We start from the raw sequence: 144,179 nt of genomic DNA on the forward strand, positions 1-144,179 counted from the left end.
TCCCAAGCTGTAAAACAATTTTGCAATTTGTTGCCCCATTCTTAGGTTATAAAGTAAGCAATACAGTTTGATGCATCTCCTGGATTTCCGCTCCATTTAAACAGATGTTACTATGATTGATACTGGTACAAGTCAGGAAAACAGGAGGCTTTGATGTCCTGCCTCCTTAAGAGTTACATTTATCCTGCCCATTTGAGCAAAATATTTGTTTCAATGTGATACAATTCAGAAAGAAAAGGCATTTTGATGTTAACTGTCCTTTAAGATGAACTTCATTTTTTTGTTTGTGTAAGCAAAAAATAAAATCTAAAATTTAAAACCCATGACACTACACTTACCTACTAGCTGTGCTGCCTGTCTAAGACAGGTTAAAATCTAAATAACTGATGTAGACCTCAGCATATTCAGCACTAATCTTTGAAGTGAACCATATTGGAATGTATTTTGTATTGTGTGAACATTAGCACTTCTTTTACGAATCCCATACAAAATGGTAAATAACAGAGACATAGCCCCGGACAGATACACAGACACACCCACAGACACTTGTCCTGTCCTTTTTTTAAGGTAGATTATTTAGCATAGTATAGTATGATATAGTATAGTATAATTCTTTACTTGTTTTTCACTTGCCCTTTGTTTATATATATGCATCATGGTCCTGGGGAAAGTTATCTTGTACCATTTTATGCTGCAATACTGTGTATGGATGATATGAGCATAAAGCCGCTTGATTTGAGTATTGGGAAAGTTGGACAATTACTTTGTAACCAGATAAACACAGTTCATGAGTATGCAGATTGTAATCAAATTTCACAAAAAGGATTGAGGCCACTAAAGGATACATTAGAATACTATATGAACCATCAGGCGCATGCGCATTTGTAAAGAATTAGAAGATATGTGCTTGGCTAGTGATAAAAATACTGGACTAGGAGCTGTCATAAAAGGTATGGCAATGGTCAGATTTGACTCTGAATAAAGTAGCTGAGCTAGTACAACAGTCTAAGCAGGTAAAGATGTACATCAAACAACAAGCAGGTAGCACACAACTAAATAAAGTGGCAGCCTAATGTCAAGATCAGAGAGACTGCAGGATAAGCGGCCATGGATGGAAAAGGCATAGTTACAATTATGTAAAACAAAGAAATGTGTTAAAAATTGTGCTGAAATGCAAAATGGGAATAAAGGAACATGGAAAAAAAAACTTGCGGCTATCTAAAAATTGTGGGTGCACAAAAATATATGAAAATGAGCCACTTTCCCAGAGATTATAGAACCCATATAGTCAGAAATGTAAACACTTTAGAGTGAAAACTGAAAATAAAATGCACATTCCTGGAGAAATAACAGACTATAACAAAGGCCGGGCTGCGAAACTGCCCATAAATGACACTGAAGTCATTGAAGCTAATTCAGACCAGTGTTATCAGATATGCGGTATCTCCCATCCAAATGGGTTACTTTTTACTTTGTTTCCACAGTGAAAAAGGACTTTTGCAGGTTGCAGTTTTTTTGCTCTTTAAAACATTAGGCTATTTTAAAATTTAAAACAACAAACGTTAACACGCATAGAATAAACATCAAATGACAAACCATCAAACCAAGCTTAGCTACAGGTGTGCTAAACATTTTTGCATCGTGTGTTTTAGAGCTTAGATTGAGAGAAAATACTACAAACTCACTAGAAAGTCCAACCCAGTCACTGAACTTGGTGGTAGAGGTTTGGGTCCTTATTTTAGTACATAGTAATATTGTTTTAAGTAGCTGACTTCTGTATTAAGGCTAGAATTGCAGTAAAGGTATTCAGTCAAAAGTAAGTTGTTTTTTATGTTTATTGGGTCATTACTGTCTCCAGTGCAGAGCACATTGAAATTCTTACTTGTTTATGCTAAACAATATGCAACCCCAAAAATGCAAATGATTACTCTGGTATTGAAAATCTGTCAGCATGGGAAAGGCGCTATATAAATAAAATGTGTTGCCCAACCAAACCTGAACTAACATGCTATACTGAATATGATACACTGATAAAAACGCCATGCTACTCTCAATTTCAATTCCGGATTATTTTTAAGAAGATTTGGGGTTCCAATTTCATGTGATTTCTGGCAAAACTGCTGCATTCATAGAGTGGCCCAGAGTTAGGCTTCACTGTGTTCACAGGTAAAACTAGCGTGGAAGGAAAAAATTATAGGTTCAAAGTGTTTCTCCTAAAAACAAAGCCATGAACAGTCTTTTAGTTGCAACAGCAATGTGTCAAATGAAGAAATCAATTAACTCAAAACAATGACGTATAATAACCAAAAAAGAAACGTAATGACGTACTGCGCTCATACATCAATAAATGTATCTAAGGCTGCGTAAAGCTGAATAGGGTTCATAAAAATATTTATAGTTGCTACATTCACCACACAGCTGTTTCAATGATTAAATATATTCAACACAGTTAACCTTATAACGTATTTCTCCATCATTCAATTCCCTCCTCTTCCCAAAATTGCAGCTTAGGGTGCCTTTAAAACTTTCCGCAGCAGTGCAAAACTCTCAAATCGGATTGGACTCGTTTAACAATGAACCAATGAGGTCTTAGATAAGCTACAAAGTCTCGCCCACAACATAAAAAAACCCTTTAATTAAACATCTTACTATTGGACGATGTTCATCCGTCATACTTTACTATTGGATATTTCTGTTGTCAATCAAGAGTTGTCAGATAACACGCTGTGGTGACGCTCTTGGTGAGTATAATACGCACGCGTTAACATCGTCTACACAAGACGTTAAAATATCTTGGTGGAACATGTAATTTTACTATAATATACCTTGTGGCGATTACAATATAACTTTAAAATACATTGCCACGATATTCAACATGCAGAATACTGATTTAAACTTTTTAATATAACCTCTACTCAATTGTGATGTTTTCAGGATAGGAAATTAAAGCCAGCACGCGTTTTCAACATCCTTCTTCATTTTTATCCAAACGTCGCTGTTTGGGGCTAAAATAAGAATAGTGAATAAACCACACTAATCGTGTTTTAACGTTCGCGTTTCTGACCTCAATGATTGGCTGGGCTTCTCATATGAACCGACACTGTCTGGCTAGCGAGACCACGCTGGAGTTGGTTACGCTGAACGTCGGACGAGGCGATCGTAACATAGGCATTAGAGGCGAATGTGGTGTTGGCATGTCAGATTTTCAAATGGATCAAATACCGTCACTTTTACTGTTTATCATAGGATTCGATTTTGAGTGAATTAAAAACGTATAAATAAACTTTAATAAAATATCGAGCTTAATGCATATTTGTTCAAAGGTCGAGTTACATTTTACAATTCTAAGCACATGAACGCACTGGAATTATGGGCTTCGTGAACGTGAAAATAACACGCAGGGATACTAAATGAACGAGATTGTTTAAATACTTGTAATTATTTAAGAATTTTTCAATGAGCTGACGTTGTTTTGTTCCCATGCATGTCAAGGGGTGTTGTTACTTACAGATGCCCGTAATTCATTTTAAACATCATTGGCAGTTGTTTTTAACCGGGTAGTTTAAACTGTCCCTCTACCTTTTGAACGGTCAAAATCTGAAGTAGTCTGGGCTGCCAAGATGTCACCCGGGCTACTGAAGTTCTTAATTCTACAGTAGACCACTAGGTGGTGACAGAAGGCTACCGATAAAAAGACATTTTGACGCCTTGCAGAGTGAAAATTGCACAGATTTGGTTTTAGCAGCAAATCAACTTATTGTGTTAGTCATACAGTTTGTTGTGATTTTGCTGTAGCTCGATTTATAAAATAGCTGAAATTTCTCAACCCAAAAATAATTTTAGTGCGCTGCAAGATTTTTAATACACACTCCTTTATATCAATATTTACAGGAATTATAGGGGAGACTAACCGAAGCATGGTTCGGTAACATTGTGCTTTTATTTATTCCATGCTCCTTTTCTGGAGATTTTTTACTCATTAAGTTTATTACTTATTTGGAAAAGTGTACTTTACTAATTTCATCCTGTGGTGCTGTTATTTTTAGAACACCCACTGCTGTTTTGTTTAATTGACAAAAAGACACATTGAATTTAATAATTGAATTTAAACTGAAATTCATATTTTCTGTGAGTCGGCATGTTTCATTTCATTTGAATGAATACGTATGTGTAAGCAAAATTGGGTGAATGTAACAGTAATACCTTAAAGCCCGTATCATGGATGACAAGATCAACAAGCAGTTATAAATGTACTGTGTCATGAAAAGTGTTTAAAGGGGGAAAATGCACACATTTGCATTTAACTTTTCATTGTTGTTTACTCAGATTGTTACATTGTGCTTTTGGTGTAAACCTGATCACAAATGAATGGAAAGGGAGCTAAGCCCTGCAGAAGAAGAATGCTGCGAGAACAAACTGTTAAAGGCTGTTCTCTCTCTTTTCTATAGCTAGAAAAAATTCTTTTTGTTTAAAGCCTTCATAGGGTAAAACCAAGCTAATTGTACTTTATATTTTAATATAGTAATGTTGCAAAGCAAGTAGAAAGCTGCATTTTTCATTTGTGAGACAACCAAGCATCAGCTGCCACTTGTCAATCCCAGTAAACATCACATGAGAAGATCATATCAGATTGCTGCTGTGAAGCCTCTTTAACCTTAATTATTATTTTAGAAATTTGTTTTAGTGTGTGTGTGTATGTGTATATATATATATATATATATATATACTGTATATATATGTACTGTATATAATGTTTATATATGTATATATATATAAGTAGTTGTTTCGTCGTGTAGTGGGTGCGGCAATGCATTGTACCAGTGCATGCTCCCCAATTTGACTTGACTTGTATATATACTGTTTCACTCAACTGCTAACAAATAAACACTTCATCACACAAGGAAATGTAAATTCTGTATATTAAACCAGATACAACATACTTTTTGTGTAGTGCTCTTCACTGAGTGCAGGTGCAGTGCACTGTAAACAATTATCACAAAATACAAAGACAGATTATACTAATTACAAAACACAGAACTGGAACACATAAAAATGGAGATTTTTTAAAGCACACAAAGAACAAGGCAGAACAGATTAAATATAGATGGAAACCAACAATATCTGCCTATTAATTCATTAATTAATTGATGAGCTATGGCCAGTTGACAACAGAAAGTCAAAAGTAAAGTCATATTCCTGGAGACTTCAGCTAACTGGCCACCTACTTACACCTGGGTTTTCTGTTGCTGGCCATCCAGTCTTTCCATCTGATGATATCAATACCCCTTTATCCAAGATGAGTTTGCCAAATGTAGGCAAGCAGCCTGGCAGTAGAGCAGTTGCAGAGTGCTACATGTTAGGAAGTTGCATCATGGGATTTTTCTTGTCTTAATATTATTTTGGGCATATTAAGTATACAGAACTGCTATAGTCTTTAAGGCTCAAAAGTATCTTTTCTTCACATTGCTTCTTGGGTTTCTTATAATTTATTTAATAATCTGCTTTATGTGTCTGAATTAATGCAGCAAATCTTATGATGAAAACTATAACAAATAAAGGAGCTTGGGTGAAGTGAAGGCAAGGTAGCTGAAATAATGGAAATAAAATTTACAGTAAACTGGTTGTACTGTGATTTTATATCTAAATCATTTTTAGACTGACATACAGATGATGTATTGGTTTGTTTTTTTTACAGACCTTTAAAATGAAAGATACCCTTGGATTACAAACTTGTAGAAGCCAATTTACACTGTTCTAGTTCCAACCAGTGTAAAAGCAGGACATCTCCCTTGATATGTATGTAGAGGTACCATATGTTTGCATTGCTTTAGGCTAGTTTCAGCATGAAGAATTTTGAACCTGATGAAACTACAGACGTTCATTTGTATGACGGTAACAATAAAGATGTTTACCAGTCATGCGTGTTTAGGGCAGCCTAGAGCACTGTCAACCATCTCTACCTGAGCCTACATTTTGATCAGTTTTGTAAAACTTTCCAGCTGTACATTTTCAGACCTGTTTATATAGGTCAGATTTTCAAGGAGCTAGTACATATTCTGGCAGCATTAATTGCTAGGCAGAAAGTAAACCTGGTTGGGTTGCCAGCCTGTTGCAGGGTACATGCATGCATACATCCAAACTAAGTTTATGTCAATACATCCAGTCTAACAAGGACACTTAAAAAATACTTCTTAATTACAAATCAAAAAATAATGAATACACTAAATGTAAAAACAATAATTAAGAATAATATGTAATAATGTCAGCATTAACTCAAAGAATAGTATTCTATTCCAAAATACAGTTTTCAATCTTGAATAAAATGGCTGAGACAAAAGGGAGGTGAATCATTCCCTGAGTTTGGGTACCATGTAGATAACAGCTCTGCAATTCTTTTATTTATTCATTGGATTTTAACAAGGTATTTATCTTGAGATTGCAGTTTACTGTAGGCCTTTGTTCTATAACATAGTTATGGGGAGCTAAGCCATTTATGATTTATGTATGGGAAGAAATATTTTAAAATTGGTTCTAAACTTTATTGAAGACAGCAAAGTAGATTAAGAACTGGTGTTACATGGCCATACATCTTCTCTCCAACCTTACCTGGAAGGCAGTGAATATATCTACTGTAAGAACAGTAGTTATATTAACCTACTCATACTTCTTGTTTTTAGGTATGATTCTTGGTTTTGTGTTTTAAATTAACTACTGTATAAAATAGTGACTGTGGTGGGCTGTCGCCCTGCCCGGGGTTTGTTTGTGTTGGCTGGGATTGGCTCCAGTAGACCCCCCGTGAGCATGTAGTTAGGATATAACGGGTTGGATAATGGATGGATGGATGGATAAAATAGTGAGTGATGTCAACAGCCTGTCCATAATATATTGCAGTAGTAAATTCTGCTGGAAATAAATAAGGAAACTACCTGTTCAAGATCCTGCAGCTTGAAAAAACAATAATTTGAAGTAGTAGAAAGTTGGATTTAGAAAGCCCAAAAATGTGATGACCAAAAGTTAAATGATATACTGAAAGGTTGTTTATTTGCAGGTGATGCAACTCACTCTGCAGTAAACAATTTTGTTTCCTGAACACACTTGGAGTAATGTTGACTGCTGGTATAATTATATTGAAAAGAAAGGAAGACTATTGTGAGAAATACTGAATTTTAATTGTCTCTAACAAGTATGTAAAATTGTTAAAAAGTTAAGAACCCCTGATATATATTTCAGCACTCGTGCTGTCTGCAAAAAAAAAAAAAGATTATATTTTTTTGGGTGTAATTATAGATAGATAAAACTTTATTTGTCCCCTGGGGGATATTTGGCTTTATACATAAGCACAGTAATTAAATGTATGTTTAAATGCCATATAGTAAATTGCCAAAGGTTTAAATTTAAAGTTTAAAAAACTGCAAAAAGGAATTTTCAGAATATACAAATGGGCCTCCTTCAGGTAACAACTATTAGGTTACAACCTACAGATGTTCTGCAGCAATTAAAGTAAATTAAGCCTTGCATGCTGAAGCAGACAATTTGCACTGGTATCCCAAGTTCTGTTGATTACTTAAAAGCCATGTCTTTAAGCAGAGTTGAAACAGACTGTTTTACTACACCCTCTGAAAAGGGAATTTGAAGAAAACTTAAAAAGCAGAGGTGATGTAAAACTTTTGACCTGTAGTGTAGTGTGTGTGTATATATATATATATATATATATATATATATATATATATATATATATATATATATATATATATATATATATATACAGTGTATATATATTGTAAAAGATGTAACAGGAGACAGCATAAAGGTTTGGGGTTTGCCGGCCCCGTATATTGTACACAATCCAGTACGATTTTCAGGTCAAAATTATAAACAAACAGTTTATAACGCGCGACGCCGAAACATGGCGTTGGCGGCCATTTTATTAGGGAGGATCCGGAAGTGGAGGAATGCTGGGAAGGACCGTGAGGGAGGATGGGATTGATGACGTCAGGGCAAGATGGCGGAGGAAGGGCGGAAGTACCGCACTGCGGTCAAAACCCGGCTTATGGTGGAGAGAGGTCCTTTTTCCTATGAGGAAGCAGAGGGAGAAAGTTAGTACCCCACCATTCCCTGCCGGCGAATGTGTTCCCAGGTGCGTTCAAATCCATCCGCGGTCTCCTATTCGCGCGTGCGTGACACGTCCCCCCCCCTTAGCCCAGGACCGTCAGGTCGGGCGGACCTAACCAAGAGGTCGTGAATGCGAGAGAGGGCATCGGCATTGGCCTGAAGGGTGCCTCGCCGATAAGTGACAGTGAACTTATACGGCTGTAAATCCAGAAACCACCTGGTGACCCGCGGATTCGACTCTTTATGTAGGGACATCCACTGAAGTGCAGCGTGATCAGTCACCAGAGTGAATTCGCGACCCAGCAGGTAATAACGGAGGTGGATCACTACCCACTTAATGGCCAAGGCCTCCGTCTCCACTGCCGCGTACCGGGTCTCCTGGTCCATCAGTTTCCGGCTTAGATACATCACGGGGTGCTCGACACCATCGACGCTTTGGCTCAGCACGGCGCCCAGGCCTGTGTCCGAAGCGTCGGTCTGGAGAATAAAAGGGAGCCCGAAATCAGGTGTCCTTAATACTGGTGCCGACGTTAGGGCCTTCTTTAGGTCACTGAATGCGTGTTCTGCCTTGTCGGTCCACACCACGTATAAGGGAGCGCCCTTCTTTGTCAAATTGGTCAAGGGTGCTGCTCTTTCGGAGAAACAGGGAACAAACCGGCGGTAGTAACCCGCTAGCCCCAAGAAAGCCTGCACCTGCCTCTTGGTATTCGGACGGGGCCATTCCAAGATGTCTTTAATTTTTGAACACTGTGGCCTCACCTGTCCCCGTCCCACGAGGTAGCCCAAATACTTGGCCTCCTTTAAGCCAAAATAACATTTACGAGGGTTGATGCGGAGGCCGACTTTAGCTAGTGTTCTGAGGACAGCCGTGACCTGCAATAGATGCTCCTCCCAGGTGCCGGAATAGATGACGACGTCATCCAGGTAGGCGGCACTATAGGACTGGTGGGGCTTCAGCACTCTATTCATCTATCCACCAGACGTTGAAAAGTCACCGGGGCCCCGTGCAGCCCAAATGGGAGAACCTTGTATTGCCAGTGCCCGCTAGGGGTGCTAAAGGCCGTTTTTTCTTTCGCGGATGCCGTTAAGGGAGTTTGCCAATACCCTTTCGTCATGTCAAGAGTAGTCAAGTATCGAGCCGTATTCAGCCGCTCAAGGAGGTCGTCAATACGGGGCATCGGGTAGGCATCGAATTTGGAGACTTGATTCAGACGTCTAAAGTCGTTACAAAACCTCCAGGAGCGGTCTGGCTTGGACACGAGGACGATAGGGCTGGACCAGGGGCTATGGCTTTCCTCAATAATGTCCATGTCCAGCATTCGTTGCACCTCGAGTTCCACCTCCGCGCGTTTTGCCTCTGGGAGTCTATAGGGCCTCTCCCGGACGATTACACCGGGGTCCGTGACTATGTCATGGGCAATCAGCGAGGTCCGGCCGGGTGACTCGCTCACTATTTCGGGTATGGCTCGGAGTGTTTGGGTTAACTCCTGCCGCTGCCTGGGGGTTAGCTCTTCGCCGAGGTTAAGGGCAGTCGTGCTTGTGAAGAGGGAGAGCGATCTAGGGGAGCCGGGAAGCTCCTCCCTATCTTTCCAAGGTTTTAACAAGTTGACATGATAGATCCTCTCGCTCGGTCGACGATTGGGCTGTTTCACCAAATAGTCGACAAGTCCTTTTCTTTCCTTAACCTCGTAAGGCCCTTGCCAGTGAGCGAGCAACTTGGAGTGGGAGGTAGGAACGAGCACCATAACTCGGTCCCCTGGGCGGAACTCCCTGAGGACGGAGTTGCGGTTGTAACACCGGGCCTGCGCTGCTTGCGCACGAGTCACGTGTTCCTTTAGGAGGGGTCTAATTTTTGTGAGCCGGTCGCGCAGTTGCGCTATGTACTCCAATACATTAGAGGAGGGGGGGCCTCCGCCACCCAGCCCTCTTTTAGTATGTCCAAAATTCCTCGGGGTTGTCGCCCATATAACAATTCAAACGGGGAGAAGCCCGTAGAGGCCTGAGGTACCTCCCGGTAAGCAAAAAGCACGAGCGGGGGGAGCTGATCCCAGTTCCTGCCGTCCACGCTGACTACCTTGCGAAGCATCTGCTTAAGCGTCTGGTTAAACCGTTCCACCAGCCCGTCAGTCTGCGGATGATAGACAGACGCTCTCAGGTGCTTTATTTTCAGTAATTTGGCCACTTCCCTGAACGTATCCGAGGTAAAGGGCGTACCCTGGTCCGTGAGGACTTCTTTGGGTATGCCCACTCTGGAAAATAAATTGACTAATTCCCGTGCGATGCTTTTAGTATTAGCGGAGCGCAGGGGAACCGCCTCTGGGTACCGGGTAGCGTACTCCACCATGACTAATATATATTTATAGCCACGGGTTGAGGGCTCCAAGGGTCCTACTAAGTCGACCCCTATTCTATCAAATGGGACATCAATCAGGGGAATAGGGACGAGAGGAGCTCGGTCCCTTCTAGGAATCTGGTGGATCTGACACTCCGGACAGGATTGACAGAAACGCCGGACCTCCTCGTTAATCCCAGGCCAATAAAACCGGAGCTTAATTCTCTCCAACGTCTTTTCGGCCCCGAGGTGGGCGCCAAGGAGGTGAGCGTGAGCTAACTCGCATACCTCCCGCCAGAAGGTACGCGGAATCAGCAACAACTTCCGCACCTCGCCCTCGTGGGTCGCTACTCGGTACAACAGATCATTTTCGAGAACAAAAAAGGGCTCACGTGGTGGGGAACCGTCGGCTTGTGCGCGGTTTGGCAGAACTACAGCATTCCGGGCAAAGCGCAGGGAATCATCATTCCACTGTTCCCTGTTAAATGAGGCTGGCGTGAACCGAAATTGTTGGTCCAGGCTACCGAGAGGGTCTTGTGGCGTGGGCACCGGAAGAGTACCTTGGCTGGTCCCTTCCCCGGCGGAGTCTTCCGGGTCAGGGTCCGTCACCGCGGTGACTTCTCCCGAAGCGCCAGCGTCACTAGGGCCTGCCCCTGAGCACGGCGTGGAGACTGCGGGAGGGGCGCCTTCCCCCCTCATAACTAGATCCAACGAGGCCCCGGAGCGGCGGGTGTCTTACCACATATCTTTTTCGACCAGTCTTGTCCCAAAATCACCGGATAGGGGGTTCGGGTAACTCAGCGACCATCAATTGAGTTAACTCCCCCTTCCAGGTGATATAGCATTGTGCGGAACGATATGACTTGGTCCCCCCATGTACACAAGTGACCAACAGGTGCTGTTTCAGCCAAGACAAGACAAAACGGCGAGCCACAATGGTTATGTTGCTGCCGGAATCAAACAAAGTGACCACCGTGTGCCCATTTAGCAACACCACTCCCATGTTCGGACTCGCCAAGGGATGCGGTGGGGTACAGTACCTCTCCGTCATTGTCCAGGTGCAGTCCATTGGCTCCGCCGTGGTGTTGAGGGGACAGGTTGGCAGCAAATGGCCGGTCTCGCCACACTTGTAACAGCGCGGCGAGGCCGGCTTTTCTTTAGGTCTCGGCGGTGCTTTCGCAGCGCGTCGAGAGGGCTCGGGTGTGGCCGCCCGTCCCTGTCGGTTCCCCCGAGCAGACCTTTCTGACCCCCTGTGTCGGAAGACCGCGAGCTGACGCTCCAGGACATCCAGAAGACCCGGCATGTCCTTATAAGGGTGCCTCCGGACCTGCTGGGCGAGGGAACCGGGCATCGCGTTCACCAGGCCTTCACAGGCCACCTGCTCGACGACTCTTCGAGCCTGGGGTCCCTCTGGCCGTAGCCAGCGCCCCATCTTGCCCCAGAACTCGAACGCCTGGGCACGGGCAGGCTTTTCGGGGTCAAACTGCCAGTTCTGCCACTCTGCCGCCTGCTGGCCCGGAGTGATGCCGTAGCGGGCCAGGATCTCTGGTTTGAGGAGGTCGTAGTTTGCGGCCTCTTCTTCAGGGAGGTCATAATAGGCGCGCTGCGCGGGTCCCTTCAGGTAGGGCGCCAGAATGGACGCCCACTCGGACCACTGCCACTCGTTCTGGGTGGCCGTCCATTCAAAAATGCCAAGATAAGACTCGACGTCATCCGCGTCGGTCATCGGTACCAAGGGCGGAGGCGTCAGTTTGGGCGGGTCTGGTCTTGCTCTACTTGCCTCTGCCAGCCTGGCCTTCGTAGCCTCCAACTCCCGGGTGGTTGCGGCTTGCGCTTGCTGCAGAGCTTGGAGTTGGGCATTCATCCCCTGCAACACCGTATTTAGATCCTGTCCCTCGGTCATTTTCAGGGATCTTCTATCCTGCCGGCTACACCACTGTAAAAGATGTAACAGGAGACAGCATAAAGGTTTGGGGTTTGCCGGCCCCGTATATTGTACACAATCCAGTACGATTTTCAGGTCAAAATTATAAACAAACAGTTCATAACGCGCGACGCCGAAACATGGCATCGGCGACCATTTTATTAGGGAGGATCCAGAAGTGGAGGAATGCTGGGAAGGACCGTGAAGGAGGATGGGATTGATGACATCAGGGCAAGATGGCGGAGGAAGGGCAGAAGTACCGCACTGCAGTCAAAACCCGGCTTATGGTGGAGAGAGGTCCTTTTTCCTATGATGAAGCAGAGGGAGAAAGTTAGTATCCCACCATTCCCTGCCGGCGAATGTGTTCCTAGGTGCTCAATCCATCCAGCGTCTCCTACTCAGCGTGCGTGACAATATATATATATATAATATATATATATATATGCAGTATATATATATATATATATATATATATATATATATATAATAATAAAAGGCAAAGCCCTCACTGACTCACTCACTCACTCACTGACTCATCACTAATTCTCCAACTTCCCATGTAGGTAGAAAGCTGAAATTTGGCAGGCTTATTCCTTACAGCATACTTACAAAAGTTAAGCAGGTTTCATTTTGAAATTCTACGCGTAACGGTCAACAACGTCCGCCATGTTGAACTTTCTTTTTTACGGCCCCATCTTCACGAAATTTGGTAGGTGGCTTCCCTGAGCTAACTGAAACCAATGTACGTACTTATTTCGGTGGTATGACGCCACTTTCAGCCGCCATATTGAACTTTCCAACATCACTAATTCTCCAGCTTCCCGTGTAGGTAGAAGGCTGAAATTTGGTAGGCTCATTCCTTACAGCTTACTTACAAAAGTTTAGCAGGTTTCATTTCGAAATTCTACGTGTAATGGTCATAACGGTCAACAACGTATGCCATGTTGAACTTTCTTATTTATGGCCCCATCTTCTCGAAATTTGGTAGGCGGCTTCCTGAGCTAACCAAAACCAATGTACATACTTATTTCGGTGGTATGATGCCACTGTCAGCCGCCATATTGAACTTTTCAACAGTCTTTGTTACTTATGGGTCCATCTTCAAGAAATTTGGTACACGGGTTCCCAACGCTAACTGAATCCTACTTGCGTACATATATACGTCCATAGCCTGCAGGTCGGTCGCCGTGTGAGGCGGCGTTGGAACCCCCATCCCAACGCCTCCCACGCTGTTGGCTGCCTGCCTATATAAGACCGTCCGTCGCTCCGGTCTCTACATTCCCTTCCTTGCTTCGCCACGGGATTCACGTCTCCCTACTGATAACTACAGCCTTTTTGTTTAATCCACGGCTTCTTCGCTATTTTATTGTTTGTTTATTACAATTATAGTTATTGTGTAGGTATTTTACACTTACTTTACATTGCTCAGGTACCCATTTCCTTTATCATTCCAACCCCCATTACCATGTCTATCGAGATGATCATATTGCACGGCAATATCAGGCTCACTCTTGATATCCGGAGGAACATTGTGTCTTATGTATTGAATGACTGGGACAGGTTCAAGGTGTGGACTGATGACAGTACCGGAGATAATTATACTACACAGGAGCACTAGAAGAGTGAAATGCTTAAGCCCTTCACCTATGGTTCTGCATGTGAGTTGATGGCTGCCACTGAATTGTTCGGTTGTTGCTTTCAAGTGTCCTGAAATGGCCAAATATTTTACACCTTTCGACAACCACCAATGCCTCTTAAACATCTTAGATTCACAGGTGACGATTTCAGTAGTGGACACTTTGATGTTTATGAATGTTTAAACTCTCAAAAGCTGGATGTGATTTTATCGATGAAACCGGTTGTGTGCTTACAACGCTTGACAGATGTCAAATGTCACTTCAACACAACAAATCCTGCAAATACTGTCGTAATTGAAACAAACCATGAAACTCAAACCGATTATGACAGCAGCAATCTAAGCTATGAGATTTGAGACAAGATTACTGTTCACATGGCCAACTGTACGTTGCATCCTTAAGAGTAAGCTCAGCGCACAGCTTGGTCATGTTACAACTGGAGAGCCGAACTGACAACATGATATACAAAGAGATCCTTAACAAATAATTATTGGCTTATTTTCCCTCAGTTTAAAAAGGTTTACTTTTCTTCTTAATAAGAATTTTAATGCAGTACTGAAGTGCGGGTATTTTGCTAGTATATATATATATATATATATATATATATATATATATATTGTATGTGTGTGTGTATACAGCAGAATGACTAAAAAGAAACAAACATAAAAACAAATCTTCTAACTTGGAAGTCACAGTCATTGTGATACATTATACAGATGTATTGCTGTTAGTATAAAGGAGCCCCAGTGGCATTTCTTGACACACTTCTACTGAAAGTACTCAATGTTAGTGTGTCAAAGAGGGGATGTGCAACATTATTCATAGTGGCACTCAGTTTTGTTTTAATTCTGTCCTTCACTACTACCTTAACTCAGCGGGTCCAGAGTACGTCCCATAGCTGAGCCTGCCCATTTAATTAGTTTGTTGAATCTGTGGGCCTTTGTTGAAGTGTTGTTACTCAGCATACCACAGCATAGAAAATCACACTGGCCATTACAGAATTGTAGAAGATGTGAAGGATGTCGCTTCCCACATTAAAGGAATGCAGATTCCTAAGGAAATAGTGTCTACCCATGATCTGGTATTATACAGGGTGGTCCGGATGTAATTGTACAGATCCATATTGTCTGGATGACTTTGATTTATGCGGGGACGATTCCAGTTCGGCGCGAAGATGATTCTTCACGACGTCAGTTCGCACGGTTCTCAGTGGTTTTGGGTGATTTTCTATGTAATAAACTTGATAAGTTATAACGTAATGAAAATTGCATAATTAGATCCGGACCACCCTATATTTATAGTGTACAGAGTGAAAAAAAGAGGTGACAGGACTGTTCCTTGTAGTGCTGCAGTGTTGCTCACATCTGTATCAAAGACACATTTCTTGAGTCACACAAACTGTGGTCTGCCTGACAGTCCATTATCCTGGATATCATTGGTTGGACATTATAGGCTCATCAATCTGCACATCTCTGAGCTTACCCCTTAACAGTTATAGCTGGATGGTATTCAAGGCACTAGTAAAATTAAAAACAAAGTCTTATGGAGCTCTTGGATAATTGCCTCCTTAACTCCAGTCTTTGTTTGATAGACAAACTACAATTGGTCTAGGTGATCTACAACAAGAGGACTCATATAGTCCGTGACTAGTCTCTCAAAGGTCTCCATGATGTGAAATGTATGTGCCTATGGTCTGTAGTCATTAGATGAAAAGGTGTGTGCCTTCATTGGAACAGGGACAATGCAGGATGTGTTCCATATCTGTGGCAGTTTTTGCAGCCTTAATGGCAGACTGAACAAATGACAGAGGATACTACAAAGTTGGTCAATACGGGCATTAAGAACTTGAGACTGACTTATCTGGTCCCATGGCCATTCTTATTATGTACTCAGTGTGCCCAGTTTTTAGCTATTTGCCAATATTCAGACAGTGCTGAAAACAATTGGTTTATATTTAATGGCATATTACTAGAAACTTGAAATCCACTATTTGTAGTTTGAATAGGCAAGTGTGCAAGTAATTCAGATTAAGTTTAAGTGATCTCTTAATAAATGTCCATTTCCAGTATCTGCTTTATCATGTGAAAGAGTGCAGGTGCTGGGGTCTGTCACAGCAGAGGCAAAGACCAACAGTGGATGGGCCCCTATCCATCCACAGATCACATTCACTCTCATCAAACTGTTTTAAGGTTGTCAGTCAACTTCATATGCACATCTTTGGAATACAGAAGAAAGCTGTATACCCAGAGAAAAAGTCAATCAGACACAGGGGAGAACATACATGACACTATGTGGTATTGTGCTTGACAAGGCATTACCAAAGAGAGAAAATGTTTACTTTTTAAGTATCTATATATTTCAAGGGAAGGAGAATAGGAAAGAGGCAATGGTATTTACTTTTCTTATTTAGCAGAAGAGCAGGCAAGACAACACTTTTGCTAGCATTTTAGTGCAGCATCAATGGTGCAACGTTACACATAGCTGGCAACCCTGATTGCATGTTTCCACAGAGGCCAATGTGGTGGGTCCATGTGTAGCCTGGTTCTTTGCCAGCTTTTTATTGGCATTCATCACTGAAGTAAAAAATAGAGGTGCGAAGCATTTATTTTCCCACGGAAAGTAAAAGGGATCCTGCAGATTAATTCTAATAGTTGTATTAGAAGGAGAGGTAATAACTATTTTAATAGAGGCCTTACATGGGCACATGTGACGTGACGTATAAACGTGCTTGCATCTCCACGATTGGTTTGAAGCTGACACAGTGCTCTGTGATTGGTTGGCAAAAAGTATAAAAGGCACTTCCTGCCTGCTGGGTTTATCTTTTGACTGAGCCATGGTGGGAAGTGACTGTTTGGTGTAGTTCTGTTTAAAAAGTATGTCAAGTATAGCAGCTTGTGCCTTAGTTTTGTATATATTTTCTTTTTATACATATAAATATCTCCTAGTAATAGTATCATTTTATTGGAGGTATTTATATAAATTTGTTTTGTGGTACACATTTTTTCTTTTTGTATCTACACTGATTTTTCTTTTTTTAAATATTTTTTGAGGATCATATTTCTGTAAGGACTCTGTTTTCATGTAGTGTCCTCCTGCCTGCATTTTTATTTACAAGACTTTATGAAGAATTTTTCTATACTGTATATACATTTATTATTTTTGCTTCTTTTTCATTCGGGGATTTGCAAAACTCTATTCAGTATCTACAGGGTATGTATATCTGTACACTGGACTGCCTGGACATTTTAATCCTAATCCTCTTTATGTTTTTGTATTGCCCTGGTATGCTGCATCATATTTTATCATTTTATATTTTATCTTATATTTTTCTTTTGAATTCTGTGTTGTCCTTGTATGTTGCGCCAATACTATCAAGACAAATTCCTAGTACACATTAGTGTACCTGGCCAATAAAGTGAATTCTCATTTTGATTCTGATTCTGAAATAAAATTGTAAAATTTCACTATTTTTTCGGGAAGGACCAGGGGAGCAGATGTGCACAGAACACTGCCACCCCTGGCTCACTAGATGGCAGCCGCCCAGGTTGCAGTGGTACCTCAGATTCCCACAGGGCTCCATGGGTGTTGGAGTTTGGCACAGCCCTGTTGGGCTCTGTGGGGGCTGACAGGGGGAGCTGTAGAACCCTAGTTTGGGTTTTCACCACACCTGGGAGTACTTCAGATAATGCCGATGTGCTACCTGAAGTGCTCCCAGGTGCAGCATAAAAGGGAACGCCTCATTTCAATCGGGGAGCCAGAGTCTGGAGGAAGAGGATGAAGCTTGCCAGAGGAGGAGTGGAGAAAGAAAGAAAGAAAGAAAGAAAGAAAGAAAGAAAGAAAGAAGAGACAAAGTGCTGTGTGCGGTTCTATTGACTGTGCTTGTGTTTTATACTTTGCTGTGCAGATGTGGGACTTGGAAAACATTTACCACATCCAAAATAAATGTGCATTGTGTTGGACTTGTGCCTTATGTCTGTTGTGTTGGGTGTTTAGGGAGCTGGTGCAGTTGCAGTAAGAAATGTGTAAAAAAAGCTTTCCTGACACTACTGTACTTTACGTCACCTGTAAATGAAAACTACTTTTGTTTTGCAAAGCCATCTTTTTGTTTCTGTGCTTCCCTGTCTAACACCACTCATTTCTGAGCCCGATCGGTCTTGAACTACAAGATGCCTACTTTGTATTCTGGTGCCAACTTTCCAAATAAGCCAAGGGATCAAATTAAGTCTCACTGATCTGTAAAGCAGCACTAAGCACTAACCATTGCACCACCTTGATAGTAGATATTTATATAGAAATAGTGTTTGAAGAAAACACCTTGAAAACAGCAACTATGTAAATGATGTTTTAATGACAAGTTAGTTTAGCATAATTTGAAATAAAATATTGTACTTTTTTTTTCTGAAACTATTTTTCTAACATAAGTTTGCATATGTTAATATGTATAAATTTACTTGTTTCAGAGTCCTGTGTGGGCGGCACGGTGGCAAAGTGGTAGCACTGCTGCCTCACAGTTAGGAGACCTGGGTTCGCTTCCCGGGTCCTCCCTGCGTAGAGTTTGCATGTTCTCCCCGTGTCTACGTTGGTTTCCTCCAGGTGCTCCAGTTTCCTCCCACAGTCCAAAGACATGCAGGTTAGGTGCATTGGTGGTTCTAAATTGTCCATTTGTGTGTGCTTGGTTTGTGTGTTTGTGTGCATGCCTTGTGGTGGGCTGACACCCTGCCCAGGGTTTGTTTTCTGCATTGCGCCCTGTATTGCCTGGGATTGGCTCCAGCAGACCCCCGTGACCCTATAGTTAGAATATAGCGGGTTGGACAATGGATAAATGGAGGGTCCTGTGTGATACAGTTCTTTTTATGTTACAAAAAAATGCTATTTATTTTTCCATTTCATTTGTATGTGTATTGCATGCTCAGACCCTACCTGCTCATAACTATTTGTGGCGATAGTCATGCAATGCTCCTCTCATCCAATACATGTTTTTGCACTGATAATGAAATTATCTAGAATTTGGGATTTGCTTTGGTAAAACCCAGTGTTATAATCTTCACCATGGGCAGAAATGTTACATTTTTTAATCTTTAAAATCAGTTATCAATAAATCAATAAAAAGTAAATATTAATGTACATTTTTTAGTTAACAAAAGCTACTGTAGAACCCGTGGCAACATACACTTCTATCACACCACAGTTAGAGCACTTAAAGTTGAATTTAAAGTTCAAATATACACAATTTCTTGACCTTCCAAACACATCTTTGTTATATGATGGCATATAGAGTCTAGTAATTAGTGTCCCAGCAGAACTTTAATCAAAGTTCAAGTAACCAAACCAGGTACTGCCAGTTCAGTTATGCATAAATGTTTTTGAAATACTGATTTCTTGTTTTTTAAGTATTGTTACATGCTTTATTTTCATTGCTGTGTTAAAATATCTGATTCTGAAAAAAATATATAACTTAATAGATGCATAATATAATTTTACTATGCATTACAATAATTGTACTAAAAACAAAATACAAACATAAAAATTAGGCCTTTTTTTTTTTTTTTACAAACAAAGGAAGTTAATCATGAGGTACAAGCATACATAGCAAAACAATACCCATGTAATAGCTTTTATTTTTCCTGGCTCCAAAAAGTCCAAGGTGCTATAAATAGAACTACATTTTTGTTTATCACATGCATACAAATCTCTATTCAGTTTTCTTTTACCAATACCACTCTTCCCTCCACCAGCAAAAGTACAGACTTTACATAAACAATATCCATTTAGAGAAATTAACCCAGGTTTCTAGAGCTCTAAATGAGCAGTGCTAATGTTAGGTTTACTGTGTATCTCTTGGAAAATAGTCCCTCTGTAAAACTGTGATACTTTAAGCAGGAATTAACAATATCATTGTGTTGGGATTTGTGGTATTAAAGTATTTAGTCAAATAGGACACTTGCCTAGGAAAATAATTTACTATAACCTAGAAGTATGAAGTTTTAAGACAACAGAAACTGTGGTGCTTATGTACAGTATGTGAGTTCGCCATGGCATCTCATAGGCCATGTTTCTACTGATCTTCTGGTTCTATCTGCTACTGAGTGTGAAAAGCAGCTGGCTTAGCCATTCAAGCTAAAGGAGAACTCCAAGGACTCAGTTGATTAATCAGGCTATTCTCTGCAGTAAGATCATTCCACTTGAGTTACATGGACTACATGGATAAGCTATGATAAGTATTAAGAACCAAAGTAAAATACTTTGGAACTAACTGCATATGGGCTTCAGGACAAAAGGCAAACTGAAGACTCCCTAGCAGTTTTACTATGTTCGTTAACTTGGAGAGGCACCAGGTATTCTTAAGAATTACCCATTGCAGAGGATGTGGACCCACTGGCTGCTTGCTGCCCCACTGGCATTCATAAGAAAACACTGGCGATACCATATCTTAGCCGTATCGTTGGCACAAGTCCTAGTAATCTGTCTTGAGAAAATGCCTCTAGATCCACAATATTTTAAGTGATTTCAAGCCTTGCTCTCCATTGCTGAGGTGTTTCACTTGCACATTGCTGAGCGATGGTGATTGTGTCTCTTCATCTATGTCAATAGGATGATGTTGTTGTTGCGCTGCAGCGTTTGCTGCACACAGGTCTTTCGTACTGAGAAGTGAGATGCATGCATGCACCATCCTGTGGCTGTGGTTGAGCATTAGCTGTGGACTGCTCCATACACACACACAAACACAGGTCTTTCGTTTATATATGTCTAATATACCTTCCAAATGTTTTCTTTGGCATTGACTTGACTGCATTAATTTAAACGATTGCATCACAATGTACTGCCCCTTGGAAACTTGATCAAGTGCAGTAAAAGCCCTTAGTGTCCTTAAAGCAAAGAAGATGATGGCAATTACTGTATATAGATGCAAAATATTTACTAAGTTATTTATATTTTACCTTATGTTTAAAAATGTTATGTTATAAAGAGTAGCACCATTCACTTTCTGCTCAGAGTAGGCAAGAGTGAAGGTCATTCCATTAGCAATGTGTGAAAAAGTAGGAACTACCTGTGGAAAAGCAGCAGTCTTCTGCAGGTTCACTAACACACACCCAAACATGAATAACTTGGAATCATGGGAGGGCAACCAGAGTGTTTGGAGAATAACCCACATAGACTACAACCAGGCATAGGATGATGTATCTGTGATTCAGCAGTGCTAACCATCGCACCATGGTACCTTCACAAGCCAGATATTACCATATACAGCAAACACATATATAAAGTACCCAAAGAATAATTGGCAAATGGAAGTGGCTGGCCTTGTGAAGTGGTGTCAGGGCAATAATCTCTTTCTAACACCAGCAAAATGAAGGAGATGGTTATTGATACACGGAGGAACAGAGGACAGCACCCACCACTGTACATGGGAGAGATTGTGGTGAAGAAAGTGGCCACATTTACATTCTTGGCATTAACATCTCTGAGGATCTCACTTGGACCTACAACATTTCAGAACTGGCAGGGAAAGCCCGGCAGTGTTGCTAATTTCTGAGAAAGCTGAAAAATTTCTCACGCCAAGCACTATCCTCAGCAACTTTTAAAGGTGCACAATTGAGAGTTTCCTGACCTACTCCATCACAGTCCGGTTTGGGTACAGTACAGCATGGGACCGCAAGACTCTACAGCAGGTGGCAAAATTGGCACAAAATATCATTGGAACAACACTTCCTACACTAGAGGACATCTTTAATACCAGAATTCTCTGGAGGACCCCTAACATTATTAAGTACACAGTCCACCCACAACATGAACTGTTCATACTGATACCATCAGGGAGATGCTACAAGAGTATAGCAGCTAGAACAACAAAGATGTAAGACATTCTCCCTTATGCCAACAGGCTTGTAAATAAAACCCATCCACTGCTGCTCCCCTAAGCACTGCAGGCTAGTTTGTGTCTGGAGGATGGAAGTCCTTCTTGAGACCATGTACCTACAAAGCTTACATTGAATCGTTTTTGTTTATTGTTGTGTATTCTTGTCTGCTGCTCTGTATTCTTATTTATTGCTATAGGACTCACAGAATAAGACTTTCATTGTACTGAGTACATATGACATATGTATACAAGTGAAAGTTATGTTTCAAAGTAAGTGGCATTAAAGAATTTTGAAGTGCATGGTTAATTGTAATTGTGAAATTATATTAGCCAAACCCAAATGTAGTTTTACTAGCCTACCTTCAGTCTCTCTTCAATATTTTACAGATGATATGTGCCTTGTGTCTGAGCTGGGATGGGTTGAGTTGTGCACCAGTGGGAGGAGTTTAAATTTATATATGAAATTGTTTTACTTTGTTATAATTCAGTAAATCAGTTTTCCCTATTAAAAAAAGTTTTTCCATATTAAAACCATAAATCTCTATTTAGCATGGACAAAAATTTACCCAAACACAGCATCTCTTGGCTTATCTACTGCACTTAGATTTGTGTTGGCTATTACTTAATAACATAATTTTTAGTTATAAGTGAGGAAATTGAAGTGCTGGTCAATATTACTCTTTATGTTGTGCAGTCTGTCTTTTTTTTTTTTCCTTCAACTGTCTTTTAATCTTAATTCTTTAAGAATTATAAAACCCTAAATTTTGAACAGAATCAGAAACATAAAATATTTCCTAGACTATCAATTGGATTGAGTTTTACGTCTGTCTTAAAACTAACAATTATTTTCAGTCAGGAAGATGTTGTATTTATCAGTATTGTCTTCATGTAATTTAATCCATTATTAATAATTTTGAAATGTGTGTATATCTTAGTGATTACTTCCTCTTTCACTTTCTTTGTACTTTAGATGGGTAGAGGAAGAGGAATCCGATCTGAATCGGGGTAGTGCTATATGTGTTAGTAATTTGTGTTGTATGCGTTCTGACAAAGTCAGTAAAATTATTATTACAAAAAATAGTTAAAAACAACCTAAATTCCTACATTTCAAAAGCAGTTTGGGGACAACACAGTGGATAGGGGTGTTGCTGTGAATAATCAAATATAGAGCTAGTTTAGAAACACCAGTTCACCTAACATGTGTATCTTGTGAAAGTGGGTGGAAAACCAGAGTACTGCAGACTTATTTTCCCTGTCAACTCCATTGTGTTGGAACGCGATTTCTAAAAACATAAAAATTCCTCCAGAAATTCTAATCATCAGCACATGCAATATAATGTTATTTTTAGAATTTCATCACTATCCTAGAATGCATTTCTTAATGGGTTTAGCTCCTGACCCAGTCTGTCACCAGTGTTCCCTTTTTCCACATGTTTGGGGAATATCCCACTATTTCAGGACTTTGGGCCTTAGTTGCTCTTGCTCTATCCTCCATTTTGTCTCTCTCTATTCCTTTCTGTCCTATCATTATCAATCTTATCATATTTCTCAACTCACTTTTCGTGTTAACAACAGCACATTATTTCAATAGCTACAATAATAGCCAAAGTTCTTCTAGCTTCCTGATGTAACCTTGTAACTTTCCCTATCTGGTCGTCTTCTTTGTACAACCTTGCTCATTTAGAATTGTCAGCCACTCGGATCAGTGGTGTAGTGGCTCAAACCATCAGCAAGTGTGGAGACAGCATTTCTGTGAATAAGTCATGGATGACAGATTCAACTCAGTTTGTAAAATTAACTTTTCTCTCACTCAGTTACATGTGTGGGCTTTTGGGCTTTTTCAGTGACCGGCATGTTTTATTAATTTATACTCCATTTTCTTTATATAGTTGTGTGATGGGTTGAAGAGTGCCCGGGGAGTTCAAATTTATATATGAAATTGTTTTACTTTCTTATCCTCCTCTTTTTGTAATCAAATAAAAATTAGTGCAAAAATCATAGCAGTTTGTAGTGTTTTTTTTTGCTTGTAGTTTATCTTTTGATTAATATTAAACTAGAGTGCCATGTAAATATCCTGTTTACCATCTGTTATGAACTTATGTTAGTACTACTGTACATGTTTTTGGAATTTGCGTACTGTATGTTTGCATTTAAAATTAATGGTAAGTCTTGTTAGATATAATTCTGTACCAGTAATGACCTTTAGTGTTATAGTATTCTTCTGTTCAATTAATGAATGTTTTCAGATGCTTTTCATTAACTTTATTGTTCCAATTTTATTTTATAGGTGAAAGCAGCATGGCAGCATCTGGCAAAATTGCTTCTTTCCGTTTACCCCCACTGCCTACAATTGGAGAAATCATTAAGCTGTATAATTTGAGAGCAGAAAAGCAATTGTCACAAAACTTCCTCCTTGACTTAAGACTAACAGGCAAGACTGTCTTTTTTTTTTATAAGCTGCAAGTCTTTGGGGTATCTTTCTGTTTATATTTTTGGAATGCCACATGTGGTACAGTTTGAAATTTAAACTTAATACTACTAAAGTTAGGCAGTGTAATTTAACTTGTTTAATGGCAATAAAAAGCTATAATACTACAATACCACTTCATTTATTTTTCACATGACTATTGAAGTCTAACCAATAAGAAATCATCACCAATTTCCTTTCTGTAGTGCAAAGTACCATTTGATTCTAGTTTGCTTTACGAGTCTTAACAATAAATTGAGATAATCACCCTGAATTAAATACAAACTTCATAGTGTATGAATCTTTGAGAGCTACTATGTCCTCTGGTGTTCATTTTCATATGTGTTTCGCAGACCTCATTAATCAATGCTTCTAAGTTGTTTTTGTCAAATTGCAATCATTTAATAAACAAGATGAACAAATACTGTTATTTGTTAGTTTTGAAAAGTAAAAAGAAATCAAGATACCACTGAAGTTTGTTTAGGTTATTTGTTTGCAATGATTGAGGACTGATATAACAAATGTTTCCAGAGAGTCTCTCTATAACATTAAGACATTCAGATGACTTATCAATATTCCATCTTCCTAATCCATGCATATTATCTATCACTTTATCTGTTGACTTTCTTAGAATGTTCTTTAGTTTTCATTTCACAGTTTCTTGCCATTTACCAGAAGCACCACTTACAAAATTAGGTAAGTTTACAGTGAGAAGCAAGGGGACACTAGCACAAATAAGACACAGCTAACTAATATTAAACAATGTATAAGTAATTCCCAGACAGATATGCATGTTGTTTTTTGTCCTCAGCCAAGTCTTCTTTTTACATTTAATCCATCCATCCATTATCCAACCCGCTATATCCTAACTACAGGGTCACGAGGGTCCAGCCAACACAGGGCGTAAGGCAGGAAACAAACCCCAGGCAGGGCATGAGCCCTCCGCAGGGCACGTGCTCACACACACACACATACACCAAGCACACACTAGGGACAATTTAAGATCGCCAAAGCACCTGACCTGCATGTCTTGGACTGTGGGAGGAAACCGGAGTACCAGGAGGAAACCCATGCAGAGACGGGGAGAACATGCAAACTCCACGCTGGGAGAACCCAGGAAGGGAACCCGGGTCTCCTAACTGCGAGGCAGCAGCGCTACCCACTGTGCCACCCATTTTACATTTAATGCATAGTATTATTTCTGTTTTCTGATTACAGTTTATTCACAATTCCTTGCTTTGCCAAAGCATATACACCCTGAAAATACATGATTGCCCCTGGGATAGCCATCAAAACATGGATACAATGCTTTGAATGGAATTAGTAAAGTTTATTCTAATCTAATTTACTCTTGTAAAAAAACTAATGAAGCTTATTCTGCTTATAAACCCTAAGAAAATAATGTGAGGGCATGAGGTCTGCACATATATGTTGACAAATTCTAAATTTTTAGAAACTTTTATATTCAAAGTTGTGTCAGTTCATTTTTTAATCCACTAAACCCAGACCTGGTTCACTGTGTGAGGTTGCTGGAGCTTATCACATAGAGGGAAATGCAGGACCAAACTCTGGATAGGGTGCCTGTTCATTACAGGATAAGCACACACACAACCCCTGTCCAACATAGCATCACCTGCCATGCAGGTCTTTGGACAGTGTGAGGAAATCCACGCAGACACAAGGAGAACATGCAAACTCCCTGCAGGGAGAGCCTGGGATGTGAACCCAATTCTCCTTATTGTTAGGCAGCTGCACTCCCACTTCACCATTGAGCCGATGTATATTCAAGGTGAAAATGTTAAAGGAAAATAGTTATTTATCAGCAGATCTACAGTACAGACATTAATTTTAAAACCTAAATATTAGAATTGGACTAAACAGGATATAATTAAACAGCATTCAATGCATTACTATTATTAATGATTGTCTTCACGATATTCCAAAGAATATCCAAAATCTTTGAGCGTTACATTTAGTCCTCCTCTGCTTTTTATTTTTCCATAAGTTTGCTCAAGCAGTATTGTAAAAGCCAACATTGTTCAGATAATGACCTAAACATTTTGATACAGTTTTATAGTGTCTTCAAAATCCATATATATTCTTCACTTTATCTCTTGAATTCTTTAGAATGTCTTCAGTTTTCGATTTCAGTCCTTTATTGTTTGACCAAAGCAGACAGGAGTTTTTGCTTAGATCATGTAAATGAGGCAGTTGGTAAAGTGATTACTGTATTTGTACGGTATGGCAGTTTCAACGAAATGTGAAAACTTATAGCTACCAGGGCATGGAAGTCTCGTTACTCTCACATTTCCATTTTGTCTTTAAAATACATTTTGTGTTCTTGAGTAAGTGAATTTACAGTGAAAGTACAAACTAGAGCAAGATGAAAAAGAATCAGTTATAATCCATCAACATTTGAAAATTGTTTTGGGATCAAAATGCTTTAACAAGGCACTGTTTGTGGGTCTATATGTATACAATTACAATTTTGCAATTGTTTTTCTTATATTAAAATATTTTCCTTGTATAGATATATAGAGTCTGAAATGTAAATAAGTGGAAAGTATACTTATTTTAAAGTATGGAATGTAGACCAAACAAAAAGGTCAGATATTTCAGAAGGGTCTTCCATTTCTGTAGACTCTATATAGGGTGGTCAGTGTTTTTGTGCATTTTCAAATTTGTGCGTTTGTGCCTAAACATTGATAATGATAAAATATAAATATTAAAGGGTGGACAAGTCTGAAGATTTTATTCCATGCATAATATTAAACTAGGGTGCAAGGACCTTTGTTCGTTTACTCTCCTAGTAACTGTGTGTTGTTTTCATGTTCTGCTTGTAATCACCTTAGTTTCTCTTGAGCGTATGAGTTCTTCTCACACTTCAGAGATGATGTACAGTACGTGCAATTAGACCAGTGTGAGTGGGTGTAAGTATGCTTTGTAAGAGACTGGTGTCTCTTACAGGCATGATAACTCTCTTGCACTCATTGTTGCTGAGAGTTTCTGGTCCCCTTCAAACACTAAAAAGAATTGGCAAAAATATGTGAATTAATGAATGAATAAAATTATTCATTTCTCACATCCTTTCTTAGGTATTATGCTTGATATCTGGGCAGATAACCAGACCAGATGACCATAATACCTAGACTAGTAATTGGCTACTTTGTGTTTATATTAGGATTATACAGTCCAATTTAAGATATGTACACTAGAAGAAAAAAAAATCTGCCTCGACGAGTGCAAAAGGTGTGAGGCCACTTTTTCTTTATTAATTAGAAAATTGGCTGGTACACTGTAGCACTTATATACATTCACTGGCCACTTTTTAAGGTAAACCTTGCCAGTACCTGGTTGGGCTGTGAGTGGTTATTTGAGTTACTTTTGCCTCTCCATCACCTCCAACCTATCTGGCCATTTTTCTCTGATCTCTGGCATCAACAAGACATTTTCTTTTCTGTTCCAGATGACTGCCACATACTGAATATTTCACTTTTTTGGACCATTCTCTGTAAATCCTAGAGATAGCTGTGCGTGAAAATCCCAGTAAATTAGCAGTTTTTGAAATACTCAGACCAGCACATCTGGCACCAACAACCATGCCATGTTCAAAGTCACTTAAATCACCTTTATTCCCCATTTTGGTGCGCAGTTTGAACCTCACCAGGTTGTCTTGACAATGTCTACATGCTGAGTTGCTGTTATGTGATTGGCTGATTAGATATTAGAATTAACATACAGTTGAACAGGTGTACCTAGAAAAAGTGGCCAGTGAGTGTAGATGGCTTGTATGCAGCACTCCATACTTTTTTTCTTAAATATTTATTAAACAACATATGTTTTAATGTTCTTTAAAATGCACATGTAAAATAATCTGTGATTATTTTGGTATATTGGGGCTTTTTTCTTACATTTCTGCTGTGGAAATTCTCATTATATTTATCTTTTGTCTTTTCTGTATTCTGTATTCTGCAACAGATAAAATTGTTAGACAGGCAGGAAAACTGCAAAACTCTTATGTCTGCGAAGTTGGTCCTGGTCCTGGAGGAATAACAAGATCAATTCTGAATGCTGGTGCAGCTGAACTTCTTGTAGTTGAAAAAGATACTAGATTTATACCAGGTTTACAGGTGACCCAGTTGTTCATCTTTTTTTATAATTCTGTTTTTTGTGCTTTTTGGGTTATTTAAGGAATCAGACAATCCATAATATAAATTAATTAATAGGGTTTGCAGGTTTTCCGCACCCTCAGAGATTTTGTCCATGTGAAATAAAAGAAATAAAGGATCACAGCTAAACAGAGAAACAGTCAGTCAGTCATTTTCCAACCCACTATATCCTAACACAAGGTCACAGGGGTCTGCTGGAGCCAATCCCAGCCATCATAGGGCGCAATGCAGGAACAAACCCCGGGCAGAGCGTCAGCCCACCGCAGGGCACAGACACGCGCACTAGCAGACACTAGGGACAATTTAGAATCGGCAATGCACCTAACCTTCAAGTCTTTGGACTGTGGGAGGAAACCAGAGCACCCGGAGGAAACTCACGCAGACACTGGGAGAACATGCAAACTCCACGCAGGGGGGACCTGGGAAGTGAACCCAGGTTTCCAGAAACATTGAAGATTTAATGCATGGTTTGCTGGATAGTAGTTATGTTTACCTGCATGAATACATGTTCAGTGTGTTGTGCTAAAGAAATCCCACTATTTTCTATACCCTATTTTCTTACCACAAACACACAGTAAAACTTGGCAGTGGCATCTCACAGCAGAGAACACTCTTTCAGGCAGCCAGGCTGGCCTGTTAAATTTCATACTTCTCATGAATATAATAGGAAGGTGCATACCAAAATACAAGGCGTTGTCTCCTGAAGATTTTACCCATTGTGAGGCATGAGAGCTCCAAAATTTTCTGGCGCTCTGTAACTTTGCACAGTTATCAGCTTCGCACAGAATTAACTTTTCTAATTGTGCCTGTCCCATGTGAAATTGGGAACTGGGAAGCCTGTTTAGCAGAAGCTGTTGCTGTATCAAACAGAAACTACAGTATGTTATTAGACGCACTTCACTTCTGGCAAGGGGCCACTGCTTAGCCTCTCTGGACAAAGCAGTCAGTGTTTGCCCTTTTGGTCACAATGCACACAGGAAACTGCAGACACTGCTCCCACGTTCCTCCTTACATTTGGACATGCTGGCCCTCAGGGTTTGCTGCTGAAAGCAATGGCTGTTTGTTCAGATTCTGAATTTTGGTTGATGCCCTTTTGTGCACAAATGTAAATTTGTGCCTTTTGCCATTTTAAAGTTTGAAACAATTATTGCAAGTAAATTAATTTTGTAAGCAACATTTTAACATCAATGTGGGACACATATGAGAACTGTACAATACCTTTTTTTGGGATAAACTTTAAAATAATTTCATAGTATTGATGCTAACTTTTAAGTTCTTTCTGAATTCACATTTTTACATTTTTAAATCCACTGTTCTCTTATTACAGTTATTGGCTGAAGCAGCTCCAGGCAAATTAAGAATTATTCATGGTGATATACTATCCTTTAAAATGGAAAGGGGCTTCCCAAGACATATTGCTAAAACATGGGATGACGGTGAGTTTAAGTGATAGTTATTTCACTATTTTAATATCAAATAACACATGATATATCATTTTTTTCATATAAAGCTTATGACTCATTTCCTTTTTGATTGGCATTTTAAATCTTTAATTTTTTTCTATTAGTGCTATTACCTCATGGAATCCTGCTTCCTGGGCTTGAATATCACATTTGGCCGTTGTCTACCTGTACTTTGCACATTTTTTTCTGTGTTGCTGTGGGCTTTCTTTGGGTACTCCAGTTTTCTTCCAACATCCGAAAAGTGTGTTTGGTTAATTAATGATTGTAAGTTGTGTGTGTGTGTGGCCTGGCACCCTGTCCAGTGCCAGTTCCTACTTTGCACACAATGTTGCCGGGATAACTCTGAATTGGATTAAGTGGGACTAAAAAAATTATTTTGTATTATGTTTAAAGATTCATTTTTTTTTGTTTGCTTTGTTTATTGTAGGAATATTTCACATTTTAATATTTTTTGAGAAGACTAGCTATCTGCCTCTCCACAATAATTTTCTCAGTTTATATCCATTTTTATGTAAGTGTCTTAACAGATTATTACCTTTGAACTTGTATTTCATTTTGACTTTTTGTTCATAGATCCCCCAGATTTGCACATTATTGGAAATTTGCCTTTCAGTGTTTCTACTCCTTTAATCATCAAATGGCTTGAAAATATTGCTAACAAAGATGGACCTTTTGTGTTTGGACGCACTCAGCTGACCCTCACATTTCAAAAAGAAGTAGCTGAGGTAATAATTATTTATAGAACATTCATAAAGTATTGAAATAAGATTGATGTCTCATTTAGAAAGCAGTTACATATTTTATGTTTTCAGTATGTAATCTTTTCGAATATCAATCTGTGTCGGGATTATTAATTCTATTGAATATATTTTCTCATTTTTACATCTTTAAAATCCTGATTCTTTCTATCCATGCAAATGTTTACAAATTTTATATCTATAGAAATATGATGTTATTTTCCTATAATTTTAATTTTAAATTGTACAGATTATGTTAAACTGTTTTTACATATGCTGACTATATTTAATATTTTGATATACTTAAATGGTTAAAAGTAAAAGATACTGTAGGTAATGGAGTTTTCCATCCAGAGAACTGTGAAGGATATTTTTCATTTAAGTGAAAGAAACTATTTCTAGTATTTTTTTTTTCACTCAAAAGTAGTCACAAACATAATAGTACATAGGAATGGAAAATGTGCATGCTGAAAAGTTATTCTAACAAATTAAAAGCTTCAATGCGAAATACAATTTTTTGCCTTTATTTATTTCTGTACATTAATAACATACACAGTATACATTAATTCATTGTAGAAACCCGCTCAGTCCAGTTCAAGGTCAGAGAGACTGGAGCCTTTTCCAATAGCAACAAGTGCAAGGGAGTAACCAGCAATACACTGTGTGCACAATTATTAGGCAAGTGAGTATTTTGACCATATCATCATTTTTAATGTGTATATTCCAACTCCAAGCTGTATTAACTTGAATGCTTATTGGATTTAAGCACATCAGGTGATGTGTATTTGTGTAATGAGGGAGGGTGTGGCCTAAGGAGATCAACACCCTATATCAAGGTGTGCAGAATTATTAGGCAGCTAGTTTTCCTCAGGCAAAATGGGCCAAAAAAGAGATTTAATTGACTCTGAAAAGTCAAAAATTGTAAAAAGTATTTCAGAGGGATGCAGCACTTTTGGAATTGCTAAGATATTGGTGTGTGATCACAGAACCATCAAACATTTTGTTGCAAATAGTCAACAGGGTCGCAAGAAACGTGTTGAGAACAAAAGACGCAAATTAGCTGCCAAAGATTTGAGAAGAATCAACGTGAAGCTACCAGGAACCCATTATCCTCCAGTACTTTCATATTCCAGAGCTGCAACCTACCTGGAGTGCCCAGAAGTACAAGGTATTCAGTGCTCAAAGACATGGCCAAGGTAAGGAGGGCTGAAACCCAACCACCACTGAACAAGAAACATAAGTTGAAACGTCAAAACTGGGCCAAGAAATATCTGAAGACAGATTTTTTTCAAAGGTTTTATGGACCGATGAGATGAGAGTGACTCTTGATAGACCAGACGGATGGACCTGTGGATCAGTAATGGGCACAGAGCTCCACTCCAACTTGGAGGTGGGGTACTGGTATGAGCTGGTATTTTTAAAGATGAGCTAGTTGGACCTTTTTGCATTGAAGATGAACTCAAAATCAACTCCCAAACCTACTGCCAGTTTTTGAAGACACTTTCTTCAAACAGTGATACAGGAAAAAGACCATGATTTTTATGCAGGCCAATGCTCCATCACTTGCATCGAAGTTCTCCACTGCGTGGCCAGCCAGTAAAGGCCTTAAAGATGAAGGAATAATGACATGGCCCCCCTTCCTCATCTGACCTAAACCCTATCGAGAACTTGTGGGCACTTCTTAAACGCTAGATTTACGGGGGAGAAAAACAATACACCTCTCTGAAGAGTGTCTGGGAGGCTGTAGTCACTGCTCCACAAAAAGCTGATCGTCAACAGATCAAGAAACTGACAGACTCCATGAATGGAAAGGCTTATGACTGTTATTGGAAAGAAGGGTGGCTATATTGGTCATTCATTGATTGATTTATTTTTTTTGAAATGTCAGAGATGTTTATTTGTAAATTTTGAGGTGTTTGTTTATTATTCTCACTATAACAGATGAAAATAAACAAGTGAGATGGGAAAATTTTCATTTTTCCTTTAGTTGCATAATAAATCTGCACACTAATAGTTGCCTAATAATTGTGCACACATATGTATTCCCCTGATGATGTTCACACTCACATTTCCGTTGTGAAACATTCAGGTTTCAGGTTTATTAACATTTTGGATTGACTGATAGCACTGTGTTTGTTCCATATTAAAATTAATCATCAAAAATACAACTTGCCTAATAATTCTGCACTCCCTGTAGATGAGGCGCTAACCCACCGCAGGGCTTTCACAGACACCACCCACACTCGTTCATACAAGCCCGGCTTAGACTCTTCCGTTAACCTAGGTTACACGTCTTTAGGGTGTGGGAAGAAAACCCAAGCAGACATATGGAGAATGTACACAGATTCAGACCAAGCTCTGCATAGCTACAAAGCAGTAGTGTTTGCCACTGCATCACTGTGCTGCGTTACCTTACATAAATAAATCTATTAATACATTAGGAGCCGGGAGAATATATGATATGTAGCAGTAGTGATTGTTTTTCTGTTTAGAAAGTAAGAAGATAATCAGTTGTTACAAAGTTTTAAATCTTTTACCTAAATAACTTTTACAATAACTTTTTAATACATTTGCAGAGACAAAAGTGTTTCACTTTTATGTACACAGCAGTGTTAGTCAAAGTATTAGCCATTCAATGGATCACTTCAAAAAGAGCCTCAATGGCCTTTTTCATGATCCAAATTTCCTTTCATTTCTAGTTGTTGACTTAATTGACTTTTTTTCTCATCATTCATATCATGACAAAAACAAAAACTGTTTTGTTTTTATTAATGTGACAACTTAGTATTCTCAAGCTTGCTTAGCCTAATTCAGGGTCGTGGTGAGCTGTAGCCTAATGTTGAATTTGGTGCAGGACTGAAAGTAACTCAAATTGAGACATGTGGCTGTCACAATGCCCACTCAAGTACACACTAACATTTATACTTACACAGAGCCAATTTAGGGCAAACAGTTGACTGAACTTGCACTTCTTTGGGAATGTTAGAAGAAAACCAGAATACCCAGAGAAAAACCCATGCATTAATTGGAGAAAAAAATTTTGCAGACAATTACCTGGTCCATAATTCTAGCCCTACGGTGGGTTGGCACCCTGCCCGGGATTGGTTCCTGCCTTGTGCCCTGTGTTGGCTGGGATTGGCTCCAGCAGACCCCCGTGACCCTGTGTTCGGATTCAGCGAGTTGGAAAATGGATGGATGGATAATTCTAGCCTAGAACACTGGATCGTTTAGGCAGCCACTGGTTTGTTTATTTTGGTTTGCATAAATTGTGAGAAAGCATAAAATGATGTGGTGGCTACAAGAGAAAATATTAGTGTTAGTAAAAACAATGCGTTTTCACCTTAAGTATGAACTTTAGTTCTAAGAGTTTAGTTTGGCTGTTTTTATTTGGACATAAAACCGGAGTTCATTATATTTTTTAGCCTAAGGTGTGAAAGAAGCACTGCAATATTATTTTTATTTACAAAATCTGTTCCTAACTATGTAATAAAATGATAAAGTCTGTCTATGTGTGTGTGTCCAGTCCCTATGAACAATCTGATTGGTCAGTTTGGCTTTGGTGACATAATAGAAAGGGGTAGTGCTAATGAGACACTCAAGGAGGAGTAAACACACTCAGAGAGTCCCCTTCAAAAGACAGGAAATTTAAGAGCAGATAGGAGGTGAGGTGAGCAAGGAACCTGAATATGACAAAATAATAAGTATGAGAAAAGTGCTTTATGGGTGCGGAGTTGAGAGAGGAAGGGCTGGTCAAGAAAGGTACAGATACACAAGGATACCAAGGAAAGGTACAGGTAGGGCAAGAAATATCGAATACTAGCCAACCCGCGGCGTACCATACGGCGCATAATAAGGCCAGTTTTTAAATGATTTTTAAGCACAGGGAGAAAATTTAACATTTGAAAATTCGGTAATGTAATAAATCAGCAAGAAAAGCAACATTGTAACAATGCACGGAACAAACCAACACACAATCTTCCGTGCGGTGCTCAGGCGCGGAGGGTGGAACGGGAGGAGAGGAGAAGGATGTCCATTCCGCTCCCTCCATCATGCTAATGTGCTGAATTCTCGTTCAGTATGCACTGCCTGCTCATGTGCCCACCTCCAACTCGTCACTCGAGTCGTTGACGTCTGTGTCATGTGCCCGGTCGCAAGAGCAACTGACAGAGACCCGGCCACCAAGTCTAAGACCATGGGAAACCCCTCGAAAACTGTTTTATACGTTGCACACAACGATTCACATCCGCGACAAACAAACTGTTTTACACGCCGCACACAGCGATTTACATCTGTGACAAACATGCCTCTTCTTAGATAGTCCTGTCGTGTCCACCCTCGTTCTCGAAGCATACACACTGCCTGGTCATGTGGCGCCTCTGTGTGAACCGGTCAGACACAGAGAAGGTCAGCTGCTGAGAGAGCGTCTCGACTGTTGCAGGGTCTGCATTGGTGAAGCAGGTGAGACGGTAATGAAACAGAGGCACAGGGCTTATTGGTTTTTAAAGACTGCTTCCTTCATTGTGTTCTAACCTCAGTTTTAAAGGATTGATTTAAGGATCCCATGGGATAGCCCTCTCAAACTGTTTTATACGCTGCATATAGCGATTCACTTCCGCAAGAAACATGCCTCTATGAACAGTCAATGTGGCACATAAACATACATAAATGACGCCGTTTTTCCTGTGTAGTCGCGTCCGAGTTGGTGGGTGTGGTTCTGCGAGTTGTCGTCGTATCCAATGGTCTTAGAGTTGGTGGGCGTAGCTCCTTCCTGCGTGCGCCATGGGCGTCTTACTTGTCGGCGGCTTAGTTAATCCACACCCCTTCCGGCGTGCTTTCCATGGGTGTCTTGCCTTAGTGAATTATATATATAGATTTTTAAACTTATTCAATTAAATGTCTTTGACAGGTAATGTGACTAGTGTAAAGTTTTTCAGTGTCTCTCATTTAAAAATCAGAGAAGTTGCAAAATGTGGAGCAGGAGTTAGATTAAAGATGATGAAATCACTGAGAAGTCAATAGAAAAATACATACCGAGAGAGTGTTAAAAGTTTAGAAACTCTTCAAGGTTGCATTTGATAAATAGAATCTGAATTAAAAAATTCAATATACTGTAGATTATAAGTCTCTTATTGGTAAATTTTACAGTTTGACTGAATGCATCATGTAAAGAAACAGCTAATTTTGTAAAGTTCATGAAGGAGTATATATAGTGGCCATATAGAGCAAATATCCTTATACTAAATAGGTCAGTGTGGTGTTAGCATAACAAGAAAGTTATAGCTTTACAAATTAAAATGTGTAAATATCAAAATAAAATAATTTTCTGAAACTGGATAACTAAGTTGACCAAAGTTAGAATAACCCTTACCGCTGCAACAATGTTATGTTTCATAAGTTTTGTTTCAGACAGATATATATTATTTGAAAATATGTATTTTCTTTCACAGCGGCTCACTGCAAGCACAGGCAGCAGACAGAGAAGCAGACTGTCTGTCATGGCACAGTATCTCTGCACGGTGAAGAACTGTTTTACCATTTCGGGTCGAGCTTTTGTCCCAAAACCTGAAGTAAGATACTTAAATTAACATCCACACAAAAGACTGTGTTTAGTATATTTTCTGAAATGTGTGGTAAGAGAATAGTACAGTCCTTTTCTTACCTGTTATTCTTTTATCATCCAACACATGTAAACCATGCAGTCTTGACTGATTTTCAAAATTAAAGACCGTTTTACTTTTGAAAAAAACAATGTTCTATGCAAGCGTTGTGCAAATACTTTTCATGTCACTAAAGAGCTTAGCTGAGTACTTGTCATGTAGTTTGCAAGTCACAGTTAAACTGGCATGGTTTATACAAATGGACAGCATCAGAAAGATTAACTAGCAGCGTGTGTAAGCATTTAATATTCAACAAGCAAAACATTTCAGATCCACACTCATCAGAAGTAACATTTTAGCATGTAGAGTCTCTTGAAAGCATTTTACAGTTTTCTGATGGGCTTATGAAAAAGTTTATACAGATAATAAGGTATTTATCTACATTGTATGTAAAGTTTTTCTTCAGGCTCAGGTTTGATTTATTGTCAAGTTTAGAGGGTTTAATGAAATTCTTGCTTATGTATCATATCTCTCAGTCTAGTGACAGTAGTGTAATACGAATAAACAGCAGATAATGAATACAACACTATATATTCTTATGATATTTACTTTTATATTTAATTGAAGTACAAATGTGTGATAAATGTGTAATTTTGTTCTCATATAAGAGCATATTTTAGGGATGGGGCAGTGTATTAAAAACTGTTAAGCATCAAATTATTCCTATACTGAAAAGCATTAGAGGGAGTAAATATTTTTGGTTCTAACTGATTTATTTTATCCAGCACTGTATTTTTTGTTCATGTTAAATTTGGGGTTAAAGATAATCTGTGTACTAGAAGCTATAAAGTTTTAAAATGATTGTTCTTTATGCACAGATATATTGGATATGCCAGTAAGAATTTCACTGACCTCTATCTGGATATGTGACTGTAATACTACTACTACTACTACAACTGCTTCTGTTATTAAATAAATAAAGCCCTGCAATGGATCGGCACCTTGTTCAGGGTTTGTTTCCTGTACCCTGTGCTAGCTAGGATGGGCACCAGCACCAGGCGTGACCCTGGTATGGATTAAGCGTGTTAGAAAATTACATGACATGTAATGTGATTTTAATGAAGGTGATATAAATAATCTTTGAATGTTTTAAAATTTCTCTCAATTACAAAGTGATACTATTAACATATGTAATGCATAAAATCATATTCTGACATTTTAGGATTAATTATTAGGAGACATGCAGGTCCCTTTTACTTTTGTAGTGATTAGTCTAATTTAGCTAAATTGATAATCTGTCACGTGTTGTGAGAAAGACACCATATATTGTAACCTGCTGATTAACTGAAGAGGAAGTTGATGACATGATCTCTATTTAGTAGAGAATTTGTAATTTAGTTTTTGTACTGTTCTTGTATGCATTAAATATAGGTGATTTGATTCAAGCTTCAGGGTTCCTGAATGGGTGGCTGATTTGTGTCTAAATCAGAAAGTCATTGCTGATCATTAATGGATTTGATCTGATGCAGTTGTGATATCCATAGAATTATTTGTTTAATGGTGCATAAGGATAGATAAAAGGTGATAACGATCAGATATTTCACAGGAGTGAAAGCAAGATAAAACAATGCAGAATGCTGGTAGATTTCTTATCAAAATGAGTTGCAAGAAAAAAAAAACATGTTATATACTTCAGTATATTTCATTTTTTACATTTTTTGTTTCTAGTTATAAAATGAAAATCGTAGACCTTGTCAGTTTTTTACTCCAGATGTCTCCTTAGTTATGTTGCTGGTATGTTTTAGGCCATTGTCTTCCAGCCAGTTATCTTAGAGGCATTTTCCTTTACACAAGCAGATAAGATTTTTCTGATTGTATGTAAAGTTTACATTATCACTAAAGATGACTGAACTTGTTCCAGACCTGGGCATGATACCACCTGCACTGTATCTAGTAGACATTGTGATGTTCATTTAGCACATTAGGTTGCCCCTGTTTGATGATTTCTTAGCCACCTTGGACCCCAGAGATAAATGGACATTTTTTAACATCTGGATGACAGCAAAGGTGTCCTTTTCTTGGCTGCATTGCTGGAATGTATATTTGTTGTACTGTATAATTTTACAGAACACCTTTATATAGCAGAAGTGTTTTCCTTAGTGTGTGATTGATTTGATTTTGCATTTTATTATATTATTAGCTTAGATGACTATTGGCCAGGTGTAGACGAGGTATTAATTTGTTAATCCCCATTATTTAATTATAACCCCCACTTGTCTTTTAGAAGAGTGTATGGAACACTGAATACACATTTAAAAATATTTACAGAGTCTGAAAGAAACTTTCTAAGATCTGATGGGTCTGCAAATTAGATTCTTCATAGATTAACCTCAATGTCTGTATGCCTAATACAAAAAAGAGCTATGAGCAAATAAGTTATTTTTAACTGCTCAAAGGAAACTATATTTTGCTAAGATTCACTTCTTAGTAGCTATTCTCTTTCTTCTCTACTCACTAAAAGAAGCCAGGGAGAATGAGAGGAAGAAGTCAGCTCCTCCTAATGATTCTATGCTTTTAAGTAATTGTGAATCATAAATTATTCAAGAAGTCATCTATGTTAGGGGTAACCTCTTATTGTAAAAAAAATGTAGGCCCAGTCCATTTTGTTTTCACAAATGTCATTTAGGAATTTTATGTGTAGTTTGAAGACACAACTTTATAAATGAATTATTATAAAAATAGGGATATTTTGAAACGGGCAGAGTTCTAGGGAAGTCATTTTTTTCTTTAACAATGGAAGGAGTCTTAATTCTTTTGTATGCTTTTAAGTTTGTCCCTTTTCTTGAAAAATAAGTTCCTGCGAATGAAAGCATAATCTAGTTTGCTGCTATTTTAAAAGTAAAAGTGTGCATGGGCTATTAATATCCAGAAACAATAGCATTATTTAGCTACTCTGAAAATTAATGGTACAATGTATTTGAAATCCTAATCAGATAAACTTCAAATGCAAAAAGGAAAGAATAGAACGTTCAAGGTCAAACTGTGAATGTAAAGAATCATTTAATCCTCATTCAAATAAATATGGTGATTCACATTACCCAGTCTTTTTTGTTTAGTTAGGGGGAGATTTCTTATGTTTATGACCAGAGGTTCAAAGACACTAGTGAAACCTTACATAGTCCTTCTCTAAGGTGAGAAAGGTAACATTCTATCATGGGTTTTTTTTTTAATTTAGTGGCTAATGGTTGGGAATAAAGTGTTCTAATCCATGGAACAATGCTGTTAACCAAATTTAACCTCCTCTAATACCATTTCTATGTAATTTCAATCCACCTGGTCAAGTACATTTCATGAATCAAGACAAAAAACGGCTGGTTTAAAAACTTCATTGGAATGATACGTTCTATGCAGTGCCTGAGTGGTAGTAACAGAACTTATAGAAGTAAACCTTTCTGAATGACATTTAGTTTACTTTAGAATGTTTTAATAAAAGTATTAAAACTACAGTTCAATAACATTATAGTACAAAAGAAGGGCATCTAACCTCATTTCTACTTTGTTGCAGCAGTAATTATGTCAGTCAGTCATTCTCTAACCTGCTTAGTCCTGAACAGGGTTGTGGGGGTAGTTGTGTCTATCCCGAATTGTATGTTGGTTAAAGAAATTTCCATTTCTCAGTTGAAGAGGCACCTATACTACCATATGCTTTTAATAAAATACACCTCCAAATCCATCAAGGCCAGTACCATTGCCATTTATAATGCAGTCACATTCCTTCTTATTCCCATTGGGATTTTCTACTGAAAGCTTCCATTGCTACATTGCTGATGCACTTCTTTGATAGAGTGCACTCTGAATTATCATATCTATTTTCAGTTTCTTGTTTTACTCTGTGTGTTTAATTTAGTTTTGTGTATTTGTGGTTTTAAATGTTGTATGATTTAACGATTCATTGCAACTGAAGTGTATTAATAAACCATTCCACTCTCTACAAAAACTCTATGCACAAACTTGCACTTTAATTGTGGCATGGAACATCATGCAACACTTCCCTAGTAGTTTTTATTTATTTATATTGTGCCTTATGCATTATTGTAAGCTGTACGGTAATAATTATTTACAGACGTCTCAAGCTGAATTGCCTCTGATCATAGTTTCGTGAAGCTTTCTAGGTAAACCGTACAATTTTATCTGTACCCCTTTTCTTATTGATTGCTAGAAACTTTTGACAGCAGCAGTATTGTCCTTTGTTTCACTTTAGGATTCAAGTTAATTTAAATGCAATAACTCTTTTAATTGTGTATATTAAATTAAATTGCAAAGACATGCCTGCCTATATAGTACAGAACCCACGTTTCCTAGTTATTCTCCATGAATTCTAAAATTCTGCAGTCACACTTCTCATTCTTTGAAAAACTTGTCAAGTCCAAAATTGGCATGATGTACTCATTAACTTGAAAACATGCCATGTTATATAGTATTTGCAAAACTCGAGAAATAACACATTTGAAATATGGAACAAATGTAAACTTTATTTTTACCTTAGCATTTATCAAAAAGATGGATACACCTTTAGTAAAAAAAAAAGCTTTTTGAAAGGGGTAAAGTCATATTAAGGTACATTAACACTTTCATTTTTTATTTGTGTCCTTCAAACCATTATCTATTTGTTGTTTTGTAATGTTATTAAAAATGCTGAAGGCTGAAACTTCGTGCATACTGTTGGCCCATAGGCTTCACTCCGAGGTGTATCTTCCAGCACAAATTGACCTTCTGTATTTTTTATTTTCCCATTGCCTTGCATGTGTAGTGCTAAATCTGGAGCCTTTTCAAAATCCCATAATCTTGCAGATAGTGTGCATGTCCATGTCATTTACTTGCAGTCATCTTAGCAAGGCTTTCATCTGTTTGAAAGTACATTTATAGTGGTATGAAAATGCAGATTCATTTAGCTGTGTATGCCACATTTGAAGTGGCAAGTACTTTGCCAGATCTTTTTATTGTTCTTTTTTATCTTTTGCAAACTATTCAGAAGTTGTGCATATTTCATGTCCTTCTGCTCTCAGTCACTTGTGTAGCTTTTTAAAAACAGGTTATCGTAAACTCTTGTTCTGTCCAAATGCAGCTGTTGTGTACGTTGCATTTGTCATTCCAACAGATGACACATCACAAACATTAACACTGCTTTTATGAATTCAAAACCAAATGGCATACAACAGAGACATATGCAGTAATGTTGTTTTACTAGAAATATCTGTTGGAGTGACAAATGCAACACACTTTTTTGCTACATGCTTTGCAAAATAAATTCCAATACATGTTTTTATATATATATATATATATATATACTGTATATAGTTTAGAGTCATGAGTAACCCGAGGAGAAGTCCATGTAGAAATGGTGAAGGTATTCAGGCTCTACGCAGACAGTGTCCAAACTGAGTTCAAGCCATTTCTCCAGTATGGTTGCCAGTAACTGCGATAGTGGTACCTGGCAAACCAAAGGCTTAGATTATATTTGTAGTTTGTTGCTGTACTGAACAAAGGTGTGCAATTTTGCAGGTGCTGATGATAAATGTCATAACTTTTCTAGTACCTGAAAAATGAAGTGTTCTGACCTATGCACCTCTGACAGACCTAACAGATGACCTATGAGGTAGCAGCCAGCTTAGTCATTGAATTTCTTGCAACTTTCTGAATAAATCTGGACTTGATATTTGACGTCAAAGCTGGCCACTTATTTTAATTTTACTTTTTTGTTTCATTTGTTTGCCATGTTTGTTTTTTGTTTAAATAAAGATGTGGAGTAACTTCTAGTGCAATTACCATTCAAATTCTTTAATTAATCCAAACACAGTGTCATTGCCACATAAGATAAATAATGCTTGTTTTTACATACTGCATATACAAAATAGATACTTGAATGTAAATTCAGCATAAAGCATGGTTGCTGTACCAAACCATTTTCACATTCATGAGTGATGACTTGTTTAATGTTTTAAGTATCTAGTTCAATTTTACTTCTTATTTTGTACTTATTCCATCAACATTGTTATAGTAATTCTAGTTCATAAAACAAAATATGATTTTCCCTTCAACAAAAACACACTGTTTATTAAAAATGAATCCAGAATTTAAAAGTATAATTTAGTTTTGCATTAATGAGATATAATAGAATCAACAAACCTGTTTCATTACTGAGTATGTTCCACATTAGTCCTATAGTTTCAAAAAGTTTATCTTTTTCAAAAAATGCATGTTTTTTCTCTGTGTTTTTTTGTTAACTGGTAATCTCTTTTGTTATATTTTCCACTTGTTCCTGTGTTCAGCTATGCAGAGATATATATGCATGAACAGATCTGGATTTGAACTGGTTAGGCTGAGCTGAAGTGACACCTTGTGCAATGTAATTTCTTCTGCATTGTTGAACCCATGATATGATTTATTGAGACTCTGTAATGTTTTAAGGTTTTTTTTTTAAACTGAAGGCTCTATTTAGTCTTTGAGGGTGCCCTCAGTATAAGTAGGCACACTTCTGACTGGCAAAAGGGAAACAATGTTTATAGTTCAGGGACATTATGAATTCCATTAATTTCCATAAAAATAAACATACCTTTTATCAAGTCTAATTTGTTGGATAAAATATATTAATGATGATTATGCTAAGCAACATTTTCAAATATAATGTTTTATGATATTTTTATAATTTAAAAAATATTTTGAGATTAGATGGACTAATTTGTTTAGTGTTATTTTTTTTTTAACATCGAAAGGGTATTTTCACAAAATTGTGTAGAAGGTGCAATATAAAGAAATAGTCTACCCTGTGCTGTAAAACACAACATGATCCTGTTTTCAAATAACACATTTTTCACTCAGTGCACATAATACACAGTCTCAGTGGTTGATTGTGATAGCAGCCCCTTGTAAAGCAATTGAACTAACAGAGAGACCCGATAGCAATACAGAGGGAGAGAAGTATGACATTTGAGAAGAAAGAATTGCCCACAACAATTGTCAACAAATTCTGTCGAAACAGTTTTTATTTGTTTATTCATCAATAGATATTGAAATTACTAAGCTTGAAAAAGCATGTACATGTATAACATTTCTGCAAATCATATGGCTCTTCTGGTATATAACTTTGTTTCTTAAATTTGCAGCTTAGATATATTTTGTTTTTTAACATTGTTCCTTTTTCTTTTTTCCATATTATATTAAGTATATAGTGTTTAACAGATTTTTTTTTTTTGCTTAGACTTTTGCAAGCTTAATTTTCAGTGAGGATTTTTACAACAATCAAACAAACAAAACCAATCTCTCTGCTTATAATGAATTAAACTGGTGTTGCTCATGAAATGTCTACTGCATTTATCTGACTGAACAGCTAGACTGAGCTATAGCCTATTACCAGTTTCATAAGTTAAATGTTTCTATTTGTATTTATAGCAGTTAGTAAGTAACAGCAGTAAGTTCACTAAAATGTGCGGTATTCACATTATTGATGAATTATTTGTTTAATCAGATATTCTTACAATTAATTATTTGTAATAATAAATGATCTTAATATCATTCTAGCTTATAGTTGCAGTTAGGCACATTTTTTATAAATGTAGTAATATAAGCAATATATAGTAACTATTAATGGATTGTCAGATATACTTTGGATAAAAATCTCTGCACATAAGAATGGAAAATAGAACACTCCTTAGTGATTTCATCACATAATGTGTGGTCAAAGTCTGCGCACAAGAAAAAAAAAAATTACTTCACCACCATCTGTGCATCTAGATAGGACCTGAATATTTATTAGAGGCAAAATAAATCTCAGCTGTTCAATATGTTTTAATCAAAATCACGCTTCATGTGCGTACATTGACAACTTTATACTATTTGGGGTGTTATTTCTGTATTTTTTAAAGATTGTCATTATATACAACAGCAGCAAGTATTATATAGCTTATGGAGTATATGACTATTTACATTTTGCAAGCATTTTCAAAGTATTTTTCTTTATTGCTATCATAACACTATCACTGTAATTAAATACTAAAATCACAAGCTTCAGTATTTTTTGCTTAATATGAAAATCTGAGATTATATTTTTTTAAGACAATCTGGGTAGCAAACTGCTATTTAGGATGTAAATACAAAGCAGAAAGGCGCTGCACAAACTTCTTTCAGCCTGCTGCAACTGCAAAGCACAATTAAGCATTTTACTCATTTGTTTTTTTTTAAAAAAAAAGCAGGGAGATAAGCATATATATGCCTTTTCTCAAACTTGTATTCTTGTCCATTTTGTAGAAAAGTGGCAGATGTTGCCAATTACTTTGAGGAGATTTTGAAGAGACCCATGGCTCTGCTGAAACTGATATGCACTTAGACAGTGTAGATGTTTGGAAAAAGGCTTGCTGTAACCATGGCAGTAGAAAGCTTTTGGTGAAGAGCGCACGCGGCTCTGTGTGGGGGATAAATGAGCAACACAAAGCATCTTACGGAGCTTTGTTTTTGTTGGGGTAATGAGAAAAGAGGAACATAATTACAAAGCTTATTATTCTGTTTGAGGGTCTGATATTCTTGTTTGGCTGCTTAAAATGCAATGCTGTGAAAAACAAGTCCAGTCATTTCTGCGGTAAGGCATCATTTGTACAATATGAATATAGACTTGTACAATGTGAAATTCTGTAAGAATTTGTAGTATTAGGTAATAAACTTAAAAAAATGATATATTCTTTTTAGAAACATGAAAAGTATATTTACACATTTTGTTAAATAAAAATTATGTAGCTCTGTTTCTCAAATTTATGTATACTTATTAACTATAAGAAATTATTTTAAACTGAAAAGCTTTTTAAGTTCTTGTGAATTGTGAAAACTATTTTAGAAGCCAGAAAAAAATGGTATATTCCTTCTATTAACAACCAGCTTTTCATAAGTGTTGTTCTTACAAAAACCACCCCCAGCCACCCCCTCGTGATCTACACATTTGTTTTTATGGACACAATCCCAGAATTACTGAAAATAGAGATTTGCTAAGCATTTTAAACTCTTTACTAACGATTCTTCATTCAGCAAAGCTTTGGTGCAGTGAATTGTCCATTTCATCCCCACAGCCTTTTTTCTCATCTCAGTGCAGCGCAGGCAGAAAAATAACACCAGCTTGTCTGTACTTATGAATTACACATAGTCCTGTAGGCTATAGCCCATCGTATTGTCTGTAGGTTGAGAGGCTTTGCAGCACTGCTGCTGCTGTTTGCTTCGAGGATAGAACTGTGGTCCCTGCTGCTTCCTAGTACAGGATATGCAAAAGATCAACCCCCCAACAAGCAGAAAACCTGCTGACACAAACGCAACGTACACAGCTCCTCCTGGCTCATATTTGTTACTTTCTGGCACAGAGGAAGCCAGAAAGCTAGAAATGACTTCATTGGTGAACCAAGCAGCCGGAATGAGGCAGAGGATTCCAGCCAGGATGAAGCAGACTCCTCCAGCGATCGCAGTGTGTCTTTTTGCCTGTCTTCCTCCTCCCCAGCGTGTGCATTTTAGACCAAAGGAGCAGAGACAGATTCCCAGCACAGCCAGGACGCAGGACAGCACCATAGTAGTACGAGCCGTTTGCAGGTAGGCAGGCAGCACCAAGACCGAATGTTTCATTGTGCAGCTGAACATCCCTGTGCTGTACCAAGTGCAGTTCATCCATAGTCCTTGTGTCTGTGAGATGGCAGTGATAATGTTCGAGCCCACATCTGCACTGACCTTCCAGTTGGGCAACAAAGTAGCAACAGTGGCACCGAAGACACCAAGCAGTGCAGAGATGAAAGCGAGGATCTGCATCCCAGCAGATGCCATGCTGGTATTCCCGCCCTGTTTGTCTGTCTGTTCTTCTCCCTCTGACACTGTAACAGCAGATAGGTCCTTAGCTGAGGATGCAGTAGACTATGTGATATGAAAGTGAGATTTGTGCAAAAAGAAAAGCCTACACATTAAACTAAAGTGAATACAACATACAACACCATAGACACTAAATGCTGAGCTCTTTGTCTTCTTGGTTGCTAGTACTTTGTTTGTGTTACAACTGAGTCTTTCCTTTACATTTAAATCTTCAGTATGTAAGCTATTCGAATCACGAAGGAGTCATGTAGGCACTTAAAGGCACAGTGTCAGGGAAAAAAAAAAGTTAACACAAGCACTATGTTAGCATCTTAAGTTCCCTATTTTGAATTACAGCACTTAGATGTAAAATACACAGCAGTAAAATATTGTTTTAAAAAGTTTCTTACATTTAAGTGCGAGCAATCAGTCTTTGATTAACATCATTTTGATGGTAGCTGTGAAGATATTATTATGGTTCTTACCTCTCTCGCAGTGCAGACCGTAGATTTAGGGCTGCAACACTGACTGCTCTGGTGGGTTTGTTTTTTTTTCCTTCCCTCTTTAACTTTGAATAAAAAGGATTTTGCTGTAAAGATCCATTCATCACATTGATTTCCTTAGCAACAGAATTGCTACAATAGAAACTAGTTATGGTCCATAGATGCCCCGTACATTGCCGACTCTTTTCTTGTTTTTATTATTATTTCCTTTTATTTCAATACTATAGATAAGTGCCTCTACTTCATCACAGCCTTCAGGCCAGCACAAAAGCAGCATTTCAATAAGCTGATGTTGCTTTGAAAATGTATGCAGCACAAAAGGAAAACAGAATGAAAGCATTACACAACTGTTGCTCCTCGATGTAACGCATCATTTTTATGCTGTAGAAATGTGTCTGTCATTGCTTACCCATTGTTATGTGACATTATTATTGTGTCACAAGATGATAAGTTGCAAAAAAAATCTCTCTTTTTTTTATAGATGTCTCCAAACTATAGTGCTGCACTAGAGTTTGACTGCATTAAGTCAAAAATTAACTCCTGTCAACAATATTAAATTCAATAATAAAGTTACAGCGAGAATAGGATCATTTAAAATTTATTGTAGAAAACAGCTAAAATAAATTACTCAAGCAGGTAACTGAAGATGTCTTAAAACGTCTGAAATTGTCAGTCATCTCCTCCACTATTGCAAAGTATGACTGACCCCTGGGAAGCTGCATAAAGTGAAAAGACCTCTTTTCTTTAAACATGCAAGCATTAACAAGTTGTATCTGAGAAAGTGGTTACAGCTCAATCCAGCCCTCCTTCTTGCAGCTTGTCTGCCAGTTGGTTGAGGCTTTTGAATTATACAAGACGGACTGGGCAATCACGTCTGTACACACCTCCTGATAGGCATCAGTCATTACACTGTTTTCAGAGAAAAATATTCAGTTATAAATCACAAGTCATCAGTTCTTTACTCAGATTCATTTCAGTCTGAAAAGGTGATTATATTGTTGAAGCCCTGTGGAAAGACGAGACAAAAGATTATTTTCATTCCTGGGTTCATGACCCTTTTTAGACAAAAAAAGTCAATTGGTTAGGATGAGTTTTACCAGAACCTTCACTAGACTTTGCATGCTGGTTTTACCACTAATTATGCAGAAAAGTATTTCTTAAAATTACTCATGAATTTTTGTAATGTTATATTTTAAAACAAGGTATTCTCAAACTTAATATTAAATATCATATGCATTGATCCCTTTTCTTACAATGTATAAACTGCTTTTTTTTACATTTTGGTCCTGTCACTGCAGGAGTATTACTTTGTTTACAATGCTATGAACCAGTTCATTACAGAGTTTGAGCTTAATATCACTCTGTAAATGTCTGTTGTTAGTATACTGTATATAAGCTGCTGAAACACTGCAGCTCCCCTTTGGCATCAATAAAGTATCTCTCCGTCTATTTATATTCAAATGTTTTCACCATATAGCTGAACAATTTATTTGGTGTAATGAATACTCCTTTGCTTTCCTTGGTGAATGAGAATATCTGTATCACTGTAAACCTCCAAATCATTTTCAGATGTTCCTTCCTGTAGGTCACCATTGCCTGTGTCCTTTTTATACTTCATGTTCCTTTTGATTCGTGTAGGAGTTTACACATCATTATGTTAGGTTTTATTTTAAAAAATCTTGCTAATTTATGATTTGAAAGTCACCGGTACAGTACTTTCTGCAGCGTTGCTTGATCCATGGAACAAGTTACCTGTGGGTATGTGAGTGACAAAAAAATTGCTAATCTTTATGTGACCTTAAGTGTACTCTACTTTAGACACAGCCAAATTAGGTAGTTCATTTTTGACATTCTTTGTATAAAATATTACTTTTATTTACAATAAACTTCACCACACACATACCTCAGAAATGAATTTTAATCAGGGACGAGATTTTCTTGACTTCCAGGAATCTGGAAATATTCCTCATCTAATTCAATTCAATTAAATTAATTTTGTTTAGCAGTTTTCACTGAGTACAGGCTCAGGTTACTTGCATAAATTTCCACCTTAATAAAAGGATAAGTCTCTGTGTGTCTGTCTCTGGGTCCATCTGATTGCAAGTCTTTGTCATTCCAAAAGATAGTGCATCACAAACATTTTTAGTAATTAAAATGTATTGCATCTGTGATTCCAACAGATGGAGCATCACAAACATTAACAGTGCTATTATGAATACCATTCCAAATGGTACCTTGCATGGTGCACCACAAATGTCAACACTGAGGCGTACATTGATTACTTAGGTTTCAATCCATCTTAGATGGGTAGCACATTTGGTACATCTATAATGCTCTAACATTATCTAGTTTCATCTGCAAATTTGACAAATGTTAATATTTTATAGTCTAATGTATAATGCTGAATGTTTGTTTGTGCAGGTGTAATTCCACCCCGTTGAACACTTATCTCTATCAAATTGTGCACTGATTCTACATTTCTACAGAGAAAACCTATAGGCCATGTTTCATGTTTCCCTTTGTTTTAGTGACCGCACCAGTGTTTTGTTAGGGATGTACCCCCAGGAGGTATTTAAAAGACTTGGCACCAGTATGCAAAGTTGCTCCTTGTGGTGGGGTTAGCCAGTAAAATGTTTCCCCTGGAGAATTTATTTAATGACAACATCTACACTTTTATTCCATCTTGGTCAGCACTGAGTACCACTTTTGGTGATTTATATACATTAAAAAGTGCAGCAGCCCCAGAACTGACCTTTCAAGAACACACTGATGGCACTGAACATTTTCCTCACACCATAACCTGCATCTTTCTGTGCTTAAACTAAATCTTTGTACATCTGTGCAATGCCTCCTGAGGCTCTGTCTCTTGTATGGTAGTCTGTGACTTTTATTTGCAAGGCCAGTTCAAGCACATCTATAGATAACTCTCCCACTTCTGCACTCTCCTCAAAAGTTCTGATCATTCCCCTACCAATATTGAATTATTAAAAGTATTATTGATTCAATCATTTTTTTATGTAATAGAAAAATATTTACTAGCAATAAGTACAATGAAGTGAATCCTGAAAAAAAAACTGTGTCATCATTGTTCAGATAGCTGGTGGCATTCAAACATTTCTGTACTTGTTTCAAAAGACCTAATGTGTATCATGGATACACATGGCAGTCTGTGACTGTATAAGCTGAAAATGATGTGCTCCTTCTGACAAACTGTTGCGCTCTGTGGCTTGTTAAACTCCCTTATTGCACAACTTGTGTCTGCCTCCATCATCTCATTTCCATCCATGAAACCAATGTTGACTTACAGGCGTTTCGACTAGTGGTTCAAACCAGTGACATTACTGTGGAGTAAACTCCATCTGGGTTAATGTACAGTAGCTGATAAAATCACACCCATGCATCTGTTAGCCATTACAATGCTGTGATCAAAGCCATTGAAATCTTTTGCCCTTTCTCCTTCTGAAATTGTGCTTATACACACAATCTGTTAACACCTGTCTGCCTCCTTTTAAAGAGCAATTCCTGCTCTGGTGCCGTTTGTGATTGAGTAATCTGTCTTGTTGGAAAGGTACGTGCACCTAATAAAATGGTTATTCTGCCTTTTTCGTATAAAGTGAATTAATACAAGCAAAATTTGCAAAGCATCGTTCATCCAAAATGCAAATGACTTAATTATACTGCTGCAAATTACATAAACTTGCTTGAAACATTCTTTTGGTATGTTGTTTAAATTATGAAAAACTGTCATCTCTGTCACCCATAGTGAGAAGAACAGGTCAGAATGCTAAACAGTTTTTTTTTTTTTTAATTAACCTTATAATTGATTTAGTTTGAGTAATTAAAGGCTCTCTCTAAACATTATTGATTCTAGATTTTAAAGAGTATCTCATTATGATAAAGAGTACATTTCGTGCCACATGTATATTTTTATGGAGATCTAACATAAAAATTAATTGTGAAAAATAAAAATTTCAGAAAAAGTAATGTCTTGCATGTTTTTTTTTTTTTATTATTATTACAAATGACTGTTCATGTAACACCATTTAAGTTGTCCAGTATGTTTTGTAAATCAGCGTTTTAGGAGTAGCAATTTCTTTTATTCTATCAATGAATGAAAATTACTAATAGTCTCAGAAGCATTCATTTTTCCCCCTATAGTTTTATCTACTGTAGCATTTGCTTTTTCAAGCTATGACAGAAACACTTTATTGGACAAGAACTTTAGAAGACTTGAAAAAAGTAGCACTATTTTCCCTCCCATTTGTACTTTTGGTACATATAAATGAATGTGTGCACACTACTACAATGCCCAAATCCAAAATATACAAGTTGTCTTTTTTTAAAGTCAGATCATTTATATAAGCAATAACAATAATTAGGAACTGTGATTTCAAAAGTTGAATTAAATGTTACTGTTATACGAATTAAAATATGCAATGTTACCATTCTTGCATATTTTACCTGGAAATCAATAAACATTGTTTTATTACTATTACTATGTCTACTATATATGAATATACAGTTGCTAACATACTCTATGTCACCTTCGGTGATTTTTCTATTAGCAATTGTTTCATACCATTGGAAGAATTGTGCTTTTGATGTGTAAAAGAAATTCTTTAGAATTCATGCTGAGTGAGCTTTAATAAGACAAACAAAAATAAAAGCTGTTTAAACAAAAAGAGATTTGTATATTACTATTTTAAACAGATTTTATGGTTAAAGATGAGCCCCCTTTAATGCAGTTGGAGCATCTGCTGATTGAAGATAGTTTAGCTTAAAGATTAGTTTTAGATTTTATGTAATGGGATGTCTGGCTAGCAAAGTGCTGTCAAGTGTGAACTTGATCCAGGACATGGGGAAGGCCAAAGAGAACCCAATGAGAGAGAACAGAATCGCATAGTTCTGTTGAGTAAAAGAAGTTAAGAATGCCTGAAATTACATACAATCCTATATACTGTACAGTACTTTAAAAGCTTTGGGCTGAATAGCTTATTCTCATCTAGACTGTTCTAATGTCCTAATGGCAGACATTCTTAAGTAATGCAAAACAACTCTGATCTAGTTCTGTAAGGCTTTCTTATTACTAAATTTGGTAATAAGCTAGATAATGAAAAGTCCAAATCTTGAGTGATCTGTACCTGGTTCAAAACTAGATGTCTTGCAAAGTACCAGGGTGATGTATGTATTCATTATATGTCTGTTTTATTGTGTGCGTGTGTATGTATGTATATTTTTTCTTTGAATTGTTGCTATTTCATTAGTTTCACTTTTATTTCAGAACTTCTGTAAAAACAATATTTGAAATCTTTCGAGTCCCAATATGCTGAATCTTTTAAATGTGGTCAGTGAGACATGTGTTTAGTGACTTTGTACCATAATTCAGGATAGGTTTCTCTGTTTGGAATTTCAGCACAGACAAGATGATCTACATCATCAGCAGTTAATCATTTTTTTTTTGCAAAGTAACCAATAAATGCATGTGAGGTAAACCCCTATGTCCATATATTCAATCTCTATTCGCCTTTTAGTTATTTGTCCGAGTAATAATTTCTCTTTTTTTGCACTGATGCGATATTTACTTTCATTTTTTGACACTGTCATTTTTTTCTTTCATATTTTGTGTCTTGCTCTGCATGTGTTTCGCGCCTACGTTTTTTTTTGAGTCTTTTGAATTCCAGTTTTCATTTTCTCTAACCTGCTCTGCATGTGTTTGGCCCCCTTGTTTTTTAACCTCTTTATGACGTTTTACTTTGTTTTCTACTCTGTCTTTCATTTCTGACCTCACTTTGTCCTGCTTTTTTTTCCAATGACACCTGGTCCGTGGTGATCATTTTCTCTTTTTCGAGTAATAATTTCTGTTTGTTTGAGCTACTGTGATCTTCTTTTTTTTATACTTTCTAATTTTGCTACTTTCATATTATTTAACTTTCTCCACATGTGTATCATGCCAACTTTTTTTTTTGAGCCTTTCAAATTCCACTGCTTTCATAATCTCTAACCTGCTCTGCATTTGTATAGCGCCAACGTTTGTGAACGTCTTTATGAAGTTCTACTTTGTCTTTTAATTCTGAGTCCGATTGGACATACTTTTTTTTTTTTCATTTCCACTTGTTCCGGGCTGATAATTACTTTCCTTATTTTCTGAATTTGCACCTAAATTATTCTTTTTCTTTTTTTCTCTCCAACGCTTTTGAGTCTCTTTTTGCTGCGCTGCTTTCTTCTTCGCTTAGTCGTCTACGTTTCATTTATAATGTATTGTCCTTATACGCTTTATATGCTCTGAGAGCCCTGGATCTGTGTGTGCTCAAAGCCTTTACATGACTGAGTGTTTTGCTGCCCGTGCTCTTATTTGATATTGGTTGTAAGTAGGGCGTGTCTTGCAAGAATCTCATGTTCTACGCCCCTGCGAGATGTTCCTGGGTCAATTTCTTGGTATAAAGTCTCATGTTTAAAGTCCCCACGAGATGCTCCATGGCCAATCTCTTTTGTCTCGCGGGTGTTTTTTTTTTGTAATGGTTCAAGATTTTTCAAAGATGCAGTCATCCAGACAACAAAAAAAGTGCAAAAAAGAAACCACTATGTCATGATTTCAAGATCTGAGCCTATGCGCTTACTCAGGCCAAAGTCAAAATCTTGCATAACTTTTTTTTTTTTAATGCTTTGTCTCTGCTGTATTATGTGTGCCTTGCTGAATATACATGTTGCTTTATTTGAATGTTTTGATCAAATAAGCATTGAACTATATTATATCAGCCACAAGACAGTAGCCAGCCTTTGGATGAGGCCTCAGCCCATCGTAGAGTAAACTGATTTAGACTCTTCAATTAGCCTAAAGTACACTCTATGGAAAGCAGGAGAAAACCCCACACAGCACACACTGTTACTAACTCAGTTTCCTGAAGCTGAGTGGCAGCAGTTCAAATCACTGCGCCCAATGCAAGTGATGGTAAAAAAAAATCCCTACTTCCTGAAGTAGACTGTCATTCAATTGTTGGGCTGTCAGCATTCATAGACATATCAAACAGCAATTTGCACAGCTGAATAAGGAGAGCCTTAAAGCTGCTCATTACTCACTTTTCTCTGTGTGCATCATTCAAACATTTTGGCTTGCTTTCTCTTGTTCTCACACTAAATTTTGGAAAAATCTGAGCTGTCACTGAGCTGCAGGAGTATTGTTATTTCTGGGATGGAATAATATATGTATATATTTTTTTGTGCCTGGGATGCAGCTGCATTATGTGATACATACTGTATTTGTAGCCTTGGGCTGCAGGAGAGCGTGGGAAGAGTAAAAAATGAAGCAAGAGTCTCTTAAGATAGATTGTGTCTTGGCAACTCACATTTACACAAGGAACAACGTTTGATTAAACCGCATTAACCCATGATAATTTAACTGCACTAAAAGATCCTGTATACTGAGCAAACTACATATTTAGAGGTGTTTATTAATATAAATTGCCTTATATTTGCTTGTTCTTTAGGTTAAGTTATTCTGGAGTGTATTTTGCACATTGAGGATTGTGGTAACATTCAAGCCATTTCTTTGAAAATTGTAGTTTAAATGCCAACAATATGTGACAAATTTCTTTAAAAATTCCATTTTCCTCAGACAAACTTGCTTATTGGTAGATAGTGCAATAGTGTGCACAATGTCATTTTGCATTTATAGATTAAGAGATTTGTGTGCATTTCATATGAAAATAAGCAAAAAAGGAAACCATGGTGTGCAAAATATTTTTTTATCCTTCTGCCCAGTGTAATAATCAAATAGTATTTCTATAAAACCTTTGATTATCTGAACTCGCTTTGTCTAATTGTGGGGAGCAGAGCCTATCAACGTAGTGTCAGGTGCTTAGCGGGATCCACCCTTGGATTTACTCAGGATCATCACAGAGTCCACTCATAAACTGCACACTCACTCTTATGGGGCCATTTCAGCTTTGACAAATAACCTAAAGCACACGTTTATTGAGATGTGGCAAGAAACGACTAAGAACTGATTGAAACTCCAAGAAGACACAGAGAGAACATGCAGATTCCACACAGACTGTTACTAAACCAGGGCCAAACCCCGTGCTGGAATTGTCAGGCAGCAGCACTAACTACAGATTCACCATTCCATCCTGTATTAGAAAAAGTATTTAAAATATCACCTTTAGATATTTTTTGCAGTTTTAGTAGAAACAGAAGTTCTGTTTTTAGCACATTTATAATCATTCCTCTGCTATAAAAATCCTGCTTCTTGAAGGTTTTTATAATCCTTTATGTTTTTTTAATAGTTTAATCTTGCTTACCTTAAAGCAAGCTTACTTTCCCAATGGTTAAAAAAAGGAGTTAAAGGAGGTTTACTGTGACGCAGTGATAGCTCTGCTGATTCATAGTATGGAGATCATGGGTTCATGTCCCAGGACCTCCCTGTGTGATAGTGCTTTGAGTAGTAAGAAAAGCGCTATATAAATGTAAAGAATGATTATTATTATTATTATTAATAATAATAATAATAATATTATTACTATTGTTATTTTTATACATATACTGCACTAGGTAACAGTACACAAGTAATGATTATCATCTGTAGCCATGGTGGCAATGTCAAAAATGAAGAGTTCCCCACTAATATAGTTTATCTGTCAACATGGTATATTAATTTATGTATTCAATCTACACAAACATTTACATACTGAAATATTAAAAATATTCAAACAGATGGGTGCATATTTGTGGTATGAACAAATGCCATTTAAGTGACGAGTAAATGCATAGTAAATAGACAGGGAAATAGTCCTTCACTAAGTACTTTCACACACAAACTCAGGCCACACATCTTTGAGGTATGGCGTATCCTCAGAAAACCTACATAGAAATGAGGAGACCATGCAAACTGCACACAGACCAGGCTTACTTGTTAGATTCCATGTTGCTATGCAGTGCTAAGCAGTGCCGTTGCTTGAATTATATACAGTAGCTGGATATTATGAATTCATTACACACTGCTGTGGTGGCATGGTGGCACAGCAGTTAGCACAGCTTACCTCCCAGCTCCAGAGGCATGGATTGAAATCCTGGCTAAAGTACACATTTCCAACCCACATTCTAAAGATGTGGAGGTTAGGTTACCTTGTCAGATCTGAACTGGCATGACGTGAATGATGGTTTGAATTACGTTCCCGACTGCCTTGAGTGTATATTCAAATGAGCAGGTCAGAGTAAATGAATAAATTATACTGTACTCTTCAGAGAACTGCATTAAATGTTTTCAAAAATAACATTATTTTCAGTATTATCTTAGTATTGACAGATTTATTTGATCTTCCTTTAATTGGACATTGCCCTTGATCATTTCTTTCAAATGTTAAAAAGGCTTCAGTCTAAACTCTTTCATCTTAATGTTGGCATCACATTTACAAGAATGACTGCACAAAGTAAATCTTCTGTATTGGCTCTTTGCTGCCCTGTAATTGAAAGAGTGATTCCAGAAAATGGACGGATACTTTCCATTCTTATCTGTGTCTGTAGCCTAAGCTTACCAGTGCTGCATTCCCTGTGAATTTGCAAAAGTGGTGATTTTTCCTCACTTCTTCATATTCTTGGTTTTAAATCTTTAAAAACGTCATGTAAACTTATCCCTTCTTTGAAGTGGTAATTCAGAGCACACTGACATTTCAATCAGATGAAACCAAAACACATTGTTTAAATTACTATTATTTTTTTCTTCCAATGTTTTGTAAGTATTAACAAAAGAGTAAATACTTTTTTTCAAAATTTAGGGATTACATCACGAGTGTTAAGAGTAAAATGTATAAAAATGTTCATGATGATTGTAAATTTTCATACTTTATAATGGAATGCTATTATGAACATGATCTTTATTTGATTTTGTCTAACATTTATGATTAATTTTGCAGGTAGATGTTGGAGTCGTCCACTTCACACCACTTGTAAAGCCACAGATTATCCAGCCGTTCCCTTTGGTGGAAAAGTTAGTAAAGAATGCTTTCCAGTTTCGACGGAAATACTGCCGAAGTGGAATTGAGTAAGTAGTCTCTCCATTATTCATCTCACAAAGCCCTTGATTGGTACTTGATGTGAATTAGCAATAATGCTGTCATTCCCCTTATCAGAATATTCTAAAATATCTGTGTCATCCAGATAATGCAGGGGAGAATTAAACATTGAAAGTAGAAGCATAAAAACAGCATTTCAGATTTTCTTAAAAATGCATAAATTCAAATTGCCTTTACTGTGACACCCAAATGTAAGCCAAGTCAAATGAAATAATGAAAAATACTTACATTGAATTTTCTCATAAAGATTGCATGCGTAGTAGAGGATTTATTTCAGAAGCTGAGTATTGTAGCCATTCGTGACAGAATGTTGTTTTGTGTCTCTTTTCAGACTGCTTTTTCCAGAAGGCCAACGTGTAAAGCTTGCAGAACGATTGTTTCTTACAGCTGATGTGGATCCCACTCTTCGTCCTAAAGAGCTGACCATTGGCCATTTCAGAAGCCTTGCTGATGCTTACAGGAGGTTATGCAATGAAAACTTAAATTTGTTCAATTACAATTTCAGAGATGAACTGAGACAGAAAAAATGGAGTTGCATTGGTACCAGAAAACAAGAAGAATAAAGAATATGTGTTTTTCTTAAAGGATAATGGACTCAGTAAAGCAAAGCCCGCTTATTAGGTTTGACATTCCTCTACACCAGGACATAAATATTTAAAAATAAAAGGTTTTTGCATGAAAATAAAATGGTTTCTTAAAAATATAAAAAGTCAGACAAATAAAGTAAGTGATGATGGCTGCTAAAAATATGACAGGAGCATTGAGTAAACATAATGGAAAAAACAACATTAAAAAGTCAGGGCTTACTTTGTCTTTATGTGCATTTTAAAATATAAATGTATAACAGGATTTTTGTATCCTCGGTTAAAATGTTCTATGGCCTTGACATTCTGAATGTTAAACTGTCCAATAATGACAGCAAGTAAATCTCTAAAGGAGCACATTGGATAGAGGAGTTTCCATTAATTTCAAGTGGATGAATTGAGTTCTTCCAGCTGCCATCATGATGGTACCCATTCAGGAAATAAAATCCAGAAATGAGTGGATCTCCATGAAAAGTAGGTACTGTTTATTAATGAAAAGAGTAACGTCAATCAGACGACTCTAAACGTGATTGTTAATGTTGCTGTTTATTTTTAAGAAAAACTTTTTTTTTAAATAACTTCTGTGCTGTTTTATCTGTAGGAGATGTGGCGCAATAGCGTTTGTTCTTCTTATTACATATACTGCACTCCAATTTCTGCATGTTGTTTTTTATTTGGAAAGAGAATGAAAAACGAAATGTGAGGTTCAGTCAAGCAGATTCAAATACAGGTCAGCAAACATGTTTCTCTTGGTATTCTGGATTGGACCTCTCGTCGTCCATTTTTTTAATATCTTTTGACAGGATTGCCACCATCCATGCTATAATGGGGTTCCCCTTAAGTTAAAAGGCTAAATCATTAAGGGTTCACACTCACCGTATATGCGGGAATAGCAACTTCTGCATTTAATTTTGTCTAATCCAAAATGCAAATTTAAGACAAGATTTTTGTTGAAAGAAGTGAAGTAATGTATGTGATGAACTTGTACATGTTATGCTCAAATAACAATGAGCACTAATTACAGTTTTTTTTTCCTTTTTGAAATGTTAATAATAACTTCATTCTCTGTCATCCTCCTTCACTGGCTTTAAAAATCATAATGCTACAGAAAAATCTTGAGGCATTTTGCGTTAAAAACACTTGTAAAGCTTCTCCTGATGAGGTGTGTTTATAGCGTTGTCGGCCACGGGGAATACAAGGCCCACAAAAAGAAATGTTGGGGCACCAACTCGGCTATCCTTTTTAAAAATTGCAAAGTCCCAAAATAAACAGGCACTTAATGGCAAGAATAATTACAAATGAACAGAAGCAAATTAGGCAAGCAAGACTCTGGGTGGTTCAAGGCTCTGTAGAGTGACTGATATTCAGGTAGGACCTCTGTCCTATGGTCTGCTCTTACTGGAGTGAGACGACCCCTACTGGATGCGCCTCTGATTTATAGCAGCTCGGCTGGATTCAATTGCCCTCATTCGGCAGTTTCTTAAAGCTGTGAGAGAAAGAAGAGATGATACCTTCAGCGACAGCACCCCCTCGTGTCTTGGAGTGGCAGTGCTTGCCTCTGATAAGCCCGGAAGGTGAGCCTCAGGTACTCCTGCGTTACAATATGGCGCTTTTCCACTGCATAGTACGGCACAACACGGTTCAGTTCAGCTCACTTTTGGGGCGTTTTCCACTGGTAACAGTACCTGGTACCTGGTCCTTTTTTTAGTACCACCTCAGCCGAGGTTCCAAGCGTGCCGAACCGTTACCAAAACGTGACGTGTAAACTCTGCTGGTCACTGATTGGCCGGAGAAAATCGTCATTACTACGTCACTGGCTAGTCTTTTCTTTAAAGGTACACACACGCGGAAGTTTGTGTCCCGTCTCTCCATCGCTGGACGCAGTTTGTTGCATAAGTGGATGAATGTTTCTTCAGACATTCGAAAGTTCTCCAGCCACTGAGTGTTTGTAAAACCGGGAACAATCACATCCCACCACTCTGAAGCACGGTTAAATGTCCAAACAGATGGTCTGTTGCGGCGACTTTTTTGCAAAATGTGGAAGATCTGTAATATACAGAATCAGCATTTTAATGTTACACTGGCAGTTAAGTTCATTTTATGCTTTGCAACAGTGATAAAAGTTAGCTAGTGATGTGCTTTTTTTAGATGCTTACCCTTGCGCGTCGTCGAGCTAAAGTGTTGTCGTTGTCTGCGTGTTGTTGTAAAAGTTCCACGGTGTCACAGCAGCAGAGGCGGCGCAACTATAACGACACGTGAATAATCCCGCCCACTCTAAAGCGGTACTAAACTGCAGTCGAAACGCAAATCGAGCCAAACTGAGCCGAACCAAGGTGAGCTGTACTGAACTGTGCTGTGCCGTACTATGCAGTGGAAAAGCGCCAATAGAGACCTATCACATCATGCAGACGTATTAATACTTTCAGTGAATTAGAGCTTGATTAAATTCATTGTTTGACCCTGCATTCTTGGTACTCTTCAATTAGAATATTACAGACTTCCTTTTGACTGTTCAAATAAACATGCAGTAAATACTGCATATCAACAAAAATGATTAAAATGTTATTTGTATTTGCACTTTTTTCTACACACTTGCACAAGAATTCTTACACCACATAGCACCTTGTTATCCACTGTCTGTGCCTGTCTGGACTTACAGAGAAGCAGAATCTGCCAGTAGCTAAACAATATCAGACATTAGACAGAAGCTGACCAGCACTGAATTACAATCCACGACAACAGACTTTTATTTCTGTACTCACACAAGCTACTTCTTTTTAAAAAATATTTTTTTAAATGTAAATTCATTTTATAATATGAACTCATGCCATACCATTACTTACTTTTGATGCTTATGTAGATTATAGTATATATAATGCCAATTTTAAATGTAGGCTGACAAAAAACAACTCGTGCACATTCGGCAACGCAAGGTACCTTTATGTAAATGTTTGAATTTCAGTAGCTAATGGTCATCATTTTATATTTTTATAAAATCTCAGTGTAAATACTGCAAGTGTATTTTACAATCCATCTTAATAAACTTGAACTTTTTTAAGGTCATGAAATCAATCATTACAAAGCACATACATACAGTATTTCAAAGTCCATTGTTGTGATTTGTGACATTAAGAGCATAGTGTCACTCCATTATCACAAGCCACTTTGAGCACTTAGACATACAGTTGAAAATCTTCAGAAACATCGAAGTATGTGATTCGCTGCATACCAATTAAGTTTAGGTCTGTTTGCTGCATTGGGACTAAGACTTTATTGTGATCTCACAATGGTACCATATTTAGCACTCTCCTTTTCTAAGGTTCTAATGCAGTGCTTGCTTAGGTACTCTGCAGGTGACACACTTTTTCTATTGCCATGCTAACTGTGCTCAGAAACCATTAAAGCTTTAGCAACTGATGATTGAAGTCATTAAATATTGAAAGCACCATCTCCTCACGCAACATAAACGTCATGCACAAAAGAGACACACAAAAACTGTCAACATTAGCAGGTCCAAAGCTTTGAAGGTGAAATAGTGATGCATCTAAACAGGCTGAGATTGTTTTCTCCTGAGGTGTGTACACATCAATAGTAAAAGGGAAAAAAAGAGAATCGACTGTCACAAAAAACTTGTTCCAACTGCCACATATTTGTGTGTAGGCAGTGTACTTGTGGCCCCACAGGTTTAAGGACAATGGTGAAGTAATTAAAAAAGAAAAAACACTTCAAGCATTTTCAGTCTGTGATCCCATCTTATAAAATAATAAGTGATGTTATACAACTTTATTGTTCCATTTCAGTAATGTGCTTACTAGTGTGTCTCTTTCAGGATTCCTCGATTATTAAAAGGCCACATGGATCTGCACAGACCGCTTTGATGCTGCCTGTTTGCCCAGCTTTGAAAGATTGCAAATACACACTTGACCTGTAAGTATATACAGTAAGCTGCAGAGTAAAATATTGTGTCTTGTCGTACAAAGAATGTGTTTAACATTTAGCTGTTAAGAATTGGGAATTGTTAAGAATTTTTTTTTGCATCAGGTAACATTTTTTGAATCCAAACTTAATTAATTTTTCAAGCTTTGTTTTTATATATGAACACTTTGTTTGCTTCAGAAAGATTTAATTTATTTATTTATTTTTTTTTTTTTTGGTTTAAATTATGCCTGTGACACACCGCCTTTTTAGAAGCCCCTACTGGTGGATAATGAGACCACCTATCCCCTGACTCACTTCATGACGACTTGGTGGTTTCCCAAAACTTTATCATTGACATTTTTCACAACTTATTAGGCATTATGGTTCTACTTAATATGGATGACATCCTATTGTTTTCTAACAATATTCTGGAACCCATTTCTTAAGTTAGAGAAGTGTTAGAAAGACTACGTCAAAGCAAAATTTATTCAAACTTGTGAAAGTGTGAGTTTCATAGGGAACTCTGTGCTGGGTTACAAGATATCCCGAATAGATTTGGGAATGAGAAAGACAAAGGTATTTGAGTTTAAGATAAGGAGCCACCATACAGTGTGAGCTTTGCAAACTGTTACCGGCAGTTTATTAAAAATTTCAGTTCTATTATTTCTCCAATCAAGTCACATACAAAAAGACTCAAATGAAGTTTTCTTGGACAACCAAGGATCAAAAGTCTTTTGATACACTTGTCTCACACGTGCAATTGGGAGGCAGCTAAAGGGCCTGAATAACAGTAGTACCATGCCAGACCAGGGCGTGGTGAGCTCCACTGACTTTCCCTCTCAGTCCTCTGCAGACCATCCACAGGAAATCCCGCTAGGTTCCGGCGCTATTGATGACATCACTTCCGGTACCAGTCCTGATGACATCACTTCCTGTCCCGGCCTTTAAAGCCGCCATATTGTCATTCTTTAATCAGTTCTGTTCTGGACTCAAACCTGAATACAACTCATCAAAAAACAACTTTTTGCAGCCAAGGCACAATATACAGGTGGCTGCCCCAGACCTTTTTGATGTCTTCGTGTTATTCTTGTGACAGCTTAAACAATTGTTTGATTTTGACCTAATTTAACAACATGCAGACTCAACTAAACAATTCATAATGAAGGTAGACACCTCTGTTATCTCAGTGGGTGCCATTTTATTACAGAGAACTGGCCATAGTGACAAGTGTCATACTTTTGCAATTTTCTTCAGAAACTTTTCCTCATTGGAGCAGAATTATTACTTAGGAGGCTGAGGGTTGCTGGTCATAATATTGATGCCTGAAGTGTGGAAACAGTGGAGCTCAGCTTCTTATATAATTGATAATGACCACAACATCGGGTTGGGCGGCACGGTGGCGCAGTGGTAGTGCTGCTGCCTCGCAGTTAGGAGACCTGGGTTAATATTGGAGTTTGCATGTGAAGTCCGGCGCTGCAAAGACATGCAGGTTAGGTGGATTGGCGCTAAATTGGCCCTAGTGTGTGCTTGGTGTGTGTGTGTCCTGCGGTGGGTTGGCACCCTGCCCAGGATTGGTTCCTGCCTTGTGCCCTGTGTTGGCTGGGATTGGCTCCAGACCCCCGTGACCCTGTGTTCAGATTCAGCGGGTTAGAAAATGGATGGATGGACAACATCGGGTTTATTCAAAGAGTGAACACTCGGCAGGTGCAGAGGGCTTTATTTTTCATTTGTTTCAATTTTGTAATAACTGATTAAACAGCAAATAAGAATGGGAAACAAGTTTTGGCTGCACATTAAAACTCACTTCTGCTTCTCTCTGTTATGGTCAGAGTGAATTATGACTTTGAGAAGTTTGTTAAATACACAATAGATTCTTTTCAAGGTAGTTGGAGCGAAGATCTTCCATTGGCCGAATTCACCAGAAAGTCTAATCTGCTGAATTTACAAAAAGCTTTGATGTTTGTGTGGGAGCAAAGTGTGATTTTATACTAAAGATATTTAACTCAAGGCTCGTTCTTATAAGTTAGCACCTTATCTCACTGTCCCCTATATCAGCACAACTTGAACGACATCAAGTATTTCATGTTTCATGTCTGGAGCCAGTAAGCAGCCAGTGCAGGTGCAGAGAGAAGCTGAATTTCCAGTACAGCGAATTTTAGACTTTACTAGGAGACACACCTCAGTGGAATATCTTCTTGGCTTTCAGAGCGACTGTCCCTAAGATCTCTCCCTTCAAGGACCCCCCGTGCTCACCCATTTCAAAGATCGTTACTCTCATAAGCGTGATGGGCATGCCTGGAGGGGGGTGCTTTAATATTTGGGAAACCTGCATTGGCAGCTTATAAATTTTGTTTGTGCTCAGATTCATTTTTTTGGTTCACAGGTTTTTTTATATATTGAAAGCTTTATTTTTTAGCTTTGTTTTTATATATAAGTTTCAGTATGATGTCTTTATTTGAGAAAGACTTCATGTTTATTTGTTTTATTATATTGTAAGTGTGTCACATTGCCATTTTAGAAGCCACTATGGGCAGATAATCTGTTGCTAGGGGATCTCAACTGGTTCTAACTGATCTTCTTCCTCCCTGACTTGCGTCTTGAAGACTGTCTATAAATACCACTGAAGTGCATAAACCCCTTTGTCCAATATAGGGATTTGATCAGTGAACAAGTTCAGTTAGGTAGTCTTGATTTCGATATCCTGGTTTCAGCTCATAGCTCTTCTGTCCTGACTACAAAAAATACACTTTTGATGAACTACTCTTTGCGATTCTTGTCCGACTATATTTACTGTTAAGCCCTCTGGCTTAAAGCACAACCCTTAGAATAGGATCTAAGGAAACAGGGGTTTCTGTTTTCAATGCTATTTTCAGTCTTTATGAAATTATTTATTTATTTATTTATTTTTTGAATTTATTTATTTAATGTAGATCTCCTGACTAGCTGCTATAAACAGCAGGTACTCTTAAACACTGTAAGAAATGGCTGGCAGCTCAACCCGGCCAGGACGCCCCTTGCGGTGGAATGATGGGGGAAGGCAGATTTTCAAGGACACTGCCTCCCCCAAAACACTAGATGGCAGCTCCCCTGGAGTGTAACGATGCCCCAGATTCCCGCAGGGCATCTTGGTACTTAGAGTTCGGTTGCTCAGCCCTATTGGGCACCATGGATGCCACCACGAGGAGCCATGCCTCATCCATAGCCCAGAAGAACTATCAAGTCACGTGGACCGGAAGCTCTGAAGTACTTCCAGGCTGATTAAAGAGCTCTGTCTGATCTGGAAGTGCTGGCATGTCACATGGATGAAAGAGTAGAACCACTTCCGGGTCAAGAAATATTTAAAGGACTGCTGAAGACCCAGCAAGTGAACCAGAGTTGGGAGGTAGAGCACAGAGCTTGCTGGGAGGTGTAGAGGAGAGAATCGTAATTATTAGTGTATTTATTTGCCTGTTTATTGATGGTGGTGGTGCTTTGGGCACTATTAAGGAGAAGAAAAGAATTAAAATACTTCTCATTGCTTTTACCTTGTGTACTGGTCGTCTGTCTGTTGGGTTGAAAGGGGCAACAGCGACCACTAACGTCCACAATACATTTTCCAAAAGAGTACACTGAGTGTTCAGTATGGCAAAAATAAGGGTAGTGGGTGTCTAAGCTGCAGAGTTGTCAGAACTGGCATAACATTTGCCATGTACTGGTCATGAAATGCTTTATACAGGTCAGTACACTGTACCATACTGTACATTTGTATGTAGATTACTTTTTATTGGCTACCAACTTTATTTTGTTTAATATTTAGATTTCATTTTCCTCCTGATTTCTTCTTTATATTTATACAGAACCTGGGCTACTGCACAGTGATGTGGTGAGTGGCCAGTGCTGCTTCACAGCAACTGAACTGCCATTTGCTTACCAGTCAGAATGCTTCCTGTGAGGAATGTCCTAAAATTCTCCATGTGGTGTAGTGGTTAGGACTTTGGACTTCAAACCCAGAGGTTGTCGGTTTAAATACTGGTACTGACACTGTGTGACCCTGAGAAAGTCACTTGACCTGCCTGTGCTCCAAATGGAAAACCAAAAGAAATGTAACCGATTGTATCATAAGATAGATAGATAGATAGATAGATAGATACTTTATTAATCCCAAGGGGAAATTCACATAATCCAGCAGCAGTATACTGATACAAAAAAATATATATTAAATTAAAGAGTAATAAAAATGCATGTAAAAACAGACAATAACTTTGAGTAATGTTAGCATTTACTTTCCCGGGTGGAATTGAAGAGTCACATAGTGTGGGGGAGGAACGATCTCCTCAGTCTGTCAGTGGAGCAAGACAGTGACAAAAGTCTGTCACTGAAGCTACTCCTCTGCCTGGAGATGACACTGTTCAGTGGTAGAGTGGATTATTCATGATTGACAGGAGCCTGCTCAGTGCCCGTCAACCTGCCACAGATGTTAAACTGTCCAACTTTAATCCTACAATGGAGCCTGCCTTCTTAACAAGTTTGTCCAGGCGTGAGACATCTTTCATCTTTATGCTGCCTCCCCAGCACACCACTGCATAGAAGAGGGCACTCACCACAACCGTCTGGTAGAACATCTGCAGCATCTTATTGCAGATGTTGAAGGATGCCAACCTTCTAAGAAAGTATAGTCGGCTCTGACCTTTCTTAAACAGAGCATCAGTATTGGCAGTCCAGTCCAATTTGTCATCCAGCTGCACTCCCAGATATTTAAAGGTCTGCACCCTCTGCACACAGTCACCTCTGATGATGACGGGGTCCATGAGGGGCCTGGGCCTCCTAAAATCCACCACCAGTTCCTTGGTTTTGCTGGTGTTAAGGTGTAAGTGGTTTGTGTCGCACCATTTAACAAAGTCTTTGATTAGCTTCCTGTACTCCTCCTCCTGCCCACTCCTGATGCAGCCCACAATAGCAGTGTCATCAGCGAACTTTTGCACATGGCAGGACTCTGAGTTGTATTGGAAGTCTGATTTCTATAGATTGAACAGGACCGGAGAAAGTACAGTCCCCTGCTGTGCTCCTGTGTTGCTGACCACAATGTCAGACCTGCAGTTCCCAAGACGCACAAAGTGAGGTCTGTCTGTAAGATAGTCTACGATCCACGCTACCAGGTATGAATCTACTCCCATCTCTGTCACCTTGCCCCTAAGGAAGCACAGGTTGGATGGTGTTGAAGGCGCTAGAGAATAAACGTAAGTCGCCTTGGAATAAAGGTGTCGGTCAAATAAGTAAATGCAAAATGATAATGTTTTCTTAAACTTCACAATACCAATTTAGCAAAGCTTGTAGTAGTGGGCTAGTGTAGTAGTAGTAATAATCTCACATGTCAAAGTAATCCTTTAAACCATTTAAATATTTAAGAATCACTCCACTCAATAACAATATTTTTTTTTATATGTTCCCCAAAACGGGACACAACTCATGAATCCAGTGAGTATGTTAGACACAATTTACATTAAAGAATAGTTAGTGGGGTTTATAATTGTTCGGACGCCTTCAAAAAATCCAAGAGCTTGGTGGTTTGTAAGTGGTGGCTGTTTTCATGCAGAATGGAAAAGAAAAAGTGTTATGACAAAACAGAAACCAATAGTGACTATTGCCATACAACTGCAAATGTTGTGAAAAACATTCATGGGAAAAAAAAGAAAAGTTCACATTACTCGTGTGCAATTATCCAGTTGTATGGGCAAAACATGCAACTTGGTAAAATAATGTTAAACATATATTTCTGGAATAATTAGCACACAATTTATAAATGGGAAACTAAAGCCTCATGGGAGTCACTTTTTGTATTGAAGACCCACCTCTCCCTCTCATTCCTTTGTCAAGAGTCCTGTCAGCACACATTCTGCATGTTTTGAGCATTCAACTGGGTAACCAACATGTGGATTATGTGACATGAATAACGTGAGTATTCTTTTATGCCCGAGGTCCTAAACACACTGTCAAGGGTAAACCTGTAATGGGGAATCCGAATAAGAATTTCACGGTATGGAGTGAAACACACTGCTGGTGTGTTTTGTTCCTTAGTACATTTTAGTTTAATGTTTTAATAAAAAGAAAATGAACAAAAAAGTATGACCCTCTTAGTGTAGCAGGTCCCACTTCATGTGGTTTAATTTATGGATCACTGAATTGTTGTCCAACAACACAACCAATAATGCCAGTGTTTGTTTGTTTTTCTTATTAGCCTGAGAGCTTTGTACTGGTGTTGATGGGAAGTTTCCTTTCCTTTTTCATTTGCACTCCTTCTTATATATCTTTAAAACTCACAAAAGCTTTGCTCTGGGAAGTACGAAAGTGGATGTCTGAATGGTGCATTATCTGGTGACCAGAATGTCTTTTCCACCCATTCTTCAATTTGTAAGCCTCCTTAACCCAAAGTCACAAGGATTATTATATTCTGAGGCAGCACTCAAACGAACAATGAAGACACACAGAAAGCTTTTTTTACTTGGACCATGCTGGTGTGCTATTCTAAAGTATGACTGGCAGTTATCTCAGTAGTGGCTGACTATAAGGTGGACTAACTGATTTTAGAACATGTCCGTCACACCAGGTGAAGATGCTGCATTTTATGATGCACATTTTAAAGAACCAAATACTAGGATTTAATTATTTGAACACTTTCTTGACCTATTCAGATTTGCTGGACAACCCCCGGGAAGCCTCAATGCACTTCTGAAACACTTGCGATGTTCTCAAACATCGGTAAATGATTTCAAATGAAGAGAACAAAAAAGCCATTTTTAGATTTGAAGACATCTGGTAAAGACAGCAGTATACAATAAAGGACATTAAGGAACCAGTGTCGACAGAATAAATGTCAATGCAGAAGCCTCTTTGAAGGACACTTTTTAAGAAAAGATAAAAGAGATGACTCTGATTGTTTGTTTCCAACTGAGAATGGGCTGTGAGGGTCCAGGCTGACAACAAGTATGATATGCAATAATATTAGGTGTGTGTGTGTGTGAAAGGTTTGGGTAAGTATCTGGCAGAGCATGCACTTAGAACAGACTTCACAAAGTTAGGTAGCTCCAGTATGCTTTCCTCTTTGTTAAAGCGAGACTGGAACTGGCAGGGGAGATAGCAATATAGCGTTAAAAACATTCCATCTTCTGTTATGCAAATTAGCAAGTCCATCCATCCATTATCCAACCCACTATATCCTAACAACAGGGTCACGGGGGTCTGCTGGTGCCAATCCCAGCCAACACAGGGTGCAAGGCAGGAAACAAACCCCAGGCAGGGTGCCAGCCCACCACAGAGCACACACACACACACACCAAGCACAAACTAGGGACAATTTAGGATTGCCAATGCACCTACCAAATGATCCATCTATATTCTGAGTTCATTTATTTCATTACAGTCCTAATGGGAATCACACACTATCGCAGGTGCATTGTGCACAAAGCAGAAGGCAACTAAGGATGGGACACTAGTAAACTACAGAGCACACACTTGCACACTCTGCACTCTTAAGTAACCAACATCCACAAATGTCTTCTACTTACCAAGTGCTGGAGAATGGCTGGGAACATCATTAGAGGACAGAGCATATGTCAGTCCTTGGGAGACTTGCACCTTAATCTGTAACACAGCGGAGCCAATGAGCATCAAGATTCCAAAGAGTTGCACCCAAGTCGATTTTGACTCATAAAACATCTTAAAAAATAATGTAAAGAAATAGGAGAGTTGGCTGGTTTGGCAACATGCAGTCTTAACTCTAACGACAAAGCCATACAAAGGCCTTCAAACAACTGTAGACAATGTATCATTTTTGTTTTTATTCAAAGCTGCAAAAATGCACTACTGTTTTAGTTGTAAATGTGATGTTTACATTTTGTTACACAGGGCACTTGTGTAACTCACTCTGACTTTGGGTTTCCATCTAAGTGCTGAAGCCTCCTCTCATAACCCAAAGACATGTAGGTTAGGTGAATTGCCAAACTGGCTCCTGATGTGTGTGTGTGTGTGTCTTCACCCAGGGATGGCACACTGTCCAGCTGTTGTTCCTACTTTGTGCCTGATGTTTGCTGGGGTTTGCTGGGATAGGCTCCAGTTGCCCTGAGACTCTCATGGGTAAGCTGGATGGCTGTATATTTATTTCTATGTGCTGTGTTGTTGTTCTGTAGTAGAGGTGCATATAGTGCCTGTTGATCTGCCCCTTCTATTCATTTGTTATTAAACAGTCTATCAATTGTCAGAGATGGCTGGGGGGGCGACCCGGCCGGGACACCCAGGAGGACCGGAAGAAGGCTTACGACTTCCCCAGACCATGTGAGGGCGACCGCCCTGGTACCTTTAGGGGCCACGGGTACAGAGCTTTGAAGCTCAATCCTGTAGGGGCTTGTGGTCACCACCAGGGGGCGCCCCTATGCCTTTGGAGCCCTGGACCTCAGCACTTCTGCCTCACCTGGAAGTGCTGGGGGGAAGAGGAGCAGGGACACCCAGAGTGCTTCTGGGGATACAGCCGGCACTTCCACCACACTGGGGCATGTCGGTGGAAGATTGCCAGGACACACCTGAAGCACATCAAGGGAATTATAAAAGGGGCCGCCTCCCTTCATATGATGATTAGAGTCGGGTAGAAGAGGACGAGGTCTCTGGAGGAGGCAAGGAGGCAGACTGAAATGAGAGAAGGCATTGTTGCATTGTGGCCAGGACTTTGGGGACTTGGGGATTGTGTGCACAATTGTAGTGTGTAAATAAACGTGTGGTGGTGCTTTATCACCTTGTCTGCCTGTCTGTGTTTGGGGCTCGTTCCACGCAATCTAAAAGAAACAAAATAGGTTATGGAATTTTAGGAAAGTGGTGATAATGTTGAGTGTTTTTTCTACCAGGTACATTTAAAGAGCTGTATGTCCACTTAATTGGGGATTCTAAACTGGCCCAGGATTAGTGAGGCCAGGTACGTGAGTGCGAACCCTGATGGTTCTGGGATGGACCCCAGTAACTCTGAATCTGAACTTAATTGAGCTCCTTCATGAAATAGATAGATGAGTAAAAGTGTGTGCAGTGGTGGACTGGTGCCCTGTCCCTGTGTTGTCTGGTACCACCAGATGTCCATGAATAATCATATTTGGAAAACAAACAAATGAAATTTTAGTGAGAAGGCAAATGCAAAGAAAGATTCTGATGTACTGTATGAGATGTGGAAAATGAATAAAGGTGAAAGTAACCAACCCTGGACAGAGAGCCCTAGTGCACTGTGGGGTCCACTCCTGCATACACTTCGTCTTATAGTACACGGTGCTGCTTTAAAGTCAGCAATTAATCTGACATGTACATCTTTTGGGAATGTGAGTAGGAAACACAAGCAGACATGGTTAGGATGTGTGAAGACCCTGTGACCCTAGACATGTGCTAAGAATTTTACTGCCGTGTAGAGCTGAAGGGTGGGAGAGGTCAGTAAAGACCAGAGAAAGCCCACCAAAACACTGGAAATGCTTGTAAACTCCATTTAGCTTAGACTTTGCCCAGGATTGGAGTTGTGAGCATCATCACTAAAAGTCTCACTAGTGGATTGTCCTTGCACTATGAACACTTAACATTTTTTTAAATAAAATATACTTTTTTTTCAAATATGCTTAATCAGATGTTGAAATTAAAACTACATTTGTCACCTCACTTGGGCTTGTCACCAGCTTTCTCTGTAAATTGAACATAAACTAAGCGACACACTTTTCCAAATCCTCAGGCTCTGTGAAAAGAAGATTTTTTCCAGATTTAATGTACTGGTGGAGACGGAGATCATGGAGGAGCAAAGATTTTTTTTTTCTGCAGAACATCTAGAAGCACCCAGCAGAGAGAAAACACACACACATACACAGAAAGTGAATAGAAACTGCTACGCCTTGGTGGTCTAAATGGCTGGTTATAATTTATTTCAGATGTTCCTACAACTTTACTTCCTAACAACATTTTTTTCCTTTCGAGCAGAGTAGACAAAGATGCTGCTTAATTTTTTCTGCAGAAGTCATTTGGAATGACGGTGAGACCACAATATTACCATAGTCAAGTAAGGGCTCCTAAAATCATACTGTGCATGATTAATGAAAGCACAGACCTCGACTCTTAATCAAGCTGTCAGCTTCAGCCCTCCGGCTGGCTGCTCTTTCACATTATCTAAAGGGTGCTGACCCCCTTAAATGAGTTTGCCAAGCAAATTAATGAGACACCTAGTCTTTGCAAAGAGACTCTGGCTTTCTGATCCAATTTTAGACATGTGCAGTCACTTTCAGTTTAAAAAGAAGCTCCATCTTAGTCATCGGCAGGCTGTGTGGCCTAGTGGCTAAAGTGCTAAACTTCAAACCACAAGGATGGCAGTGCATTTCAACCACTGACTCTGTCTGTCTGTCAGCTCACTCTGTAAATGAAACTACGTAAATAGCTACACCGTAATTCTGTCATTGTACATGAGATCTCAGTCACTCACAGTCCACATTTACTGGTGATAGTTGTGGTGACAAACGGCTAGTCCTGATGCTCCTTAGTCAACTTAGACAGAGAGAGAATTCTTCCATTGTTTTCTGAGTCTACGTGCTTACATCTCCTGTGGGAGAAACCCATTGGCATATTCATTACATACCCAAAATACTTCAATTTACTCAATGGCAATGAAGGATGCGCTCTGTGCCCCCTCATGGGGGTACTGCAGAGAATCTTCTTTTGGCTTCATTCAGTATCTTATGTGTTAAGTCACCACACAGAGCTAGTGACCACAAGTGATGGTGGGCCTATAAGCTGACCTGTCAATCAAGAATTTCATTTGCAGTTTTCTCTCCCTCTTCACCTGCACTCTCTGGTACAACGCCTGCCATCCTGTGGCCTCTACGATGATCTTTTGTTCAGTCTCACCTTAGCTCACATGACTTTTTAGGGCAGATGATTTCCTGCTCACATGCTGAGAACAAACTATCCTATTTTTTATGAATTTCACTTTTGGAGGTGCAGATTTTCATTCTGTGCTCATCACATTTGGTTGCTCCTTGAATATGACAGTTGAGTGAGGTCAATATTATTCACAGCCAGCAAGGTTTCAACTCTCGGATCTCCAGACCAAGGTTATTATAGTTTTGCCTTTTTATATTAGTTTTTATTTCAATATTTTTTCTGACCTTACTTGGAAATTCAGTTTAGTTTTAGTTTTCCTTCACATGTATTTTTAGTTTTAGTTTAGTTTTTATTTCACAAAGACATTTTTAATTTATTTTTATATTTATTAGTTTCAGTTTTACTTTTAGTAATTATGGCATGGAGCTCCTACAAAGTTTAGTTTTGTGTCACAATCACACAGATCTGTACACTTAACAGATTTGGATACGAATTTAATGTTAGTGGAAGCTTACTACAGTACATGGTTTACTATCTGGGTTTGTTTTTGTCTGATAAAAACAAGCATAATCAAAACTAGATACTGAATATGAACAATTTTACACAATTTTATAATTTTTAAAATATTTTCTCATGAAAATCACAGGGGCTCAAGAAGAACAGGGCTCTTAGGCTTGACTCAGTGTGCAGACCCCACCTAGCTGTTTTGAGAGAAAGAAAGAAAAACAAGCATGTAGTGTGAAGGTTAGGAGCAGTGATTTGAATAGCCCAACATAAAGGACAGTAAACCCATAATGAGCAGAGCAAGAGCAGGTAATAAGAGTACAGGCAGGCATAACACGACAGAGACAGCTTGTGAGATTAAGAACAATATATACATTATCTAAACCTGTTTATCCAGAGCAGGATCACAGGAACCTGGAGCATAACGCAGCAGGTTTGGATGTAAGGCAGGTAAATCCCTGGTAGGCAATATGTATGATAAGGACAAAAAGAATATGATATTTCAACAATCTATTTTGAGAGAGAGAGAAAAACATTGAAAAAAGGGATACAACTATTTTAAAATATAATTCTGCTAATGGGTTACTTTCACAATATCAGGTATTTTGAGTTGTGAATATGAACTAAAAAGGATAAATTAATAAATATAGAATAAATACAAAAACCCATTAGTATGTTTAGTTTTTCATCACTTGGCAGACTTTCTTTGACTACCTACCTTTGTTTGTATCACTTCCTTTTTAGACAATGTTTTTAAAGCAAAAGTGATTTGTCAGCAACAATATGATGACCTAGTCAGTCTCTCGATTACTGCCATTTTATTTTCAAAAACCGGGAGTGGTCTCCCCCTAACTTTCTTGTATACTCGGATATGAGGATGGATATTTGAGGAGTAAACCGCAAGACAATGATTATATTTTTATATTATGTACATTAAGGAACCATCAACAACAAATCAAATTAATAATATATTGAGCATCCATCCATCCATTATCCAACCTGCTATATCCTAACTACAGGGTCACAGGGGTCTGCTGGAGCCAATCCCAGTTAACACAGGGTGCAAGGCAGGAAACAAACCCCTGGGCAGGGCGCCAGCCAAGCACAGGGTGCACACACACACATACACTAAGGACAATTTAGAGTCGCCAATGCACCTGACCTGCATCTCTTTGGACTGAGGGAGGAAACCCATGCAGACACGGGGAGAACATGCAAACTCCACACAGGGAGGACCTGGGAAGCGAACCCAGGTCTCCTAACTGCGTGGCAGCAGTGCTACCCACTGCACCACCATGACACCCATATATTGAACAATTATAAAAGTAAATTTGAATAAATTGGACTCTGCAGCTGCATGAATAAAAATAAAAACGAGTATATGTTTGGGTAAAGTACCACTTCCGGGTGATGGATTTGGCCCAAAAGTTAATACTAATACTACAATTGTGGTGTAACAACCAAATGCCGATTTTCACCCATCATGTTGCGTATTTGAGTTATCACACAATTCCAAAAAACAGTACTTTTGGACTCTGGGAGGTCTATAACGTCAAGATTCATCAAAATATCGAGGTTGAATTTTTTCATGATTACTATACTTTCTCAATACTTCGTATATGAGAAAGTAAAAATGATTTCTCCTGTGCAAAGTGGCAGGTAAATTGCTGTCAACAAAAAGCAGTCACCTAAGAAATAAACAGAAACGTTACTCACTTGTGATTTTTTCATTCATACAGTAAAGGTTTTGTTGACCAGCACATTCTGATTTCAGCCTCTTGAATTACTTCTTGATATACAACAAGCACAAAGAAAGGCGGCACGTAAATCGTTTTCTGTTTCACACGCTTTATGCACCCATATTCAGCTCACTCCGTTCACTGGATGAATATGTGCGGGCAGCTCATGGTGGATGACTTTCTGTTTTAGAGTTAAAACTTGCAAGGGTTAAAGACTAATAGCAACAATATTCATTCAAAAATGAAAACTAAAAATATTTTAGTAAATTATTATTTCATTTCAGTTAGTCTTTCCAGCTACTTTAATAATTTCGTTTAGTTTTAGTTTTTCATTTCATTTTTGTTAATTATTTTATTTCAGTTTATGAAAATGTTTTTTTAATAATAGTTTCAGTTTTGATTTTAGTTTTTGTTGACTATAATAACCTTGCTCCAGACAGAATTCTTTAGAAGCTTTGGCTGCATTTTGAACAGCAGGGAGCATTGGATACACTCTCAGAGAAGTTCTGAGCTCTCTTTAAATTGACAAAGGACTTCTCTGTAAGAATCCAAACACAAGTATTGCTAAGCAGACACAATGATTGTTTGGCCCCAAAAGTGAATCAGGGTCCCCATGCCACTAGGTACACAGCCTTAAGCCTAATTCAAGGTCTGTTAAACCTTTATATAAGAGATTGGCCGATTTCACAACCCCTCAGTACCTGTGTAAGAGTAAATGTCCAGGTCCATGTTATTTTTCACCTCTTGACAAATGAAGAAGTGTAAGAGTTTGGTGGCATTCTCAAAGTCATCCACCCAACATTGAAGAGGCATTTTAACCATGTCAGGATGACCAGTGCCATAACAGTTAATAGCCAGATTTCATCCACCCTAAGTCTTACTACTGCATTGCACGTCAGCCAGATGTGTAACGTGAGCCAAAGAAATGGACACATATGAGCACTTCTGGTGGTCCTTCCTGTGAGCTCATATGTTTGTTGAGATGTTAAACTCACCAGTGTTTCATGCACCTTGGAATAATACAGCCAAGGTCTATAGTTCCCCACTCTACTAAAATTATCTAGGGTGACATCTCATTTACCCCTCATCCACCATAAAATGGCTCCTTAAGTCTCTTTAATGACACATGTTCGACTCTAAGGCCTCAGTAAAATCCAGTTTCAGTTGATTACTTGCATTCTGATCACGCCTAGCATTTTTCACATTCAGCACCATCCAAGTATCTCTGTCATTACATATGTGAGAGCAGAAATCCCCCAGTAGGACAGCAGGGTCATTTGATGCTACCTCACAGGCACTGAGCCCACCGCCTCTGGAAAGGACAAATACTCAAAATAGTTCTTAGGTGTAACAGTTGAAATAACAGGCAAAACTTTGCTCTGTCTAATTTGAACTCATAATGAGATAATCAATTCATGCATCCTTACAAATTCCAACACACAACTGAGGGACTGCAAGTATTCCTATTGCCTTCCAGAGGAGTATCCTGTGAATGCAACCCTTCTGTGAATAAAGAAGTGGATTAAATGTATTGTAGGAAGTACTTCAAACCATCCTCCACAGCTCCACATTTCAAGGGCCTGTTTCAACAGCTAACGTCAGATTCATATACATATGTTGGGCTCACGTCCCTTGCTTGACTTCTACGCATCCCTTGCTGGTGGAGAGCTTTTATGGCATGCGAAACACACCCAGTGTGGTAGCCATGTCTGTTTGTCTGTCTGCATGAAACAATTCGGCTCCCAGTGGACCAATTTTGTTGAAATTTAGCACGCTTCTTCTTAAAGGAAACTTGTCAGGATTGTTTTGTTTTCGCTGAGCTATCCTGACTACGCACGCGGTACACATTTCTGAAATTTCAAAACCTCCCATCGAACAGCATTAGCAAATTTGCAAACACCTTCAACTATATTTTATTTCACTGTTTCGGTTCAACCTTGAGAGCAGTTACTTCACATTGCATATGTTTTTATATTGTTTCTTTTACTCCTTTGACAGCCGCTACTGATGGCAAAGCAGTGAAACCCCTGCAGTCATGTGTGCTGAAGCAAATACACCAGAGGTTGTAGCAGGGTCAGGGGACAGATACCATATAAGAGTGTATGATGTTACATGTGTATTTAGTTTTTCAATTCATTACTAATTATATTGTTTAGGTATTTTGGTACAGCAGTAATTGTAGCAGTATTGTTTATCTACAATTTAAGTTTCATCCCTTACTGTACCAGAATGCAGGGGCAGGTGTTGTTATATGCTAACAATCTTCTTCTGTCTCCATCTCATCCCGTGCTCGTCTCTGTGGCCGTGCAACATCTTCCACAAACCTCAATCTCAGCAGCTCGGTTCTCCTGCTCTTTGAAATAGAAGCGAGTCAGTGACATGATATGCCTGTCTGTGCAAGTAAAAAATAAAAGCAACTTGACTTATAGAGAAATGTACAAAAGCTGGCTCCATGATACTTTATGCTTTAGTGACTTAATGTGTTCTCGGAAATTCTGTTACACTAAAAACATCCTCACAGTTGCATTAGCTAAAGATTATAATAATTCAGTATTTCCCTGCCGCTATAATTAGTTAGGAAAGTGCCACAATGACCCGCCACCTTTCTTGTTTGAACACAGCCAATAATATTAGCTGGAGAATTCAGCACAGATTTTAAATCTCCATCAGATACTTCTTTGAAAAATGTTATCTTTTAAGAAATATAAACTACAATTAACCTCAGACCCTCCACATCCAACAACAAGTAGGCTAACACTTGCACATGAATATGTTCATATTTTGAGCCTACAATCTGCTGTCTATGAAAGAAACTTCAGCCACATGGTATTGTAAAATGGTATTAAAAACATACCCTCCATAATGTTTAGGACAGAGGCACATTTTTTTCTTGATTCTGCCCCACAGTTTAAAATTTTAAATAAAACCATTCAAATGTGATTAGAGTGCATTAGACTTTCATTTAAGGGTATTTGTGTACATTTCAGTCACACCATGTAGAAATGGCAACACTTTTTCTACACAATTCCCCCATTTCAGGGCACCATAATGTTTGGGACATAGCCATGGTAGGTAATATTAAAGCAATCATATTTGGTGCTTTGTTCCATATTCCTTGCGTGCAAAGACTTCTTCAAGTCTACAATTCACAGACATCACCAGGTGCTGAGGATCTTCTCTGGTGTTGCTCTGCTAAACCTCTAATGCAGTAATCTTCAGCTCCTGCTTGTTTAGGTGGCTTGTTCCGTTATGTTTTTTCTTCAGCATATGGAAGGCATGCTCAGTTGGATTTAAATCAGGTGACTGGCTTGGTCATTCTAGAATTTTTCATTCTTTATCATTAAAAAACTCCATTGTTGCCTTAGCAGAATGTTTGGGATTATTATCTAGTTGTAGGATGAAGTGCCATCCAATGAGTTTGTAGGCATCTACTGGAACTTGAGCAGATATTTCTATACACCTCAGAATTCATTGTGACACTGCTGTCAGCAGTTATATAATCAATGATGATAAGTGTGCCAGTACCTGTGCCAGCCATACATGCCCAAGCCCTATCACCTCCACTGCCATGTTTAACAGTTGAAGTGGTATGATTTGGATCTTGGGCAGTTCCTTTTTTTCTCCATACGTTGCTTTTGCCATCACTCTGATACAGGTTCATATTTGTCTTGTCTGTCTACAAGACCTTTCTCCAGAATTCTGTGGGCTTTTTTAGGTGCGTTTTTGCAAACTGTAATCTGGCCATCCTGTTTTTGTGGCTAACTAGTGGTTTGCATATAGCAGTGTGGCCTCTGTACTCCTGTTCATAAAGTGTTCTGCGGAAAGTCTGCCTCCTGAAGACTGTTGATGATCTGACAGACACCCATTTGGGGCTTTTTCTTTACCATAGTGAGGATTCTTCTGTCACCAGCAGTGGAGGTCTTCCTTGGCCTATCAGTCCCTTTGTGATTACCGAGTTCTTTCTTCTTAATGATATTCCAGACAGTTGATTTAGGTAATCCTAAAGTTTTCACCAATATCTCTCATTGTTTTATTCTTGGTTCTTTGACTTTGATTGGCACAGCTCTTGGAGTGTCCTGGATTATTGAACATGTCCTCATGTTAAACAATGGCAACTAAAGGGTAGAAGCAAACCCACCTGAGTAATCACAAACACGTGTGACACCAAAAGTGTTGCCATTTCTGCTTGGTGTGACTGAATGTATGCAAACACCTTAAATGAATGTCTGTAATGTCTACTCTCATCACATCAGAATTGTTTGAGTTGCAATTTTAAACTGTAGAGCAAAGGGGTAAATCAAAGAAAAATGTGTCTTTGTCCCCAGCGTTATGGAGAGCACTGTATTTTGCATACACATTCTGTCATCACTGATATTTCTGAATATGACCAACTGTTATAATAACACATAATGGCCCCCCACGTCCAATGATAGCTGGGATAGGCTCCATCTCCCAAACCCCCAACTCTGCAACTCTGGTCAGGATTAAGCAGGTTAGAAAATTGACATAACATGATGAAATCGTGATAACAAACTGTTCGATGAAGTGACTAGAAAATGTAAAAACGCTCCATATGTACATTTTCTTAGTTGTTTCTGTTAAGGCAGAACAAGCTATGCAGGTCAGCTACTCACTAAAAAGGCTTAAAGACAGAATCTAACATGGAAACACTTAAACTGAGCCAAATAAAGTCATCCATCAACCTAACCTGCACGGCGGAGAAAAATCCACATTGATATGGAGGACCATTGCCTTGCTCGGGAATTTATGCTGTGCAGTGTTACAGAATGCGTAAAATGAAACCTCCTACACTATTACCTTTGAAGCTCCACAATGTGTCTTTTTATACTTGTACTTCTTGACCTTCATATATTCAATAAGTAACATATTCCTTGTATTTCACAATTAGAGTTATAAGCATTGATTTACCCTTCATCATAAATAATGAAAGTATAAAATCAGTAGGCGATGGACCCCATATGGAATGATCATTAACGAATTCGGCCCTCTCGTTTGCGGCGCTGGTGATCCTGCGTCTGGTTTTTAATTAGCTTCTTAAATTGGGACTGTGCTTTTCATATCAGTGACGCTGCATTAGGCGTGAAGATGGATGGAGTGATGGCTGTTCTTTGCACTTATGGTAATTACTCTGGGCTGCCTTGTTCTAAAGATCGGCCTTGATTGGAGTATACCTTCTCACTGCTCCCCACTGACATGGCAGTGAATCAAATTGCCTTGAGATCTGCTTGGTTTCTGCAGGGGAAAAATAGGAACTACTTCTACCACTATATATTTTAATATCTAGTTTAATAATTCACTAATAAAAAAAAATAAATGTCTTGATGAAAACAAACAAATATGACAATGCACAAACTTTGTGAATCTGGGCCATCATGCTTTGCTAATGCACTTGTTAGCTGTCACCGATTTCTACACGTCATAAATCTGCTATAAACGTCTACATTTCCTCATACAGTAAAAGCCCTTAAGATCACACCCAGCACTCTGAAAGATAGCAGAACTTGTTAAGTAACGGACAGAACGCCAACCAGCATGGCATCTGTAATTTCCTTGGCCAATTTCTCACGAGTTTTGTTGTAGAGATGCCAAATCTTTCGGTCCCAGCTGTCAGGCAGGAAAACAAAAATGAATTCATGGTTATGCTATTTCTATTAACATGCCATGCCACTTGAACTCAACATTTTATTGTGCTATGCTGAATTAATGAATATTTGCTGACACCAAGAATCACTAGTAGTAAACGTTAAGCAGCAGCCAAGCGCAAAAAAAGGGTGCGCCTGTTTTGCAAAGGGAAACCACATTTTTAGCAGGAGCAGACATAATTTAATGTTCTCAAGCCCGCTTAAAGCAGCTCAGTGTTACAGGGGTTCGAAGCCATGTCAGGAAACAGCCCTAGACAGACCACCAGTCCATTGCAAGGCCCACTCACTCACACACTGGGTACAATTTGGGATTGCCATTCAGTCTAACCTGTTGGTCATTAGGGATGTGGGAAGATGTGTAGACTCCACATGGACAGTGCTAGCTAGCCACTGGGTCACTCTGGAAATTAAACATGTGAAATTACAATACGTGACAGATGATCGGTGATTTATAAAGGAAAGGCAAATGCAGAAGAACTAAATAATTCATCCATCTTCTCTTTCTGAACCTGCTGCAGTGATGTTGGGGCAAGCATTGACAGGTTTGTGTGCAATGTAGGATACACTTGTGCACAAAACCGTTTACTGATCTATCCATCCATTATCTGAACCTGCTTTTTTTCAATACCAAGTCAGTGTGAGCCTCTCCCAGTAGCATCTGGCACTAAGCAGGAAATCAGCCAGGACCACCCATATTCAGGACATACACCTAAACCTGTATACTCATTCCCCAGTTTATTTTGTGAGCCTGCTTATTATCATTCCAGCTTGTAAGAAGACAAAACAGGAAGACACCCTGTGCCCACCCACACTTTACACACTCATCCATTTTCTTAGCCCCTGCTCTGCCTCACAGAAGTCCAGTAATTCACTCTGGCTGATCACAGGAACAAACTGACAAAGACACCCACATTTACCAGTACCAGTCGAATTTAAAGATGCAGGTCAACGAAACATGGACATTGTCAGAACGTAGGATGAAACAAAATCAGAATAACAAAACAAAAAACGCAAGTAAAGCATTAGTCACTCTGAGCCGACACCTGAGGCAGCAGAAACCGGCCACTTGGTGTGGGCGTTAAATGCTTTTGTTCCAAACACTGCTAGACCTTTTATATTATCTGTTTATCTAAAGTGAGTTCCATATATTATTGTGTTTTGGTTTTATGAATATGTGTTCATTTTTATAAGAAGAAAATGAAGGTTACAGAGACAAAGTGACTAACAAAGAGCTTTATGCTGTGTTTTATATTCTTTGCCTGAATTCTTTTTAAAGGCCGAATCTAACTAAACACATAGGCACTAATCATTGAGTATTAAAAGGTTCAATTATTGTTAATGTGTGGATAAAGGATCGTTTTTATATAACATCTTCGCTCACTAGCCAAGTCCAAATATTCCAATTTTGGCATGGAGGGGTCATTGCAAGTACACCAACGTAAGCTGTAGTCGCCATTTAAGTTCAAAACAGACACTGACCTGTACGTGCTACCTTAGCAGCTGAGCATTACAAATGGTCAACAGAACACACGCTTCATTTCAAATTCTTTTTCAGTGGCTTGAAGTTTGTTTCCAGCACAGAACTATTGACCATGATTTGTTCATAAACTACTGAACATGGGACATGCTGGAGATAACAGAGCATTTATGTTTCGCCCGTGTTACGTGTAGCAATCCACACCGTCCAACTTGAGCGGTGTTACAGTTATCTTGTACATCAAGCTACATTATCTGCCGAAGGCAGGTAATAGAATATGTTTAAAAATATGTGATAACTGATATCCCTTATCTTATGTGTGCCCTCAGTGTTCATTCCATGCCTTTCTTTGGTATCCTCGTGTGTCTCAGCCTGTCTTGGCTGGCATTTCCTCCCTCAAGTGCGTTCCTGCAAAGCCAGTATGGTGAACTGATTTTTAGCATATAATTTGGTACATATTTTGTATGTTTTTATTTATAAGCTAGACAAAGCAAATGTAATATTAGTGTTACTGGAGGCATGTTTTACTTCACTGATGAGAACAGTGGTGCTTTGAGGTTTACCTAACCATCCAGGCTTTAGGATTGACTCAGAATGAGTTATTTATGGCGAGGAGGATGGAGCATCAGACCAGCTTGGCAAGGGTGACTGTGCTTGGACTTACATGAGCGTATAAGCCATCCACCGCAGAAAGGCCATAAACTGACTAAACAAAGCAACTGGGGAATGAGTCTTACCTGAACACTTGTATTGGTTTTATTGGTAAACTGGACAGGAAGGGACTGGAAAATGAATTCTATTGGTCTAAAGTATAGCTGTTTATGATTGAGTTTGAATTGGAGGCCATTCTGTACTACAACATCCCATTGGTTTGTGTTTTGTTATAAGAATGGCATAAAGTCAGGCACCTGGCCTTTACCTCTTTCTCTCTCTCTCTCACCATATGGCCATGAAGAGAAGACTATGATGAAGACAACTCTGTCTCAGCAGGCACGTGGTCTATTTCGATAGCTCATTCAAAGGCCATGTGGTAGCAAAGCAAGATGCACTGCTACTTTAGCTGTAATGGTATGGTTTACCAATATTCACATAGTATTCCACTTCCTTAATATTTTTGGGCATTTTTATCAATAATACATAATTAAATGTGTAAACTTAACTCCGGCCTGTTTCTTTACTCTGTCCAATTGTCTGAGGTTACAGATATAGAAGGGAAGAAGGGAGGGAGTGCTAAAGTATCAGATCAGAGAGTGGTAAGTGTATGGGACTTTTGACATTTTATTAAGGTCTACACAATAAGGAGCGTAATGGGGAAAACAGAGTCACCATAGGACCCCACACAATAAAACAGCCTGCTTCTCAGACTCTGTCATTTTGAGGTGCCTTGCTTGCCTCCTGTTAACTTTTGTATTGTTTATTATCAAATTTATATTAAGTATATAGAAAATACAAGCTCCAGTAAATCAAATATAACCACGAAAACTTCAATACAAAATAAAACATCCATCCCACAGCACCCATCCTACCCCAAAGCTGCAAATAGCACAAATTAATGACGGAGGAGAGAAGGCATGACTGCACACAGGAAAAATGAAGTGGCCATCAAGTAAAGCTCCGCTCCTAATAAGTCTGAATAAGTTATGTATATGATTACTGCTTACAAGTATTTGAGCCAGTAGTACCATAATTTTAGCAGCAGATAGTTTAAGAAGCATAAGGTTGTAGAAAGAGGATTTCCAGAAGTTATAGGATTGAGATTTCCAACTTAAAGCTTGGCCTAATTTTGCAGTGATTGCGCCTAAACAGAACAGTCTCTGCTGTAAAGAACAAATTCCTCCAAAAGAGGAATAAATGGGATATCTATATTACTAAACGAAGGTTGTATATACAGTATGCACGGATGCCAGAGGCCAGCAGCACCGAAAGCGCACGTGCACAGCGCCTCAGTGCCCCAGAGTCATACCCAGTGGCTTCCCAGAGTCAGTAGGTGGCGCCCAAACAACACAACACAACCTGTAAACTAAACTTCAGGTCACAATACAACTGCCGCCCGAACGCGAACTCACGCGCCACTGCATATACAACCTTCGTTTAGTAATTTTTGTATATATGCACGGATGGCAGAGGCCAGAAGCAAGCCGTGCATAATACACCCGCCTCCCGAAAGCGAACGCGCACAACAGCGCATATACAACCATTGTTTAGTAATGTAGATCTCCAAGCCAAGATCAGAGGCCAGAAGCAAGCCGTGCAAAATACAACTGCCGTCCGAACGCGAACACGCACACCACCGCATATACAACCTATTGACGTTGACCAGATAAGTACCTAAGTGATTGGATTGCTTCCTGGAGAAAGCCACGTCTTTCTAAGTACTGACAGTGTTGATTCTGAACACGAAATTGACCATCTTAATTTCCCATTAGAATATTTAAACACTATTAGCCTGGCCGGATTACCACAACACAATCTTAACCTTAAAGTTGGGACAAAATTACCTTTTGAACTTAAATGATGCCAATTTCCCATTAAGGCTGCATTTGCCATGACGATCAACAAATCCCAAGGACAAACCATGGACAAAGTAGGGATTTACCTATCTGAGCCTGTATTTGGACATGGACAACTTTATGTTGCCTTTTCAAGAGTCCGGCATTCGTGTGACGTTAAAGTGAAGGTTTTAACTACTCCATACCAGGGAGAGCTAATTCAAGGACAGGAAACCATCTTTACCAAAAATGTTGTTTATAAGGAAATTTTTGATTAACTATTTTGAATTTTTTGTTTCCAATTTACTTCATTTAAACCTTTGCACTCCGATATTTGTTTTACTTATAAGTGCAGCAACTCAAAGACATTTTGGACTTAAATGATATAACAATTACATTTCAATTTTAGTTTTAATAAATTGGTTAATTTTAGTGCAAATATATTTATTTAATTAAACGAAAACTTTCCCAGGATGCGCCCACCCTCCATCATTTTTCATCCCTCCAAAGATCGGAGGGAACAGAAAGTACAGTAATTGTCATTCTTGGATTTGCGATTCTTTACAGAATCAGGGGTTTACTGGTTATAGGAGAGGACAGAAAAAAGAGAAAGTGATGCAGCTTGAAAAAAGTTTAGATCATTCCCAGTACATACTGTATGTTGAAAGTACCTGGGGGTTTAAAGAGCAAAGAGAATAAAGGGAAACATTAGAAAGGCCTGTAGCAAACCGTTTTATGGTGTGTGATATTCAGGCGATGCAAAGATTTGAATTGTGTGTGCTGATGAGTGGGATTTCTAAAGGCAAAGGTTATTTTCTGAAAAGTCAGGACCTAATCAAGATGAGCAGGCAGTGATTGGTCACGTTCCCTGACTGACTGAACTGGCAAACAGTTGGAAATAGTCTCACGTGAAAAGGCATAGTAGTAGTATCCAGTCCACTTTTTTGTTACCATCATCAAGTAACAATTTTTATACTAATTTTCTACTTTATGACAAGTCCCATTATCCACTGTGAAAACATCATTCGTATTCTTACAAATAATTCCTATGTTTGAAGGCAACTCTCCGTGTCAACCTCTCATGCCCAGCACTTCCTGTCTTGATCGCATTTGACTGAGCAACCAAACTGAAACTGACCAATCAAATTGTTTGGAGAGACTGGACACACACATCTACACAGACCATACTGTTTTTATTATATATGGATGGTTAATGATTTGCCATTTAGTTTTGTGTATTCAAGGACACCAGTGGAAATTAAGGAGGAGTGCATTTGAGCCAGGAAGCACTTCTTTATGCAAAGAGATGTGGGACTCTGGAACAAACTACTCAGACTTTTAGTTGAATTTGCAGCCTTGAAAACCTTTAAGAACAATCTGGATGAGATATCGGGACAGCTTAACTATTGGCTAAACAAACAAGCTTGATGGACTGAATGGTCTCCTTTCATTTATTGTATTTCTTATGTTAAAATGTAAAGGAAGGACAAGTACATCAGCTAAGAGTAGGGGCTCCAGCTGGAAAGCCATATTCAATTTGAAAGACTAAAGGAACAAAAATAGCAATTTATATGAACAGGTGCCACCTTACCATGTGCCACAGATGTTGTAAAAACACAGCCACAGGAGCGTCATCCGTTCTCTTTGAGGTCTGCTGGTCACAATACAGGGTCCTGTAAGATGAGGAGTTTTATCCTTCCTGCCCAGAAGGGTCAGAGTGGCAGTGATGCCAGTCGTATTCTATGTGGGGTTTGTCCCATTTAGAGAGGAAGAATACAGAAACTGAGTTAACCACTCTTCTACTCTTCTACTACTATCCCTGTTTTCTCTAAAAATGATCCTCATAAGAGACACACCATGCTTCTGTGTGTGACAACAGCTATTAACATGGTGAACAACCATAATTATTCGTTACCATTCAACTGTTACAGGGGATTATTTATGGCGAGGTGATGAATCAAAAAGTAAATAAACAAATAATGTTTTATCCAGGGTTGCTTCCCAAATTGCACCCGTTCTTGGCAGGAGGATCCCCACAACCCTGAGCTGGACACATTAGGCAATGGATGGATTAGTTATTCAAAAGAGACTTGTGCTCCTTGTGGAAAGCAAGGATCCAACCTCCATACGTCTTCACCACATGTAAACTCAAAGTGCATTTTCTGCAACTTACCACATGATATTCATCACTTCGAGGACTTTAATTGTGTTGCTCTAATGCAGGGGTCTCCAGCTCTGGCTCTGGCATGCTACTGTGGCTGCAGGTTTTCATTCTAACCCTTATCTTAATTGCTGACCAGTTTGTATTGGCAATTGCCTTCTTTTGCCTTCATTTTATCTGATTTGCTATTTAAGACTCTGACCCCTTAATTATTTCATTTTTCATTAATTAGCAACCAAAGAATTACAAGATACAGTACTTAATGAGAAACTGTGTCCATCAGACAATATTTGAAAATAAACAAAGATGAAGGTCTCAGTAATGTTGATCTGCTCAGGTCCACAAAACATTTTGATGGAGTTCTTATAAAGAAAGAAAATGAATGTTGCATTTATCCTTCACGTGTTTAATTTTATCTCTCCTGAATACCCTTCTCAGCTACACTTTACTGTTATCTTCCAATGAAGCCAATTAGGCATTAAAACATTTTTGAAAAGGGAATAAATCATTGTTTTAGAACAATAAACCATGCCTCTTTCAAAATGGCTCCTTTCAAATTTTATAGAAATGACTATTAAATTAATGAGCATTTTGGAAATAAAAATATCCAGAAAGAAAAAAATAATTTGAATTTCAACACAAACAAAACACATGACAACGGGAGAAATTTGTACATATGGCGTCCTCGCCACTCATAGTCCTTCCACCCACAGCAAATCTTGGTCCTGTACTTCCCAAGGCAGGGAGAATCGTATTTTTACTAGTCTTAGCGTCATTTGCTGTAGCAATTTTTAAAGTACTAATTCAGTTCACTTTACCTTTGTAAAGTCTGTAGAATATGCTAATGTCACAGTAATGTCAGGGCCTTTGGTGTCAGTCGTGTCAAATCTGCACACAAATCTTTTGAAAACTTTGGGTTTAGTTGTTTGGATTTGTTTTCCTTTGTGCAATATTTGGTTTATGTCCAAAATGGGGACAAAAGAGTAGCAGAAGTCTACAACATGGAAATTTTGGCCAATAACTAAGTTCATCAAAGAAACTGGAAGAAATGGGCTTTCCATGGAACATGAAACAGAACAGAAATGAGAAAAAAAGCAAAAACTCAACATTAATATTAATTAATAAAATAAATTAATATAAAACAAGAGCATCTGCTTTTATGTATGATTAAGTCCACAAACATTCCTTACTTACATTTGGTATATTTGTACTTGTTCTTGCTAAAATCCCTCTTGGAACAGATCTATCTATCTATCTATCTATCTATTTATCTATCTATCTACTTACTGAAGAAAAAAGTCTGAAACCAGGCTGTCAGCCCTGTCTGGTTTCTGGTGGTCTCTATTATCCATGAATTAACAGAATTTATCACTTTATCGACTTCATACTGATTGTTCCTAACAGTGAATATGCACTTGAATACTTGATGTTGTTCAGTAGGTTTATTTTTTACTATGAGTGTAACTATAGAATCGTGGGTGCCCTGGGCCTCTGTGTATGACACAGGAATTGACCAGGTTTTAATTTATAAAGATGTCAGTAAAACAAACATGCAGTTCCAACATATTTCCATCTAAGAATCTGACCATTTATGTTTTAGACCTTGAGTTACACTTTTAAAATCCTGACCAGTTGTCTTCTATTATTGTATATGGGGTAAGGAGTCAAAACATTATAACTCTGGGGGGGCAATGATTGTCTTTAATGTGGCCTCTGTTGTCAGTTGTTATTAAATCACTTAAACCATGCAGGAAATGTGTGGCAAATTTGAGTAGTCATTTTTTACAGGAATGACTTGCCTTTCATGGTGAAAAAATATCAGCTTTACAACCTCTACTTTCAGAAAGCAAATCTTTTCAGGAAGAAACTGAACTGTTCATAAACGTTTCTTTCTGTCTCTTCGATTTTGAACACACAAACACGGTAATGAAAGCAGATTTGTAAAGAACATGGTGAACGACTGAATGAAGGGTTATTGGGCTGCACATTATGTTCAGTTTGAGGATTGTGTTCACTGTTGTAATATTCCAGGCTGTGACCTAAAACAAGATTGTAGCCATCAATTCTCAACACATGTTTTCTTTTTAATATTCAAACTGAGTTAAAATTCATGTCAGAAGTTGATTGAAGCTGGTGGAAGGCACTTAGAAATGAAAACTGCCTTAGGCACTGGGGTTCATCAGCTCAGGATTATTTTGAATGCAGCCATTTCATTGATAAGAACTGCTTTAGACTGAATTTTATATACACAGAATCAACAACCAAAACATTTATTTTGTGTATATAATACATTCTCATGCACCAAAATATCTCAACATGCTTTAAAATAATAATCATAGGGTTACAAAGATGAATGTGAAAAACTGAAGAGCAATTATTAATAAAAATTCTTAAGGACTGTAAAACATGGCCAGTAAATGTCCTGACTAGTAATCAAATCCTGTTGTAAGATGGCCTGGGAAGAGAGGGAAATAAACACTCTAATCAACAGGAATGCTGGTGAGAGTAAAACATTTGGGGTACCAAAGCCAAAGCATTACTTAGCCCCCTCAAGGGCTTCTAACAAATACATGTGTCAAGGCTTATTGTTTACAGTAATGTTAGAATAGCCCTGCGTAGATTACTTCATGCTTCTCTGTGTCATACAGTAAGTGGCCACGACAGGCTTTGATCAAGTGGCAGTGGCATATAGACTATCACCAAATTTATTTAGAAAAAAAAAACACACAAAAAGGTAGTGAGCAGTCTATAATATAATTACAATTATGATAAGAGCCAATCACTACACTACCTCCACTCTCTCATAAACACACACACAGCAAAGAATAAAATTTTGGAAAAGACAAGTTACAGAGGTCAATATTTATTACTTTGTGGAAGTATTCAACCATATTGCCCGGGTGTATCACCAACATTAAAGCTTTCTAGATTTTTTTTGTACTTTACTTGTGAAATATTTAAAAAAATAATGTGATATTATGACTATGAATATTTGCTAGAATGTAACAAATTGTTCAGATCCTTAGATACAATTAAAATTAATTCCAATAACTATAATCATAATAAACAAACAATAAAAAAGCAGAGAAGCCGTGGATTAAATAAAAAGGCTGCAGTTATCATTAGGGAGACGTGAATACCGTGGCGAAGCAGGGAAGGGAATGAAGAGACTGGAGCGACGGATGGCCTTATATAGGCAGGCAGCCAACAACGTAGGAGGCTTTGGGATGGGGGACCCAACACCGCCTCACACAGCGACCGAGCTGCAGGCTATAGACGTATATATGTACGTAAGTAGGATTCAGTTAGCATTGGGAACCCGCGTTCCAAATTTCTTGAAGATGGGCCCATAGGTAACAAAGACCGTTGGAAAGTTCAATATGCGGCTGACAGTGGCAACATACCATCGAAATAAGTACGTACATCGGTTTCGGTTAGCGCAAGGAAGCCGCCTACCAAATTTCGTGAAGATGGGGCCATAAATAAGAAAGTTCAACATGGGGACGTAATCGCTATCGACCGTTATCGACTGTTATGCGTAGAATTTCAAAATGAAACCTGCTTAACTTTTGTAAGTAAGCTGTAAGGAATGAGCCTGCCAAATTTCAGCCTTCTATCTACACTGGAAGTTGGAGAATTAGTGATGAGTCAGTGAGTCAGTGAGTGAGGGCTTTGGCTTTTATTAGTATAGATTATTGTTTATAACTTATCCCCATCTTCCCTTCTATATCTATAACCTCAGGCAATTAGATGTAGTAAAAAGATAAGCAGGAGTTAAGTCACACATAAAATAATGTATTACTGATAATATTCATAAATAATAACAAAATGCAAAGTACATTTGAATATTGTCAACCATACAACCTGATCAAATGGTGATGTGTAACTCAGGTGGCACACAGACTTGTAGTTTCTTAAAATGTCTCTAGTTAAAGCATCATTGGTGCTCAGCTTTCAGCCACATGTCTGTTCAATATGTCTGCTGAGCTGTGCTCTTCATTGTGTTGTCTTCATCAGTTCATGGTGTGATGGTCTTCATCAGTTGTTAGCAAGAGAAAGATACTTCTACATCATCACAGGTTAGCAAGAGACATGCTTCTTGATCATATGTTGGTTAGAGAGAGAATGTGAGGTTAAGCGCGTACATTTATGGATGTTCTGTCCAACCCCTTCAGCCAATAGGACATCATGGTACTTAAAGGCCTCTGAGACAAGCCAATTCCAAACAGCCATACCTCAGACCAATGGGGAAATAGAACATCTTAACACCCCCAAACCAAATGTTAAACTACACCTTAGCCTACTTGTGGGGGTAGAAAGACTTTAGCAAAGAAACACTCGCCAAACTGGTTTAAGACACATCCCCCAAATCCTGTCGTAAAAATACAAATGGACTCAGTCGTAAGGGGGGGGTGTTGATAAACACTAAATTACATTGCTTTGCCTAAATTACAAATAAAGACATACAAAATATTTATCAAGTTAAATGCAAAATCTCATATCACAACAACAGGTAACCAGTGTAATGGTACCAGGACTGGTGTAATGGGTTCAGATTTTACGTTTTTCGTGAAGTGTTTTTCTGCTGTGTTCTGGACAAACTGTAGCTGTGTTATATCTTTTTTAAGCAATTCTGATAGGAGTGTGCTGTAATAATCTGGAATTCTGAAGACAGAAGTTTGCATTAACTTTTCAGCAACTTTTCCGCCCTAAGAGATCTATGGTAACTCTTGCTATATTTTTCAAAGGAAACTGTGCAGTCTTAATAATATGTTTAATATGTGCTTTGAACTTTTGCTTAGAGATTTTTTACTTCTAACCACATTGGTAAATCCAGATGGTCAAGTTTATTGTGAAGATCTTCATTTTTTTACTTTTCTGCCTCTGATTAAAATGTTTGTTTTGTGTGTGTGTTTAGTTTAAAAAAATTACTACTCATCCATTCTGTGATGCTAGTAGGACACTGGATCAGATAGATCCAGTCTGCAGAGGGAAAAAGACGTTAAGACATAGGGCCAACCTCTGGTGTGGCGGTGGAATTACAGTCACTAGAGCCCGTCAGCTATCCTGTATGCACATGTGCATGAGAAAAGATACTACTTTATTTGTTCCCAGGAGAAAATCAAGACTTTACAGAGGTTTAACAAAAATAGAAATATTATTGTTAACAACAACCACTCAAATACACATGAGAACTTCAGGCCCTGAATAATGCCAAGTGATCTGTTGCCATCTAACAACAGGTTTGGAGACAGGATTAAGACCGATCAGATTGTGATCATGTCTTCCCAGTTGTTTACTTTAAATGACATCTTTAACATTGAAATATAGAAGGTGCAGCTTGCGGTTATCACAAATAGAACATGACACATGCTGATGGAAGGATGTCATTGTTCTTTTCAAAGTCCCCACATATTTGGAATGATTTATCATTAGAGAGTTGGTAGCTGGGTGAATCATTTCTGTTGCAGTGAGAGAAATATAAACATTACTCAGGATGGTGGAGCTTCCCTTCCCAGTGCTCCTTCTGCCTTTGTTCCAGTCTATCTGAGAAATAAAGCATGTTGATGAACTGTGTGTATCATGGCATAAGGCTTTAAACCTGTGCATTTATGAGCTGGAGAAGGAGCAGATCACATGCTCCTTAAGAGGTTATTTAATTTTTGTCTTTTAAATAAGTGAGAACTATATTTTGAATATCAGCACCATGAGAAATAATGTGATATAACATATAATTATGAGAGCGCTTCTGACCAGTTAGGATGTTGCAGACTAGAAGAGGTTTTGTAGTTGTATAACTGTAAAGTCACTTATAAAAACGACTTAGTCATAATGAATTGCCCAGTCCGTTGAAGCCATAAATAAGCCGTTTAACCCAAGTGTTGCGTAAGTTAAATATGCTTGATTCTGTTGTAATATTTCACATACTTTAAGGCCCGCTTGTTTACTGGCTTACACCTTTGTAGTTAAGATGGCAAATGTGGAGGCACAGTAAGTCAGCAGTGGCTTTCAGAACACAGAGGGATTGTTAAACATGTCTAATGGTAACTTATGTTTTTTTTACTACTGAAGACTATTTCGTGTGGCTCTTTATGTGAGACTTTCACTTCTTAGTGGTCTTGTGTACACAGTTTTTGTTGATACTCTCATGCCCTCTGGGATGCTACACTGGACTAAGTCACCACTATTTTCAATTGTCCAAGATCTCTCCATTAAATAGTGTTAGTAATTCATATTTAGACTGTAGGCATCCCTGTGTTTTTTTTTACATTAATCATATATTCTTTATGCTGCTTTTACTGCTCTTCAGCCAGTCCAGCCAAGACACTAAGACAAGTTGACAGCTTCATTGCAGGTTTCGCTTGACAGGTTAGTTTGAATATTTTTATTTTCTTTTTCTGAACTGATGCTCTGTTGCTGATTGTTCTTGTGTTGTTGTGCTTTGTTAGTCTATATAAGACTTCCATTTAATGGGTCCTTCCTTTACATCACAGACAGACACAAGCCACATCCTTTTTTTAAAATGTCAAACTGCAATCACAATGAGTGTTTAAAATAAAGTGCCCACATTACCCACCATAAGATCTTTTAAGTAAGATAAGTAGATGGGTTCCTGTGCAACTTCCTTCCACTAACAGCAGTTTTCAAACATCCTTTAAAAGTGAATAGCTATTATTAATGAGCCTTGGGATTATTTTTCACTTGCACTTATTGTACCTGAAAGCCAAGAAAAAGCTTTTCATTAAAATTCTTCAGCTTTCATCAATAAAATAAAATTAATTCTTAGTGGATGGCATATAGGCATATGTCCCTCTATTCTTTTATGCTGAAGAGTTTGTTACGATGGCATTATGTAAAGTTTTCCTAGCATTCAATGCAGGAGAAAGTATTAGATAGATAGATAGATAGATAGGATAGATAGATACTTTATTAATCCCAAGGGGAAATTCACATACTCCAACAGCAGCATACTGATAAAAAACAATATTAAATTAAAGAGCAATAAAAATGCAGATAAAACAGACAATATCTTTGAATAATGTTAACGTTTACCCCGGTAGAACTGAAGAGTCGCATGTTGTGAGAGAGGAACGATCTCCTCAGTCTGTCAGTGGAGCAGAGCAATGACAGCAGTCTGTCGCTGAAGCTGCTCCTCTGTCTTGAGATGACACTGTTCAATGGATGCAGTGGATTCTCCATGATTGACAGGAGCCTGCTCAGTGCCCGTCGCTCTGCCACAGATGTCAAACTGTCCAGCTCCATGTCTACAATAGAGCCTGCCTTCCTCAACAGTTTGTCCAGGCGTGAGGCGTCCTTCTTCTTTATGGTGCCTCCCCAGCACACCACCACGTAAAAGAAGGCGCTCGCCACAACTGTCTGATAGAACATCTGCAGCATCTTATTGCAGATGTTGAAAGACGCCAGCCTTCTAAGGAAGTAAAGTCGGCTCTGTCCTTTCTTACACAGAGCATCAGTATTGGCCGTCCAGTCCAATTTGTCATCTAGCTGCACTCCCAAATATTTATAGGTCTGCACCCTCTGCACACAGTCTCCTCTGATGATCACAGAGTCCATGAGGTGCCTGGTCCTCCTAAAATCCACCACCAACTCCTTGGTTTTTCTGGTGTTCAGGTGTAAGTGGTTTGAGTCGCACCATTTAAAAAAGTCCTTGATAAGCCTCCTATAATTCCCCCTTCTGCCCATTCCTGATGCAGCCCACGATAGCAGTGTCATCAGCGAACTTTTGCACGTGGCAGGACTCTGAGTTGTATTGGAAGTCTGATGTATATAGGCTGAACAGAACCGGAGTAAGTACAGTCCCCTGCAGCGCTCCCGTGTTGCGGACCACTATGTCAGACCTGCAGTTCCTGAGACGCACAAACTGAGGTCTGTCTGTAAGATATTCCACGATCCATGCCACCAGGTATGAATTTACTCCCATCTCTGTCAGCTTGTCCCTAAGGAGCAGAGGTTGGATGGTGTTGAAGGCGCTAGAGAAGTCCAGAAACATAATTCTTACAGCACAATTGCCTCTGTCAAAGTGGGAGAGGGATTGGTGTAGCATATAGATGATGGCATCCTCCGCTCCCACCTTCTCCTGGTATGAGAACTGCAGAGGGTCGAGGGCGTGGCGGACCTGTGGCCTCAGGTGGTGAAGCAGCAGCTGCTCCATGGTCTTCATCACATGTGATGTCAGGACGACAGGCCAGAAGTCATTCAGCTCACTTGGACGCGATACGTTTGGGACTGGGGGGATACAAGATGTTTTCTAAAGCCTTGGGACTCTCCCCTGTTCCAGGCTCAGGTTGAAGATGCTCTGTAGAGGACTCCCCAGCTCCAGCACACAGGCCTTCAGCAGTCATGGCGATACTCCATCTGGACCCATTGCTTTGCTGGCACGAAGTCTCCTCAGCTCTCTGCCCACCTGGGCTGCTGTAATTGTGGGTGGGGATGTCTCTCCTATGCTGGTATCAGCAGAAGGATGGTTGGAGGATGAAGTACCCCAAGGAGAGAATGGGTTAGGATGGTCAAACCTGTTAAAGAAGTTGTTCATTTGGTTTGCTCTCTCCACGTCTCTCTCGATGGTGGCACCCCGCTTCGAGCTGCAGCCAGTGATGATCTTCATCCCACCCCACACTTTCTTCATGCTGTTATTCTGTAACTTCTGTTTCAGCTTTCTCCTGTACTGCTTCTTCACCGCCTTGAGTCATGCTAGTCTGCTGATTTCTCGTCCAGTATGCACTGCCTGCTCATGTGCCCACCTCCAACTTGTCACTCAAGTCGTTGTCGTCTTTGTACAGTCCAGATGCACCTGTGACTCAGGTAGATTTTTCATTGCTCTGTGCAGTTTTGGCTGCCTTTCTATATATAATCCACCAAGACACCCAACCACGGTAGCAGCGAGGTGGGAGGGGGGTGTGTACAAAGTGCAGGAGCATCTAAGAAGACGCATGTTTGTTGCGGATGCCAAATGCTGTATGTAGCGTGTAAAACAGTTTGCTATGGTGCACGCGGTCGTGCGTTGTAACCAAAAACTCGGTTTTTAAAGACTGCTCACTTCATTGTGTATACGACTGTAGGTGAATGAAAAGATGCAACTCTGGAGAGGGCAACATACAATACAGCGTTTTACACGATGCATACAGCGATTTACATCCGTGACAAACATGCCTCTTCTTAGATAGTCCTGTCGCGTCCACCCTCGTTCTCGAAGCATACACACCGCCTGGTCATGTGGTGCCTCTGTGTGAACCGGTCAGGCACAGAGAAGGTCAGCTGCCGAGAGAGCGTCTCGACTGTTGCAGGGCCTGCATTGGTGAAGCAGGTGAGACGGTAATGAAACAGAGGCACAGGGCTTATTGGTTTTTAAAGACTGCCTCCTTCATTGGGTTTTAACCAATGCACGGAACGAACCAACACACAATCGTCCGTGTGGCGCGGAGGGAAGAGAGGAGAAGGACGTCCACTCCACTCCCTCCATCATGCTAGTGTGCTGATTTCTCGTTCAGTATACACTGCCTGCTCATGTGCCCACCTCCAACTCGTCACTCGAGTTGTTGTCTTCTTTGCATAGTCCAGATGCACCTGTGACTCACGTAGACTTTTCATTGCTCTGTGTGGTTTTGGCTGTCTTTCTATATATAATTCACCAAGACACCTGACCACGGTAGTAGCGAGGTGGGAGAGGGGTGTGTACAAAGTCCAGGAGCATCTAAGAAGACGCATGTTTGTCGTGGATGCGAATTGCTGTATGTAGCGTATAAAACAGTTTGTTATGGTGCACACGGTCGTGCGTCGTAACTGAAAACTCATTTTTTAAAGACTGCTCACTTCATTGTGTTTTAACCTCAGTTATAAAGGAATGTTTTAAGGATCCCATGGGATACCCCTCGCAAACAGTTTTACACGCTGCATGGCGATTCACCTCCGCGAGAAACATGCCTCTATGAACAGTCAACGTGGGTCGGAGCTATATGTGACCTCTATGGCAGACGAATATAAATGACGCCGGTTTTTCTGTGTCGTCGCGTCTAAGTTGGTGGCCGTGGCTCTGTGAGTTGTCGTCGTATCCAATGGTCTTGGAGTTGGTGGGCGTGGCTCCTTCCTGCATGCGCCATAGGTGTCTCACTTGTCGGTGGCTTAGTGAATCCACACCCCTTGCAGCGTGCTTTCCATGGTTATCTTGCCTTAGTGAATCAATACTTATAAAAGGCAAAGCCCTCACTCACTCATCACTCATCGCCATATTGAAGTTTCCAATGTCACTAATTCTCCAACTTCCCGTGTAGGTAGAAGGCTGAAATTTGGCAGACTCATTCCTTACAGTTTACTTACAAAAGTTAAGCAGATTTCATGTCGAAATTCTACGCGTAACGGTCATAACGGTCAACAACGTCCGCCATGTTGAACTTAATTATTCATGGCCCCATCTTCACGAAATTTGGTTGGCGGCTTCCCTGCACTAACCGAAACCAATGTACGTACTTATTTCGGTGGTATGACGCCACTGTCAGCCGCCATATTGAACTTTCCAACGTCACTAATTCTCCAACTTTCCGTGTAGGTAGAAGGCTGAAATTTGGTACTTATTTCGGTGGTATGATGCCACTGTCGGCCACCATATTGAACTTTTCAATGGTCTTTGTTACTTATGAGCCCATCTTCAAGAAATTTGGTACGCGGGTTCACAACGCTAACTGAATCCTACTTACGTACATATATACATCCATAGCCTGCAGCTCGGTCAGTGTGTGAGGTGGCGTTGGGTCCCCCATCCCAACGCCTCCCATGTTGTTGGCTGCCTGCCTATATAAGGCCGTCCGTCGCTCCAGTCTCTTCATTCTCTTCCTTGCTTCGCCACGGGATTCACGTCTCCCTGCTGATAACTACAGCCTTTTTATTTAATCCACGGCTTCTCCACTGTTTTATTGTTCATTTATTACGATTATAGTTATTGTGTAGGTATTTTAGACTTACTTTACATTGTTCAGGTACCCATTTCCTTTATCATTCCAACCGCATTCCCCATTAACATGTCTATCGAGGTGATCACCATCGATCAAAGAACTGTCACTTACCAAGTGGTTTCCATGCCCGGAGATAGCACCTACCTTTTCCATTCTCTTTGTTACATATTGCATGGCCATATCAGGCTCACTCTTGATATCTGGAGGAACATTGTGTCTTATGTATTGAATGACTAGGACAGGTTCAAGGTGTGGACTGATGGCGGTATAGGAGATAATTATACTACACAGGAGCACTATAAGAGTGAAATGCTTAAGCCCTTCACCTATGGTTCTGCATGTGAGTTGATGGCTGACGCTGAATTGTTCGGTTGTCGCTTTCAAGTGTACCGAAATGGCCAAATATTTTACACCTTTTCACAACTGCCAGTGCCTCTTAAACATCTTAGATTGACAGGTGACGATTTCAGTAGTGGACACTTTGATGTTTACGAATGTTTAAACTCTCAAAAGCTGGATGTGAAGTTATCGATGAAACTGGTTGTATACTTACAACGCTTGACAGATGCTGAATGTCACTTCAATACAAATCCTGCAAATACTGTCATACTTGAAACAAACCATGAAACTCAAACTGATTATGACAGCATCAATCCAAGTTGTGAGATTTGAAACAAGATTACTGTTCACATGGCCAACTGTACGTTGCATGCTCAAGAGTAAGCTCAGCGCACAGCTTGGTCATATTATAACCGGAGGGCCGAACTCACAATGTGGTATACAAAGAGATCCTTAACAAATAATTATTGGTATATTTTCCCTCAGTTTAAAAAGGTTTAATTTTCTTCTTAATAAAACTTTTAAGGCAGTACTTCGCCGCTGCAAAGCGCGGGTATTTTGCTAGTTATATATATAGATGATAGCTTTAACCTTAATTTACAAGTTTGCCAGACATTATGGCTAAGATGCCTATTGTTATGTTGGCATTTACAAAAGCTTGCTCTCTTTCTCTCCCCCAGCTGCCTCCCCTAGTGAGGCTAAACCACACTTCATGAAGTCCCAGTCCTCTGTCATCCCTAGAGAAAGACCATGTCCAGAATAAAACAAGCCCCTAATCAGTGGTGTAGAAATATTAAAGTAGAGATATCAATTGGCAATACAGTCCAAATGCTATAAACCTAGAATGATGATAATCAGTACCTGTGGAGAAGCAGATAACCTATGATATTACAGTCCTAATACAATAAACCAAAGGTAAAACATAAAAAACATAAAAGTAGCTGAGAATGAAATAGGATGTGTAATTACAGCAAATGTCTCATTGCAAATGGACCAAACTGCAGGTAGAATCTGGTTTGCCTTGCCAGGACATAATGTGACTAAAGATCATATTTCAAAAAGTTTTCTTAGCTCTTTTTCTCCTTCTTTTAGAGAACTAAAAATAAAGAACTTGACTTGAATATCCACTCTCAGTTTAGCAGGATACAAGAAACTCTTCCTGATTTTAGCTTTGTGTAAGTGCTGTTTAATCCTGTAAAATGCTGCATGTTTAGCAGCTGTTGATGGCGAAAAATCAGAGAAAATACAAATGTGTTTATTAATATAATCTCTTATTTTGGTCTAAGAAGTAACATCCATCCATCCATCCATTATCCAACCCGCTATATCCTAACTACAGGGGTCTGCTGGAGCCAATCCCAGCCAACACAGGGCACAAAGCAGGAAACAAACCCCGGGCAGGGCGCCAGCCCACCGCAGGGCACGCACACACACACACACACACATCAATTGTCACACTAGGGACAATTTAGGATCGCCAATTCATCTAACCTACATGTCTTTGGACTGTGGGAGGAAACCCACGCAGACACGGGGAGAACATGCAAACTCCACGCAGGGAGGACCCGGGAGGCGAACCGGGGCCACTAACTGCGAGACAGCAGCGCTACCACTGTGCCACCATGCTGCCCGAGAAGTAACATTTATGTTATTAAAGGTAGACACTTAGCTTCAAATCTTCAGCACCTGTTTAATGTAATATATGCACCCATAAAGTATAACAGAGATCTTATTATCTTTGGATGCAGAAAAAGCATTTGATGTGGTTGAATGGGACTACCTATTCACTACATTGCACAAATTTAGGTTTTGCCTGAACGTATGTGCATGGATTAAATTACTGTATACCAGTCCAGAAGCTTCAGTTTATGTTAACAACATTTCAGTCTACTGTACTTCAAACTAGAATGACGTACTCGACAAGGATGGCCCCTATCACCAATGCTATTTGAAATCACCATTGAGCCATTGGCTGTCGAAATGCATCTGAGATAAAGGGGATTATCAGAGAAGGACTTGAACAGAAAATATTACTATATGCAGATGATATGATATTATATGTATCAGATCCACAAAATTCTGTGCATGCAGCCCTAACAGCAATGGCAGTATTTTAAAAGATATCTGGATTCAAAATTAATTTGAATAAAGTGTGCTTTTTCCAGTGAACTCTCTAGCACACAACATTAGATCAGACACCTTTCCTTTTATCATCGCAGGTCAGTTTAAATACCTAGGGGTAAACATCACAAGTAAACATAAAGCTCTTTTTCAAAAAATTGTGCTGTCTGAATGGAAAAGTTTAAGCAAGACTTGAATAGATGGTCTACCCTCCATCTCACTTTAACAGGAAGAATTAACACTGTCAAGATGAATATCCTCCCTAAGCTTCTGTTTCTGTTTCAAAGCATCCACATATACATTAACAAATCATGTTTTAGGGAATTAGATTCAATCATAACTTCATTTATTTGGAATTCAAAACATCCACACAAGGGCAAATCTATAACAACCTAAAGCAGAAGGTGGCATGGCTCTACCTAACTTTCAGTTTTATTACTGAGCAGGAAATATACAATCAATAAAAACCTGGACATTGACACAAATAGATAAACACACACAAGCTTGGACTGCAATAGAAATAAAATCCTACAATACATCTTTATATTCCTTGCTTTGTACCCCAGTAAATACAAGTGATCGTCAATATACTAACAACCCAATTGTCTTTCATTTACTCAGAATATGGAACCAATGTAGGAAGCACTTCCAGACAGCCAAGCTTTTATCTCTGGCACCTCTACATGATAACCACTTTTTTCCAGCCTCTCAAACTTAAACAGTTTTTAATGTTTGTAAAACGTACGGGAGGAAATCACTTAGAGATCTGTACATAGACAACGTCTTTGCATCCTATGAACAATTACACTCCACATTTACCTTCCCATCAACGCATTTTTTTTCCACTATTTCCAAATTAGAAACTTTGCTACATGAAATCTGCCCAATTTTCCTCACCTCCCACCTACTATTCCAGAATATTGATCAGTCATGGAGACTCAGGCAGCATTTATATAATATGTAAAAACATTTTAAAGTCCCTTACCTTCAAAGACAGGAGAGTACAGTGGGAAAAGGATCTCTTACTCAACACGTCAGAAACCGAGTGGAAGGCAGCCACGCACAGAATTCACTCTAACTCCATATGTGCAAAATATTCAATTATTCAACTTAAAATATTTTATTGAGCACATCTATCTCATTGAAAATTGTTGAAAATGTTTCCAGGGCAAGATCCAACCTGCGAACATTGCAATCAAGCCCCAGCCTCATTGAGCTATTGAGTTCTAAGCATGCACCAAATTAATATAATTCTGGACCAAAGTCTTTAAATGCCTATCAGACAGCATTGGTGTTGTTAACTGTGGTGTTTGGTGGACTCCCAGATGGGCTTAAAGTGGAGAAGGACAAACAAACTATAATTGCCTTTATTTCACTACTAGCAATGTAGACTTATTTTGCTCAACTCGAAGAATCCCACCCCACCACTTTTAATTTAGTAGGTAACTGATATTATATACTCTAAAATTGGAAAAAATCTAATTCTCACTTAGAGGATCTTTTCAAAACTCTTTAAAAACCTTGCAGGATCTAATCAATAATATTTTAAAATAAGCATTTATACTGGCGAAAAGGATTCTCTTCCCTCTTTTCTACTCTTAAAGCCTTATTTTGGCATTTGGCCATCCACTCTTTCTCTTGGGGGAGGGAGTTTGATTGAATTTAGTTTTGGTATGTTTGACTTTATTGTATGGAATATTACCTGCTTTTAATAATTTTGATTTTTTTTTAAATAAAAAAGCATGCTTAGAACATCCATCACAATCCTTGAGACAAAACTGTCACTGATCTGTGCATGTTAGCCAGTACAGGAAGTGCAGGGATACTAATATCCTGCTTGATTAACACTAGAATTCCTGAAGCCTATGAAAAATGTCGTAATGCCGGGCCACCTTAAATTCCTTCACACCTCTTCTTCAGTGTCTTTGTTTTGTAAATGTGTCAATCAGCACAAGCAGCAAGCAGCCTACTATCTCATCCCTACCAACGCAGCTGCAGTTCTCCCAGCTCAAGTCTCTTTATCTGGGTATGAGGTACCTGGAGTTGTATAGGGTAAATAATATATCGTTATTTTTGAATACATACATTTCATGTGAGTTCTGCGTCTACATTGATCTGTGTAAGTGTAGGATGACAGGAAATGTGAGGCTGAACACATAAGTAAAACAGAAATCTTTTCCATGTTAGTAAAAATTAATAAAATGTTGATGTAATAACGACTCCAGGCACCTCACACCCAGAAAAACACACTTGAGCTCTGAGAATTTTGCAACTGACTTCAGCTCTGTCAGGTTAGGATGGAATAGCAGGCTGCTTGTGCTGATTGACACATTTGCAAAACAAAGACACTGATAAAGAAGTGCAAAGGAATTTAAGGTTGCCTGGAATTACAACTTTTCTCGTAGGCTTCTGGGACTCCAGTGATAAAGGGTGCACTTTGTTGAGTCATACTGACATATGACACTGGCAGTTTCATAAGATTCTTTAAGAAAAATTAGCATACTATATATTATGTGTCATTTACTTACTCAGTTCTTTTTTTACCCAATGTTACTATTCTTTTAATATTCACTTAAAGGATGCAATCTGACTGGCAAACCTGTTTTCATGACCCTGTATGTGTACCATGTGTTTCATAGTATTTTGAATCTTTTATTGTGAAATCATATTTGACTGTGTTCACTGAGTTGGCTGCTTTGTAAGAACAAACATAATGGAACTAAACGTAAATCTCAGCTTAGGTTGAAAGAATGCTGTGCAAACCAACCTTATCTAACCTGTGCTAGCATGCTAAACAAATTAACTGTACTTTTTGAATTATTCTGCACCTCCCGTCCTCCTCTTGCTTCCAAACTGCTGTGCTGTGTGTACTGATGGTGAAGGTGCTGGACTGTAAAGCATACTGTTGTCAATTCAGTATTCACTACTCACACACTGTGTTATCCTGAAAAATCACTCAGCTTGCTAGGCCTGCCATTGTAGAAATATGGAAACAAAAATATTGCAGCTGTAGAGCACATGGGAAGTTCCTCTTCTAGCTCCTCAACGTATACAGCGAGGTCCTGTAAAGCTGTTCCACACTGGTGTTTTGTGAATCTCCTCGGTTGTTTCTTACATAATGTACTGTGTTGTATAGTGCAAAAAGTAAAAACTGCCTGTGAGCAAAAAAAAAAAACCAACTCATAACAGCTGTAAAGTATGGTGGTGTGTATTACCTTGGTAGAATGGCACACACACATCTGATCCACACAAGCACTGGTTATGTATTCAGTACACCACTTAGGGACTCACTAGCTTCAGCATCAGCAATACACAAACACTCCCCGATGTAACCTAGGCATAAGGCTACCTTAGTCCCCCCTCCGAGAATACCCTGAAGGGATGAAGGCTAACACAGTATCCGTGGGCATAACTTAGACTATGCTGACACACCTTGACCCCCAAGAACAGCCTAAACGCATGGAGGCTAATATACTGAGGATAAAATTACTTACCAACCAAGACAAATTACAACCACCATGAAATCCACCCTTATTGGGGCATCCACCATCAGCTGGTGGACCCTGTAGTAAAAACAAGTAGCAATCTGCCCCACACTAGGAGCCCTGTATTTATTTTATTAGTTCAGTCAAAGTGTAAAAATGTAAAGGCAAAGCAGTATTTATTAAAATAAATAATAGGAGTTGAAGAAAATATACATGGGTAACAAAGTGTGGATATCTATATAAATACAATACAGTTTATTTTTGTATAGCCCAAAATCACACAAGAAGTGCCGCAATGAGCTTTAACAGGCCCTGCCTCTTGACAGCCCCTCAGCCTTGACTCTCTAAGAAGACAAGGAAAAACTCCCAAAAAAAACATTGTAGGTTGGGCATGCAGTGGGTTTCAAAAAAAGTGGGAAAATATAATACACAGAGCAGAACACAAGTAATCCTCAATACAATACAACAGTGCTATAGTAATATTACCGGTACTGAGCAAAACTCACCAGTAGATGATATTACATAATACAATTTGGATTTTTGTTCAGAGTCCTGGAGTCCTTGGCCATCAAGCTCCCTCCCCTTATTGGCCATTCCACAGTTGAGTCAGTGCTGGGCCAGCCAATCCAATGAAAGGAGCCCTCCACCCAAGGATGCCAGTGCTTCTCCATCAGGGATGACTTTACCTTTGGCAGGCAGACAACTTGGCAGGTGGGCCGTGGCACCAATTGCCACATTTGAGTACCGAGAACAGAAACAGAATAGGTGAGGGTTAGTATTCAAATATAATTATCATGTTACTTATGTATTAGTGCTAATGACTAACAACAGAGATGCAGTCTGTACAGTTAATCAGCAGCTCTAGTCAGGATATGCTAAACTGAAGTAGTGAGTCTTCAGCCGGGATTTAAAGGCTGAGACTGAAGGGGCATCTCTTATAGAAGCAGGAAGACCATTCCACAGTTTAGGGGCCCTGTAACTAAAAGCTCGACCTCCCACTGTTATTTTATTAATTCTTGGAATCCTAAGCAGACCAGCATCTTGAAATCTTAATGTGCGCTCTGGTTTGTAAGTCATGATAGGTTCAGACAAGTAAGCCAGACGTTGGCCATTTAATGCTTTATATGTTAAAAGGAGGATTTTGAAATCTTCCCTAAACTTAACCGGGAGCCAATGAAAGGATTTAAGAACTGGAGTTATGTGTTCTTACTTTCTTGTTCTTGTGATAATTCTTGCAGCAGCATTTTGGATTAACTGGAGGCTGTAAAAAGAACAGTTTAAACATCCAGTGAACACCACATTGTAGTAGTCAATCCTACTAGAAATAAATGCATGAATTAATTTTTCAGAATCCTGTTTATTTAGAAAGCTCCTTAATTTCCCAACATTTTTAAGATGGAAGAAACACATTTTGGACAATTTTGTAATGTGCGCTTTAAATGACATGCTAGAGTCAAAGATAACTTCTAGATTATGGGCTGATTCAGTAAAATTAAACGATGAATGAATATTGTTGCAATCAGTATCATCTGATATCTCTGTTTTATCTGTGTTTAAAGACAAGTAGTTCTCATCCATTCACTCCTTTAATTCACTAACACAAACTGTACATACATAAATAAAAATAAATAAAAGTGTAAGTCACTTGGATGTTTGTTTGTCAGTTCATTTGTTCACTAATCACACAATATTGGCTGATCCGGATTTCATGAAATTTTGCATGTGCCTTTCCTTGTTGACTTAAAATATGGGCTATATGTCATATCAGACAGATGGGTTATAATGGGAGGGGGCAACCCAAAAACCAGTTACAGTTCCTATCAGGCAGCAGGAGTGTGCTGTGGTTGATGGAGGGCATCGCCATCAACACTCACAAAGTTTTCTACTGGCTAAAGTGCTATCTTAAAAGACAACAACTACGTATGATGCTGTCTTCTGAACTCATCTGCATAGAAGTTTCATTGTCTTGCCAGATTGCAGCTTTGGTCTAGGAGTTTGGCTTTTCATTTTATTGTGGGTTGTGTTTAATTCCCAAAAAGTAAGTTTTTCCCCATTTATTTATACTGGTGATGCCTGATACTTTAGCTAGTGTATCTCTTATATATATTTCTCTTCTGGTTCGTCCCGCTTCCACTTCAAAACCGGTCCTGCCCACACGCAGCCGACATGGCATTTCTTCATTCCTATTCGTCCTCTTCCAAACCGTTGCCCAAGCTGCCTGCGGCTCCTCTTCAAATTCAGTCCCGCCCACACGCAGCTGACACGGCATTTCTCGATTCCTATTCGTCCTCTTCCAAGCCCATCCCCACGCTGCCTGTGGCCTCCCATACTCCTTGTTATTTTCGTTATACTGTGATGGTTGTTTCCTAAGCCTTTGTTATAAAATGAACGACAGTATCTTCTCTGTCGAAGGGTTTTTGTACAACATCATCATCTCTATTCCGGGATCCGCCAACTACCTGCTCCTATCAGTGGGTTATTTCTTGACACAAATCGTCTCCAGCAAAACACCTATTCACAACTGCGTCTTTCAAGAAGTATTTCTTTCTCATTGTTTTCCATTCCTATTCTTACACCGCCATATGCCTCAGCAGGCGTCGGCTAGTATACATATATTGTCACACGTGCATCTGGGAGACAACCTTTAGGTCTCATTTAATAACTGTTACACTCCAAGCCAGAGGGTGGCACTGTTGCCTAATGCCTTCTCTCTTCTCCTCACTGCTGAACAGATGATTGACAGCTGTTCCATCTCTGACATCACTTGGTTTTTTTTTCCCTCCTGAACCCACCCTCAGACATCATCTCCGGCTGTAACTCCATCTTGGGGCAGTCTGAAGAAGGCTCGTGTCTGAACAAGAAGATTTCTTGCATTAACAAATGTTTTTTGTGTTTATGTATGGCTATACAATATTCGGGGATCACTACAGTGCCCCAACTCTATCTGTTTCCTGTATCTTATTACAATATAATATTGCACTGCCAATATTGATCCTCTGTGTAAGAAAGGACAGAGCTGACTATACTTCCTTAGAAGGCTGGTGTCTTTCAACATCTGCAATAAGATGCTGCAGATGTTCTATCAGGCGGTTGTGGAGGCAGCATAAAGAAGAAGGACGCCTTGCGCTTGGACAAACTGGTGAGGAAGGCAGGCTGTATTGTAGACACGGAGCTGGACAGGTTTAACATTGGACAGTTTAACATCCGTGGCAGACTGAGCAGGCTCCTGTCAATAATGGAAAATCCACTGCATCCGCTGAAGAGTATCATCTCCAGACAGCGGAGCAGCTTCAGCGACAGACTGCTGTCACTGTCCTGCTCCACTGACAGACTGAGGAGATCGTTCCTCCCCCACACTATGCGATTCTTCAATTCCACCTGGGGGAGTAAATGCTAACATTACTCAAAGTTATTGTCTGTCTGTTATACCTTCATTGTTATCAATCTTTAATTTAATATTGTTTTTATCAGTATGCTGCTGCTGGAGTATGTAAATTTCCCCTTGGGATTAATAAAGTATCTATCTATCTATTCTTAAACAAAAATGCTTTAAAAAAAGATTACTGAAGATTATTAGCTCCAGTGTCAAGAGATGACGTCCTGAGCGGCTTTTTTAAATCCAGCAGGGGTCTCTCTCAAGCATGGCATCTGGAGAGACCCCATCCTTTTCTATTATCTTCATTTATGCCAGTCCTATGGACCTCCTGACCAATGGGGCATAGTGATTCAGATTCAGCATACCGTTTGACCAGCCGTTTAAGGAATAACTCAGTTCCCCCAGGCCATACCTGGCCAGAATTAACCTGCTTGTCCCTTCATCTGCCATCTGCATTTCAGAGGTTGTTTACATGTTTTGATTTTAATTTTAATGAGTTTTCTCTAGTTCTCTTTACTCGTTAGTTGTAAACAATCTGGCATTCTAACCCAAGGCAAGAATGAAAGAATGTTTAGATGTAAAACAGCATTAATATGAAGAAAAGAATCCCAAAGAGTTCTTTTATAGTTCATCTTAGTATGACTGAACAAAATCTGGTAATTGAAGAGAGCTGCAGCTGCTTTTAATAAATGTCTCTAGTTCTAAAATAATGAGTGTTTTCCTCCAGAACATGGTGGAAAGCATTCTGTTTGGTTCAATGGTTAGTGCTGATTCATGACCCCTTCAAATCCCAGCCTGGCTACTTGTCTTTGTGGATGTTTTCTCCGTCTCTGCGTTGGTTTGTCTCTGGGTACTTTATCTTTCTTCCCACATCCCTAAATCCTCTACCCTATCTATCTATCTATCTATCTATCTAAAATATGAGAGTTAAGTAAGTTATTAATTTGGCCCGACATGTGTGGGTATGTTCTGTGATGGACTGGTGCCGCTGTCTGGCACCTGGCACTGCCCCAGTGACCCAGAACTGGATTAAACAGTCATGATGAATAGAAGAATTGAAATAGTCTTTAAGTCCGTAACAGAACTGGTGGGGCAGAGATGTTTAAATAAACAACTGAAATTGTGAAAACTGCAGTGGGTTGGCACCCTGCCCTGGATTGGTTCCTGCCTTGTGCCCTGTGTTAGCTGGGATTGGCTCCAGCAGACCCCCGTGACCCTGTAGTCGGATTCAGCGGGTTAGAAAATGGATGGATGGATAGATGGATGGATGGAATTGTGAAAAGCATTGTCTGGCAGGAATCATTGAAGAAGACGGTAGCCTCCATAGTAGCTTAATTTAGTATTTATTGTGCCGTTTGCTAAAATTTGAGAGATAAGCTAGTGCAGTTGGCTCTCAAATTATGATTAATTTTGTCTTCATTTTTTATTGCTTTAGTTTTAAGTTTAAGTACTTTTAAGTTTAAGTATTTGTGAGTTAATTAATGCATGGTTAAACCATTAATTAATGGTTTTTGACCCCCCAACCTTCCACCAGATTTTGAGTTGTGCCAGCCAGCTCGGTAAGGTGCATTTTACTCTAGTCAACTGCTGTGACTTAGAGACACCAATATTTTCAGATGCAACTGATTTTTCAACCTCTCTGGCTTTCCCCTGGTCTCGTGTTGTTGAGGTGTGAGGTGGATATTACTTCAGTCGACTGCTGTGCCATATTGGTGTTGGGAATGTCAAACGTACGAGGAGTATTCATTGTTTTTGATACATACTGCTGGTAAGTTTGGCTCACAGTGCCTGAATGCTGGTGGATTGGGCAAACTATGAATGGCCACGAGGTATTCCCACACAGATCTGATCACATTTCAAAAACTTCTCTTTAATTCCGGGCATATTTGCTGAGATTTCGACATCTGGGGATACTTCAGTGACTGAAATATTGCCATAGAATTTCTCAACAGCACGTTGAGAACCATCATTTTTCTAGAAATGTTGTGTCTTGCTGGGGACTTAGGTGTGATTTCATGAAGGACAGACAGGAGCCACCTTAGGTGAGTAACATTAGTCAAGTTCAATTCTAAGACTTTGACTGTAAAGTTTGCTTCTTTATTGAACGTTCGTTCTCTCAAAAATACGGCCTTGATTATTAATGACTTTATTACTGAACAGAACATTGATTTCATGTGTTTGACCAAAACCTGGCAGCACTCTGATATTTAGCTTTGAACCTGGCTACCTGCTCGGTATATGTATGAACACAATCCTCGAAATTGTGTCCGAGGTGGAGGGCTTGCAGTATTCCATCACTATGTTTACAAACTTACAAGGTTATTCCTCCAACATGTAATATCTTTTGAATATCGTGTCTCTGAGTTTATTGCATCCTTGCATTCTGATTATCTTAGTATATTACTGGGTGATTTTAATATTCACATAGATTGAAATAATTGTTCATTTTTAGCAATTTTTCAAATCTTCAGTGTTTTGATATTTCACAACATGTGAATATCTCTAGTCACTGTAAAGAACGTATTTTGGTTCTAGTGTGCACCTTCGGTGCCACACCAACTAATGCACATTGCTAATCTTTGTAATCACTACATTTAGAAACTGTAGGAATGTCAGTCCAGTTGCTCTCTTGGATATATTAAATAACCAAATTTCAGTTTTGTATTTTTACATTCCTTTGGAGGATATGGTACACCAGTTTAATCACATCCTGTTTTAGATCAGTTGGCTCCTTTGAAACAACATACAGTATCACTTTGATGTTCTACCCTATGGAACTCACCAGAGTGTGGTGCCATGACAGCTGTTAGGTGTCAGAGTGTCTTAGCAGAAGAACTGGCTTATTCGTTCATACTCAGCATTATCAGGATCCTGTGAGGCATTAACAACAGGCTAGGATTGCCCACTATGCCAGTTTAATTCCAAACGGTCAGACTCATTCCCGAACTTTGGTTTTAGATGTTGAACGATTGCTTTCCCCTGCTGATTACCAGGTGTCTGCATCTGCAGAGCACTGGATAAGAAAATTTTTATATTCAGAGCTCCATGTGCAGCCTTCTGTTTCATCATCCTTTACTAATGTTCTAATGTTGACAACTAATCAACTGCCAGACTTTTCACTTGTGGTGGAGAAATAAACAGCTGAGCTTATGGCCACATCTACAGCTTGATCTTGTATTCTTGCTTGTATGCGTGCATTTCTAGTAAAGTTCTGGTAAATTTTATGTCCATAGGTAACTACAATTATTAATGAGTTTCTCCTCACAGGTTCTGTTCTTGCTTGTGAGAAAGCTGCACTGATTACCCCAGTACTTAGAAAGCCTGGACAAGATCCCTTGACTTCTGACCTTCTCAGACCTGCCATTTTTTGTCCAAATTACTTGTTTGTGTGGTTGTGAGACAACTACAAGATCATTTATCTAATAATTATTTGTTTGAGAAATTTCAATCTGGTTTAAGGTCAAAACATAGTCCTGAGACTGCACTTGATTAAATAACCAGTGGATTATTGGTAGCTGCTGAATAAAGTCCACAAAACAATCAGAATGTGTTAGGGGATTGTCCCGTATATTGCTAGGATTCAATAATTGATAAGAAAATCAGACATAAGACCTTCATGGATTTGAGATGCTCATTTTTATACAGTAGAAAATGGCTACAGGAAATGATTAGGCAGGAAGTTAGTTATAATCGGCTGTGGTGGGCTGGCGCCCTGCCCGGGATTTGCTTCCTGCCTTGCGCCCTGTGTTGGCTAGGATTGGCTCCAGCAGACCCCTGTGACCCTTTTGTTAGGATATAGTGGGTTGGATAATGGATGGATGGATAGTTGTAATCGGAAGTGATATCATTTGGACTGGACGGAAGTGATGTCATCGGCGAGAGACGCGAAGTGGCATCATCAGGCTCGGCTAGAAGTGACATCATCAGTATGGGCCCATAAGTGACGTCATCAGCGGAGGACCAGAAGTGATGTCATCTGCGGGAGTCGGAAATGATGTCATGGTTGAAGAGGATATTGTTGTGGAGCCATTTTCAATGGTGAGAATTATTGATGGTGTGTGAGGATTATTATTTTTCTTCCTTGGTTCTAGAAAGGCAGAGAGAGAGGCATCAGTGCCACAATTCAACCCCCCCGTCTGATAATAAATCGCTCACCTCTGGACTTGTTGACTGTCTCCTAAGTGCACGTGTGTGACAACACCATTAGTAATAAGAGAATGTTGGATCCCGTGGAAAATGGAGTTGGTATCACTAATACAGTGCTGTCCTGGTTCAAGTCTTACCCGTGTTGTCAGGAACAATTTGTTTCTAATGGCAACTTCAGGTCAGCTTTTTCACATTTGTTACATAAGTACAACTTATATAATAAGCAGTTCATCTCACATTAAATATACTTACTACCAGGTGTCTCTCTGTCTTAGTATGTTGATTTGGTGTTACAGTCCTTAATACATCTCCTGGACTAGTGGGGGTATCAATGATTAGCACCAGAATCCCTGAGCATCCCCAGTGTTCTATTTTTATATATTTATCTCAAGTTTTAATGATTACCATGCATCATCAGTATACACCCTGAAACATACACTAGTGACTTTGGACTGGCAGTGTATTAAACAGAATTAATTTGGAAGACAAGACTGGAGGCCAGAAAGATTTTGTAATTCGCTACCTAAAAAAAAAGATGGGAAGGATGCAATGAGCTTCATCCACCCAAACAGACTTTGTGAAGTACTCTGGAGAAGGTTGTAGTCAAAGTACGTGGATAGTTCAAGAAGACCCTATTAAGGAACCAGTCTTCACGCTCCGCATTTTAATTTGGCATCTGTTGCTTTGTTCAGTTTGGCGAGCGCACAGTCTGAGTTGAGAGGGAACTTACGTTCTGATTCAAAAACTGAGGGGGTGTTCATCAAGCTGATGCTTGTAACTGTTTGTTTTTCACACCTATATTTTTGATTCTATCCACTAAACCCGCTTTTGTTTTATTCTGTTTTTACATGTATGCTGTTTCAATTTTTATATTATGAATATAACATTTAAAATAGTTCTGCCTTAAGAGAACATTAGTTCGTATAGTCCAGTGTTTCATGTATCTTTGAATTTCTATTTTTCTTCTTCATATGATAATATGTCATAAATGCATACCAAAATCAATCTATAACTTATCATTCCTCCAAAAACACTAAAAAAAAGGGTAACAGATGATTAATAAGATGAGGGCTTGTCATACAGTGTCACATGTTGAAACCTCAAATGAATAATTCACCTAGAAATGAGTAATTTACAATTGCCTGATGGCAACAGAAGAAAACTAAAGAAAAGAAAACCTTCAAAATGCTAGGGAGTGATCCAAAGTGGAAATTATGGAGGAGCAGTGGTACTGCTTCAGAGATTCCAGGACTCCTTTCCCAGCCTTTCTTTGTTACCCCGTAATGGTCTGTTGTGGCTTAGTGAGACTGAGTGTGGCTGTGTGCCCTGCAAAGGAGGGGCATTCTCATTTATATATAGGACACTGAAGAGAGGGGCTTCAGCATATGGGGTTAATGGAGTCACGCTAAACACACTCCCACTTACGAGCCCAGCATGCTACACATCAATTAGAAATAAAATACGAAACACGGAAATGCAGCATAAATATAATCCTGGAACATACTGTAAATGGTGAAACATTGCCTATATACTAAAATACACAGACAGACAAATCGATAGATTTAAATTTTGTTTGTCTTAAAATCATTCTGTGGGCAAAATATGGCAAATTTATTTGGATGCACGACATGTGAACATAACGTAGATTACAAATGATGAGCATCCACTGCCAGGCAGACCAAGTGCCACCACCGAGAGAAGGAAGAAAGTGAATAATTAAATAAGCACAATTTCTATAATTAAACATGAATACAGTAGTAGTAGTTGTAGATCATAATAAAACACATCTCAGCAGCAACTCTTAACAAATACATATTGTGGTAAAGCATTAGTCTTGAGTCTTATTTAAAGATTTTGAGTGTTGTGTGACAGTGGGGACTTCACTATGTAGCCCTGAACAGAATGGCTCAAATCCACTCTAGAGCCCTGTCCACTGTAAATGATTAATCCTGTTGTAGTTAAATATTTTCAGTTTCTTTGACTTCTATAACCCCAAGTAATTAGATAGCATACCAGAACAAACAGAAGAAAAAGTTCCATTTGTATTCATAGATTAATTTAAGGTTTCCAGTTCTTATGTCCAGGATATAAGCAAATTAAAAAGACCTGGCAAAATACTAATAATGAGGTGACTAATAATATAAGTACAATGTAGATAATAAGCAGTTCATCTTACATTAAATATGTTTACTACCAGGTGTCTCTCTGTCTTAGTATGTTGATTTGGTTTTACAGTCCTTAACACATCTCCTGGACTAGTGGGGGTATCAATGATTCCCACTAGAATCCCTGAAGTCTGCAAAAATATTTGTAATGCCGGGCATCCTTAAACTCCTTCACACCTCCTCACCAGCATCTTTGTTTTCAGCACAAACAGCAAGCAGCCTGCTATCCCATTCCAACGTGATGGAGCTGAAGTCAGTCGCAAAATTCTCAGAGCTCAAGTGTGTTAATCTGGGTGTGAGGTGCCTGGAATTGTGTAGGGTAAATAATATATCGCTATTTGGAATATATTTCATGTGTGTTCCATGTCTACAACGATCTGTGTAAATGTAGGATGACAGGAAATGAGAGGCAAGAAATGTTGATAACATAACTAAAACAGAACCTTTTTCATCTTACTGTAATAATGACAAAATGCAGACGTGAAGTATATAATGTGTGAAGACTGAAGTCCAAATTTCAAATAAACACTTTCACAAAAAGCACACGTTTATTCAAGAATATAACCAAAAAAAATAGAAACTGCTCCATTTACATGTTACTGGCAATATGTTAAAACTGAAGCCCAACTCTCAATTGATACGAAGGAAACACCTCCACTTGGCTGGTGCAGAGGTAAGAACTGCTTCCTTATAATCAAAAGGTTGTTGGTTTGATCCTGGGTCCTCCTGACATTTAACGTTTTGAGTATTGAGCTGCTATTATTATTACTATTATATAATAAAAGTATACATTTGATTTGAGTCTGTAATAGCCAGCGTAAATTTATGATACTTGTAAAAGTAGACACACAAGCGCAGCTCAATCATTTCTTTTTGGTGTCTTGTTGAGCAAATAGACACCACAGTCACAGTCACATTAACAAGTCATTTGAATGATTTTTTTTATTCAAGAATCCAAGAATAAAACTAATAAAAAATATTGTTCAGATGACCAGTTGATCTGAATGTCCATGTGCGAGGAAAAGTAACATCTTTTACAATTACCATAAATTTATACCGGATGTTACAGATTCACATCAAATGTATGTTTTTGTTATATGAGAATAATAATAGCTACTCACTACTCAAAACACTAAATACAGAGAAGATGCAGGATTTGAACCTGTTAAGCCACGGCTAAAAGGTATCTTATCCACTGCACCATCTGCACAGATCTGAGACAGAGCAGCGTTACTACTGTGACAACTGGTTGAAAATAAAACACACACACACATATGCAAATTTCTTTTATTTTGTACCGACTGATAGTTGGGCTTCAGCAGGGCGATGCCTTCATCTGGCTGAATGAGGGGTAGGGGTGTAGCTAAACTATACATTTACAAACCAAAAACGGGTCAAGAAATTAAGGAGGTCAGAGACAACGAGAAAAATCATAAGCTTCAGGGATTGTTAAAGGGAGTGTTAAACTCGTTCCCAGTCCAGCTGTGGGCCAACACAAACATGGCTTGTAATACTTGCCCTCCTTCCAGGTCAGGTCAGTTTGGGGAGCATGCACACACCACACAACAAAACAGCTTGGGATCCTGGTTGACAACCCCCTAGGCAAGGGGTGCCCAAACTTTTTCACTGGGGGTCACATACAAAGAAATATAACGAAGGGCTGGGTCACCCACTAGAGGTGAGGTATATTGCCTCACCTCCTGTGTATTAAGCTAACAAAATCAATCAAATATCAGTAAATTATGCTTCATAATTGAATATGCTTAAAGAAGAAACAACATCACAGCTCTCCATTAATGGGTTTTCATTTAGATAGATAGATTGATAGATAGATACTTTATTAATCCCAATGGGAAATTCACATACTCCAGCAGCAGCATACTGATAAAAACCAATATTAAATTAAAGAGTGATTTATTGTATTACAAAGTACTCTCATCACATGCAATCGAGTAAAAATCAAAAGCACAAGCTTTATCTGACACCTGATGTTTTACAGTGCATCCGGAAAGTATTCACAGCGCATCACTTTCTCCACATTTTATGTTACAGCCGTATTCCAAAATGGATTAAATTCATTTTTTTCCTCAGAATTCTTTACACAACACCCTATAATGACAACGTGAAAAAAGTTTACTTGAGGTTTTTGCAAATTTATTAAAAATAAAAAAAACTGAGAAATCACATGTACATAAGTATTCACTGCCTTTGCTCAATACTTTGTCGATGCACCTTTGGCAGCAATTACAGCCTCAAGTCTTTTTGAATTTGATGCCACAAGCTTGGCACACCTATCCTTGGCCAGTTTCGCCCATTCCTCTTTGCAGCACCTCTCAAGCTCCATCAGGTTGGATTGGAAGCGTCGGTACACAGCCATTTTAAGATCTCTCCAGAGATGTTCAATCGGATTCAAGTCTGGGCTCTGGCTGGGCCACTCAAGGACATTCACAGAGTTGTCACTCCTTTGATATCTTGGCTGTGTGCTTAGGCTCGTTGTCCTGCTGAAAGATGAACTGTCACCCCAGTCTGAGGTCAAGAGCTCTGGAGCAGGTTTTCATCCAGGATGTCTCTGTACATTGCTGCAGTCATATTTCCCTTTATCTTGACTAGTCTGGTTTAGTTCTTATTTATCAAATCGAGTCCAATATGTACAGAAATGTGCTGACAGTACTCCATCATTATACACAGAAGTTCAATATGGTGTCCCGCAGGGCTCAGTACTGGGACCTTTACTGTTTTCACTTTACATGCTTCCACTGGGATCTCTCATTAGGAAACATAATGTTAATTTTCACTCGTATGCAGATGACACCCAGTTATACCTTTCATTTAAATCAAATGAAGTTTCTTTATGTTGTCTTTAATTAGTTGTATTAGTGAATTAAAGGAGTGGATGAATGAGAACTACTTGTCTTTAAATACAGATAAAACAGAGATGTTAATTGTTGGAGGGAATGACGCTGATCACAGCAATATTTTGTCATCATTTAACTCAGTTGGAATCCCAATTAATTTTACTGAATCAGCCCGCAATCTAGGAGTTATCTTTGATTCTAGCATGTCATTTAAAGCACATATTACAAAGTTGTCCAAAACATATTTCTTCCATCTTAAAAATGTTAGGAAATTAAGGCACTTTCTAAATAAACAGGATTCTGAGAAATTAATTCATGCATTTATCTCTAGTAGGATTGACTACTGCAATGCGGTGTTCACTGGCTGTTCAAACTGTTCTCTATACAGCCTCCAGTTAATCCAAAATGCTGCTGCAAGAATTATTACAAGAACAAGAAAATACGAACACATAACTCCAGTTCTTAAATCCTTACACTGGCTCCCAGTTAAGTTCAGGGCAGATTTCAAAATCCTCCTTTTAACATATAAAGCATTAAATGGCCAAGGTCCGGCTTACTTGTCTGAACTTATCATGACTTACAAACCAGAGCACATTAAGATCTCAAGATGCCGGTCTGCTTAGGATTCCAAGGATTAATAAAATAACAGTGGGAGGTCGAGCTTTTAGTTACAGGGCCCCTAAACTGTGGAATGGTCTTCCTGCTTCTGTAAGAGATGCCCTTCGGTCTCAGCCTTTAAATCTCGGCTGAAGACTCACTACTTCAGTTTAGCATATCCTGACTAGAGCTGCTGATTAACTGTACAGACTGCATCTCTGTTGTTAGTCATTAGCACTAAAACATAAGTAACATGATAGTTATAATTTGTTACTAACCCTCACCTATTCTGTTTCTGTTCTCGGTACTCAAATGTGGCACTTGGTGCCACGCCCACCTGCCAAGTTGTTTGCCTGCCTATGGTAAAGTCATCCCTGATGGAGGATCACAGGAATCATGGGAAAGAGGGGTCCTTTCATCGGATTGGCTGGCCAGCACTGTTTCAGCCGTGGAATGGCCAAATGGGGAGGCAGCTTGATGGATGAGGTCTCCAGGACTCTAAAAATATCCAAATCTTATTATGTGATATAATCTACTGTTAAATTCTGCTCCGTACTTCTAAATTTTTATTTTTATGCTGTATTAAGGATTTGTTCTGTTCTGTGTATTGTATTGTATTGACCCCCTACTTTTGACACCCACTGCACGCCCAACCTACCTGGAAAGGGGTCTCTCTTTGAACTGCCTTTCCCAAGGTTTCTTCCATTTTCCCTACAAGGTTTTTTGGGAGTTTTTCCTTGTCTTCTCAGAGAGTCAAGGCTGGGGGGCTGTCAAGAGGCAGGGCCTGTTAAAGCCCATTGCGGCACTTCCTGTGTGATTTTGGGCTATACAAAAATAAACTGTAGTCTCCCAGTTCCTGCCGCTGAAAAACATCCACACAGCATGATGCTGCCACCACCATGCTTCACTGTACAGATGGTATTGGCCTGGTGATGAGCAGTGCCTGGTTTCCTCCAAACGTGACGCCTGGCATTCACACCAAAGAGTTCAATCTTTGTCTCATCAGACCAGAGAATTTTCTTTCTCGTGGTCTGAGAGTCTTTCAGGTGCCTTTTGGCAAACTCCAGGCGGGCTGCCATGTGTCTTTTACTAAGGAGTGGGGCCACTCTACCATACAGGCCTGATTGGTGGATTGCTGCAGAGATGGTTGTCCTTCTGGAAGATTCTCCTCTCTCCACAGAGGACCTCTGGAGCCCTGACAGAGTGACCATCGGGTTCTTGGTCACCTCCCTGACTAAGGCCCTTCTTCCCCGATTGTTCAGTTTAGATGGCCGGCCAGCTCTACGAAGAGTCCTGCTGGTTTTGAACTTCTTCCACTTACAGATGATGGAGGACACTGTGCTCATTGGGACCTTCAAAGCAGCAGAAATTTTTCTGTAACCTTCCCCAGATTTGTGATTCGAGACAATCCTGTCACAGAGGTCTACAGACAATTCCTTTGACTTGATGCTTGGTTTGTGCTCTGACATGAACTGTCAACTGTGGGACCTTATATAGACAGGTGTGTACCTTTCCAAATCATGTCCAATCAATTGAATTTACCACAGGTGGACTCCAATTAAGCTGCAGAAACATCTCAAGGATGATCAGGGGAAACAGGATGCACCTGAGCTCAATTTGGAGCTTCATGGCAAAGGCTGTGAATACTTATGTACATGTGCTTTCTCATTTTTTTATTGTTAATAAATTTGTAAAAATCTCAAGTAAACTTTTTTGATGTTTTCATTATGGGGTGTTGTGTATAGAATTCTGAGGAAAAAAATGAATTTAATCCATTTTGGAATAAGGCTGTAACATAACAAAATGTGGAAAAAGTGATGCGCTGTGAATACTTTCCGGATGCACTGTAAGTTAGTTAGCTGACAAATCTTCAATTCTGCGTTTCTGGACAAGCAAACGTTGTTGAATTCCTGCATTTTCTCAGGCCACATTATTCCTGCGAGTTTAGTGAGGCACTGTTTTATGAAGTCACCACCTGAGAAAGGGCGCTACCTCTTAACTGGCTAATGTGGCATTCTCTTGTGCTTTGTTAGCACGGAAAAAAAATCGCAGACTAGCTGCCATTTGCTTAACTTTCTGTTCTCACTCGGCACCAGTGTATAGGACACGTAGGTCGGATGTTTGATTTCGTAGTGTCAACGCACATTATACTCTTTCATCACTGGAATAGTTTCATTGCAAATCAAATAGACACACTTGCCCTTGACTTCCAGGAAGAAATATTCATTTTCCCCACTGTGTCTGAAATTTTCTGCACTCGCTTACTATTGTGCATTTCTTTAGTTCTGCCATTGTGCCATGTGAAGACGCTGCCTTGATCAAGACAGTAGCTCCGTCTTGTGTTAAACCTAAGAAGTACAATACAGTTAAGAGCAAGTTTTGTGTGGGTGCCATATTTCATTGTATTTTTAGAAATTGCTGCGGGCCAATTAAAAATGGACCACGAGCCGTAGTTTGGACACCCCTGCCCAAGGAAGACACGTGGTCCAGTTTCAAACCCAAGGAATGACCATCTACCTGCCACAGCCAGTTGTTACATGGGTGTCCCCTTGGCCTGGTTCAGCTGCTCAAGTCCTCAACAGTGAGGATCCTGCGAGCTGGATCATCCTTAGGGGAATCACACCACATGGCCATAGTGCCATAACTGACACTCCTTCACAATGCAGGTAACGTGCCTCATTTGGGACTCCAAAAGCAACCACTTGTTCAACACAAAGTCAGACCAGCGGTACCCAAAGATTCTCTGAAGAGACACAATACTGAAGTAATCCAATCTATTCGCCTCAGGTCACAGCATCCATGTCTGGTAACCATATAGCAAGACAGGAAGCACCAGGACTCTAAAGACTTCGTCCTTTTGCATAGATATCGGGAGCGCCACACACTTCTTTCCAGCGACCTCATGACCCCCCATGCTCTCCCAATCCGTCTACTGACTTCATAGGAAGCGTCACCAGAGACATGAATGTCACTGCCAAGGTAAGTAAACCTCTCAACAAGGTCAACACTCTCTCCGCAAACAGAAGCACTGCTGATGGCTGTGCCCATGAGGTCATTAAAGGCCTGGATCTTGGTTTTTATCCAGGGCACTTGTAAGCCCAGACACTCAGACTCCTTGCTCACTCTCTCGAGGGCCCCGATCAGAGCCTCCATTGACTCCGCGAAGATCACAGCATCGTCAGCAAAGTCTGGATCTTTCTTCACTAACAGATGCCCCAAACGTTGGAGGACTGTTTGCAGGGCAGATGTAGTTTAACATCATACCCACGACAAAACACTCCTTCCGAAGGTTCTTAAATTCTGCCTGTCCAACTAAATCAATGCTGCTGATGCTCCAGATTGAGGATCAATGTAGCAGCTTCACACTCTAATCACTTACAACCAGATCAATGCAAATTACATAGCCAGAGCAGCACTTAATCAGAATCAGAAAACTTTATTAATCCCAAACAAAATTACTTATGGTACAACTGTACAGATGGACAAAGGCACAAGTAACACAAAGACCAAATATAACAAATAAGCATATAAAGTAAAATAATATGAATATCACAATAAACAACATTTAATCCTTATTCACTATGCTCTACAGGGACATAGTGAATTAAATATAATAGATACTATACATCTCAGTCTGTTACCAAATCCCTAGTTTACAAAACAGAATAACACACTGAGCAGGAAGTATTTCACATATAGGTGAAATATTGCACATTTTGAAAACAAAAAGTAAAGTTAAAAGTTGTTCACATGAGAAGCAACAGGCGAGTTATTGCACATCTAAGTAGCTGAAAAAATGTTCCGGTAGATCCATTAAGGAAAGATGGAACAGCCTACTGTGTGGATGAGTGAGCGGAAGAGGAGTTACAGAGTCTGACAGTGATGTTCAGTGGAGCACTTGATCCTAGTCAGTCTACTGACTGTCCAACCATAACACTATGAAGTGGGCGATGAGCAGTTTCAGTAACAGACCGATGTCTTCACAACATTCTCCGATCTGCCACCGTTTTCTAAGCTGTGCAGTTTCTCTCTTACCACAGAGTCAGCCTTTTGAATTAGTTTGTTTAGCCTCTTAATGTCTGCCAACTGCATGCTGCCCTCCACACAGTGGAAAAAATGTCACCAGCTACCACACATTCATAGAAGTGTTGCAGACCCTAAAGAATCTGAGTCTTTGTAGGGAATACAGCCTTTGGCCCTTCTTATATATGGCCAGTATATTCTTAGACCAATCTAACTTGTTGTTCATATACACCCATGAGTACTTGCAGACCCCCTTACTAGACAGGGAAGTAACTGGAAATTGTGATCTTCTTAAGTCCACCACCAGTTCTTTAGTCTTACTGGCATTGATCTGCAGCTGATTCAGCTCACACCAGTCAACAAAGCCGTCCACTACTTTCCTATATTCTGTCTCGTCACCATGCACGATACTTACTATTATTGTCATCAGAGAATTTCTGCAGATGGCAGCCCTCTGTGTTGTAGCTAAAATCTGTGGTGTATAAGGTGAAAAGGAATGGTGAGAGAACTTTCCCTTGTGGAGCACCAGTGCTACTCAGCGCAGTGTCAGACATACAGCCCCGTAGCCGCACATACTGTGGCCTTCCAGTCAGCCAATTCTGCCACCAACCCCCTAAAGTATTCTTTTTTTTTCTAAATACATATTGTAATTCAAATATTAAATTACACCATGCTGGTGGCACTGTGATTGATGGCTCATTCCACAGTTTGGTGCCACATTCAGTAGTTAAGGGTTCTGTTTCCAACATTATTTGTTCTTGGGATTTTAAGGAGATATGGCCACCAATAAGTTCTGCACAATAAGAGAGGTTAGAGCAGGTTTTAAAATTCACCTTCTCACATCTAAACATATTGTAAATTTGGTTCAGGTTATTTAACAATTGGGCTTCCTTGCCACTTTATTTTAAATTAACTGTATAGACTAGTTTTTTTTTTTCTTGTTCTTTATTTCACCTTATACAATTTCTCATATTAGGAATTTGTTAGTTTTCACATACCCCTTGGGATCAGAGCGCAGGGTCAGCCATTGTACAGCGCCCCTGGAGCAACTGAAGGTTAAGGGCCTTACTCAAGGGCCCAGCAGAGTAAGATCTCTTTTGGCAGTGATGAGGATTTGAACCGGCAACCTTCAGGATACCAGCGCAGATCCCTAGCCTCACAGCCACCACTCTGAATAGTTTGACCATAATGCATTGCAATTGTAATTTCTGTTTGAGAGAAGTGAATGTGACAGATCTTCGAGATCCTAAGCTTAAGAAACCACTTCAGATTTCTAATTAAGGAATTTCTAAACCGAAGAAGACAGGTTTAAGAAAAGAACAAAAATGTGATCATTAATTCTTTATAATAATTATAATTCTTTGCATTAATATGGCGCTTTTTCTACTACTCAAAGCACTCAGCAATTGCAGGTTAAGGGCCTTGCTCAAGTGTCCTAAAGAGCAGAGTCCCTTTTGGAATTTAGGGATTCAAACCAGCAACCTTCTGATTGCCAGCGCAGATCCCTAGCCTCACAGCCACCACTCCGCTCATTGAAGGTTTTATCCATGTCAAAGGTACCTTTTGGACGGATGGTTTCAGCCACCAAGGGTAACTTGCCTCTTACCCCCACAGTCTTCACACACACATCACAAAGAAAGAAAACCTGTCCAGTAAGCTAGTGGGATTCAAAAACAATGGAGCACCTTCAGAAATGTAGTCCTCGGTTTCACCTGAACATGTAGTAGGCACCAAATTGCTGAAAGTACGCTTAATGTCTTTCTAGATTTTGGCATTTCAGGAAATGAAGATGCACACAGGGACTGTCAAACATTGACAATGACATGCTACAAAGGGTCTGGGAAGAATGAGACAGCAGGACAGCGACATGGGATGTGTGTTGTTGCATGGGTGTCGTGTATTGAGTATTTGTCAGGTCCCTTTACAAACTGGTTTAGACTGCATCTTTATATGAAACTTACTTACTGACTAAAACATTTTTCATCGTAATCAGATGCTTTTGAATAACCCTGGTGCCCTGGAATATGGATTGTCTGTCAAAGTTTGTGAGACTCAAGGACTGCGCTTCTGATGTGCGTGTGAGCAACACTGGAGCACCACAAGGAACAGTCCCGTCTCCTTTTCTCTTCCCTCTGTACGCCTCAGACTATAAATATGACATCAGGTCACTTGCAGAAATTCTCTGATGATTCTGCACTTACGGGGTGTATTGATAAAGGGGATGAGAAACAGAGTAACGGAGTCAGGAGGAAGTGTTCGTTTCTTTGTGCAAAGTGAATTGTCTGCAACTAAACATCAGCAAAACCAAGGAAATGGTTAATGACTTTAACCGCACTTTATAGCTGGTCACTATACAAGCAGTGGATGTAGAGGTGGTCCACTCCTACAAGTACTTGAGGGGTCCCCATCATTGTCAGGGTTGACTGGTCTTGGAACACAGAAGAACCGTATAAGAAAGGGCAGAGCAGACTCTTTTTCCTTAGCAGACTGTGCTCCTTTAATGTGGGAAGTGATATCACTCAGATCTTCCATAATTCTGTGAGGGTCAGTATGATTTTCTACACTGTAGTGTGCTGGGCTCAAACATCACTTTAGGAGAGGCCCACCGAATCAGCAAGCTAATAAAAGGGCAGGATCAGTTATGGGACGCACTCTGGACCCCCTGGAGGTAGTAGTGAAGGAGAGCATTAAAACGAAACTGAGTGTCATTATGAACAATGCTGCACATCCTCTCTCTGACACACCAACAAGGACTGCCGACCAATGTATTATTCAGCAGAACTGTGTCAAGAAATGCTATGGGGGCTTTTATACCAACAATAATGCATCTGCATAATACCTCACTGGGAGCATGACTGCCAAGTCAAAAGTTTTAGTGCATGTTCAGACCAAAGTGTGTGTGTTTATTTATTTATTTAAAGAGTTTCTGTAAAAAGCCAAATTTTCCCCTGGGGACAAAGAAACTTCTACTTATTTATCCATCTGGACAAGACTGAGATTGCATCTTCAGATGGACTCCACCACAACGAGGGTTCACCACCACAAGTTGATTTCCACAGTTATACTTAACCTCTTAGTGGACTCTGGGAGATTCCTAAAAATATGAAGAGAAAGGCTCATCCATTTACTACTTGGTCAAATCCTACAGAGAACGTGTTAAGAAATACTGCCAAGCTCTCATAAACCTGACTAGAACTCTTGTCATTTTCAGACTGTGCTCTCGAACATCTCAAGGAACCTTGTTGGGTATCACAAGCAGTGATCAGATTGGTGGCACTTAAATCAGGCTACACATCCAAATCCACAAAGAGATGAGAATGCAGGGAAAGGTTCACTACATCAAAAACCAAGCGAGCTGTTAAGAAGCCCACAGAAGAGGGAAGCAGCTGAAGCAACTGTAAGCTCATTTGTTTTGAAAAGTACAGCAGTTAAACTAGAATGAGCTGAACACAAATAGGTGGAGAACTACAACCTCGTCAGAGTTTTCTGTAGTAATACCAGCCGAGAGGGCCCAATAGCAGGAAGAAAGACATGCCATGCTGTTTTGACATTTACCGTCTTATTCTGAGTTGTGATGACTTCATTTTGATATTTTAAAGGTAATGTTGACAAGTTAGAGTTCAAATTTGAGGTATTTACAATTGAATAGGGCGCTGCTACCTGATGGATCAGCATCCTGGGCACAAATGCAGCAATCAGTCATCGTTGGTGTGGACTTTGCCTTTTCTCCCATCATGCTCCTCTGGGTACGTATCCCAATGGCACTCGTGCCATGTTAACTGACAGTTCTAAATGAGTATTTGATTGGCCTGGTAATGAACCGGCGGACAGTTCTGGACTTTTTCCTGCCTTGCACCCAAAGTTGCCAGAACAGGCCATGGCCTGACCTGAGATGGGGGAACATGGCACGGCACGGCTATTGGCTTACTGATAACACAAGTGAATTCTTTTTGTCATTGATACCTGTAGGGAATTTTGAGAATTCTGGAATGTTCATTGGTTGTAAACCAAAATAAAGAATAAAAAATATCTGTAATTCTGATTTTCTCTAGTAAAAATGTTATGTTTAGATAGGTCAAATTTAGATTTCCATATGCTGTAAAATGCTCAAATGGGATTTCATGTTTGGAGGTTCTGCGAGTTTATACCTTCAAATGGTGAAAAAAAAAAAACTCTGTTAGAGGAAATTATGTGTGAAAATTAAAAAAAAGACAGACAATCAAGAGTTAACAGAAACATGTTTGAAAAAAATATTGCCTGGAAAGTGTTGCTGCTTATGAAAAACTTCTATAAAAATAAAATTCAAAAAACAAAATGAAAAAACACACAAATCTGTCTAATTTTTCCAGAGGGCATAATTTAGCTAAAGTGTTGCTTTTTGAGGGTGGCACAGTGGGTAGCATGGCTGCCTTGCAGTAAGGAGACCTGGGTTCGCATCTCGGGTCCTCCCTGCATGGAGTTTGCTGGTCCCCCCCGTGTCTGTGTGGGTTTCCTCCCACAGTCCAAAGACATGCAGGTTAGGTGCATTGGCGATCCTAAATCGTCCCTAGCATGTGCTTGGTGTGTGTGTGTGTGTGTGTGTGTGCCCTGCGGTGGGCTGGCTTACTGCCCGGGGTTTGTTACCTGCCTTTCGCACTATGCTGGCTGGGATTGGCTCCGGCAGACCCCTGTAACCCTGTAGTTAGGATATAGCTGGTTGGATAATATGGAGGACTATTTCGGACAAAATTAAATAAATAAATAAATGTGCAAATAAATAAAAGTATTGTGAAATGTGAACATAAATAAATAAATGTATCATGAAATGAGAGCATAAATAAATAAATGTGTCACGAAATATGTTTTTTGTTGCTTATTTATTTATTTCATTTTGTCCATAACATTCCTGCAAACCGTCACGAAATACGGCTTGAAATAAAACTGTCACTTTCACTCGTCAAAGTTGAGAGGGTGGGCTCTAACACGCCCTCTAGTTACTGATTGGTGAATGCACAATAATTGATTAGAAAAATGCTTACTACTGCCGACAAAATGGATTCTGCCGAAGATATTACATATTTCAGAGAGACAAATGAAGATTTATCAGAAGAAATTACAATGTTGGCGGCCCTTTTAGACTCCGATGTAGATTAAACTATTTTTGAAATTATCGAAGAACAGGTGGAACGGACTCGACTACACTCCAGTTCAGGTGATGCAGTACCCTGCTCTGGACGTCCATCCTTTGACATTCCAGCTGAGTCAATAGAACACCTTCTGTTATGCGGTTTAAAAGTACAACAGATTGCAGATCTATATGGTGTATTTGGAGAAGATGATCACAAGGCGAATGAGCCAGTTTGATATACGGTAAGCTGCAACGGCTGTATTAGTTTAGGTACTTTGACATGGAATGCCCAGAGCAACTCCAACTAATATTTTGAACTGTATAAAGTCAGGTGCACATTCGTAGCTAGTTTTTCAAACAAATTTGCCACTGATCAAAACTGTAGAGTATTCTATTGACTCTGCTGGAATGTCAAAGGATGGACGTCCAGAGCAGGGAACTGTGTCACCTGGACTGGAGTGTAGTAGAGTCCGTTCCACCTGTTCTTTGATAATTTCAAAAATAGTTTCATCTACATCGGAGTCTAAAAGGGCCGCCAACATTGTAATTTCTTCCGATAAATCTTCAATTCACTCTCTGAAATACGTAATATCTTCAGCAGAATCCATTTCATCGGCAGTAGTAAGCATTTTTCGAATTAATTCTTGTGCTATCGATTCACCAATCAGTAACTTGAGGGTGTGTTAGAGCCCACCCTCTCAACTTTGACGAGTGAAAGTGACAGGTTTATTTCAAGTCGTATTTCATGACGGTTTGCAGGAATATTACGGACAAAATTAAATAAATAAATAAGCAACAAAAAACATATTTCGTGAGATTTCACATTTATTTATTTATGCTCTCATTTCATGACACCATTTATTTATTTATGCTCACATTTCACAGTACTTTTATTTATTTACGCATTTATTTATTTACTAGCAAAATACCCGCGCTTCGCAGCGGAGAAGTAGTGTGTTAAAGAAGCAATGAAAAAGAAAAGGAAACATTTTGAAAATAACATAACATTATTGTCAATGTAATTGTTTTCTCACTGTTGTGAATGATGAGTGTTGCTGTCATATATATACACATATATATATATATATATACACACACATATAAACATATATATATATACATATCCATACATATATACACACACACATATATATATACATACATACATATATATATATATATATATATATATATATATATATATATACATACATACATACATATACACACTATGGAAACCGTACCCCCAGACACAGACAGACCGACACCAGGATGTCCAAAACACTCTTGTTTATTTATTTTTTCCACTGCAACCACAATGCCTTCTCTCAGCAACTCTCTTTCCTTTCTTCTTCTTCTTCTTCTTTCTTTCTTTCTCTTTCTCTCTCGACCTCCTTCCTCCTCCTCACAAGCTTCGTCTCCTTCCTCCCAACTCTGGCCCCAGGTGCTCTCCTTGACGTCACTTCCTGGTGTGGCGGAAGTGTCAGGAAAGCACCTGGAAGCACTCCGAGTCTTCTTGGAATTATTTCCGGCAGCACTCCCTGGTGTGGCGGAAGTGCTGCCATCCAGGATTCTCCAACTGTCTGGGCGCCCCCTGGCGGTGGCCACGTCCTCTCACGGGCATCCCAGCTCCATCTTTGTGGCCCCCAAATAGACCCGGACGGCTGCCCTCTCGTGGCCGAGGAGAAGTATTGTCCTAGTTGGGGACTGTCCAGGTGTCCCGGCCGGGCAGTGTCCCCGTACATCTGTGACAACACATACATCCACATATATACATACATATCTACATATAAACACATACACACACACACACACACACACACATATATATATATATATATATATATATATATATACAGTGGTGTGAAAAACTATTTGCCCCTTCCTGATTCTTTTGCATGTTTGTCACACAAAATGTTTCTGATCATCAAACACATTTAACCATTAGTCAAATATAACACAAGTAAACACAAAATGCAGTTTTAAATGATGGTTTTATTATTTAGGGAGAAAAAATCCAAACCTACATGGCCCTGTGTGAAAAGTAATTGCCCCTGAACCTAATAACTGGTTGGGCCACCCTTAGCAGCAATAACTGCAATCAAGCGTTTGTGATAACTTGCAATGAGTCTTTTACAGCTCTGGAGGAATTTTGGCCCACTCATCTTTGCAGAATTGTTGTAATTCAGCTTTATTTGAGGGTTTTCTAGCATGAACCGCCTTTTTAAGGTCATGCCATAGCATCTCAATTGGATTCAGGTCAGGACTTTGACTAGGCCACTCCAAAGTCTTCATTTTGTTTTTCTTCAGCCATTCAGAGGTGGATTTGCTGGTGTGTTTTGGGTCATTGTCCTGTTGCAGCACCCAAGATCGCTTCAGCTTGAGTTGACGAACAGATGGCGGACATTCTCCTTCAGGATTTTTGGTAGACAGTAGAATTCATGGTTCCATCTATCACAGCAAGCCTTCCAGGTCCTGAAGCAGCAAAACAACCCCAGACCATCACACTACCACCACCATATTTTACTGTTGGTATGATGTTCTTTTTCTGAAATGCTGTGTTCCTTTTACGCCAGATGTAACGGGACATTTGCCTTCCAAAAGTTCAACTTTTGTCTCATCAGTCCACAAGGTATTTTCCCAAAAGTCTTGGCAATCATTGAGATGTTTCTTAGCAAAATTGAGACGAGCCCTAATGTTCTTTTTGCTTAACAGTGGTTTGCGTCTTGGAAATCTGCCATGCAGGCCGGTTTTGCCCAGTCTCTTTCTTATGGTGGAGTCATGAACACTGACCTTAATTGAGGCAAGTGAGGCCTGCAGTTCTTTAGACGTTGTCCTTGGGTCTTTTGTGACCTCTCGGATGAGTCGTCTCTGTGCTCTTGGGGTAATTTTGGTCGGCTGGCCACTCCTGGGAAGGTTCACCACTGTTCCATGTTTTTGCCATTTGTGGATAATGGCTCTCACTGTGGTTCGCTGGAGTCCCAAAGCTTTAGAAATGGCTTTATAACCTTTACCAGACTGATAGATCTCAATTACTTCTGTTCTCATTTGTTCCTGAATTTCTTTGGATCTTGGCATGATGTCTAGCTTTTGAGGTGCTTTTGGTCTACTTCTCTGTGTCAGGCAGCTCCTATTTAAGTGATTTCTTGATTGAAACAGGTGTGGCAGTAATCAGGCCTGGGGTGGCTACGGAAATTGAACTCAGGTGTGATACACCACAGTTAGGTGATTTTTAACAAGGGGCAATTACTTTTTCACACAGGGCCATGTAGGTTTGGATTTTTTCTCCCTAAATAATAAAAACCATCATTTAAAAACTGCATTTTGTGTTTACTTGTGTTATATTTGACTAATGGTTAAATGTGTTTGATGATCAGAAACATTTTGTGTGACAAACATGCAAAAGAATAAGAAATCAGGAAGGGGCAAATAGTTTTCACACCACTGTATATATATATATATATATACATATACAGTCTTTGGGGTGCGAGCAACTGTTGCTGGGGGTGCCAGAATCCATGAAGGAAGAAAAATGAAAAACATTATTTGTACAAAATTTTAATTTATTTATCCTTTCCTAAATAATTAAATGGGCAGGCTATTTCGTATCAGTGCAATACGCTGCTTGTAAAAACAGATGACTCCCGCTCTTACGTGCAAGTCTGCGTGGATATTATGAACTATCATATCTGTTCAAGTTCTATTTAAATTTTAAATAGAAGGAATTTTATTTAGTCGACAGAAATATCTTTGGTAGGAATGGAAGTTAAATGTAGGCATCATTGCATACATTTTTCTTCACCATACAAATGTAAAGAGTAAATTCGCCTTACATTCCAGCCAAAGATATTTGTGTCGACTAAATCAGAGGTGTCAAACTCAATTGCACAGGGGCCAAAATCCAAAACACACTTTAGGTCGCGGGCCGAACAGGATAAGCATTTATTTAACACACTAAAGCTAAACTTTTAAAACTTTAAAACTTTTAAAACTTAACTTTTTTGAACATAAATATGAATAAAAACAGACAGGAATATTATTCTGGAATAAATCAACTCAAACCTTAAATAACTTATAATATTTTGCTCTCCATAAAAATATATCCTGTCAAAATTATACAAATTCAAATATGAACATGGTGCATAACAAAACCTGGAAATATAAATAAAATGTGTTCTTTCAGCAATAACAAATCAAATCATTCAGTTGTCTTTGCTCATATGTCATTTTAGAGCTGGACGCCTGGCATCTTTTTTTGGCCACAGGTTCGTTTCTGTTTGCTGTGAGGTTCTGTGTTGTGGAGATTCTCAGGATGGACTGCAGGTGCTCATCAGTGAGGCGACTCCTGTGTGCTGTTTTGTTAGTCTTCATCACTGAGAAGAGCTTCTCACACAGATATGTGCTACCAAACATGCACAAGGTTCGAGCCGCATGTAGACGGAGCTGGAGCATTTGTGCGGGAATGGAGTGAATAAACTGTGCGGGCCGTGCAGTATCGTACTTTGCCTTCAGTGTGCCATTACACTGCAGCTCAATCACCTCCATCTGAATCTGCACAGGTGCAGTTTCCACATCGACGGCAAATGGGTTGCAAAACAACTCAAAATTCTTTTTTTGTTCTTCAAAGTCACCAAAGCGCCGTGCAAACTCAGTGCGCAGTGCGCTCAGTTTATCAACAAAGTGCGATTTGGGAACACCGTAGTGCCGACTTGGTTCAACATTACTTGGCAACAGGGAAAGTGGGGCAAGTTGCACTGGTGCATTTGTGTCTCCCATAAAAGTAGCTTCACTTGAAATCACTTTGTGATTTTGCACGGTAAAACGCCTGCTGAAGTGTCAGATTCTTCTTTAACTCTTCTGCTTTCTGTATCTTGTGCATTGCATTCAGGTCTTTCAGGTTATCTTGATGTTTTGTCTCATAGTGCCGTCTTAGATTAAATTCTGTAATTACAGCCACATTAGCTCCACAAATGAGACACACAGGTTTACCGGCAATGTCAGTAAACATATACTCAGCCTCCCATCGGTTTTTAAAGGCTCTATGTTCAGAATCAACTTTTCTCTTTGGCATCGTGTGGGCTAGCTTTCCAATAACTTGCAGCATCATAAGCTAGACTTGATTAATGCGGTAAGTGTTCGGCAAGGCAGCTGAAGCGCTGCATTATGGGATGTGTAGTTTATTGTGTTACCAGCGCTTCATCTCCCCGGGCCATTAATAACAATAGTATATAAAATGATCTCGCGGACTGGATTTAATTACATGCTGGGCCGGATGTGGCCTGTGGGCCTTGAGTTTGACACATATGGACTAAATAGAACTTGAAAAGATATATTTTTTCAAATGTGATCGCAATTTAGATCGAGTTGACGCGCACTACAGTACATCGAGCCCGTGTGCTATTGTGGTTTTGCCTGCGTGCCTCAATAAGTGACCCTCCCTCGCTCTTACTTTTTACCGTTCATCTAATGAATACACTGAGTATGGCTTTACCAAAACAGTCATTGATCGCGAATAAAGGATGTGTTATGTTCAAGTTACATTCCGTGTTTGTCAATCGTTGTAAAGATAACAGGTTTCATTCATCGATTCGTTTCTTACTGCATCAATAAACAGCTCGTCTTCCTCTTTATCTGAGACTTGACACACTGCATGGACAGGTCTTTTTTTACACTGTCTTCCTTTAGCAGGACATTGACTTTTTCCACCCCACGGCTGTATTTAATGTTAGCTAAGACCCGGCACTTAAACGTTTCTCTCGCAGTTTCGCTGAGTTTGTGTCAAACACCACCCTGACCATCTCATCTTCCTCTGCATAAGCACAGTCCTTCACCCGTGAATATTTAGCGGCAGTGTTTCTATTGGATTGCCGCTGACGGACGGCTTTATATGGGCAGGCACTAAATTACGTGGGAGGCGTAACTCCGCCTCCCACGGGCATCGAGCAGAAGTCTATTACAGTATATGGACGAAAAAATAGGTTCCAGTTATGACCATTACCGGTAGAATTTCGAAATGAAACCTGCCCAACTTTTGTAAGTAACCTGTAAGGAATGAGCCTGCCAAATTTCAGCCTTCTACCTACACGGGAAGTTGGAGAATTAGTGATGAGTCAGTCAGTCAGTGAGTCAGTGAGTGAGTGAGTGAGTGAGTCAGTGAGTGCTTTGCCTTTTATTAGTATAGATTTAATTTTGTCTGAAATATTCCTCCATAGGATAATGGATGGATGGATGTTGCTTTTTGAATACTGCATCCAAAAATGATCTTTTTTTATATATTACCCTGTGTTAATAGGTGGGAGCAAAAAAATATTAATCTCATGTTTTTATCAAGAATGATGGTAAGCAAATTAATAATACAAGAGGAGTCAAAGGGGACAAATGCTGAACACCAGCAAAAAATATGCAAACACCCACAAAAAAACTCATTACTTGTCTCAGATAATCCACTGTCAGACATCCAGTCATAGACTCACAAGTCAATCAATCAATCAATCAATCAATCAACATTTATTTATATAGCACATATTCATAAAAAAAAATGTAGCTCAAAGTGCTTAACAAAATGAATAGAAAAATAGAAGACACAATAAAAAAATAAACATAAGTCAACATTAATTAACATAGAATAAGTAAGGTCCGATGGCCAGGGTGGACAGAAAAAACAAAGTGTCCACCACACATGTATTTTTTCTAAAATATTGCTAAATAAGGCATTTCTGGGAAATCCTTTGGTGAACAAATGAGGGATGGACTGAAATGACAGCAAGCTTCTGAAGACCCACCTCTGCCCCTCACTCATTGGTCAGAAGCCCTGCCAGAAATAACTCATTCGTTGGCTTCCATATACTTAATATGGTGTCAGTATTGTGGAGCACGGTCTGGGAGATGCGTGCAGATGGACGTTAAAAGTTGCTGAAAAGGAAGTGAAAACATTATAGGGTGAAAAATATATGCACATCTGAGATGCTGCAACATACAGAAGCAATTCACCACTGCAGATTAACAGATAGCCAATGGGGGTGGGGGGTTGGGGACAGGAGTACTGAATTTGTGGTGTGAAATGAGGAGACAGGTGGGTCTTCAATTCAAAACATTTGAACAACTGTGACGAGAGCAGGCCATTCCGCCTAACAACTTCACCCTTCTTATTCACCTAGATTGTCCAAAATAATATCAAGTTGAAATTTAACGGTCCTTAAAGTCCTACTCTCTACCACAATTCTTCATAATGTATTCCATGTGTCTTTGTGTGAAGAACAACTTTGTAACATTTCTGTGAAATCTGCTTTCAACACGTTTCCAACCATGTCCCAATGTTCTTCTTGCACACTTTATTTTAACATAATCACCTGGGCTCCACTGTGCTAATTCCTTTCATAATTATAAACACTTGAATCAAGTCTCCTGTTGACCTCTGTTTGCTTAAACTAAAAAGGTTCATCTCCTTCAATGTCACCTCGAAGATCATACTTTTCAGTCCCAGAGTCTGTCTGTGCCGTCTATGCACAACACCCTGAACTCCTACTTCTTTTAATTTGATGCCCAACCTCTCATGTGGCACCTTATCAAATGCTTTCTGAAAATCCAGATAAATAATATCATAAGCTCTACTTTGATTGTATCCTTTTGTTGCCTCCTCATAGAATTCCAGAATGTTGGTAAAACATGACCTCCCTCTTCTGAACCCTTGCTGACTGTTCAGAATAACTCCTGTCCATGTGTTGCTCAATCTTATCTATACTAATAAAAGCAATAGGCAAAGCCCTCACTGACTGACTGACTCACTGAATGACTGACTGACTCACTGACTGACTCACTCATCACTAATTCTCCAACTTCCCGTGTAGGTAGAAGGCTGAAATTTGGCAGGCTCATTCCTTACAGCTTACTTACAAAAGTTAAGCAGGTTTCATTTCGAAATTCTACGCATAACGGTCATAACTGGAACCTACTTATGTACATATTTACGGCCATAGCCTGCAGCTCGGTCGCCGTGTGAGGCGGAGTTGCGTCCCTCATCGCCACGCCTCCACGTAATTGAGTGCTGCCCATATAAGGCCGTCCATCAGCAGCTATCCAATAGACACGCTGCCGCTAAATATTCGCGGGTGAAGGACTGTGCTTATGCAAATGAAGATGAGATGGTCAGGGATAGACTAGTGTTTGGCACAAACAGCAAAAGTGTGAGAGAAACTTTTAAGTGCCGGGTCTGAGCTAACATTAAATAAAGCCATGGACATCACAAGATCGCACGAGATAGCATAAGCACAGCTGAGAACCTTTGATGCATGTACTCCGAGCGGCTCCCGTGAACTGACTTTGCAGGACTGGGAAAGGTAAACCCATGCATGAAGTGTGTGGTGTCTCAGATAAAGAGGAAGACGAGCTGCTTATTGATGCAGTAGGACACAAACAACCCTCTGATGCTGAACAAGCCTTTGTAGACATATCAATAGGAAAGCAAGGTGTAAAGCTTAAGTTTAAATTACGTTCATAGACACGCTGCCGCTAAATATTTGCAGGCAAATCCACAACTTAATACCGGGAATGCCTGTTAAACATCTTAGATTCACGAGTACCGATTTGGGTAGTGAACACTTCGATGAATGAAACCTGTTATCTTTACAACGGTTGACAAACACGGAATGTAACTTGAACACAATACATCCTCCAAATACGAACCTGATTGAAAGAAATAATGATAATCAAATCCTTGATGACAGCAACACTCATAACAGTGACAAAACAATTACATTGTCAATCATGTTACATTATTTTTAAAATGTTTCCTTTTCTTTTTCATTACTTCTTTAACACACTACTTCTCCGCTGTGAAGTGCGGGTATTTTGCTAGTTCTTAAGAATTCCTTCCATTAATTTACCTGTGATAAGCTGTAAACGATAAGGTTACTGGCCTACTTGGATCTGCCTGGTCACCCTTTTTATATAACTATATATAGCTTATTACTTATATAACTTATTATATAACTTTTATTTAATTTGTTTGATTTCAGCCTATTTAATCTGAGCCGTACTTCTGAGCTGGACAGTGAAGACATCACAAAGCAAGGGGATGGTACAAAAAGGTACAAAGTGCTTTTATTAAAATAATCCAACAAAACAGTGTCTAAATAAATAGTGCAGTGCAATCCAAATGTTCGTAATAAATAATCCATTAAAAAGGTAAAAATCCCAGACGTTTAAAACAAGGCTAAAACAAAATTAAAATCCTGCTAATGACATTGGGGTCACACCAGCCAAGCTCAGCTTCTTCCCAGTCTCTCCAGCTCTTTCATGGTATGTTCAGTGGGAGAGACTTCACCCACCGCAGTCCTCATAGTACCGACCCCCGTCATGGCTGCCTGACCGCTCAGGGTCGATTGTCCTCCCATCTTCCTTCTCACACTCTAAGTCATCCCTCAGATCCCCAGGGAGTTTTTTTCCCCGATCATACCCACTCTTTTAATTTTAGTGGGCACAATCCTTTCCTACGAGCATCAATCACTAACTCCATCTGAGACCCCTGACCTCGCTGACCTCTCTCTTTCACAGCGGGCTGGCTAGTCCACTCTCGTTCCCCAATGCTGCACTCTCGCTCTCCGCCTCTTCCTTTCTTTGACCCTTTTCCCTTCCACCTTGTGCTTCTCCTATTTATTACTGGTTCGTAGCTCAGGCGTGGCGGTTAGCAGCTCCTGGCTTCAATTACGGATGTGGATGATTCCTCACCTCTGCACATAAGCAAGGAAACACCCGCCTCACGTAGCGTCCAGGAACTGCCCTGGCCACACTACAATGCCCCCTGTTTAAGCCGCGAGTGCGCCGATTATTTATTTAAAAACTGGGTTTTCATCTGAGCCATGGACCCCACTATATCACAACTCATTGCTGAATTTTTAAAAAATTTGCTATTAATTCCAATTTTAGGTATGTATGTGTCCTGCATTACATGTAAAACATTTTTAAACCTGTTCCACTGCTGTATCTACACTTAAAAGCTTATCCCAGTTTACCCTATTTAGACTTTGTCGCATCTGGTCAAAATTTGCCTTACAAAGTTCAACTTAACAATTTTAGTCTTTGCATCTGCACTCTTACAAAATACTGAGAATTGTATTATATTATGGTCACTTGATCCTAATGGTTCAATCACTTCTACACCCTCAATTCTATCCTGATTATTACAAAATACTAAATCCTGACTGGTTGAATGGTGTTCTGTCCAAGTATTCTTTACATGCCACTAAGGAATCGCTGTTACTATTCACCACTAAAATGCCAGTTATTAACTTACAGTTAGACTTGCTGGTTTCAGCTGCTGCTTCCTGCCCTGCCCTGCCCCGCTGACGCTAGCTCTGAATACAAGTAACAAGAACAGTATAAATAACAAGCGACTTTCCAAACACTTCCCCAAATAGCTACTCTTGCTCCTGTGCTGGCAATAAACTTCTAAAGTGAAAAAAGCTTTAAAAACTCCTGCATGTTTCCTTAGCGGCAACCAAAAATTTAAATTCTAGGAGCAAAATATGTATTTTAATTGACTTTCACGCAGCAGTAGAACAGAGCCTCAGCTCTTCTTCCAGTTTAGCTCGTAAAGATGACATCAGTATTTCTCCATCTCCAATCAAAATGCAAACAGCACTAAATCACTTCATGGCCACAAATAATGCATGGATGTCACCACTCCCAGTTAGCACTCAGCATTGTCAGCACCCTTTTATGGGAGTAAATGCTAAAGAAAAGGGGGAATTAGAAGGAGATGGCACAAAAAACTTTTCATGTTTTATCAAAAATCACATTATTTCAGCATTTCTTTACAGAAGACATCTTGTTAAACAATGAGATCAGTTAAAAGTAAGTATGGCTAGTTGGCTGGACTAAAAATCTGCTGCCTCAACTGCACATAAACTTTGGGACCACTGGTTTACTCTGTGCCCACTTTAAGTGAGGCCCACTGGCTTCAGCCCACACTGCCTGACCACCCAACCTGATCCCTTCTTTGGGGGCTTTGGTTTGCTTCTACAGATTATGATAACTAACAGTTATGAATTGGCATTACAAGACAGCAGTCATTTGTGTTCACTGATGGACTGGTAATTTGGCCATACCCACCAGGACAAGCTCTGGTCCCCTGTGACCATGGAGACGATTGTATGGGTTTGAAAATGGAAGGAAGGAAGGTCATTGCTGTGACGTGAAGGAGAATGAGGCAAGATTTGGCTTCCAATGACAACATCTCCCAGCAATAGATGAAGATGAACAGAGCACTGCAGAGACAATCGAGACCATGCAGCAACAGGACTGTAGGGAAAGCCAAGCTCTGTGAAGGAGAGCCACACTGATCTGCCCATTCTAAAAGATGCCATGCCAGCCATGAATCAAACCCTGTACTTCAAGACAATGACGCTGCGTCTCTTAGCCAGTTGTCATTTTGTTTACCACACCTTGCTTGTGAAGAGTTGTAATCTTTGTCAGCAGCATTGGAAGCTCAGCAGGTACCACAACTGGACAAGACACTAATCTGTGAGGCCAGACAACATTCAGACCAACTCAGGAGACACCAAACACAGTGATGGAGCTCATGTGTTTGGAGGTGTGGGGCAGCGTGTTGCCTGTAAGTGTGATGATGGGACTGTCAAGTTGGACATTCCAGTTAAGCAAGGGAGGTCTACCAGCTTTTAAATTTAAAGGGGGTCTGTGTGTCCAAGTTTTAAAAGATGACTTTATTTGTGTCCACTGGAGCCTTTACCTGTCTATGTTTTAGGTTATAAAAATGAAATTTTAGGTAATGTTTTGCACAAATCCAGGCGTTTGCACTTTTGGAATGCATCCTTGAATTTGTGATCATAAATTACCTATAAAGGGTAAAAGAATGAAAACTTACATGAGAAAGTCCAGCAGCAGACTGGCTTCGGTTTCTGCAGCAACAACTTCCGTTACATAAGGAGTAAGCTGCGGCCCACACACACTTCAGTGCTTGATGTAAACAGACCAGCTGGAGAAATCCCACATTCATCAGAACCTTGAAGAAAGTAGGTCACCTTGATAAGCATTCACAGCATGGAGAGAAGGTCGGCACTGGAGCTCCCTGAAAGAGAAACAATGGGGATTAACAACATGGCAGTCTTAACTGCTGATACAATTAGCGCCTGCTGAAATTTGGCGGATGGAGTCAGAAATGACTGTTCAGCTCAGCCTGAGAAGCACGCTGCGGCTTTTCATTCTTTGCACTGCACACAGATGTCAAGGGACTTTTTAAAATTTCTGCCCGTGCCACCATAAGCACTAAATCTGGAAACAAGAAACATCTACAGTCTCGATGCAATTTTCATAGGGCTTATTGCACTTAGCTGTAGGCCTATGGAGTGTTCTCCACCTCTCTTTATGTAAAGCCTGACACATTGTGTGTGATGTAAGGAAACCATTTGGTACTCACAGTCCATGACTTTTCTTCACATTCATTAGGCGACCCAGGACTAGGCTTGGTTCAGTACTAAAATTGTGAGTTTGGTATTGATAGCAGCTTTCAGACCTTGGTACTGGTACCAAAGTAAATAACGGATCACTTCCCATCCCACCCCGTCTCACAACAGTCTCCTTTCTCAGGAAAACCTATACAAGGAGCCAAACCCCTCTGCTGCGTTTAAATTAAATACTATACTTTGAAAGAGCATTAGCAATGCACTTGGTGTATCAAATTAGATGTAAGACATGAATTTCCTTGAAAAGAACCTGCCGGAATTGTGATCGCGCTATTGAACTCTCTCAGGGCAGATGTCGACTTTTGTCGAAATTCAGAGGTAGAGGACGGTAATCAGCTGTAAACTGAAATAAAACTTGCTGTTACGTTTTAGTTTGACTCTCTTTGCTAAAAGGAAAGTTAGCATGTGTGTATAAGTAGTGCAGAGCAAACAACCTCTGAAATAGCACTGACATCTGGCAAGAGACCAAAGCGAATGTGCAAAGCAAAATACTTCATGGACAACGTTTTGCATATTATCATTGAATTGGATTCTGACTTGGTGGAGTCTGACTTTGATGCAAGTGATCTGGAGATGAAGATCGAAAACGAAAGAGTTATTTCAATCAGCTGATCGGGGTGCGCATTTGTGTATCTATCTGAGGCGACTACGGCAACGTTCACATGGAAGGACCACCACTTACAATGACATGAGGTACAAATCAGATTGTGTTGTACTGCAACTGCCACCGCCAACCACCTGCTGCACGATGACAGCTATGCTGCTGGCCCACCACTCATTCCTGCTGGCTGTCGAGCCACCACCATACAGCCACTGCCGCCAGAGACACCAAACAAGCACCACCAGCAGCCATGGCATGCAGCAACAGATGTTTTTATGTAGATTTGTGTGTGAAACCATTGCTTTGTGTGCTTTTCAGAAAGAGTTAAACAACTGGGCACAAGGGGGATAAAGGCTACCATTTACTTCCAGAACTGAAATTAATGAAAATTGAGTACTGTACGTTTTAAAAATTGGGGTTTCTAGTACTTTTCTGTACTGGTATACAGCACAACCCTAACCAAGACTAACAACTGCATGGCATGGTGGCCTTCTCAACCAATGAATCACTACTTTAGCTGAGGTTTTAGAATTCACACAAATCTGCTTTTGTATTTACTAATCCAACATTGAATGCCTACTGTCATCTAGAGTGTCATTCTGGCCAGCACTGTCATATTGGTGAATATCACAAGCTCAACAATCTGTCTTTACACCTTACATGGATGATCTTGTGTGGTTCAGGTCTCTTGGCCATGGGCTCATATATCAACCCCCAGAATAATGTCCAGTCCTGAGTCCAGCTGAGGTCAGGATATTATATGAATTTTCTTCCTGGCAGTCGATTCTCGGTTCTTTGGTGCATTGCTTTTTATCCTTTGGGTATTTAACGTAACTACTAGAGAGTCATATACAGGATCCAAGGCTCACCGTTGGTAAATACAGTCATGTGAAAATATGTACACCCCATGTGGACATAAAGGTTTGATCTTTGTATCAACCATTTATAGATAAAGGAAATATAACAAACATGATGCCACATTTACATTTTTGGTCCACTGTACAATTTAAATTAACAAAACAAATTTAACACATGGAAAAAGTACACGCCGACACTTACCATTACCTCAAAAACACACAAAATTAGATCTGGTGCAAATGATCAGAACATCATTAGAGAACATCTCGTCTTATTTAAACATTTGGCATCTAGTTTAGTTTGCTTTGTGTGTTATCATCATGTCTAGATTGAAAGAGCTCTCAGTGACCTTCAGAGAGAAGAAGGTTACAGTATATATGTATACAAGTCTGGGAAAGGATTACAAAAGGTCTCCAAACAACTGGAAGTCAACCATTCTACTGTCCAGAAGACCATCTACAAGTGGAGAACCCCCGAATTTTATCCTAGGACCATCAGGTAGCTCCTGCCGCTGTAGACGTCAAAGTGCAAGAGTCTACCATTAGAAAGACACTACACAAATCACGTAGATCTGAAGGGGAGATGATCATCAGGAAAAAACTAAAGGATGCCAATGAACACATAAGCAAATCCTAGGCCTCCTGGAATAACGTGCTCTGGACAGACATGGCTATAAATATAGTTATTTGTTCATAGTACTGGAAGGCAAGAACCAAAGAGCGCACTGGTCAAAAGAACCTGATATCCACTGTAAGGAATGGTGTTATAGTCTCAAAGGTTGCTTTGCTGCATTAGGGTCTTGTTAGCTCACCATCGTAGAATCCACTACAAATTTGTCATCGTAACCAGAATGTGCTTGAGAATAACGTGAGATCCTCTGTCAGAAGATTGAAGTTCACCCAAAAGTGGACCAAGCTACATGACAATGACCCTAAACATACTAGTAAATCCACCAAGGAACAGCTAAAAAGAAATAAATGGAGGCTTCAGGAATGGCCAAGTCAAAGCCTGCATCTGGGGGCGGCACAATTGTAGAATTGTAGCACTGCTGCCTCGCAGTTAGGAGACCTGGGTTCATTTCCTGGGTGCTCCCTGCATGGAGTTTGCATGTTCTCCCAGTGTCTGTGTGGGTTTCCTCCGGCCGCTCCGGTTTCCTCCCACGGTCCAAAGTCATGCAGATTAGGTGGATTGGAGATTCTAAATTGGCCTTGGTGTGTTTGTGTGTGTCCTGCGGTGGGTTGGCTCCCTGCCCAGGATTGGTTCCTGCCTTGTACCCTGTGTTGGCTGGGATTGGCTCCAGCAGACCCCCGTGACCCTGTGTTCGGATTCAGCAGGTTGGAAAATGGATGGATGGAAGCCTGCATCTGAATCCCATGGAGATGTTGTGTGTGTGGTCTGGGATTTGAAACAGGCAGAACATGCAAGACACCCCTCCAACATCTCACACCTTAATGAATTCAGCATAGAAGAAGTGGGAATAAAATTTTCCCGGTCAAAGTGAGCCATTGGTAGACAATTATAGGAAGCTGCTAACTGATGGCAATACCACCTATTAGTGCCAAGGGTGGACTTAATTTTACCACAGACAGAAATGCTATACCTGTTCATTTTTAAATGAAAATTCAATGAAAATTCAAATGTTTATTATTTTTTTAACTACATCACCTTTATCTACTGATACTGCTTAAACAACCTCACAGATACAAGTTCCAGGTTCAAAATAAAAGGTCCATTACAAATTTAATACCTTACAAAGGCTTCCTCTTAATATTTGCTGAAACACAATTCTTCTTTCTCTTCTCTTCTTGTCCATCCTTCACACCCGACTTCAACTAGCCTTGGTGAGGCTGAGTGGTTCGTTTTATATCTGACCTAGAAGTACTTCCAGCGCCAGGTCATGATGGACTCTAGGAAGCACTTCCAGGACAGGCGCAAGTCCCAGGATTATGAATCCTTGCAGCAACCCCATCACCAAATAGTGCTGCAGTGATTCCAGTTCCCAGCATGCCCTGTGGGTATTTGAATGGGTACCAAAGCCCAGGGATGCTCCCATCTAGCATATTGGAGGAGTAAGTATCCAATGTTGTCTCCATCAGGCCTTCCTCAGTACTGGCTTCTTGGCCAGGTAAGGTTCCCTGTTCCATCCTGGCCAAGACGCTGTTATACTACATATGTTAAAAAAGAAAACTTTCCTTACTTTTCACAGCACGGAATGTCAACTAGTTGTTTTGCACCTTTCATGTTGTCCCTTGGTCCATGCTAATTGTGCATGGTAATCTTAAGCCATTGGTTCAGCTGATCTTTTCCCCATCTTAGCACCTTAACAGTCCGCCACCCCTCAATGAGCATGTTGAAGTTTTCCAACAGTCAATGGTTTATGCGGTCATTTTATGTGGACAGAGTACCATGAAATTCATAATCAACACACTGCCACTATCTGGCACCAGAATTAGCAAGTAGAACTACCTTACCTTGAAGTAAGGATGAAGTTAGGATAAGACATGAAGTTAGAGTTGATCGACTCATCTCTGATCAAATTTTTCACCACAAACTCGACACACCTGGGATTATTCGGTTTAGCTCAAATATTGATTTACTAATCCCACAGCTTTCAGAATTGCAGAATGAACGGATGACTTTAAGATGCTGTGGACTAATGTCTTGCCCAGTCTTGAACTGGCTATGCTGCCCCCACAAGGAGTAAGCAAGTTGATAGACAGATTAATGCAGCACTTAACTAATAAAACTAATAAATAATGAAGACCCTCATTGCGCAACTCATAAAAAGTGTACAGTTGCAAAATTTGCATCTGTTACATCACATATGCCATTAAAAACTCACATATGCCATTAAAAACTAACACAAAAAGTCCAAGAACAGGCCCCAAACCATATTAACAATAACTGGGGCACTTGAATTTTGATAAAAATGTAACATTTTGTAGACAGTGTATTTATTGCAAACTAGAGCACTTTGCTGTAGCTGTACAATGTCAGAAACAAGTAGAAAGTGTACAAAATATCTAACAAGTTACAGTACAGATTTGTTCCAGAAAACACAATATACAGTTATAACCTGAACATTTAAACCAATACATTAAAGGTGAGTCCTTGCCATAGATAACTAGAAGAGCTGTTGCCCAGCTATGCAATAACTTAATTTATTTTACAAATCTTGAGACAAAGTGTTCTTAAAGTTACTCCAAAACTGCACAGATGAAGCCAATAAAGAGGAAAAGACAGTGCTTGTAATGTCTCATTTTCAGCATAATTTACAACAAAACAAATGTTACATTAGGAATCTGTCGGCAAGAACATCAATAAGCTATTCCAATAAAAACAACCTTTCTAAATAAAACTATTAATAAATAAACAACACTCTTCCCAGTAAAACATATTAGAAAATAACTTCTAATTTTAAAATGTAGGCAAAAATGTGTCCTTTTTAGTGCACAATAACAGCAAGGCAAAGTCCTGTAATAAAGAATTCAAGGCCATCTCAAGTACGTTTCACTCCATTCTGTAGAAACAGGGAACTGAAAATTCCTTCATTCACTGAAAAACAAAAAAAAAAAAAAAAAAAAAAGAAAACGTTTCCTAGAGAGGAGTTGTTGGCTTTGCATAGTCACAAGGTGTTTCATAGAAACAGTCTTCATTGACGACAGAGGTCAAGCTTTGAACACTAAACTCACGCTCCAGAAGAGCATTTAAATCCAAGCTAGTGCTCTCCGACTGGCTGTCCAAAGATCGACTGTGCTCTTTCATAGCTAACAAAATTCCTTTGTTTCTTCGAAGACTGTTTCCTTTTCGCCTGATTGCACAGTAATGTGCTCGCACAAGCTTGGGTTGTTTCCTTTGCACTTCCGGCTCCTCTGATTCTACTTGAACATGCGTGTTTTGTTGGCTTTCCCTTTTTTCATCATCTGACAGTGTCAGTCTTTGAAAGTGGGATTCAATGTCACTAGTTGGAGACTCTTTCTTTGTTGTTTCACAATAGTCGTCATCGTCACTCAGAATGTCTGACTCCTTGACAGTGTTATCATCAGCAAGGTCTATATGGGCATTTTCCTGTTTGGTCACATGGGGAGATTGGCTGGATTCAAGATTGGTATCGGTCGTGTGGCATCCACTGCTCTGGGTACTGCTGCTTAGACTTCCTTCATCAGAATCTATGAGTGTTCCTTTGAGAATCTCATTGCTGAAGGTCATTTCAGTGCTTAGCTGTTTACACAGCCAGGAGGCTCGTGAAGACCCTGTGAAGCCAGGTAAAAAGAAAATGGTTTACTAAACATTAATTACAGCTTTGGGCTGTTTAACTAAAAACACAAATTCAGAGGGGAGATGTTTTAATGGAAAGGATATAACAATATGATAGGTGAACACAACTATAGGTGAAAACTAGAACAGTGATTCCCCCGCTATATCGTGGTTCAGTTATTGCGCCCCCGCTATAGAGTGGATTTTTCTGTGGAACATATCTAATTTTATACATCTATTGTACACTACAGTAGACAAGAGTTTTGTGTTACAGTACCCAGATGATTTCTTACAAGGCCCGTTATTAGCTGAAACAGGAGACTCAACCAATCAGAGTCGGATTTTCATTCTCTTGGGCTCTGATTGGCTGCTGCTAACGTGGTGTGATCTCGCAAGAACAGCGAGCGTGGGTCCCCAACGCATTCAGTTCTCTGCGTATCGCGCACCTTGCTTATTGTCTGATTGTTGTGAGCAAACTTTTTGTCAACTTTTCATTTTGTTTTAAGCCTTACGATGGCTCCCAAGCGTCTTGCATCTTCTAAGCCTTCTGGTAGTAGTGAGCCTAAGCGCCAGAGGAAGACCTTGACCATTCAGGAGAAGGTAAAACTCCTGGATATGCTTCGGGAAGGAAATCGTTACGCGGACGTCGCTCGCCATCACAAATTTACA

The 144,179-nt window shown here is 39.3% G+C and overlaps 3 protein-coding genes across 12 annotated transcripts in view; 1 reads left to right on the plus strand and 2 right to left on the minus strand.

The window, feature by feature from the left end:
- The first annotated feature begins 2,700 nt into the window (after positions 1–2,700).
- tfb1m (transcription factor B1, mitochondrial) lies at positions 2,701–64,708 on the plus strand. 5 transcript variants are annotated; one of them, XM_039748150.1, is made up of 10 exons: positions 2,701–2,741; positions 24,151–24,294; positions 28,309–28,460; positions 29,827–29,935; positions 30,536–30,687; positions 36,147–36,266; positions 56,578–56,705; positions 57,068–57,794; positions 61,150–61,247; positions 64,169–64,708. In XM_039748150.1, the coding sequence occupies exons 2-8, from the start codon at positions 24,162–24,164 to the stop codon at positions 57,297–57,299; spliced, it is 1,026 nt and encodes a 341-aa protein (XP_039604084.1). In that variant the 5' UTR covers positions 2,701–2,741; positions 24,151–24,161; the 3' UTR covers positions 57,300–57,794; positions 61,150–61,247; positions 64,169–64,708. The 5 variants fall into 5 exon arrangements, with proteins under 5 accessions (XP_039604084.1, XP_039604085.1, XP_039604086.1 ...); XM_039748151.1 differs by lacking the exon at positions 2,701–2,741 and adding an exon at positions 5,779–5,796; XM_039748152.1 differs by lacking the exon at positions 2,701–2,741 and adding an exon at positions 18,618–18,635.
- Positions 43,076–47,198, minus strand: LOC120525663 (claudin-20-like). Its single transcript, XM_039748154.1, has 2 exons — positions 46,652–47,198; positions 43,076–46,232 (listed from the first exon to the last, which is right to left on the minus strand). Exon 2 carries the CDS (start codon positions 46,143–46,145, stop codon positions 45,474–45,476), a length of 672 nt encoding a protein of 223 aa, XP_039604088.1. The 5' UTR covers positions 46,146–46,232; positions 46,652–47,198; the 3' UTR covers positions 43,076–45,473.
- A 77,482-nt stretch (positions 64,709–142,190) lies between the features above and the next one.
- LOC120525664 (T-lymphoma invasion and metastasis-inducing protein 2-like) overlaps positions 142,191–144,179 on the minus strand; it is a 314,032-nt gene continuing 312,043 nt past the window's right edge. For all 6 annotated transcript variants that reach the window (XM_039748157.1, XM_039748156.1, XM_039748158.1 and 3 more), the window contains one exon: positions 142,191–143,506. In XM_039748157.1, coding sequence (XP_039604091.1) covers positions 142,851–143,506 — 656 coding nt within the window. In that variant the 3' untranslated portion in view covers positions 142,191–142,850. The remainder of the gene's footprint in view (positions 143,507–144,179) is intronic.

This window comes from Polypterus senegalus, chromosome 3, assembly GCF_016835505.1.
Source record: "Polypterus senegalus isolate Bchr_013 chromosome 3, ASM1683550v1, whole genome shotgun sequence".
Lineage (NCBI taxonomy): Eukaryota > Metazoa > Chordata > Cladistia > Polypteriformes > Polypteridae > Polypterus > Polypterus senegalus.

Coding starts and splice junctions, on each gene's coding strand:
- tfb1m (XM_039748148.1), top strand. CDS start 24,096: ATGAATGTTTTCAGATGCTTTTCATTAACTTTATTGTTCCAATTTTAT. Junction 29,936..30,535: donor TGCTAAAACATGGGATGACG/GTGAGTTTAAGT, acceptor TTTTGTTCATAG/ATCCCCCAGATTTGCACATT. Junction 30,688..36,146: donor TTCAAAAAGAAGTAGCTGAG/GTAATAATTATT, acceptor TTTCTTTCACAG/CGGCTCACTGCAAGCACAGG.
- LOC120525663 (XM_039748154.1), bottom strand. CDS start 46,145: ATGGCATCTGCTGGGATGCAGATCCTCGCTTTCATCTCTGCACTGCTT.